Source organism: Mytilus edulis, chromosome 13 (genome assembly GCF_963676685.1).
Source record: "Mytilus edulis chromosome 13, xbMytEdul2.2, whole genome shotgun sequence".
Lineage (NCBI taxonomy): Eukaryota > Metazoa > Mollusca > Bivalvia > Mytilida > Mytilidae > Mytilus > Mytilus edulis.
The window spans coordinates 29,754,585-29,857,300 of record NC_092356.1 but is presented as its reverse complement, the minus strand read 5'-3'; the positions used below and the strand labels follow the sequence as shown (position 1 = coordinate 29,857,300).

The 102,716-nt window shown below is 31.6% G+C and overlaps 5 protein-coding genes across 7 annotated transcripts; 2 read left to right on the top strand and 3 right to left on the bottom strand.

The window, feature by feature from the left end:
• Positions 1–3,068: 3,068 nt before the first annotated feature.
• LOC139499955 (proteasome subunit beta type-6-like) lies at positions 3,069–12,117 on the top strand. The gene is made up of 6 exons (XM_071288615.1): positions 3,069–3,200; positions 5,759–5,826; positions 6,798–6,929; positions 7,458–7,587; positions 8,737–8,881; positions 11,912–12,117. Exons 1-6 carry the CDS (start codon positions 3,114–3,116, stop codon positions 12,040–12,042), a joined length of 693 nt encoding a protein of 230 aa, XP_071144716.1. The 5' UTR covers positions 3,069–3,113; the 3' UTR covers positions 12,043–12,117.
• Positions 12,118–15,589: 3,472 nt separating this feature from the next.
• LOC139501298 (pleckstrin homology domain-containing family M member 2-like) lies at positions 15,590–47,846 on the bottom strand. The gene is made up of 16 exons (XM_071290331.1): positions 47,708–47,846; positions 40,377–40,486; positions 37,817–37,926; positions 37,002–37,126; positions 33,455–33,517; positions 32,040–32,171; positions 29,805–30,913; positions 28,883–28,952; positions 28,118–28,273; positions 27,477–27,565; positions 26,634–26,760; positions 25,625–25,833; positions 23,598–23,832; positions 22,725–22,898; positions 20,610–20,729; positions 15,590–18,504 (listed from the first exon to the last, which is right to left on the bottom strand). The coding sequence occupies exons 1-16, from the start codon at positions 47,777–47,779 to the stop codon at positions 18,403–18,405; spliced, it is 3,003 nt and encodes a 1,000-aa protein (XP_071146432.1). The 5' UTR covers positions 47,780–47,846; the 3' UTR covers positions 15,590–18,402.
• Positions 47,847–51,997: 4,151 nt separating this feature from the next.
• On the top strand, positions 51,998–65,548 carry LOC139502101 (uncharacterized). Its single transcript, XM_071291464.1, has 6 exons — positions 51,998–52,257; positions 56,021–56,086; positions 56,905–56,990; positions 58,999–59,116; positions 60,951–61,009; positions 63,990–65,548. Exons 1-6 carry the CDS (start codon positions 52,045–52,047, stop codon positions 64,093–64,095), a joined length of 648 nt encoding a protein of 215 aa, XP_071147565.1. The 5' UTR covers positions 51,998–52,044; the 3' UTR covers positions 64,096–65,548.
• Positions 65,549–69,912: 4,364 nt separating this feature from the next.
• LOC139500851 (carbohydrate sulfotransferase 1-like) lies at positions 69,913–81,798 on the bottom strand. The gene is made up of 5 exons (XM_071289739.1): positions 81,393–81,798; positions 81,129–81,310; positions 76,031–76,171; positions 74,733–74,907; positions 69,913–71,235 (listed from the first exon to the last, which is right to left on the bottom strand). Exons 2-5 carry the CDS (start codon positions 81,277–81,279, stop codon positions 70,371–70,373), a joined length of 1,332 nt encoding a protein of 443 aa, XP_071145840.1. The 5' UTR covers positions 81,280–81,310; positions 81,393–81,798; the 3' UTR covers positions 69,913–70,370.
• A 6,851-nt stretch (positions 81,799–88,649) lies between these two features.
• On the bottom strand, positions 88,650–99,824 carry LOC139500852 (carbohydrate sulfotransferase 4-like). Of its 3 annotated transcripts, none has more exons than XM_071289742.1 (5): positions 99,703–99,824; positions 97,144–97,215; positions 94,247–94,360; positions 93,407–93,581; positions 88,650–89,657 (listed from the first exon to the last, which is right to left on the bottom strand). In XM_071289742.1, exons 1-5 carry the CDS (start codon positions 99,704–99,706, stop codon positions 88,817–88,819), a joined length of 1,206 nt encoding a protein of 401 aa, XP_071145843.1. In that variant the 5' UTR covers positions 99,707–99,824; the 3' UTR covers positions 88,650–88,816. The 3 variants fall into 3 exon arrangements, with proteins under 3 accessions (XP_071145843.1, XP_071145841.1, XP_071145842.1); XM_071289740.1 differs by lacking the exon at positions 99,703–99,824 and adding an exon at positions 99,477–99,631; XM_071289741.1 differs by lacking the exons at positions 97,144–97,215; positions 99,703–99,824 and adding an exon at positions 99,477–99,595.
• Positions 99,825–102,716: the final 2,892 nt, after the last annotated feature.

Genomic DNA, 102,716 nt, shown 5'->3' with positions numbered 1-102,716 from the left:
CTTTCAATGCAAAATAGCTGAATTCCTTTCTTCAACCTTATTTTTGATGAGAAATATCCACCAATTAGTAAAATCAGCCAAATTCAAAACTATATTACTTGTTTAAAATCTTGTTATGCCCTGCCTACATATCATTTTTCAACCTGTGTCAATTTGTTGTTTCCTTATCAAGTTAAAAGTTTTGGGTTAAGTTGTAGTGTAATGTGAAGTTGAAATCAGTATGACACTTGGTGTATATGTTTATTTATGATGTAAACTTTTAAAATATATGCTATCTGGTGTAGAGCCAGGGTTAGCAGTTAATAATGAACATGGAAATGTGATTGTCTAAAATCTTATTGTTCTAAGTTCAGAGTTTTGGTTTTAGGTGGTTTACTTATATAAGTTGTGGTTACATTAACATGAAAATTAGGGCACATGTTTATTTTGATGTTACCTTTGTAAATCATATCCCAAATTAGGGTTTAACCCTGATTTCATGGTTCAATGAACTCAAATGTGATAATAAGCAGAAGGGCACACAGTCGACTGGTACCCGGCTGTTATTAAAAATCTTGATAATAGGAAGGCAATCAGCATACTGAATATTTAACGGAGGGAACCAACATAGGCGCATAGTATTATGTTAAATCTTTTTTATTGTTTTATAAGCTAAATGAGCAATGCTGTTGGCCAAATTAACAGATGACATAATGAAACAACATTTGTTTCCTGGTGTTTTTTATCTTCAAGAGGCAGATCAAGTAATTCAAATTGAACTTTATAAATTACTTATGCAAGAGCAAATTGAGACCTGTTGGATAGATATGATTTAAAAGAAAGTATATCAGCCTTGTACATCTCTAATTTTGATAATACTATTGAGTAATGAAACAATATAAAAAAAAAAATATAAAAAAAAGACTTCTCTATATTGTGTAATTTCCTTGATCTAGGTTAATTAACAGTTCTTAAACTATTCATATAAGATTTGGGTTCCTAAATGAAACGTTTCAACTTTGCAGGACTACACATGGTGACATTACAAATCTATTCCACTAAGGCTATATACAGTATTCGATCAAATCAGATTGATACGATTAAAATTATGTACAATCGTTGAGTCTGGTATTAATGTGTTGTCTGTTGCCATGAGTGAAAATCTTCAACTTATAATTTTCAACAACCTAAGTCCTTGGCATGTAATATGTTCCATTTCATGATTGTTCTTGGAAAGAAAGAGTTCCTTTAGACTTCACTGGTGATCCTCTGTTGTTAAAACTTGTGTGTTCAATCATCATGACCTCTACTGTGGCCACCTTTGAAGTAAGTTCTCTTGTTGATATCTATCAGCTCATTGTGAATACAATTAAGCATGCATAGCATGTTATCACGGTCTAGAGATGACTCACAAGGAAGGCTATAATTTTTAAACCAAGACTTACCTATAAATCAAATCAAATTCTATCAATTCTTGATAACATTGAAAGTAAAGATGCTGGTCTACAGTTGTTCATCTCGTAACATCGCCACTTTCATGGATAAGGGTACTCTAGCTTGCATATAATTATAAAGGTTGATGGAAAAATAACTGCAAAGGCTTAGATTAATAAAAAAAATATGCACACTAGATTCCTAAATCAATGGAGCACTAATATTTCAAGAATTTTTGAACCAACAGCGTCAAAACACGTAGAGTTATTAATTAGTTCATTAAAGAGTTCTATTGAATATAAACAATCACATTCAAATTAGTTGTTACCTATCTTTCTTTCAATTAACTTTTCTAACTTGGGTGATTTAAAGTTTAATTTGGGGTTGGCAATAATTGATGTAGCTACAGGTGTCATACCACCAAATCATAGTACATCACATCCTGTTTCATATAAAAAAAAGGGCCGAAATATATATATATCCCTTGAATTAGGAAGTCTTGTAGGAATACAAACCCTACATTTCATTGCAGTAAATATTTTTTAAGTCTTAGGTGTTTCAAAACAACTGTACGCATATTTTTTTATTTAGTGTTTCTATTCTGTATTCTGTATCTTCATATATTCTGCCAATATATGTACACCTTCAGTACAATGTAATAAATCCAATATAAATCCAATCACCAATAGAAATATAATACAGTCTGTACACAATACAAGTATGTCGACAATATATTCCTTCACCAGAATCACACATCAAGTCTTAATTATAAGATTTAAAATATATTTTCTTTTAAATAATAATAACTTGCAGTCCGCACAAAACTAATACTTAGCTAAATTTGACTTTCTTAAGATTTATATAAAATATTTTGAAAATTTGTGAACAGAAAAAAAAGGGATGAACATTTTAATTTATACTTCTGGTGATAGTTATTATCTTATATGAATGAAATGTTATGTGGTATTTTAACTGTACGTATATTGTATTGAACAGGATAAAAATTTGAAACAAAGATACCCCAGTAAATTCAGCATAATTTTGAAAAATGCCTTATATAAATTACTATAATAGGTGAAAAACAATCCTACTTATATTTGCCTTATATAAATTACTATAATAGGTGAAAAACAATCCTACTTATAATTACTATAATAGGTGAAAAACAATCTACTTATATTTGCCTTATATAAATTACTATAATAGGTGAAAAACAATCCTACTTATAATTACTATAATAGGTGAAAAACAATCTACTTATATTTGCAATTTAAGAAGAGTCACTTATAATCACAATGTTAACAATATTTATTGGGTAGATTATTATCTTTGGTGCAGATAATTATTCGATGTGTAAAAGTTAAAAAGAAAAATATCTTACAATAGAACTTTGATGTAGTGCAAGTTCTTTTTAAAGTATTTTTCACATATTGTGTCAAGGGAGACAACCATTTAATTTTTTTTTTTTTTTTTTTTTTAACACAAAAACAAAATTGAGACAATTTCATTGTTTTTTTTCCAAAATTCATCCCCACCCACTTAATTTGCACTACCATTTACAAAAAATATCCTGCAAAACAAAGTATTTTTCAAGTTTTTTACAATTTAATAGTACATTGTTGTACTAGGTTTCACAATATTATAAACGGTCTTTAACTGTTTCTTTTAACCAGAGTTATTTCCCTTTAAAATTTGTGAAAATGGCAACGATGACTAGCAACTTTTCACCGGCAGGAATGTATTCGCCTTCTATTCCAGACTGGCTGAATGCAGAACATGAAACAGGGGTAAATGATACTTGTTACCTTGTTAACTTGTTTATATGAAGCTTATAAAGTATGTCCACAATGATACGAAAAGTTACAAGCCTCAGTTCCGTCGATGAGTTTCTCAAAAAATCGTTTCTTGTACTCTTAGTTTACTAATGCTTTGTATTCTCCCCATATAACATTTTTCTTGTAGTCCTTCACTTTACGAAGCAGCATGTATCTCATTGTATTGTCTAAAGTACATCCGATTATTCATTGATGTGAAATAAATTATCTAAATTTTAATTTTTAGGATTTATGATTTTATAACTTATTTTTTTGCTGCCTACCAACACAATACAATCAGAAAAACAGCTTTCCTCAATCTCAATTTTGCATTACTTTATTATTAAACTAAAGTAACAGCCATCAGCAGGATTTGATTCTGAAACCTCAGTATGTAAAGACAGCAACCCACTGCAGAAACAAAGAAGACAGTGTTCTCCCCAGGCCGATATGACGCTGCGGCAATGCAACGCCTTCATAATATTTTCGAAGATGCCGCAGCGTCTTAATTGTCCGCTGTCCCTTAATACTTGATCCCGCAGCGTGTTAATTTTCACAATTTCATTATAAATGTTGGTTAAAATTGTGTAGTTGCTGATCACCGCTGTGAGGTCGGTCAGTGTTACGCAATAACTGATAATTAGTTTTACCTGAGGCACGCTTATCTCAGCCTTATCGGACTATGTTATCATGTAATAGCGTACATGATCATCAAGAAGATAGATATTTGTAGAAGAAAATTTAAAAAAATAAAAACTTCAGTGCAGAAATTGAAGAAATAGATCGCAAATACATAAAATGTACATTGTATTTACGCATTGTGTGTGTGATCACTTGACCATTTAAATAACGAATTTTTTCATTGGTCGAGAAGAAGAATCTATTTTAACACGACCAATGAACGTGATGAATACACGTGATAAATTTGAATACACATTGCTATGATGAAAAATTATGAATGAGAGTATTTGTAATTGAAAAAAATAAAATAAACTTTGATTAAAGATAAAGAGAAGTGATTCATTTTACTATAAAGTGAAAAAATGTTACTTGCAAGGTATATTGTCTCAAACTGTCGTGTTTTTAGAAATAAAATGATCATTGAACATCGATCGTAAAATTCCGTTCGTCGGGAAATATGTGACAATCAACACGGGTACGGAATTGCTGCAGCTTCTATATAATGTCACTAGTTGATAATTTCAATGGTCTTAACTTTAAAAAAAACTTGCAAAGTTTCGTTTATATCTACCTGCCAGAGATAGGTTTTAACAATAATACACACGGAAGCGTAATGTAAAACTACGGAAACTTGTCAGCTGTTCTTTTTTAAAAAGTTGTATACCAAATATGATCAAATATCTTAACCATATTCGATTTTATTAATTCTGAATGAACATGTTTTCTGCAAATAACAAAAGGGTGACTTCTAAGCAAAAGGCAGATGATGGAAGTAGAAGTTTTTTTTCTCTCAGCCTAATGACTTCTAATGAAAAGGGGAATACACCTTCCTCTTCGCTGTCAGTATAAGCAGATGTCATTGCTTCTCCTAATCCCAACCTAGCTAAAGTTTTAGCAAGTGATAACAGCAAGCACCGTTTCTGGTTTCAATGACAAGTGGCTGACTGAGTTTTCATGGCTTACAAATGTTAAAGGGGGTATAACCAAAAGTTATTGTGAGAGGGGGTTTTCAACCCTAAAGAGGATAAAGACAAAATTGAGGAACAGACTGTCCAACAAAATAACACTATCTTGAAACATTATCCCTAGAAGGAGCAGAGAGTACAGAGATGAATATTTATATTTTGACTTATAAATAACTTTTGTGTTTAAAATCAATTTATTTCACATTCATATAATAACATAAGGAGTTATAAGGTTTTATCATTGATAAATAGTTATCAAAGGTATTGGTCAGGATTATAATTTAGTACGCCAGATAGGCGTTTCATCTACATAAAACTCGTAAAGTTAACGTTTGACATTGAGATCTATGTCAGAATATGAGGAAACATTCTCATTTTGGGTGTGTGAACTTTCAAAATTTGACTTTTTGAGTAGATATTTGTTTCTTTTTACAAAATCATCTTTGTTTCAACTAGGACATGTAGGACTCGAACCTCAGACATCTATGCCGTGTTACCAGGCAGCGCATAAACCTACTGAGCAAAAGAAGAATTTATGGCTGACTTGGTATCTACCACATTTACTCAGGCATTCAGGGAAACAATCCTTTTACCACTTCAAGTCATTATACTCTATAATGATATCTTCTTTTTTATATATATAATTCCCTGGGCCGACTTGGTAATTCTTCCAACTGTGGGTTTTTCAGTGTTAGGCACCAATGTTACTAGAGAGCATGATTCTTACAAAATCATCTTAAGTCTCCACAATTTGTCCACTGGGACTTGAACCCGAGACCTCTGTGTTACAAGTCATCTTTGGGGGTTTGTTTCCTTGTTATGTCCAATTGTTTCTTAAGCTAATTTTGACGATATAATTATAAAAGATGCATGTTATAATTCCAGACAACAATTATGGCCGTTGAATTTGATGGAGGTGTAGTAATTGGCGCAGATTCAAGAACTACCACTGGGTAAGTGTAAACACAAATACATTCATGTATGTTATCATGGTTACTGACGGTGTGGAATACAAACTGCCAATAACTAATATATACATGATAATCAATCATATATGCATTTAACATGTTTAATGCATCAGTATATTTGAAGTAGATTTGATAAGCATTCTAAATATATTTTATAGTCAACTTCCAGTAAGTAATTTAGGATTGACTTTTGTAAGGTCCGAAAGTTGATACTATATACAATTTCTTGAAATCCTTCATTTCCTCATGCTGTAATGCATGTACAGTACTGCAAAAAAATAATCTGTTGTTATAGTGCTGAAAGCTGTAAAATATTATCAAAGTTCTTTATATGAAAGATCATCACTGACTGTGGAACATTATAAGGTTAAGACAATGTACATTTCGTCCATGGCAACTAACATATGCGATTTCTTCAATAATATTCAATATGCAGTCACACACTTCACAATCTTTTTTTTTTTGTCAAATTCTCTTACATTCTGCATGTTCTGCAGTGTGAAAAGAGTCTTAAAATATCTGATGTTAAAGTTTGACACAGGAAATAGACATATGATTATGAAGTAATACTGGCATGAGTGAAAGACTAGATCAATGGTTCATATAATTTTAATTCATTACATCAAAAGTGTTGACCATAAGAGAAAAAGGTTTAACAACTTGTGAGATTCGGATATTGCTAGATATTTAAAACTCTTGTTATTTAATTTCTATAGTGATACATGTAATAAACTTGCCAAAAGCTTGTTTTATTATTATACTGAAATTGGATAACTTGAGTTGATATCAAGAGATAATAATGCTTCAATATCCAATTCTCACTGGTTATGAAATCTAAACTGGTAATTATTAACTTTTCTGCTAATAAGAAATATTTGTCTGAGATCAAATTGATAAAACCATTTTAATCAAAACTTTCTGTTTATCTGGAATGATTGACAAATATTTTTTTCCAGGTCTTATATTGCTAACCGTGTAACAGACAAACTGACAAAAGTTACAGATAAAATATATTGTTGTCGATCTGGATCTGCCGCTGATACACAGGCAATAGCAGATATAGTTAACTATCATCTTAACTTCTACAAGTAAGTGTTTCAGTTATTCTAATAGAAAGTTATTGGTCGTGTCATCTTTTCTATACTTCTGTGCTCCTTTTGATCGTCTCTGACTGATTAAAGTTCCATTACATTTTTCTCAGGATTTGAACATCGAAGCATTCTAAAATTTGGCAGCAAGCTCACCTGACCATGATCAACTCCTTCATAGTCATAGGAGTTCTGGCTAATAAACATGATAAATGAAAAATTACACTTTTGAAAAAAGGTCATGGCTGATATTGTATGTAAATAATTTAAAGAAAATTTACATAGTTCTTTTCTAATTTTGCGGCATTTAAAATGAGTAATCTCTGTATATACATGTATGTGTAAAGTACATTTTTCAGTAAAGTTTTATTTTCTTACCATAATTTTTAAAAGTTGTTAGATTATTTTCATTTTTTCAAAATAAATTTTCTTGAGTTTTTTTCAAAACAAATTTTCTTGAGTATGTAGCATATTTGCCACAATATTTACAGTCTCTTATTTAATGTTATGCAACAATTTGATTTTTAGAATGGATTTTGGAGAAGAACCTGAGGTGAAAGTAGCAGCTAATGTATTTAGAGAGTTATGTTATCAGAACAGAGATAGTGTGTCAGCAGGTATACTGGTAGCTGGCTGGGATAAAGTAAATGGAGGACAGGTCAGATATTTATAGAATAACTAATCGAAGAATTCAAATAAAGAAAAATATTCAACGAGTGATTTAAGTAGCGGTAACAGGATAGACATGAACCTCCTGTACGCTGATTGAATTTAGTTTGTAGATAATCTGTTACATACAATGATAAAGAAGCTACAATTTTTCGTTAGAATTATAATTAACGTTCTTAAAAAGTCCCGTTTGCAGACATCAAGGCGATCAGAAAATTGGAAAAAAATCATTTGAAATGTGTTTTTTTGACACTGTACGCACACATATACCCCCAAAATGGGTCTTAAATGCAGTTTAATCTTATCAAAATAGATGTAAGGTGTGTTTATTATTAATGTTCTTAATCACAAATCCGACAAGCTTTCATTTAAACCATTACAACTGAAATTTCCATTAGAAATAAAATTTTTAGCATTACAGAATGAATGGAAAAAAACCTGTCATGTCATATTCCTGATTTGATAAAAATTATTTCCAAAGAAAATGGTGGGTTATCATGGTTAAACCTGGTTTTATAGCTTGCTAAACCTCCTATGCACCTATCCTAGAAATTCTGACTAAAACTGGTTTATAATTACCTTATACAATTACAAACTGTATTTTCAATATCAAGATTTCTCTATTGTTATGAGGATTTTGTGGATAATTTCCTTTTCTTAACCCTTTCCTCCATGGATTTTTTTTTTTACATACTTTAATAAAAAAAAATTCATCTGGTTTAAAGTATTAATGCATTGTGAAAATGAATATTTCATCAATGAAATTCAAATCAGATATTCTCATGAATATCCTTTTCATATTGGATACTAATTTTTTTAAGTCTGATGCAGACATTTTGTAGTCAGCGTTTCAATTGAGGTACTACACAGGCATCAAAAGGCGTCATTATGGAGTAAAGGGGTGGCGTCAAAAAGCGTCACTATGGAGGAAAGGGTTAATACAGTAGATCTAAAGTGATATGAAAAATTATCGCTAGAAACTAAGTGAGCACGCACCGTTGTCAATGAATTTGACAAAGTCTTCACAGGTAAAAACGATAAACAGATTATCATAGGTCATCTCAACTTGATTGCTTTTCTCAATTTCACCATCTTGTGTTATCAACAATAATCTATAAACATACTTATTTGTTTCCAGGTATACACTGTGCCTCTCGGAGGTATGTTGACACGTATGCCATTTGCTACAGGAGGATCTGGTAGTACATATGTGTATGGATATGTTGACACACATTACAAAGAACACATGTCAAAAGATGAATGCTTACAATTCATCTCTAGAGGTAATATTATATATGATAGAAGGAATGTCACCGGTGACTTGATGCATTAAACAACAAAGTACTGGTACCTGTACACAATTGGCAAAACTTAATCAATGTAACTTTGTTTTTTTGCTGGTCTTCATCTCAAAGTCACAATTAGGCCTTCAACCTTGACCAAAAATTCAATCTTCACTGCACAGAATGGTTTCTGTTTGGTTTCTCTTTCCCTGGAAATAACCCATATTGTAACAATATATGGGGCAAAAAAGAACCGAATGATACCAGGGGGATATTCCAATTCAGAAGTCGAAAATAAACTGACAATGTGATTGCTAAAAAAGAATAACATGGCAACAATTTTGCTTAAATATGGAAGCTTTATGATAAAAATTGATTTTCATAAATGTAGAAGCTACATGTATACTATCACACGATGATTTTTGGCAATTTCTCAAATTATATTTGAAAAGTTAAACTTACAACTGTTATTAACAAACTATACCTTAATTTGAAGATCTTTCTATGCATTCCTTCTGAAGGTTGTGTGCTCTTACTGAAAACTGGCTTTGATTTTACATCCAAAACTTAAAGTGCTGAAAAGTGGAGGTTAGGAATGCCTTCTACTGCCAAGGATCAAGCGGTCCTTTTCGGCTAGAATTAGTGTCAAATTAGTTATAATTTTACTGTGATTCTTCAAAATATCCTTATTGTGATATGTTAGAGGTCTTAATTAATTTTTTATACGACTGCAAAATTTGAAAAATTTTTCGTCGTATATTGCTATCACGTTGGCGTCGTCGTCGTCGTCCGAATACTTTTAGTTTTCGCACTCTAACTTTAGTAAAAGTGAATAGAAATCAATGAAATTTTAACACAAGGTTTATGACCACAAAAGGAAGTTTGGGATTGATTTTGGGAGTTTTGGTCCCAACATTTTAGGAATTAGGGGCCAAAAAGGGCCCAAATATGCATTTTCCTAGTTTTCGCACTATAACTTTAGTTTAAGTGAATAGAAATCTATGAAATTTTGACACAAGGTTTATGACCACAAAAGGAAGGTTGGGATTGATTTTGGGAGTTTTGGTTCCAACAGTTTAGGAATTAAGGGCCAAAAAAGGGTCCAAATAAGCATTATTCTTGGTTTTCGCACAATAACTTTAGTATAAGTAAATAGAAATCTATGAAATTTAAATACAAGGTTTATGACCATAAAAGGAAGGTTGGGTTTGATTTTGGGAGTTTTGGTCCTAACAGTTTAGGAATAAGGGGCCCAAAGGGTCCAAAATTGAACTTTGTGTGATTTCATCAAAAATTGAATAATTGGGGTTCTTTGATATGCCGAATCTAACTATGTATGTAGATTCTTAATTTTTGGTCCTGTTTTCAAATTGGTCTACATTAAGGTCCAAAGGGTCCAAAATTAAACTTAGTTTGATTTTAACAAAAATTGAATCCTTGGGGTTCTTTGATATGCTGAATTTAAAAATGTACTTAGATTTTTAATTATTGGCCTAGTTTTCAAGTTGGTCCAAATGGGGGTCCAAAATTAAACTTTGTTTGATTTCATCAAAAGTTGAATAAATGGGTTCTTTGATATGCCAAATCTAACTGTGTATGTAGATTCTTAATTTTTGGTCCAGTTTTCAAATTGGTCTACATTAAGGTCCAAAGGGTCCAAAATTAAACTAAGTTTGATTTTAACAAAAATTTAATTCTTGGGCTTATTTGATATGCTTTATCTAAATATGTACTTTGATTTTTGATTATGGGCCCAGTTTTCAAGTTGGTCCAAATCAGGATTCCATATCAAGTATTGTGCAATAGCAAGAAATTTTCAATTGCACAGTATTGCACAATAGCAAGAAATATCTAATTGCACAATATTGTGCAATAGCAATTAATTTTCAATTGGAGTTATCTTTCTTTGTATAGAATAGTAGTTGATAATATATGTTGGAAATTTGCCAGACATGACTATGATGTCATTTTCTATTTTTATTTGCCAATAACTTTATGGAAATAACTTCATTGGAAATTTGCCAATATAAAATGTTGCTGTTGAAGCTTTTTTTCCTTATCTTATCTAAAATGTTTTTAGATAATGTATGTTGGACATTTGCCAGACATGACTATGATGTCATTTTCTATTTTTATTTGCCAATAACTTTATGTAAATAACTTCATTGGAAATTTGCCAGTATAAAATGTTGCTGATGAAGTTTTTTTTATTGTTTTATACAATAAACAATGTATATTCACTTTTACTACCAACCAATCTTTACCATTCAGTGATAACAAGCACTTTATTTTACATTTTAATATTTTATGATGTATTTAAAAGAGTAGTTATTGTTGCAAACTCCATTAGAAATTTGAATTGATATCAGTTTTGGAGAAAGGGAAACGGGGATGTGAAAAAAAAAGGGGGGGGGGTTTAAATTTTTCTCATTTCAGATTTCATAAATAAAAAGAAAATTTCTTCAAACATTTTTTTGAGAGGATTAATATTCAACAGCATAGTGAATTGCTCAAAGGCAAAAAAAAACTTTTAAGTTCATTAGACCACATTCATTCTGTGTCAGAAACCTATGCTGTGTCAACTATTTAATTTTAGATTTAAAAAGTTTGAAGAAGAAATCTTTAATTGATTTGTAAAATCTTGACATTTGTTTTGTGTAAAAAAAAACCATGTAATGTCAAAAATTTGATCACATTCCAAATTCAGAGCTGTATCACGCTTGAATGTTTTGTCCATACTTGCCCCAACTGTTCAGGGTTCGACCTCTGCGGTCGTATAAAGCTGCGCCCTGCGGAGCACCTGGTTCATTATTTTGGGGGAATATTTAATGTGATTCATCAAAATCCGTTGATTTTTTTACTATTTAAAAGAAAGTGTTCATCATGCACAGATAAATTATGGTTAACATCATTTGGCTAGAACTTTTACTGTCATTCATGAAGGTCCCCTGATTACAAACCTCAAAGAGGTGTTAAATCACCAACAAATATCAGTATTTCCCTTTATAAATTGACGAATTTGTATTTTAGGTGTTGCATTGGCCATGAGTAGAGATGGTTCCAGTGGTGGTGTTATACGTATGGCATGTATTACCAAGGAAGGCGTGGAAAGATTTGTACTCACAGGAAAGGACATTCCTAAAGTCTTTGATGCCTACTAATGATAGGATTATAATGACATTGTCATGTTAGCTGTGTTTCATGATTTAATATTAAATTTCATCATTTCTTTGTAATATTATTTGTTTTTCATGCTACCTCATCATTGTTTTTCGTCCCACCTGCTACTGATGAAAGTGGCTGAATGCAAGACATGGGAATAATTATTAGACAACAGCCGTAAGTGTATACATTTTTTAAACCGCTATATATTTCTGAAGTAAGAAAACTTGGATGCTTCATACCTTGTATGCAGATGCCACATATTATAAAGTTTCTGTTAATCATATCTTCATTGTTTTTGACCTCATTTTCATAGTTCAGCAACTGCTAGACTTTTAGAAGGAGTATTAAGTTTTACTCTTGGCTGTCTGTATGTACGTATGTATGTCCCAAAGTTGGTTTCAGTTTATCTAACTTTAGTTTGTCTTCACCAAATATACACAATACTTATTACCACAAAACACAGATAAAGTTTAAATTTGGTGTCGACAGTTTAACCAATCTAGAGTTATGCCCCTTTACAAATGGAAAAATTGCTAAATTTTTTGTTTCCGTTCTATAACTTTAGTTTGCCTCAACTACAAAATGTAAATGTTATGAAACTTATACACAATGCTTATTTCTAAAAAAATACAGATAATATTTTAATTTTGGTGGTGTTACTTTAACCATTCTAGAGTTATGCCCCTTTACAAATGGAAAAATTACTGAATTTTTCATTTCCAATCTCGAAACTTAAGTTTGCCTCAACCAAATTTTATGAAACTTATACACAATACATTTTACGACAAAAATCAAGTCGAAGTACAAATTTGGGTAGCATCACTTTTCCATACTTCAGTTATGTCCTTTTAGAACTTTATATGATATGCAAAAAGTAAAATCACAAAAATACTGAACTCCAAGGAAAATCCAAAAAGGAAAATCACCAATCAAATGGCAAAATCAAAAGTTCAAAATCAAATGAATGGATAGGCATCATCTGCGTCCCATGGTCACATTCCCCATTTATTTGTCATATAGAATACTCACTTTTTATGGGCAATTGGAACACTTTTTTGGTATATATGATCCTTGCAAGGTCTGCCTGTTCATCAGACAGGGTACATGCATCTGTTATCGATTTCATTTCATGGATTGTTCTTTCAAGGTTAAATCCATATTTAAGATACTTTAGACAATAGTCAACTATATTTGATGTATGCAATGATTTACATGTCAGACTGGCAGGTTTCATCTGACCTTGATCTCATGTTCATGGTTCATTGGTTACTGTTAATGTTTTGTGGTTTTGTCAGTTTCGCAGATACTATAAGCAATGGGCCAGCTATATTTGGTGTATGTAATGATTGTTCAATATAAAAACAATAAGATAAGAAATGATTAATAATGAGACAAATATCCACCAGAGTTCAAATGAAGTGGATGTATGGCCTTCAACAATGAAACAAACCCATATGATATAGTCAGCTATAAAAGGCCCTGGCATAAAAAATGTGAAACAATTCAATTGAGAATACTAACAGCCTAACTTGTAACAAAACAAATATGAGACATGAACCAACTCATCAGATCTTTACAAAGCAGAAAACAATGCCTGGACATTACAGAGTATAATTGTAATTCCAGGAACTAGTGGGATGTTTTTATTATTGCGAAAAAGTGCAAGAGGGTTATAATCTCAATAGTTTAAACTAGCATTTTGAAATTTTGATATGAATAAAACAGGATTTTTCTCAATATCACTAAAAATAAAAATTGCATTTAAAGTTTAAAAGGACAAAATCGCAATAATAAATGCAAGTAAAATTTTATGAATTTACAGTATTGTTTGCTGAGTAGCTGTAGAGGGAAGATTTCCGATACCTTAAGCTTGACATCAATTTTGATCAGTAATGAGATTAACTACTTTTAATGTGTGCTTTTTTCAAATTTTGGAGTCAAATATGAAAGATTTTAGCTGGATATCACAGTCAACTTCATCTTGAGTTTCTTGAAAATGACACATTTTTTATCATAAATATTAGTCAAGAACAGTGCTCACTAACTGTATAAATGATCAATATTTCAAAAGTGTTTGTCTAACCTATAATTAGGCTAAAATGTAATCACTTAAAATGTGTTCATATACAGTTAAATAATAAATAATTCAAAAGTGAACACTGAACACTTTTGAACACTGTTTCTGATAGAAAATGGTTTTAAAAATATAGACTGCTCTTGTAAACAGTATTCAGTGAATACTTTTGAACAGTTTCTGATAGAAATTGTTTTAAAAATATCGACTGCTTTTGTAAAAAGTACTCATAACTCCTGTTTAACTGTTTTCAACATGGACTGAACTGTTTTGGACTATTCCATTATGAACTACATTAAGGTACAGATAATTTAAAATGGACTGATCTAACTTGTGACAACTTTTTTACCTGTTTTCAACATGAACTGAACTGTTTTGGAATATTCCATTATGAACTATATTAAGCTATGGGTCATTTTAAATGGACTTAACTATGTGGGAAAATCCATTTGAAAATAAATTCACCCATTTTTTATAATGAGTAAGTCTATTGCAGTATCTGAAAACCATTTTATGATAATAAATGGATATGTAAATTAGTCAATTTGTTACAAAGAATTAAATTAAAATTATTGAAAAAAAATACATGTAATTTTTAAAATTGTTGTAGTTGTGAGTTTTTGTCTCGTTTCAGAGATAATAAAAAAAAGCAAGAATAAGGCCTGCTATCGCCAGCATCATACACTCCATCAACAATGTATTAGTTTGTTATTAGGTCTGTTTATGGGCAACCACTAGTGGTCGGTTTTGTGATATTCTGCATTGTGTTGTATTAGCAATGCCACATCTCATTTCCATAGAGATTATTACTTTAAGCCCCACCGCCTCACTCATGGTCTATTGACTTTAAAACTCTTGCATAGTTTTACATTTATTAGATTGTTATAAGATTAGTTTGTGGGATAGGGAACCACTACTAGTGGTATGTCAATGGTATTTGGTATGCATTTGTATAAGCATTGGCAGCATCCTATTTCCATGGAGATTATTTGACCCTGTCCCTCAGTCATGGTTTCATAGACTTTGAATGTTTTGCATAGCCAATAGGTTAATGTTTATGGTTAGATTAGTTGAAAAGGTGAATTTTAATGATTCAATGGTATTTGGTATCCTGTTTTTCAAGATGGCGTTTTTATTTTCATGGAGGTTTTAGCCTTCCACCTTGTTATGGTTCATTGAATGTTTTGCATTGTTTACACACATTCAGCCATTTGAGTCTTCCATCTATTTTTGTTTTGTTTTGATCTGCCTTCAATAAAAATGTTGTGCAAAACAGTCAGTTGAGTCATTAAAATCATAGCTCACAAATATTCAAATGACCCAAGTGAGCTATTGAAGCTACAAAAGTACTGTTCGGAATAAAGTTCAAACTGATCTGACCTGTTGTAAGTAATTTTGTTTTGATCATTAGTTATCAAAGGTCTGTTTTTTAAGAAGTACATTTTAAAAAAAACACTCAACACTTAAAATTGATTCAATCATAATTATGAACTTTTATTAAATATTAATCTCTTTAAATATTTAAAAATAAATATTTTGGAACACATAAATAAATAAAAAAACAAAAATAACAAGTATGAATAATGTAAACCAATCAAATTGTATGGCCACAAAGGTGGGTATGTTGTTATGACAATAAAGGTGTGTGTTCTTACTTTGCATCATGTGTATTTCTTTGATATGTAATATCCATGTTGTCACATCTAGATGTAGAAAAATTAAATATTCATAACTCATAGCTATGCTTAAAAAATCCAATTGTTATATATAAATCAAATTTAAAACCAATATATTCAGAAAAGTGTCATTGTGGATTCATTATTTTTCAATTCATTTAAATATATTTTTCCCTCATCCACAACAAATGATACACACACAAAAAAAAACAATGCACAGTAATTTCAACGTAATATAAAGCTTTCTACCAAAATGCAGCTCAATTGATTTACATTATGCAAAGTTAGTACATGTAAGCATTCATAATAAGTACATACTGCAATATAGAACTTCCAGGATATTTTGTAAAATGGCTGTAAAAAATTTATACATGTAAGTACAATTCAAATGTTTTGTTGACAAAGAAGGAATTGTTCGAGAGCTCTGCATAGAATGACCAACTCAACCATACACACACTTCCCGAAAACTTATTTGAATTTTTGTAGAAAAATACAAAAAGATTCAACCTTGAATACAACAAATCTTTTATATTCAGTCATTAAATTATTCTCATAAATGAAGCATCCCCTGGTATACCAAGAATGCAACTGATTCACATTGAACCAAATTCTTACATTATTCTCTAAATCTGCGTGGCCATTGAATATGACCACTTTTTTCCGTAAAAAAACCCTCCAAAGAGCTTATGTTTATACTTTGCATTTCTAACCAAATCAACAAAAATAATTCCTTACTTGTGTAATGGATGAAGGTCTATAAAAAATACCTTCTTTTAAAAAAGAAAATAACATGTGGGATGGAGAATTTATATTTTAATATTGATTTTTTATAAATATTCTTCTTCTAAAGCTACCAGTCAAAATATTCTTACACCTTATAGGAATAATGACCCTGTATAAACATAAATACTAGAAAATGTCATATAATAGCCAATAAGAGGTTGGTTTTTTCCCACCAGACAACAAATGACCCTAAATTTAGCAATTATAAATCCCCATACAGCCTTCAACAATAAACAAAAGCCATATCACATTACAATCTATAAAGGCCTTATCATGAGAATGTATAAACACTGCAAGAAGTTTTGTTTGAATGGCTATCATGTCATATAGGTCACCAATAAGATCTTGAAATGAAATTTTGTCTTTGTTTTCATCTCAAAAAGTAAAATAAAAGTTTTTGCATGAATGATTCAATGGGTTATGTTTTAATAACAGTGGTTAATTTTGGAGATATGGTGCTAAATATTGTTATGTACTCAGATGAAAATGTTATTTGAATATACCTACATAGTATAACCTTTTTATATATATATATTCATGTTTTATGTTATACAAGTAGAGAGAATTTAATAAAACCAGTGACGGATCCAGAAACTGACTGCCTAAGAAGGGGCCCGCTCCAGTCATGCTTCAGTGATTTCATATATAATCAACCAAATTCCCCCCCCTTTGAATCCGCCTCTGAAAATATTGAACCTGAATCTGAATTTCAAAACACAAAAGTATGTATATTTTTGTAATGAGTATTTTTCAAAATAAATGCCATGGATTAAAACAAATAAACTCAATCAGCACTTAATTACAAATCTAAATAATATCATTAAAATCACTCATTTATAAAATAAAATATCTGTAAAATGTCCAGGTACTCTACAGGTACCAAAAACTGTGGATTCATTATTATTAGTTGGAAACCAACTTTCTTGGATTTTGTGGGATAGGTGAAACACAAAATTAAATGTTTAAAAAATGACAAATTTCCTATTTCCTGTAGGCTCTTATGCAGGCTACGCCAAAACCACGAAATTATATGTCAACAGACATGAAAGTTTTTCTCAATCCACGAAAATTGGTGTCCACAAAAATAAATGGATCCACAGTAACCTAAAACAGATGGTTAACTTAAATCTGCAGTAGCCTGCACCATGGTAAAACCATTTTGAAACTGTTTGGCTAATAAAAAGTAGTACATGTATTTCAAAATTCTGTCTAAATTTTTTACCATGATTTTCATTTAATAAAAGCAAACATAAAAGTCCTTATGCAACATTTACTGTTGAAAACATTTTTTACTTTCGTGAACTCTCAGTCAATGACTTATAAATTGGACTAGAAATTCAGCAGTTTTGAGCATAAAAACACCAAGAATCAATTGAGATGGGCCTTGCATCCTGACCGAGCTGAAGCGTTCAACTTTCATAACAACCAATGTGTAAATTAAAATACTGTAAATTCAGAAATTATTGTGAGGTTTTTATTAATGCGAAACAATGTGACAACACAAGTTGCGCAAAAACAAGATTTTTTACATCCTGGTATATGATACATGTTCTGCATGTAGCTAAGCTTTGCCGAAAATTGCAATAACTAAACTCGCATTTTTGTTATTCTAAAAAAAAATCGCAATAATAAATGCACACAATAATTTCTGAATTTTCAGTATGATAATTAAGGGACTACATATTCAAATACTGAAAGCTAAGCACGATATACATAAACATATATTGTATCCTATTAACATATTGCTTTGTTAGAGTATGGTATCTTTAAAAACATAAAAGATTAATATCACAGTCAACAACATAATTAATTTACTAAAGCATTAAGACTTCTTTATAGTCAATTTGTTTCTCAGTAAAAGTGCCATTTCTTGACAAATCTTCATAAGAGCAAAGTCATCTACAGGAAAAACAGGAATTTCAACCTGTAAAGAGAAAACAAAAATTATGTATAATTATTTGTACTCTGGTGCCATTTAATAATTTATAATTCTGACAATTGTATTTTAAATATTATTAAGGTGGTACCTAACACTACAGGGAGATAACTCTGTAAAGTCAGCTTAACGTTTTAATTACGTTGTATTGTAAAAAGAATATTAAGCTTCTCAATGATCAAAATTGGTGTTTGTCAAAGTGCTATTTAACCAGTGTAATTTTTTTGACAAAACGGTTGGTTTATAAAATTTTTGAAATTTTTATATTTTTGTTAAATGGTCAAAGTAAAAACAAAATTAAACGAGCCAAATTAATTTTAGTGAAAGTGTTGGGTACCACTTTAATTATCAATTTCCATCCTAATCATATTCATTAGAGACCATTTACACAAAATTTTCTCAATGCCATAAATCCTTTAATCATTGAAAATTTCTACAAAGTTTCCAATGTCCCCCTTTCTCATATAATGGAATATTCAGCATTACTTTCTATCCAGGGGCCATAACTTTAAAAGTGCAAACATATTTAATCAGTACATCTTTTATTGTTAAACATATTAATGCAGATAATAACCTTGGACATACATTTCATTTTATTCTAATGAGAACTAAAGGTCTAACAGTGATTACAATGTTAAAGTCATAAGAAACCTCAAATCAAAAAAATTAATGCATACGTTTTTTTATAACTCAATGGATACTTTTCATTATAAAACTTTTGTACATATACTTTTTTCTGAAGAAAATTCTTTAATTAATTCATATTTAGAAGAAGTTTACTTTATTTTAATTGCTTCCTTCCATAAAGCAATTCCCCCTACATATTTTCCGTATACAATGTGACCTCAGTGTGACCCATCTCGTAAAAATCAGGTGATCACAATACGCATGGATCTCCTTAAACACATGCTCAATTTCCATGCTTTTTTGTTGATTTTTTGTCGATTGTTGACAAACAGGTGGCAATCGTTAAACTTCGGCTTCAAAACACAAACTTTAATTACCTGCCATATTTTCACAACAACACTGACCGATTGAAAAAAAAATTAACGATTATATGAAGTTTACACTAAAAAAATGATACTACGTTTATGATGTTTGTATGCACTGGTTCAAGAATTGGAAGAACATTATTTTTCACCGGTCACTCGTTTCTTATGACTTTAAATTTCCATATTGTTTCCATTTCACAGGAGCACAACTTCTAAATTGTGAAAAACTTCTTGGTTTATATATTGACAAAAACCTAAATTGGAATGAGCAAATAGATAAAATGACATGTACAATATCAAATAGAACCAATTTATTACAAAAGATAAGAAAATCTTTACCTATGCATATACGTATTATTATTTTAATGCTTATATTCTGCCATTGTTTGATTATTGTTGTAATATATGGGGAAGTTGTTATGAAAGTGGAATAAATAAACTTAATAAGTTATTAAAGAAATCTGCTAGGGTTATAGTAGAAGCTGACATAATGACATCATCCAGTTTATTGTTTAATAGTTTACACTTGTTAAATGTGGAAAAACGCATTCAATACCAAAAGGCAATACTTGTATTTTTAAAAATCATTAAATGATATGGTTCCTAACTATTTACAAGAAAATTTTCATTTTACTGGTAATCAAAATTATAATTTACGTTCAGCTGATGAAAAACTATTAAATCTTCCAAAACCAAAAACAATTTTTTTAAAGAACACACTTACATATTCAGGTTCTCAAATATGAAACAATTTACCAAATGAAATAAAAATAAGTAATACACTTGTATCTTTTAAAACAAAAAGTTACGAATTTTTCATCAATTGTGCAAATTAATATGCTTTTTTTTCTTATTATTTAGATACAATTGTATATTGTGTATAACATATCATTATAATACTGTATGTACTTATAAATATGTTATTATTATTTTGAGGACTCTCAGGAAGATTAGATATAATTAATGGAATCATTCTCTTGAAATAAAGATTATTTATTTATTTATTTATATATTTATCTATTTATAAAAAATATATGATCAACTATGATTTACAAACCATTGGTTTTTTGAATCTTAAATGAAATGGGAATTTAAAATTACCTCAAAATGTGTTTTCCAACAATCTGACAGCGACTTGATAAATCGTAACTTCTCTTGTTCCGAGTTAAAATGAAGTACCCACTGTTCATTGCTAACGCTGGTGTCATGGGATTCAAAAACCTGGAAATATTTTTAAAGTTGTTATATGATTGTTGTTTTACATATTTAATAAATTTTTCTATTTTCTAAATTCTCTTCATCATTTTTAAAATTCAAAAGAAAGATTCAATTTCTGATCCTGTGAAAAAGAACTTGGGTGCATCAGAAGAAATTGTTTATGAAATCAAACACTAATCTACTAAAGATTGTCCCATAGAAACAGGGAAAAAAAAAGAACAATTGAAATTTTATCATAAGTTTCATATCTAATATCTGGTGGTTTTTATTTAATTTTCAGATGCCAATACTAAAACAATTTTCAAGTTTTAGGTTTTGAATTTTAAAAGTTGAGTTATATAAACCATATAAAGATATTTCTCTTGATTTTTTAGTTGTCTATTATCAATTACTTTTTAAGCCATCTAATGTTCAACACAGTTTTAAATTTCTATCGTTATAAATAGACTTTTGTAATTTGACCTCAAAAACAACGTCACTGCAAGATGAGCATCAATACACCCTGCTATCTATTTTATCTCTTTTTTTCTGTTTTATTTGGGTAACTGTCTACACATCTATAATTCTTAGAAAGTCCAAAGACTATGCCCTAGAACAAGTGAAGGAAATGTTCCAAATAGTGTATGTTGAAATCAACTAATTTCTGCAACTTTGAAAGTAGACATATATGTGTATACATAATATCATAACTAATATGTAAAATTTGTTATTTCCCCTTTAATATCTAAATACATGAAGTTAAATTCGAACAATGGGGAAATAAAATTGCTGCAAAGTGGACTAAACAGGACTAAAACTAAACTAGAGGCTCTAAAGAGCCAGTGTCGCTCACCTTGGTCTATGTGAATAATAAACAAAGGACACAGATGGATTCATGACAAAATTGTGTTTTGGTAATGGTGATGTGTTTGTAGATCTTACTTTACTGAACATTCTTGCTGCTTACAATTATCTCTATCTATAATGAACTTGGCCCTGTAGTTACAGTGGAAAAAGTTAGTAAAAATTTACAAATATTATGAAAATTGTTAAAAATTGACTATAAAGGGCAATAACTCCTTAGGGGGTCAATTGACCATTTTGGTCATGTTGACACAATTTAAGGTCTTACTTTGTTTACAGTTTATCTCTATCTATAATAATATTCAAGATAATGACCAAAAATGGCAAAATTTCCTTAAAATTAACAATTCAGGGGCAGCAAATTAACAACGGGTTGTCCGATTCATCTAAAATTTCAGGGCAGATAGATCTTGACCTGATAAAATTTTTGACCCCATGTCAGATTTGCTCTAAATACTTTGGTTCTTGAGATATAAGCCAAAAACTGCATTTTACCCCATCTTCTATTTTTGGCCATGGTGGCCATCAGGGTTGGTTGGCTGGGTCACCGGACACATTTTTTAAACTAGATGGGTTTAATTTAGCCAAGTAGTTTCAGAGGAGAAGATTTTTGTAAAAGATAACTAAGATTTACGAAAAATGGTTAAAAATTTATAAAGGGCAATAACTCCTTAAGGGGTCAACTGACCATTTTGGTCATGTTGACTTATTTGTAAATCTTACTTTGCTGAACAATATTGCTGTTTACATATCTATAATAATATTCAAGATAATAACCAAAAACAGCAAAATTTCCTTAAAATTACCAATTTCAGGGCAGATATATCTTGACCTGATAAACAATTTGATTCCTGTCAGTTTTGATCTAAATACTTTGGTTTTTGAGATATAAGCCAAAAACTGCATTTTACCCCTATGTTCTATTTTTAGCCATAGCAGTCATCTTGATTGATTGAACGGGTAACCGGACACATTTTTAAAACAAGATATCCCAATGATGATTGTGGCCAAGTTAACGACGACGGTTGACGGATGCAAAGTGACGAGAAAAGCTCACTTGGCCCTGTGGGCCAGGTGAGCTAAAAATAAAGTATCTGCAAAAATAATCTGGTTTACAATACAGTATTCTACCAAACAATTAACTTAAATACCTACAAGAACACAATAAGTTTTAACATTAGGGTCCTCTAGTACTGATGTAACGTCTATAACATTAGCACTTCCCAGGGTTCTATAAAAACTGGATTGTAGATCTTCATGACACATCAGTAACTTTTGCTGTGACATAACCAAACAGCATGCCATACATCCCATCTTTTCTGTGACTTTCTGTAATGTAAATAAAAGTAATGGTTGCTTGAAAGTAAGTACAGCTGTTGATCAAAAAATGATTGCAAGGATTTTATAATGTGAATAGTGTGCTTGGGTGAGTATCGCAATAATATACATCAACAACAATTGATCTCACTTTTGCATTAATAAATGCACATAATAATATTTGAATTTACAGTAAAATTTAAGTTAAAAAGTATAATGAAGGTTTTTTGCTATTTTTCTTCTTTTGCCAATAAAAACTGGTGGACATGATAATTCCAAGCATGCCAAAAGTGTTGTTAAACACCAAAACTCACGACAGATTTAAAATGTCTCTATTAAAACTACAGTATTCAAAACTCATTTATATAACATCCTTTCCCTGATATGGTAATTCAAGATCAAAATGGTTAAAATGCACTATATAGAAATTAACAAATGAGGGGAATAACACCATAATTTGCTATCATTATAACCAAACATTTTCCTAAACATTTCTCAAATTATCATACACGCTGAAAAGTCAAGGATGAGATTTCCATCAAAATGGGTTGGTTGTGTTTTGTGCTTTTTTTTCTGCCATGTTTCAAATTTTTTCTTACCTGATTCTTACAAAGACTGGCACTTTAAAATGTCTGAAATTTTCTCATCAATTACTATGTTCAAGACCAGTTGAAAACTCTACAATATGACTAGATTATATATAAAACTAACTGAATCAATGCCCTCAGCAACTGCCTGACACAAACTCTGTAACCAATCACTGGCTTCTAGGCCTGATGCTAGAGCTAGCTGTATTGATGAATCATCAGATTTGATGATCTGTATACAATGATCCCTGTCGGTATCTTTAGCTCTCCGACAGCCACTACACTCCTCTCCACCAATCTGTACAAAAAGTACTGGTTTACTGTCATTCTTGTCATTATAAATACACAGTAATCCATCCCTAAAAAGAAAGAAAAAACAATGTAATGGACTACTATGGATTTATTATTATTCATTGGATACGTGGATTTCAAGAGTACATACAAACCACGAAATCAAATATTCAATGAATGACACATTTTCTAAAGGCTTGTATGTAGACTTTGGCAAAAATGCTAAATTTTATATCCAAAAACATGTTATAAGTTTTCCTTAATTCACGAAAATTGGTACCAATGAAAATAAATGACTCCACAGCACATTTATTAGCAGATTTTTAAAATGGTTTTTTATTAAATTTGAATAAAGCTACAGTGAACTATATTTTATAACAATTGCTCCAATGACAAAATATATGTACTGTATCATTTGTTGTTACTAAAGATACTTAAATATATGAGCATTATTTTAAAGCATAGTTCATAAAAATGGTCTACAGAAACATGTTAACTTTCTATGACACATTAGAGCTAATTTCCTACTGCATGTAGAGCAAGACTTTGGTTAGCTTGCATGCTTTATTTGTATATTGTTTAAAGAGTGTCAATCCTAATTACAAAACTTGATGTCTTTACACAAAATCCATTGGATGTTGGATGTGTAAGAATTGATAGTTTAGTCTTAGTTGCATGATTTTATTATTAGTTGTTAGTGGCTTTGAACTAGCTGTCAGACATCTGCGAGTACTCTCAGATCTGTTCATTGTGTCTTTTTGTGTCGGGATGTATAAGTACTGGGCCACGTCCACTTATTTTTGTCCATCTGATGAGTTAGGCCTTTTTCAACTGATTTTTATAGTTCCTTCTTATGTTGTACTGTTATACCACTGTCCCAGGTTAGGGCGAGGGTTGGGATCCCGCTAACATGTTTAACCCTGCCACATTATTTATGAATGTGCCTGTCCCAAGTCAGGAGCCTGTAATTCAGTGGTTGTCGTTTGTTTATATGTTACATATTTGTTTTTCGTTCATTTTTTTACAAAAATAAGGCCGTTAGTTTTCTCGTTTAAATTGTTTTACATTGTCTTATCAGGGCCTTTTATAGCTGACTATGCGGTATGGGCTTTGCTCATTGTTGAAGGCCGTACGGTGACCTATAGTTGTTAATGTCTGTGTCATTTTGGTCTTTTGTGGATAGTTGTCTCATTGGCAATCATACCACATCTTCTTTTTATATTGAGAAAAAGTTTATTCAAACATAGCAAGCAAGCCAACCAAAGTTATACTATACAAACATTAGGAAATTAGCTTTAATCTGACTCTGGGCAGTCACTCCCAAATGACATGGGCTAAACCTAAAGAAGCAAATAGTTTCAAGTTTTTGGTTGACTTAGTATGGGATCAAGGCAAGCAGCTATCACAAGACGACTAAGGCAGTTTCTTCAAATTTGAAGAAGTCACTATAAAATATTTAATAAATCCATTTTGCATCTATTTTTTATCTATACGTATTTGCCAGAATAAAACACAAACACTTTTATTTACTTTTTACCTTCCACTTTGTGAAGTTTGAAAATTCAGCTCAAATCATCTACCATAGAGTAGATTTTTTTCAGTTAATGAAAATTACATGAAGATACAAAATACTAAATTAAGAAAGTATTGCAATGTTTTTATTACATGTAGTGCGAAAAATATGACAGGATTATAATCACAATAATTAAAACTTTTTTTCTCAATATCGCAAATATTAAAATCGTATGCAAGTAAAAAATTACAAAATCTCAATAATAAATGCACGCAATAATTTCTCAATTTACAGTATTTTAAAGCATAAAATAAATCGAGACACTGTCTTGATGCTCAGCAACTTACTTGAGTTCAACATAAGCTGGTTTCCATGATTGCCCATAGATAAGTGAGACTGGATTTTGTAGATATTGACTACCCATGGCCATAATACCTCCAGGTGGTTCATGTAGTTTGTACAATAAATGTCCCTCTCTGTGTAGTTTCTCTGAGTTATTTCCCTTTGTTGAAGGAGTATCCCAGTGGACCAGTGAATAGCAACAGATAGTTGTGTCCTGTTGGGGCAAAATATCACCATTAATTTTTATTCATAGACAAAACAGACAGGTTACAAAAGCTTATTCAACAAATTATTGTTTAAGAATATATTTTTTTTACTAAGTATAAAGTTGAATGGACTGCAACTTCATCAAAAACTACTTTTTACCAAAAATTTCAACCTAAAGCGAGACAAAAGTACTAATAAATGGACAAAGAATGGATGGACGAACAAATGAACAGACAAACAAATGAACAGACAAACAAATGAACGGACACACAGACAGAAAAAAATAATGTTCATAGGTGGGGCATAAAATAAGAAGACTGATATGATTGCCAATGAAACAATTAATCACCCAAGGTCAAATGAAGTGGATGTTAGCATTTATATGGAACCGTACAGACTTCAACAATAAGAAAAACCATCTGGTCAGCTATAAGTTGTATCCTGCATGCTGAAAACCTTACCTGTGTAAAATAACTTTAACTAGAGATACCATGGGAGATAACTCAATCAACTTTCTTGTTTAAATTTGACACTTTTGTTTATTTTGTTCACACATTTTTGTCAATATAAAGGAAATCTATGCAACTGTCATAGAAGTAAGAGGTTTATCTAGCTATAAAACCAGGTTTAACCCACATTTTCTACATAAGAAAATGGCTGTACCAAGTCGGGAATATCACAGCTGCTATCCATTTGTTTGATGTGTTTGAACTTTTGATTTTGGTATTTGATTACCATGATTAAGGACTTTCCGTTTTGAATTTTCCTTGGATTTTGGTATTTTTGTGATTTTACTTTTTGGCATACCTCATTTGGACACTCTTTGTTAATATATTTCTTTAGAGCTACTTTCTGTGTAGTAGCATGGTTGTCAACTGTTATTGCAGTAAGTCTACTCTGGTTACAGATTGTTGTTATGCACTCTATTATAGCTCTACAAAAAACAAATTATGTTTAAATAAATCATAGTAAAAAATGAGGTCCTAGATGATTGACAGAAATATTTGTTAGTATTAAAGATGTGATGAGCATTACTTTGGAAAAAGTTTGTTGACAACATTTGATATTCGAAAAGTAATATAACTTTGAAAATAAATCTATGAACTGTGTCATATAGACATTCACATCCCTACAACATTGCTAGAAAGTTATACCGTAAGAATATTTGTGATACCTCAGAGAGGTATACCTAGTTGGAATTCAATGAAATAAATGCACCATTTCACCATACAAATTTGTTTATTCTCGATTTTCATTGAAATTCAGATGTTTTCTTGCTTGTTCAAACTGAACATGTTTACCTAATTAAAAAAATAAAAATAAAATGCTCAACTCTTTTAAATATTGGTGGTATCGGTTTCATTATTGTGGCCTTGAAGGAGAGCATTGATAAAAAGAAGTTTTTTTATGCAAAAAAAATGTATTTATTTGATTAGTACAATAAAACATTATACAGTTTTTATACAACACTAGTGGTGTATCTAGAAATGTTCATAAGGGATCCCCTGACTTCCTTAGAATGGGCCAGCTCCAATCATGCTTCTGTGATTCTCTAGATAACCAACCATTTTTTCCCCACAATAACAGGGCCTAGGCACCATGCCCCTTAACCTAAATCAGCCTCTGAACGCTATTAATTTGCAAACTTACTTTGTTAATACCTGGTTCCCGGTTGTAATCCAATATTGGTTCCTTCTGTTTTTACACATCACATGAAAACTTTGTCCATTAATACCAATCTGTGGGGGATTAAATGTATCATAGTTTTAACTAGACAAAAATTATGCCCACGCTGTTTGCATGAATTTATGGGAACACACTGCTACAAACACACCACCAATAGAATCAGTTCTGTATATCTAAAATGCTGACTATGCAGTATAAGTTTTGCTCATTGTTGAAGGCTATATAGTGACCTATAATTGTTTATTTCTGTGACATTTGTGCAGAGTTGTTTCATTGGAAATCATACCATATCTTCTTTTTTATATCAAGGCTTCTGCAGCATTTCAGTTTTTGCTTCAATTTTGTTTTATAACAATTGCAGCTATTTGGTGGCCTTCAGCAGTTTCTGCTCTCTGGTCAGGTTGTTGTCTCTTAGTGACATATTCCCCATTTCAATTCTATATATTATATATAGGTTATGACAAAATATCAATATGCACATGGCCGATCAATTGTTATATGCTGAACATAAACGTTACATAAAATTCCTATATTCAATTTCAATTCAAAGTTATTTGATTATTTGGAATATACAGCATAGTTTCATATTTCTTTTCATTACTTACAGTGATAAAATCTACTGAAGAAAATGGTATAGAAATGTCTTTATAAAATCTATGATCACTCTGTTTTTGACTGAGAAAGTAAATGGATCTGTCTGTTAGTGTTAAAAATACTGGAATACATTCTCCATCTGTGTGACCCTGGGTTGTGGCAAATATCTATAAAGAAAATAAGATATAAATTTGTATCAGAAACATGAACCTCTAGTTAAGGTAAGTTAACAGGGAGATAACTATCAGCTAAACGTTTTAATCACATTCTATTGTTAAGAAAATATAATGTTCCTAATAAAATTAATGATCAATTTAAGTGTTTGTCAAACTGCTATATATCCAATGAAATTTTTCTGATGGAGTGTGTGGTTCAAGTTTTTAGTAATTTTTTATATTTTTGTAATATGCAATGGTCAAAAAAAACATTTTGCCAAAATTTTATGAAGATTAAACGATGTTAATTTCATTCAAGTATTTGGTACCACCTTAAGAATTGCCTTTTGTTTCTGGTGCAACAATACTCTTTTGACATTATGTTTGTTAACCTGCTGCCCTTTCTTAAATAAGGTATCAACTTTTAAGAAGAAAAAAACCTAGAAATTCCCTCACATATTCAGAACCAAATAAAATATTTATCATCTTTCTTCAACTTATGGTTTGGTAATTTTTTTTTAATTCTAAATACATTCATACCCCTTCTTATCTGCAAAAATAGAATTAAATCATTTTTTGTCTATAATTTAGATTTTAAAATAATGATATTATATAACAAACCTTAACAAACTGTTCTTCAGAATTATCAAATACATCTAACATCAAATATAATAGGGTATTATTATCCAATCTGAAATAAAATAATTTTCAGTTATTTACACATACATGTATTTAAATTTTATTCAATCTTAAACTGAAAATCAATAAAAGGTTGAGTAAAAATATTCATTGTACAAAGTAGTCATCTGTGCTTAAACGCGATGACATTACAATTTTTCGGTACATTTTCACATGGAAGACCACCTGGAATGATGTATAAATACCCGAAACAACACCTCTATTTGAGATTTGTTGATATAAAGACAAATTTAAGAACATATTTTTCTATTTCATGTGCTTCTAGTATGAAAGTATTCAATCAAGAATATTGCAGAAAATATAAGAGATAAATGCAATTTTTGTTTGTTTTATAATTAAGTTTTTGTCTTGTTAACTTCCCACATTTATACATCTATTCTGATATGGCTGTACTCCACAATCCAGAGCTAAAATTAACATTAACATTATTTGCATGGGTCTTTCAGGTATATATCCAAAAAGGTTTCATATCTATAATTTCTTACACTTTTTCATCTTGATAAGCATACCTTGCCGGCCTGATGAAAGCAGTTTCAAAAACATATTTTGTTCACATGGCAATTATATCATACTTTTTTTCTCATATGACACTGTATGATATCCCATTCTGCATGATTGATACTTTCAACAAATACTACAAATCAACTATTTTACATGAGCGTTTTATTTTGCGACTTTCGCAAGACGAATAATAATACAAATATACAATGTAAATCCTCACAAAATTTAAAACCTTGATCTTTCCTTGTTTAACTTCAACAAGTAAATTGCTGCAAATTGGGATAGAAAAGGCTTAACACAAAATAAAGATTCTGCAAAAATAAGTTGGTTTACAGTAACTTACTTAAGTTCTCCTTCACTTAAACTTTCACTCTTGTTCATGCTTTCATTTAGATTTGTATCTTCCGGTTCTTCTTCATACATGTGATGCTTTAACTGAATATCTGATTGGTTATTAATCATATTATCAACCCAGTCCTGCATTTGGGTAGTAGAAGACTTCTCATTGGTTGAAAGGTCTGTTTTCTCTTTGGTTGGCTGCACTTCATTTTTGTGGACTGAATTATCATTTTCATGGTTATCGATTGGTTTAATATCTAGATTTTGTGGGACTAAATGTTCTTTCAATGTAGTGTGAACATCCCCATTTCCAGGATGTTCAAATATTGCACTTTTATGAGTATTATTATCAAGTTCATCGCCATTATTCTTAACGCTGTCTGCTTCATTTACAAATTTACTACCACTGTTATAGAAATCGCCATTTCTGGAAAGAGTAACATTATGTTTATTTTGGAATTTTTTAATGACTTTTTCTGCAAATTGATCATTATCACAAGGTTTAGTTAGATTTGTACATTCCTGAACGTAATCGTCTTCTATAAAATTGTCACCATCATCACTCACAGATTTTTCTGAAACATCTAATGATTTATCATAAAAATCTGTCTTTTCTTCATCTGGCAAACAAGATGGAGGATTTTCATTCACTAAACTATCTGACTTTAAATGTATTGATTCATCAGGTGTTACTAAGTCGTCTTCTCTCACACTATGGGCTAATTTGTAAAAGGGTTTTACATCTTTCTCTAAATTTTCTATGTGTTCGTACTGTTCCTGAACTTCCGCTGTTGTCAAATCTAACATCAATTCATTAGGTCTTTTAACATTTGAATTTTTAGGACTTTGTTCATCTGTGCCTACTGTACCTATTACTGGTTCCTTCTTGTTCTTTTTACCTTTTAGTTTTTTGGCCTTACCACTTCCTCGTTTTACATGTATGACCTCTATACTGGTGTCTTCAGGTTCAATATCTTCTGTTATTACACTGTCCAATCTATCAAACTTGGTCTCAATATTTTCATCAATCTGTCCTAGATAACCATTCATCTGTGTGCTATGACTTCCATTATCATCATCAACAATAATAACAGGACTGTTTCGAGATATAATCTAAGAAATAAAATTTATTAGAGTCATACATTTGTAACAAAACAACAGTGGCTTGCTGGTAAATTTGAAGAAAACAAGAATGTGTCCTCAGTACAAGAATGCCCCACTCGCACTATCATTTTCCATGTTCAGTGGACCGTGAAATTGGGGTAAAAACTCTAATTTGGCATTAAAATTATAAAGATCATATCATAGGGAACATGTGTACTAAGTTTGAAGTCGATTGGACTTCACCTTCATCAAAAACTACCTTGACCAAAAACTTTAACCTGGAGCGGGACAGACGGACGAACAGACGGACGGACGGACAGACGAACGGACGCACAGACCAGAAAACATAATGCCTCTCTACTATCGTAGGTGGGGCACGTAGGTGGGGCATAAAAAATGTATCCCTCCCCTCTAGCCTACAAACTTCCATATTACAGTTATTTTAGATTCAAATAAAGTTCTTCTAAGTTGGTACTAAAAACTATAAACTGAAACGCAGACCTAATCATAAAATTTAACATTGACAACCTTACCAATAAAGTACATCAAAGGTCATTTGATTCATCAAATTAGTGTCTTTATCTTTCTATGATTCTATACATCAAATATTTGATTTAACAAAAAATATTACAAAAAATAATTTTATTGAACAATTTTCTATATGCTTTTTTTTATCTCATAAAAGACTTAAATGGAGATTGAATACATGGAATAATAGGTCCCTACCAAAGAATTTTTATAGTGAACTACAAACTTTTTCAATTCTTTTATAACTATTTTTTTCATGATTTGTGGGGGGGATGAAAAGGGTGTGTGTAATATACATAACTGTGTACTTTACACAGCTGGATATGGTAGACGAACTATAACTTCTTGAGCTTTTACAAATATGTTAACCCCTACAACATTCTACATGAATCTGAATCATATCAGGAATTTGTAAGTCAGAGATTGTTATCCTACTTTTTTTTCGTTTTTTGTTCATAAATTATATATAGGTCATTATTTCGTTTGAATTATTTTACATTTTGATGTCAAAGCTTTTAATAGCTAAATGATAAGGGTTTTGCTCATTGTTGAATGCAGAACTATTGCCTATAGTTGATTACATCTTTCATATAAAATTAATACCTACCATATTTTTACTGACATTTGAAGCAACACTGTCCATACTGCAAAGTGATAGCCTGTCACTTTCTGACTCCTCCGACTCTGCCCTACTTCTGCTCTGAGGTGGAGCTGTTCCGAGGTCAAGATATGGCACATCCTAAAGAATAATTATATACCATGTACAATAAGGCAATAAGACTTTCTAAATATTTTGTGGTTTTATATAAAAAAGAAGATGTGGTATAAATATTTTGTGTTTTTAGTTCATTTTCTCCTCTTTTTTTTGTGGTTTTATTTATTTCTGATTATACTTGAATATGATTTCAAATTTTATCATCTTATAGAATATTTTTTTTAACACTCTAATTGATTCTTTATTGCACATTTTGCTGTTTAACAATTAAACTTGGTGTACAGCATTTCAACAAGTTTCCCTGTTTAATTACCACTGAATACACAGGGAGAATATTCAGTAAAATTACCTAAAAAAAGTACATTTGTTTAATTATCTGAATACATTAAACTACAAACTATTATTATAGTTGTTACAAATAGTCTTTGCTACTTCACAAAAAATATTTTCAGCTATATAATTAATATAAAATATCTACACAATATTTTATTACGGAAACTGATCATTCATCTGAAATGACTTTGGGGATTCTTTTATTACCTAATCAGAAACGAGTTGCGGTCAGTGACCTCACATGACTTTTCTAATCCTCGTGTTTAGATGTTATATTTTTTGAAGTGTTTCAGGAATTTGGATTATTAATTTAGATGTGGTTTTGAAAGTTTGGAATAATGATGTGAAAAGGTAAGTTGGATTGTAAATATATTTTTCATAGTTGCACTTTCAATCTTAATTAAATTTGTTATTGATTTGACCCAGATAAATCTTATAGAATATAATCTAATTACTATCAAAGATTCCATACACAAAAAAACTATTATTTAGTCAAGAGTTAGTGTTTCTACAAAAAAAGTGTATACAAGATGAAATTTTACCCCGTTTCTCCTAACATTCACCCTTAACTAACCCTAAACATAAATGAATGTACAATTACCCCTAAAGTAAAAAAGACCAAAAAAAATGGCATTTTTTAAAATCCTTTTATTTTGGATGTTACAGGTCTTCTGATTGGCTGACAGTGTTTTGTCTATCAGCTAATAGACATATTTTTGTGATGTGACTGTGATGTCATCAACAGATTTTTATGATCGCTTAAAATGGAGCTTAGAATTAAATTATAAGGAATAACAGTAATGTGCTTTCTGTCTATTTGAAATTACATAAAGAATATGATGCATACTATGAAATAACATGTGTACAATGTGTACTAGATTTTTTATGCTATTTCTTCATAGACAGAAAAAATGTTAGTCATTCCTTAAACAACTAAACATAGAATTTATATCTAAAATCAGATATTAACTTACATAATCTAACTGGAAGACAACCAATTCAATACCAGATATAAGTGTTATCAGTACATTTAGTCTCTGAAAAATAAAAATTTTAAATAGTTAGCAATATTTCTGTTAAAGTTCACCAAATTGTCTCAAATTCTAATGTATTGTTTATAAGGCCAGGGTTTTTTAATTTGCTGGTTTACGGATTTTCCCCATGAAAAAGTCGGGTCCTTCGGTCACAAAAAAAAAAAAAAAAATATCTTTCAAGACAGAAAAAAAGGAAAATAAATACATAATTTACCTTTCTGACAATATGTTTGTTATGCTATTTTGTAATTATTTCTTAGATTTTAGTTTGATGAAATTTTATTGTTCAGCTGTCATATAAAACATCGCATGACATTCTAATAATTTCCCGTACAAAAAAGGGGGTGCACGGACAAAGACGAAATTAAATCGTCATTTCACAAACAAGAAAAACAGATTCGCGTAGCTCTTAATCAACTCCAGAAAACTTTGTGAATTATGATCTTCAAGCACGAAAACTGATAAAGAAAAAAATGTAAAAACGTCGTACGAAAATAAGTTTCAACACATGTGTCAAAAACGTAATAGACTCGTCCACAGGAAAAACAAGAATACCAGGTTAATCTGTTGTCATGCATTCCTGTTTTTTTTATCCAAATGGACGATATTTTTTTATTATCTATGAAACAAGAAAATTCAAAATGATTATTTAATATTTGGTACTTTAACTTGATGTCCACCAGTCCACATTTGGACAAGTCTATTTCTATCAGATGATGCATCTTACGGACTGATGGCAAATATGGGAAACAAACTTATTGTGTAGTTGGTTTTAAACACAGGTTTCGTTTTGCAAAATTATTTGTGCAAACGACATTTCAAGGTCATTTATAATTGATTTGTCTACTTTTAGAACCTAAACTGGAAGTTTTATTTTTTCACTACAGAAAGTGTTATCAATTTTGCTAGTGATTAAAGCATTTGTTTAGGTCAGCAGAAATAAAAAAGCATGAAAAATCAAATTTTTTTTATTCTGGAAATCGGCAAAATCGGGTCAGTAAACCGACAAATTAAAAAATCTTGACCTAACAATGTAAAACATTTTTTCAAACTATCAAAAATATAAAAAAAAACAATTTACAGGACATGGTCTCAATAAAAAGTAAAAACACAAAAATACTGAACTCCGAGGAAAATTCAAAAAGGAAAATCAAAAATCAAAAGGCAAAATCAAAAGTCCAAACACATCAAACGAATGGAAAACAACTGTCATATTCCTGACTTGGTACAAGCATTTTCTAATGTAGAAAATGGTGGATTGAACCTGGTTTTATAGCTATTAAGATGTAGCTTCGTTTTAAGAATCTTAGCCAAGACGCCATCTAATTAACTTACACGTTGACCTTCTATGACCATATATAAGCGATGTTAACATAAACAGAAATATTAATAGATTAAGCAGCTCGTGCAATTAGATTTTTATAGGTCTGTCAAATTTTGTTTTATAAATTATAAATTAATGTTTATCTTCGTTTTTACCTTTATAAGAAAGATTTTTGTGTATCGAATTAGTCAATCAAATTATTACCTTTGTTTCACTTTCAATGTTGACATTCTTTTCCTTTAAATAACCATACACAGGCAATGCATGCATATTCTATCTCTTTCTACGGGGTTAAATTGGAGTTCACATGAATGAGGATCTAATGAGGTCAAGTTTTTCACTTGCAAGTGAATAATTCATTATCAAGGTTTATTAGCTTTATTTGACAAAATTGAACCCTTTAAGCTGATAAAAAGCAAGTTATTATTTCACTATTTCATTTTCATTAATGATTGAACAAAAAAAATCATACTTTAGATTTTTTATATATCTCGTAGCTAGTGTCCCTTTAAATACAACTTCCCGCTAAGGTAAGCAGAAAACTAACTGGCAAACCAAAATAAGATGTGATGAAAAACTTTATAAATTCATTATTTGATTGTTTTTCTTCAATGTTTTGGCCTGAAACATTTTATACAATGAGTTGATGAGAAGATAACTGTCACTTTTTTAAAAGGTAAGTATCAGTAATATTTGCTAAGAATGAACTTTTTCTTTAAATTTTAAGTTGAAAAAACTTTTTTCATCATTTTATGAACAGCTGTCATCAGTAACACAGAAAATAATTATTCCTTTGATCTTACTGACTGATAATTTCCTTTCTTAGCACAGCAGAGTGATATGAACTATTATCGCTATTTTGTGCATTTTTCTTTTGATCTTTTTTTGTGATAATTTTCATATCATGCTTCTCGCTTGAGATGGAAAAATTATCGCTAGAAACTAAGGAGGCCACGTGGCGTTGCTAACGAAATTGACATGAAATTGACAACGTCCTCATAGGTAAAATAGCGATAAACAGATTATCATTGGTCATCTCAACTCGATTGCTTTTCTCACTTTCGCTGTACCAGCTCAAGCGAGAAAATCAATCTCGTTGAGATGACCAACGATAATCTATAATTATCCCTAGAAACTAAGGGTGCACATGCCTGTTGTCAATGAAACTAACAACGTCATCATAGGTAAAATAGTGATAAACAGATTATCGCTGGTTATCTCAACTCGATTGCTTTTCTCACTTTCACAGTACTGGCTCAAGCGAGAAAATCAATCTGGTTGAGATGATCAATAATCATCTATAATTACACATTATAGATTCTAACAAAAAAATCTTATGAAAAATGTTTTTAACTGAAGATAGTTGAAATTATAAAGGTAATCTTATCTGTAGGGTAAATAAGTAGAATCTGTTCTCTTATGAGTACATAAATAAATGCAGGCATAATATTTATAGATTATCTTTAATCATCTCAACCAGATTTATTTTCTCGCTTGAGAATGGCTAAAGTGAGAAAAGCTATCAAGTTGAGATGACCAATGATAATCTGTTTATCTCTATTTTACCTATGACGATGTTACGGCACTTGTGCCCTTAGTTTCTAGCGATAACTTTTCATATCACTCTACTGTGCTGAGATTGGAAATTATAAGTCAGTAAGAACAAAGGAAAATTTCGTAAAAAAGCAATAAATGATATTCAAAGAAGATTTGGTGGGGAATCATAAAACAGATGTAGGTAACCAAAATGTTATCTTACCAGCCAGAATAGGTTTAACAGTTGTTATTATGGCTCGTAAAAAAGGGGAATATCCAAAATTGTCAACACAAGAAGGTTATTTCAATGAAGGCTCAGCCCGAAGTGAAATAACCTTCTCGTGTTGACAATTTTGGATATTCACCTTTTCTACGACCCATAATTATATATTATCTATTTGTTTGATGTTTGGCTTTTGATGTTTGCCATTTGCTTACAGATTTTCGATTTGGAATTTTCCTCAAAGTTTGTTTCTTTTTGTTATTTTACTTTTTAAATGCATTTATATTTTGAAATAATGTTATTTCCTTCAAATTCTTTTAAATTGTATATTTCTCTATGATTATATATTATAATCATGATAATGGGTTACCATGTTTACAATGCCCCCATACAATTTGCCTTACCTGTTGATCTAAAACTAAGGCATCTCTTACATAGGATCTCTTTACCAGTTTTATATTCCCTTCAAAGCATCTGAAATAGCTTTCCATGAGACCTTCATTCAATGCTATGGACAGCCATGCTCTACCTGCAATATGAGACAAAGCTGCATTGCCAAACTGCAAATTTATTTAAAGATTATGAAGATAAAATATTTTTATCTTAAGAATTCAAAATACCTTTATTGGGGATCTCATTGGTGGTTCCGATCCCGGATTCCTCTTACTGTTTTGTCAGATTCCTGTATCCCGCTTACACTATGTACATAAGCAATTCTCATTTTTTTGTCATTTCCCGGGTTCCGCAAGACCTCATTTCCCGTTTTCACGACACAAAAATTTGACTTTGATGTGTCACGCTTACAAAACATCGACGATCCCGCGTCACACTTAGACCCCAATGAGACCCATTTTATTCTTGGAGGGACAAGTAAACATGTACTTTCAGTTTATAATTAATTTATAGTGAGATACAGCCAAAACCAACTTTATTCTGTTTTAGGAAAAAGCAACCTTGACCTCTGAAATGTAAAACTCAAATTCAATGGGATTCTTTCCCTGATAAATTATCACTTCACACATTAAAGATGTGACTGTGACTTTTCTTCAGCAAGTTGGTTAACATTTCTGACCAGTTGAAAGATTTGATTTGAAGAAGTAAAGCGCTATTTGGTCATGTTGGTCAGAATTTTGAATGAACTGCAATACATGTAGTTGGAAACATTTCCAATAAAATTTCAATGACCATGGTAACTAAATACTGTTTATATTATATCTACCTCTTCCTAAATCCGTGGATACATTGGTCAATCTTTTAATATCTTTCACTGTACTTTTAGTACTAAATTCTGATACAATTTTCAAATATCCATTTGTGATGTGTCTCAACCTAAAAAAAGAAAAAGAACTAGAGGCTCTAAAGAGCCTGTGTCGCTCACCTTGGTCTATGTGACTATTAAACAAAGGAAGCAGATGGATTCATGACAAAATTGTATTTTGGTGATGGAGATGTGTTTGTACATCTTACTTTACTGAACATTCTTGCTACTTACAATTATCTCTATCTATAATGAACTTGGCCCAGTAGTTTCAGTGGAAAATGTTAGTTAAAATTTACAAATTTTATGAAAATTGTTAAAAATTGACTACAAAGGACAATAACTCCTTAGGGGTCAATTGACCATTTCCGTCATGTTGACTTATTTGTAAATCTTACTTTGCTTAACATTATTGATGTTTACAGTTTATCTCTATCTATAATAATATTCAAGATAACAACCAAAAACAGCAAAATTTCCTTAAAATTACCAATTCAGGGGCAGCAACCCAACAACAGGTTGTCAGATTCATCTGAAAATTTCAGGGCAGATAGATCTTGACCTGATAAACAATTTAACCCCATGTCAGATTTGCTCTAAAGGCTGCGGTTTCAGAGTTATAAGCCAAAAACTGCATTTTACCCCTATGTTCTATTTTTAGCCATGGCGGCCATCTTGGTTGGTTGGCCAGGTCACGGGACACAATTTTTAAACTAGATACCCCAATGATGATTGTGGCCAAGTTTGGTTTAATTTGGCCCAGTAGTTTCAGAGGAGAGGATTTTTGTAAAAGATAACTAAGATTTACGAAAAATGGTTAAAAATTGACTATAAAGGGCAATAACTCCTAAAGAAATCAACATACCATTTTGGTTTTGTTGACTTATTTGTAGATCTTACTTTGCTGAACATTTTTGCTGTTTACAGTTTATCTCTATCTATAATAATATTCAAGATAATAACCAAAAACAGCAAAATGTCCTTAAAATTACCAATTCAGGGGCAGCAACCTATCAACGGGTTGTTCAATTCATCTCAAAATTTCAGGGCAGATAGATCTTGACCTGATAAACAATTTTACCATTGTCAGATCTGCTCTAAATACTTTGGTTTTTGAGTGATAAGCCAAAAACTGCATTTTACCCCTATGTTCTATTTTTAGCCATGGCGGCCATCTTGGTTGGTTGGCCAGGTCACCGGACACAATTTTTTAACAAGATACCCCAATGATGATTGTGGTCAAGTTTGGTTTAATTTGGCCCAGTAGTTTCAGAGGAGAAGATTTTTGTAAAAGATGACTAAGATTTACGAAAAATGGTTAAAAATTGACTATTAAGGGCAATAACTCCTAAAGGGGTCAACAGACCATTTTGGTCCTGTTGACTTATTTGTAGATCTTACTTTACTGAACATTTTTGCTGTTTACAGTTTATCTCTATCTATGATAATATTCAAGATAATAACCAAAAACAGCAAAATTTCCTTAAAATTATCAATTCAGGGGCAGCAACCTATCAACGGGTTGTCTGATTCATCTCAAAATTTCAGGGCAGATAGATCTTGACCTGATTAACAATTTTACCCCATGTCAGATTTGCTCTAAATGCTTTGGTTTTTGAGTTATAAGCCAAAAACTGCATTTTACCCCTATGTTCTATTTTTAGCCATGGCGGCCATCTTGGTTGGTTGGCCGGGTCACCGGACACAATTTTTAAACTAGATACCCTAATAATGATTGTGGCCAAGTTTGGTAAAAATTGGCCCAGTAGTTTCAGAGGAGAAGATTTTTGTAAAAGCTAACGACGGACGACGACGACGACGGACGACGGACGCCGGACGCCAAGTGATGAGAAAAGCTCACTTGGCCCTTCGGGCCAGGTGAGCTAAAAATGGTTTAGAACTCACAAAACTAGGTTAATCTCATCAATTTATGTTCTTGTCCAAGAATTTGTGTCAGTGTTTCTAATAATATTACTATTTCTTGAATTTGTCTTAAAGAGTTTAGTGTTTAAACATGTAAAATTTTGGTACACTAGGCAGGTGTTACTGGAACTACCCTGCTGAAGTATGGCATATGGCCATGTAGAGTAGATTAGCAACTTATGACAACATTTGGTTTTGGTTGAATATTTCAAAACCTTCATTTGACATTAGGAAATTATGTTTTCAATCATCCCTTTAAGGTGGTACCTAACACTACAGGGAGATAACTCTGTAAAATCAGCAGAACGTTTTAATGACGTGGTGTTGTTAAAGGAATGTTAAGCTTCTCAATGATCAAAATAAGTTTTTGTCAAATAGCTATATAACCAGTGTAATTTTTCTGATTAAACGGTTGGTTCAAATTTTTCAAAATTTTTATATTTTTGTCAGAGGGTCAAAGTAAATACTTTGTAAAGAATTTAAGAAAATTAAACAAGCCAAATTAATTTTAGCTCAGGTGTTGGGTACCACCTTAATATAAAAAATACCATTTGTGTTGCTTCAGATGAACATGTACATTAAATCCAAATTATATTACCCATGTAAGAAAACATGATCAAGATGTTCTAGTAGTTTTCTGGCTGGTCTGTCATCACTTGTTAGTACTACTGGTTCATCTGATGTGTGGTAAATCTGAATCTCTTGAATCTGAAAAATTTACATATGTGATTAAAGAAATTATGACCAATAAAAGTTTTCACATTCAAGATGCAATAAATGAGGCTTTATTATACCTTTCACTTTTTATAATGATATAACTTAACAAGTTAAAATTTGACAGAAAGATAAATGTTCGATTGGCAAATCTTGCTTGAAACAGATTTCCATATTGTCTGGTTTCAGGGTTGCACTAATGACAGGACGATTGCCCGGATAGTGACAGGACGGTTGACCGGATGACATATAAATAGTCATAACTTTTTTGTTATCCGATAGATTTGTTTAATATTTGTAAACCTGAAAGATATTAAACTATATTTTATGAAAATTAAAAAAAAAGAGAAAAAATAATTATTTTTTAGCAAAAAAAGTTGACCGGACGGTATTCACACTCGCCAATATACGCTATATATATATTCAACTGGTCGACGACAAATGTTAATATCTCTTTTGTTTTACAATATTTGTCCATGAAATTCAGGAATCCGTGAGATTTATAAGTACATTATACGAAAATATAAACTTGATTGCCAAAAAATGGGTTTTTCTCAAAAAAAAGTTGACCGGACGGTATTCACCCTCGGCGATATACGCTATATATATATTGAAATGGTCGACGACAAGTGTTAATATCTCTTTTGTTTTACAATATTTGTCGATGAAACTCAGGAACCTGTGAGATTGAATAATATATTACACGAAAATATAAACTTTAAAGTAAAAAAGAAAAAAAATCTGCAAAAAAAGTTGACCGGACGGTATTCACTTTCGACGATGTACGCGTTGATTATATTGAACTGAGCGACAAAAAAATGTAAATATTTTTTTTTATAAACAATATTTTTTCATAAAACTGAGATATTTGCGAGATAAATAAATATATGCTATGAAAATATAAACTTTATGATAAAAAAAATATTTTTCTTAAAAAAAAATTTGACCGGACGGAACTATAATTCGCCTATATATGCCTTAATAATATTAAATTGATTGACACAAGTGTTAATATTTTTTTTTTTTTACCATATCTGTCCCTGAAATTTATCAACATTGGAGATGAATAAATATATTTTACGAAAAATTAAACTATATATTTAAATAATAAAAAAAAAAAATAAAAAAAATTTGACCGGACGGATTTTACATTCAATTGATATATATATGCCTTAAATATATTGAACTGATCGACACAATACTTAATATCTCTTCTTTGGTTATATTATTTTTAATAGCAATATTTTATGAAAAAAATAACCTTTAAAGCAAGGATTTGTATAGTGAAAAATCCTTCTTTATAGTTAATAGTTTATATTACTATCGAATAAATGAAATTGTTTCAATTTGTTCAAATGGTAAAAATTGGCGGCAACAAATTGTTAACCGACCCCTTCCGTCTGCCAGAATAATTCTGCCCACCAACGGGGAGGTGGAAGTGGGAATTTCGAGCAGGATATACCTTTTATTTCAAAATTACATCGTTATTACAAAAAAACAAATGTGGTTCATTCACAAAGCAAATACAGGAAACAAAACCTTACATTTAGCACTATCACAAATAAAATAGCACCAACAAAACATAAAACTGTTTACATTTGAATTCAATTAAACACTCTTAAACTGTTATTCACGATAAGATGAACACTATTAATCCAAACACAAATTCATACAAATTAGACAGTTGAACGGTGTTCATCACAGAGCCAGTCCCCTAAAACATTGGAACAACTCTGGTGAACCCACTTGCTGCAAGTGACACGTCCTCGTTTGCCTTCACATCCAAACATATTTTCCAATATATCAGGCTTACCACAAACACAGCTACATTCAATCTTTCTTGTGTGCATCTTGACTGAGTCAGCACAAGAATTTAATGATTGAGGGAATTTAGAAAAGAATCCCAGTTCAAGGCATTTAATTAAATGCTCTCTCATACCAGTTGGTTCAAAAGCTGTTTTGTTTTTGAAGTTGAAAGTACCTCCATTAAAGCAAAATTCAAGCAAATTTGCTATGGAGTAAACCCCACAATCATAACCATTTGGCTGACGTTGCACTTCTGGGAGTTTAATTGAAATGTGCTTTTTGCCGTGACCATAAATAGCAGCAAGCTGAATGTCAAGCGATGGCGTAAGAGTAAAAGTCTTACTGAAGCTATCCAGAACATAAATACACTGGTCATTCACTGATTGCAATGAAGTTACCCAGTGGGATTTGCCAGTATGGTGGATTTGTACAGTTGGACACCCCTTTTGTGAAAAGCTACCAAACTTTTCTGACCAAGACTTGGTAGCTTCGTCAAAAACAGGTGAAAGTCCTGTTGGCTGAAATCCAGACATGTTTGGAAATTGTCGTGAAATGATTGTGCAACAGACATTGATAATCTCTGAGCATAACCAATCATTATTTTCTATAGTTTGCTTATGGTCTGAATTGAGACCATTAATCCATGCAATCGGTATAGGCTTTAGTTTTACTTTCTTTATTGGAGGTGGACTATCAGTTACAAGTATCTGCTGATCTTGACTATCAACATTATCAGTAAACCTCAATCTCTTAGTAGATTTTGGTGTATTTAACTTGGCTGGTGTTTTCAGCTTGGGTGTTCTTGATGGAGTATTTAACCTGGCTGGTGTTTTCAGCTTGGCTGGTGTCTTTACTGGAGGTGGACTACCAGTAACAAGTATCTGATGATCTTGACTATCACCATGATCAGCAAACCTCAATCTCTTAGTAGATTTTGGTGTATTTAACTTGGCTGGTGTTTTCAGCTTGGGTGTTCTTGGAGACTGAGGTGCCAGAGGAGGCTCAATTAATTGAGCTTCCTCAGAATCTGGAGCTGGTAGTATCTCTATATCACCATCATTCGGTCTTGGTTTTTTTCTACCAGACTTTTTATCATTTCTCTTTAAGTTTCTCTTCGAAAGCGCTTTAAGATTGACTACAGGTTTTGTTTCATCTGTATCCCCAATGTATAGTTTTGCTGCCAAGATGTGGTAGCATTGTGAACTTGCTGGACACTGGCAAGTTTCTTTAGGAAGGAGGGTTACAGCATAAACCTTTCCTTGCATGCCTCTGACCATAAATGCTTTGTGTTGTTCAATAAACGACACTTGACCATTATCAACAGTTAACTTGGCCAGGGATTTTTGGGACAAGTTTTTATCTGAAGTTTTACTGGACATGGAGGAGCTTTCTGTCCCCTCTGAACTATCAGAAACTAATGGTAATATATTTGTCCCCTCTATTTGGGAAGGCGCTGTGATATTTTCTTCAGCAATGGGACTAGACATGGATGGGTTTTCTGTCCCATCTGAAGTCTCAGATACTAATGGTAATATATTTGCACCCTCTATTTTGGAAGACTCTGTTTCTACTGAGACATGATCTTTAGAGCATGTGTCTCGAACATTATCTATTTCTGACATAACATGCTTTACAATGTCAGCAGGTTTCACCAACTGCTTTGGAACATTGATTTCATCTTTTGGTATAGAAGCATGGTTAAATTTGGTTCTTAATGTATAGTTACCAATGCCAGCCAAACCCCTTTGCACCTCATTGATATAGTAATTCTGCAAGTAAAACATGCTAAGCACGAAGCAGTCAACTGGCAACTCTCTATATTTATTAAGCCGTTTTATTACTGCATTCATGCTTTCACATGCATTATTGGTAATGCCAGAATATGGGTCATAAAGGTTTTGGTATTTATCAATTACCCATTTGCCACTGTGAGTAAGAATGTCCTTTTCCATCTTTTCAAAGTATACTACTACCGGTTTTGACCACTTTCTGATTAATTCATCTTTTAATGTCATTTACTCTGCTTCAGAGTCAGACCTTAGGAGGTCTTTCAAATGTGAAACATACAGGGCTGTGTTTGACTGATCAGCGCCCATTTGTTGGAGATTAAATTTTAAATCTTTTATTAAATGATTCCAGCACATAAGAACATCACAAGATGGGAAGTTCTTTCTGATTGCATTTACAAGACCAATCTCCCTATCAGTTACGAAAGGGACTGAGGTTTTGTTTAATTTTGGAAATGACGATGCAACGAATTCAAAGAAACGTGCATGTGTCTTCTCCTTCTTTCTACTATGTATCAAGAAAGCTACAGGCATTATAGGTCTATCTCCAAAAATTATATTTCTGAAAACTAATGGTGAAACAAAAAAGTCTCCACACTTAAAAGTGGTATCATAGAAGAAAACAAACGGAACATCATCTTCAGTGTTAACATCAAGTAACTGGTTAACGATTGAAATCATTTCTGGCAAAGCAATGATTGAATTCAGATCAGGGAAGACTGTCACCTCATGGATGAATCCATCCATATGATATGCCAAGAGCAAAAGGTTATATATATCATCTTTGCTCAGTCTTTCTTCCTCATTGACTTTCCTTACTAGGTTTTCAACTTGTTTCACATTTCTAGCATTAAGAACCCCTTGGTGTTCACCAGAAACTGAACCATTTGATATGCTTTCTCTGTAAACATCCATGGCAGTTTTTTCACCTGACCTTATGTCTTGCTCTATTTTTCTTAAAACAGAAGGAGCAGTGCGTGTATACTCAGGGGGATCTGACTTTTTGCTGTTCCCATGACCAACGGGTACATATACCGTTTCATCTCCCTCATAATGCACAAGTATTAAGTTTTTGTGACTTTTCAAACTATATGCAGTTTTCTTAAACTGTAAAGAACCAACTGGTCTTTTTCTACCGTTTGTTTTGTCTGTTGTTCCTGGTAATCGGATTTTGTAAAAATGTTTTTTAAGAACATCATTACCAATGGTGACTGATTTTGTACCATTATTTATCCACAGATATTGGTCACATTTCCAATCATCTGCACCAGTTTGAAACAAGTAAACTTCGTTTGCCTTTGGCTTATAAGGGGGAACATTCGATGTACGAGATGTTTCAGGTTTAGTTAAAATATCTACTATTTCTGATTGATGTAATACATCTGTATGCATATAGACAATAGACCCACTGTCCATTTTGATATTTTGTCTACTGATAAGTTGTTCTAATATGTTGGCTATACAACTGTCTTTAAAAAGACATGCCTTTAAATAAAGCAATATATAGTAGCACTAATATCAATCTATTTACTTTTGTATTTATAAATATATGTTTGACAACTGTCTTTAAAAAGACATGCTTTTGAATAAAGCAATATATATAGTAACCCTATTATCAATCTATCTATATCAATAGTTCAATAATGAATATATATTGAAAATTGTCTTTAAAAAGACATGCTAAAAGCAAAATATAGTAGAAATATTATTTGTGTGATCTGAACTGGTTGAAAGTCAGAGCATAAATGACTAACAATTGAATAGTTATTATTAGGTGAGTTAAATGTTAATCTGAAATCCTGAACTTCATAAAATTTCTTCTTTAATTGGATACTAATTATCAACTGATTATAAGGTAATTCAATTAAATGTATTTGATGTCTCAGGTGTGAAAACTTTAATGACATGTTATTTGGCTTGATTGGTGATTACAACAAGTGTCAAAATTAGATTAATTTGATTAAATATCATTACTTCTAATATACATTGGTGAACTCGCTCACATAAACATTTTGGGCTCATTGTTTTTATACTTTAAAGTTTATTTTTCTTATAAAATATTTATTAATCTCACAAATTTATTCATTTCATGGACAGATATATTAAAAAAATGAAGAGATATTAAAACTTGTGTTGATCAGTTCAATATATCTAAATAATAATATTGGCGAATGTTAATTCCGTCAGATCAACTTTTTTTTTGAAGAACAACATTTAACATATTTGATGTAAAGTTTATATTTTCATATTGAGTACTACTTGATCTCTCAGATTTCATAAATTTGATAAAATAAAAGAGATGTAAACACTTATTATATTTAAGGCATATAACGGCGAATGATTGTTCCGTCCGGTCAACTTTTTTTTAAGAAAAACATTTTTATTTACTATAAAGTTTATATTGTCGTATCCAATATTTATTATTCTCACAGATTCCTGAATTACATGATAAAATATTGTAAAACAAAATAGATATCAACACTTTTGGTCGACCAGTTGAATATATATATAACGTATATCGGTGAGGGTGAATACCGTCCGGTCAACTTTTTTTGCAGATTTTTTTTCTTTTTTACTTTAAAGTTTATATTTTCGTGTAATATATTATTCAATCTCACAGGTTCCTGAATTTCATCGACAAATATTGTAAAACAAAAGAGATATTAACACTTGTCGTCGACCATTTCAATATATATATAGCGTATATCGCCGAGGGTGAATACCGTCCGGTCAACTTTTTTTTGAGAAAAACCCATTTTTTGGCAATCATGTTTATATTTTCGTATAATATATTTATAAATCTCACAGATTCCTGAATTTCATGGACAAATATTGTAAAACAAAAGAGATATTAACATTTGTCGTCGACCAGTTGAATATCTATATAGCGTATATTGGCGAGTGTGAATACCGTCCGGTCAACTTTTTTTGCTAAAAAATAATAATTTTTTCTCTTTTTATTTTATTTTCATAAAATATAGTTTAATATCTTTCAGGTTTACAAATATTAAACAAATCTATCGGATAACAAAAAAGTTATGACTATTTATATGTCGTCCGGTCAACCGTCCTGTCACTATCCGGGCAATCATCCTGTCATTAGTGCTTCCCCTGGTTTCATACCACTAGCAAAAGCCATATTTTTTTTTTTTTTTTTTACTCTTGGGATTTATCGTTACCAAGAATCGAATACCTGTAAAGTGGGAAATGAAATAGAAACAGAATGAAACAAAAGTCTGTTTCTATTTCAGTTCACACTTTACAGGTATCCCCCCCCCACCCCCCCCCCCCCCCACACACACACACACACAGCAGAGTTCCTTTTTTGTGATGTAAATGAGAGCTACATGTAATTTGGATGATGACAGGACTCAGGCATATCATATGCATGCTGTCACGTGGATTTATACAAAATAGCACATCCAGACTGAAAATGTTGTGCCTAGGAAACATGTACAGCTGAACGAGAACCCTGCAAGGTCAAAATGGCAAGATAACATAAATGTTTTAGGGTCATATATGCATGGGGAAATACAGAAATATGAAAGTTGTCTATAATTTTGGCCTTCTTGGAGCAAATGATACAAATATGATATATCTATTTAAAGTGTATTTCTCTAACCGCTTTTATAGCCTTCGCTACATTTTCAACAATTCTGTCTTTAAAGCTAGAACGATTGACTGTTATTGACATCGTAATTTCCCTTTCATGTTTGAGTTTCTCAGCTGACTATCTGTTACGATAACATTGGTGAAGGCAAAAATATTAGGAATGAAATGTAAATAAACCAGTCAATAATGGTGTAACTATTCACCCAAAATCCAGTTTATTATTTTTACATTTTTTTTTTTTTTTTAAATAATGCTACAAATATGTTTACTATGTGAGATAATAGTAATTTGAGGCATTATTTTTCTTTTGATTAATGTTTCGTTCAAACAAGTGTTTCTTGGTTATCTATGCAAAATTATTTACCTAAAAGTATCTTTGACAGTTGGGTTTCGGCTATATTATTATAAATTGATATTACTAAAAGAACATTTAAAGTTCCGGGCCCGTCCGAAACAACTCGGAAGGTGCAATGTATTTTCATGCTTTGACGTTAAATTGAAAAAAAAATGCAGAATTTGTAGTTTTCGTTCTCTTACTCAACCAAATGTTGTTTTGGTTACCTCGCTTTAACGGTGTCAGAGTTATGCCCCTTTATAAATGAAAAATTTGCAGGAATTTAATATCTGTTGAACGTATTTTTTAAAATTGGAGTTATCTTCCTTTGTCCATAATTGTAATTAAATCAACTACAACCAATACTTTATACAATGCAATGTTCACTAAAAAAAAACAATCGTTATGCATTTAACCCTTCGATGCTTATAAGCACTTTGATTACCTTTCATCAGTTATGTCCCTTTAAAGTCTGATACAAGTGCCTGTGTGCTTTATGCCTTTTGAACTTCTATTAGTTTTTTTTATGTATCTATCTATATCATTTTCCAGAGACATATGTCTCTGCATTCTCTTTTCTCGTGATTTTGTATGCATACTATATACATCAATCAGATCTTTTCACCCATGAAAGCATAAATTACATAATGAATTGTGCCTTATATGTGAAAGCATGCACGTCTGTGCTACAGAACAGACTACCATGTTTGATTAAGTATTCCATATATTGGTCATGAATGTTTGTCTCTAATATTTATTTAACTGTGCATTTGTATTCAGATATCGCAGATCAAATTTATTCGTTCATTGTGTAATCATACGTTTTTTGATTGAGTTAAGTCTGCCAATTGATATTTTATCGTATGTTTTTCTATGTTGTGATGTTATGCTATTGTTTCAGAAAAAGGGAGAAGGTTTGGATCCATTAAAACGTTTAATCCCGCTGCAAATGTTTGCACCTGTCCTAAGTCAGGAATCTGATGTACAGTAGTTGTCGTTTGTTTATGTAATATATACGTGTTTCTCGTTTCTCGTTTTGTTTATATAGATTAGACCGTTGGTTTTCCCGTTTGAATGGTTTTATACTAGTAATTTTGGGGCCCTTTATAGCTTGTTGTTCGGTGTGAGCCAAGGCTCCGTGTTGAAGGCCGTACTTTAACCTATAATGGTTTACTTTTTTAAATTGTTATTTGGATGGAGAGTTGTCTCATTGGCACTCACACCACATCTGCCTTTATCTATCTAAAAAAGAGAAGAAGAAAAATTGAAGAGTATTTTAGGAGACGGAACTGATGTACAAACTTATGTTATATTGAAGGTACTAGTCGGTATTGCTTGTCTGAGATGAAATAAGTCCATTTTGAGTTTTGTCAACGGCATAAATTTTCTCTGTCACAAGCTTTCTTTTTATTGTATTCATGAGATGTTTAAGTACACTACTTTAATAGCTGTATGATTTACTGTATAATAGAAACCTATTTTCTTTGTTTGATCAACTTCGTTTTTTGTTTTTGTTTCATAGGCGGATCCAAGGGGGGGGGGCTGGTTGATTATATAGGGAATCATTGAAGCTAGACTGGAGCGGGCCCCCTTAGCCCCCCCCCCCCCCCCCCCCCCACTTAGGAAAAGTTCTGGATCCGCCACTGTGTTTTATTTTATTATGCCTATGGAGGTTTTGTTTATTTTAAGTTTTAGTTTCCGTATATTATTTATAAAAAAGGAGATATTGCATGATTGAAAACGAGACAACTCTCCGAAAGAGACCAAAATGACTCAGAAATTAATAACTATAGGTTATCGTACAGCCTTCAACAATGAGCGTATCCAATACAGCGTAGTTGGATATTAAAGACCCCGAAATGAAAACTAATGTAAAACAAATTCAAACGAGAAAACTAACAACCTAAATTATGTACAAAATAATAAACAAAGTAACACAGCAAACAAACGACAACCACAAAGTATAATTAAAATATTGATCTCTGATTACGTTACACTCATTTGTAGTATAACGTAATCAGAGATCAATATTTTAATTAGATTGGAAGTACAGAGGAGATTAGATAAGTTCGTGTACAATGAATACCAAGAGTCGTATCCCCACATTCTGGGAGAGAATTAGATGGGTGTCTGCCACATGAGATCCAAAATATTCCCCGTTTTCAAAACTATATAGATATAAGAAGATGTGCATGAGTGCCAATGAGACATCCGTCTCCATCCAAGTCACAATTTGTAAAAGTAAACCTTTATTGGTCAAAATACGGCTTTCTTACACGGAACATTGGCTCACACCGAACAACAAGCTACAAAGGGTCCCAAAAAATTACCTAGTGTAAAAAAACATTCAAACAGGTAAACCCAAGGTCTAATTTATATGAAAATCGAGAAACGAGAAACACTTAATATTAACATGCACATTAACAAACGACAACCACTGAACATCAGGTTTGAATTGCATATCTGTAAACACAATCGATTTTAACTGGCCTAATAGGCTTCCGCGTAACTTGTGCCAACAAAATAGCCACTGCCTTATTTAAACATTGTTATTAAAAAAAATTCTTGAATCAAATGAGCTTTCTTCAGGTGCATAAGAAATTAGAGCATATATAGCTACCCTCCCTCCATCAAATGTCAATTTCAAAATTCTGTACTGAAAATTTCCACATACATTTTTTCTTAAAGTTAATATAGTCTTAACAAATAGATAATATAAATAAGAAATATGTAAAATTCTCCATCTTAGTTGCAATGTATAAAAGTTAACAATCGTAGGTCAAAGTACGACCTTCAACACGAAGCCTGGGTTCACATCGAACAGCAAGCTATAAAGGTTCGTGATGTACTAGTATAAAGTGCCCCAAAATGACAAGTGTGAAACTATTCAAACAGCAAAACAAACGGTCTAATCTATACAAAAAAACGAGAAACACATATGAACCACAACAAACGACAACCACTGAACAACAGGTTTCCGAAGTTAGGATATGAATAAAAGGATATTTTCGGTTGAGTCAATGAGACAGCAACACAACGACAAAACAATCCAGAGTAAATCTGCAGATCAGCAGACGGTCTCCTGGTTCATGTATCAGCGACGAAACCACTCATCTTCTTTTCCTTACATTTATCAAAAATCAAGTGCCTATACATTCTATTCAAGATCTAGTCGTCTAAATTTGCATGACCAAATATAGAGATAAGCAAATGTGGTATGAGACAACTTTCTACCCAAGTGACTAAATAAATTGGATGTAAACAAATATAGATTTCCATGTGGTCTTCAACAATGAACAAAAGACATTCCATATAATAAGCTTTAAACGGCAACAGAAAGACAAAACATTACGGAAACAATTAAAAATTATGAGAAACAAAAGATTACCCAACTACACCATATTTACTAATACAACTATTACACAATCTGTATTGTAGTCTCATGGTTCCCTGAAAAATAAAACAAACAAAATGGAGACAAGTATCCGGGCACTATTATTTTAGTCTGTGACTTTGTTTTTATATATATATATATATATATAAAACGTCTGAATAATAGTCACACAACACCCCCCCCCCCCCCCCCCCCAAAAAAAAACAAACAACAAAACAAAACAAAACAAAACAAAACAAAACAAAACAAAACAAAACAAAACAAAACAAAACAAAACAAAACAAAACAAAACAAAAACAAAAACAAAAACAAAACACAGTTTAAAAAAATAGATATTAGTTATATGATAGATTTTGAGAAAAAAAAACAATATCTGCTTATTTTGAGAGATGAGAAAAATATGTCACAGGTCAAATTTAAATGTCTATATAAAAAAATGCTGATAAGGCATGTGAGGATATAAAAGTTTATATCATTCTATATATTTTTTTAATATGACCCTCTGAATATCACAAACCGGCGCTGTTCCGGGGTTTTTCTAGACATATTTTAGTGTAATCTTTTTTCCTTTCGAAGCTATCTACCCAGAGTCTCTCTGGACTTATCAATTAGAAAAAAAATGACAGGCTTAGGAAAGGATCTGCAAAATTACCTCTCGAGAAGTAACAAAGATACAAATATCTCAGTATCAGATGACTCAAACAGCACAGGATTTAGTCTAGGAAGACTAAACTTGTTTAATAAGTCAGAAAAAATCTCACCAAATGATACTAATGACGTGGCAAATGGGTGGTTTTCTCAAGCACAAAAAGATCCGTATTTACCAAGTCTTGTAAGTTGTACTAGTCATTTTAATTAATGAATTTTCTGAAAAGAGAATGTCACAGGGAGTGTTTCAAAAAACTACAATGTTTTAACAATCAATAGTCCAACAACCAGTTACACATATATATCATCGTGTAATGTGTTTTCGTACTAATAACAATTTTCACTGCTTACGGTTTTTACTGTTGAGTTTTTATTTAGGTGTTTACTCAGATTTAAAAAGCATGTCCTGTAGATTGATTTTAGGTATCTAGTTTTTTTGTCAATGATTTCTACGATTTTTTACTGTTTCCGATTACTTTGCGATTTTTGTATGTCAAAAAAACGGCGTCATATGTTTTCGTATGAAATAAAAATTGGATCAGTACACGGACAGGAAATGACTACAAAATCCGGAAATAAATTTTTTCTAAAGTCGTGGTTCTGGTGATCGCTTGAATCATAAAAAAAGTTATTAAATACTTTTCAGTACTAAAAATTACTAGTAAATAGTGTAAGGTTGGTGTTTCGTGTGATAAAATTTTTAGATTTTGATTAATTTTCAGATTGGCACCTGGTTTGTACAAAATACATTATTTTTTCTAAAATAAAATGCAGTTTTCAAAATTTATGATTAAATATAAAAAGTTAAGACTGTTTTCATCTTCATGTATCAAGGATGTATAAAAAAAATTGTCAATGAAATATTGAATAGTTGGATTTTGAACAACCATTTTATATAAGAACCCTGCTAATTTTAACTCGATGGTTTGTAATTAAAACGGCCAAAAAAACACATGACAGTCATATGTCTTGAAGATCCGGTGTCTGACTTGCAAAAAACATATCTGGACTTTATTTTAACCCTTCAGAATTTTTTTCCACAACTATTCTAGTGATGCGTATTTTTTACATTAAATAAAAATGGCTAAATAGGTCAGTTTTATTTAATTTGTTCTAACGTCTTTAAAAAGCGACGTTGAATATGTTTTAAATATATCAAGTTGTAGTGGTGTTGTTGTTCTAAATATAGAAACAGAAAAACATGCCACAATGTACGCGTATGCAGTCGAAACCGACGAAATGTGGTTGATACGAAAACATATGACATACGAAAACATATGACACGACGATAATTTACATAGATCTGACATCATTATGCTTAAACATCTTCATACTCTAATCCCGCTTTCATGTCGATTCTGCCCCACGTCGATCCGTCCAAATGACGATCCGGACCATATTTCAAGTTGATCAACAGACACCAACATTAGTCAGCAGTTAAATTAGCATTTTTGTTCAATTGACTGGGATCTTAACAAGTCTTTAGTCCTGTGTAATAAGAAATACAAGACGATCCCCAAGCCTATGAGTGGCATTACCTAAATATAAGTCCACAATCATTAGACAATTGTTGAATGAACAAACCAATTATACACCTATGAGTTGAATAAACAAGTCAATATGATGACTTAAATTTTATAGGTTTCATTGGACTGTAAATATATAGTTTATCTCTTCTAAGTGTGATTTAAATTTAAAATAATCGCCATGACATTCAAAGTTATCATATTGGAAAATAACTTAATATTAATTATGCTGAAGCTGCTATACAAACAGACACAATCACAGATCATCACAATTATTTTCGTATCGACATCTTACTGGTACTCCAATATATTCATACTTCATCACCTTCCTGTTGTCATCCATCATCAATACTTTTTATAAATTCCATTTATACTGATTAAAAGTCTTTATAGTATGATAGTTTATTCCTTATTTTATAATGGGGTCAGATCGACATGGGGCCAGATAGACTTGGGATGGATCGACTTTGGGCCGGATCAACTTTGGGTCGGATTGACCTGAGGACTGAAGGACTGGATACCTCTAATTCCCTATAGTCTTTATTGATTTAAAACATGTAGATGTGGTATGATTGCCAATGAGACAACTCTCAAAAGAGAGTCCAACCAAATGACACAAATTGACAGCTATAAGGCACAGTACAGCCTTCAACAATGAGCAATGCCTGTTTAGTATCTTCGTCTCATGGGTTATCATGCTGCATGTCTAATCTACAAGAAAATAAAAAACGTGAAACAAGAATTATAATTATTATTATTATACAGTATCGTGTAGTCATCTGTTCACAATAGTAATCAGTTCTCGATATCAATGCCTGTGGTTAAAATAAAAGTAGTTAGCGAAATCGCACATGTTTTCTATTTGTAAGTTTTTCAAGGACAGAATAAAAACACGCTTCAAGCAAGTACATTAGTGTATTAATTTCAACATTTCAAGTTTTCAGACATTTTACCACAGTAAAAATAATATTTTCTGATTTTAACCTACTTTTTCTTATTCCCAAAACAACCCTACTTCATCTCCTCGGTTCATAAATAGCACGTTTTCATATGTTAACAAAACTTAGCTCGAAAAGAAGGTTAATTAAGTCCACATATGTAATACAAAATTGTAAGATGTGTTGTGACGTTGCTATGGAAAAAAATCTATGGAATATTAATGCAGCTTGGGCCATATCTTGTCAACTATAAAATTTAATTCAATTCAATTACGGGAAAAGTAATGCACTTAAATATTGTTACTGTGATAGTAAAATATTAATAATAGCTGTGACAACATCTTATAACATATATATAAGAATTGGTTCAATTTAAAATTATCTAAAATTAATATTCAATGCATAGTTTTGCCCTTGAGTGATAATTCCTCGGATATCAGTTTAAGATGCATAAATTGATCGCTAAGGCTAAAATTCATAAAAAAAAATTGTTTTCTAGAGACAAATGATAGTTAACATGGTTAATTGAAACTTTTCTTCAATTTGCGTAATTTTAAATTTTCTATTAATATGAAACATGCTTACCATACTATACTTTTCACAACCATCGAGAACTGATGACGTATTGCACACAATGTCAAAATTGAGCACAACAACAGATGTTTTGATTTTTCTTTATTTACGCAAGAGAAAATCAGGAGGATAATAGAAAATGAATAAAACTATCTACTAGATTAACCAAATCAGCTTTGACCACATTTATATGAAGAACTGGCCCTACGGAGCAAAATTTTTTAACACTATCGAGAACCAATAACACTAGCATGACTAGGATATTTATAACAGCGCATTAAATAATATAAAAAATTACCCTAGGCGCTTTACAACATATTCATACACATATATTAACTTTAACAATAAAATATGAAAGCCCATGTTATGAGATCCTAAAACAAACATATCTAAAATGAATGGCATATAAAACTATAGAAACACTTATAAACCACATCAACTGATCATCAGGTAATTACTGACTTAGGACAGGTGCAAACAAATACAGCAGGTTTTAATATTCTAATCATGTTAATCATGTTAATAGGCGCCAACCTTCACCCAGCCTAAAACAATAGTTACTATTTCAGTTGACTTCTCTTCTGCTACTTATATTACTTATGAAAAGCAAAATACAACATTAATGTGCTTCTACTAACCCTACGTACATACATGTACCTACCCTCATTTATAAAGTGTCTTCCCTAACACTTTTTATGCCATTTTGGAACAAGCAAAGCTGCACTGTTAAAGGCAGACTGATTCTCTTGTAGTAACCAGCTAAACATATTTTGTAAATAAATTGATATTACTTACCTGCCTACCATATTTTTGTTCAGCACATTTGCAGAAACACATGTATTACTATTTTGGCCTAGTGATATTAGAATATATTTTCTATAACAAGTGTATGATTATTTTTTCATTTCAGACAAAGAAACAAAGAATCCTGGGATTTATACTATGTTTATTGATGGGAACATTCTGTTTTTCATTGGTAAGTTTTATGCAGTGCAGCAAAACCTTTTTACAAAATGTAGATGTATGTATTCAAGATTGGCATGGGCTACAGGGTGTGTTAGTATGTATTGCAATAATTAAGTCTAATGCAAATCAATATCAGTTGCATATTAAAATACATAACTTGCATACAAATCAGTGCTTCTCAGAATAAAAAAGACAACAAACAAGATTGTTTAAGGTACGATGTATTTTAATCCTGTCTTTAAGTTTCAATCTAATTAAAAACTGATCTCTCATCGCTCCCGTTTTCTGATATGTTGCGTGGGACATCGGTTTTTAATTAGATTGTTTAAGTTTAAAACATCAAAGGATGAAATTATTAAACTTTTATATATTTTCCTGAAAGAATTTTAAAGCACAACACAATCAGTAGTTCTACCTATTGTTCTCCACAAGGCCTCATAGATGATGTTATCAATTGCAAATTTGAAAAAAAAACTTTCTTGTTTCTAGGCATTTATATTAACAGATTATTTTTTACACTGAAACAAGGACAGATAACTTATGTTGTGTAATATCTGGTGTTTTCATTATTTTTTTAGGGTACCAATTTTAATGGATTTCTAGGATATATATATCATGTTGGCCACAAACATTTGACAAATGCTTAATGAAGTACACATTTGCTATAGACTACATTAAGCTATTATCCACTTAACATACTAAATACACTTGTTCTTTGATCCATGAACATTTGTATCTTCAAAAATAAATGAATACACAGTATCTGAATTTAAATGTATGATTATAAACCTACAAGAGCAGCCATGCATGACTTTTATCTTTTTCCAGGCAAGTTTGTACATTCCTTTACTGATACTGAAAGCCAGGAAGTTTGCAGTTCTATACACATTAGGCAGTTTATTTATTATATCCAGGTATATATTACATGTATATGTGTACTTTGAAGTTATGTGTATACCTTACTTAGAAGTTTGCAGTTCTATACACACTAGGCAGTTTATTAGAAGTTTTCATATCAAATTATCATATCATAAAATTTGTGTTAAAACTTCTAAAAATGTCTAAACTTCTAAAAATGTCTATGAGGAATCTTAAGCGCAAGTGGACCTAATTCGTTTGTTATACATGTCACAAGTGTTTTTAATCTTATACAAGATAGTTTTAAAATATACATGTAGGCAATAGTAGTACACTGATTTTCAATTTTCATAAATATATTTAAAAGATACAAAAGGGGCTAGACTGGTTGTGTTGACAGGGTAAACATATTCTGCCATGCGTGCATGCATCATCTTCAATGTGAATCAAAACTCAGTAAAAATTGCACAATAGGGTTTGGGACACAATCAGAATATATACAGATCACATGACTATTTATATGAATAAGTATATATGTGCTAAGCTTCTCTGATCAACCGTTTTGAGATATTAAGCTTATATTTAAGAATTCCAAAAGTGTGTTCAGCAACACTCATGGGAGAAATCTGCCATAAATCAGAAAATTATGACTATGCAATGATTTTCCTATTATACTAGAACACACCCGTGATATCGCGGGTCCGTGACTGAATTAAAGTATATAACTATGTGCAAGCCTTATCTTAGTATTAGTACTGTCATCTTATAAAGTCATGCTGATTATAAGATACACAATTTTCTCTGCTTTCAAATCTTTCTGTTTGAACCCGTCGAACTGGAACTTATCAATTATTGGTAATATTAAATATTTGGAAAACAAAAGGTCCTGGAATGGAGTATTTTTTAATCAACAGCATTGTCCTATATTAGTTATAAATAAAGTTGAATTCTTTGATTCGCTGTTTTACGTCATGCCCGCTAACAAGAACAAATTGAAACTTATTTTTAGTCCAGAATTGTAGTATTCGTATTGTTATCTTAGAAAGTCATACGGATTAAAATACTACAATAGGTAACAATTTGACAATTTAGTAGTGCCAACCCTGTGATTATGACCCGTTTATATAGCATATTAATCCTAAATACACCGTTTGGTGGTGCGCCTGTCAGATGCTGAACGTACAGATAAGGTAATAGGTAACAGGTGATTATACTAATTTGGAATCGGTATCGGACTCGACCCGCAACTTCCTAATTATTGGCGATATTAATTACGTGGAAAACAAAAGGGCCTGGAGTGGTGTAATTTTTAATCTACACCTTTGTACTATATTACTTGTATATAAAGTTGAATTCTTTGATTCGTCGTTTTTACGTGATGACGGCTGACAAATTGGACCTCGTAATTTTAGTATTATAGATATTTCTGACATTTATAAGAACCTTACATTTTAATACTTAAGCCTTTTTTTATATGCATTGTATAAAAATTAGAATTGAGAATGGGGAATGTGTCAAAGAGACAACAACCAGACCAAAGAACAAATAACATCTACAGGCCACCAATGGGTCTTCAATACAGCGAGAAACTCCCTCACCCAGAGGCTTACTTCAGCTGGCCCCTTAACAAAAATGTATACTAGTTCAGTGATAATGGATGTCATATATACTAAATTTCAAAATATACACAAGAAACTAAAATTTAATATCATACAAAACTAACAAAGACCAGAGGCTCCTGACTTGGGACAGGCATAACAATTTGGCAGGGTTTGACATGTTTTTTGAGATCTCCACCCTCCCCTATTCCTCTACCCAATGTAGAAAAAACAAACACACAACAAAACGCACAGTAAGACACAATTAAAAAAAGTCACAGTCCAATGTCATTTTCTACATATACACATCATGCATGTATATTATATATAAAATATGGTAGACTATTGTTGATGTACAAAAAAAAATAAAAATATAGTTTATTTGATATGTTGGTTTATTAATTATATTAATATATGTTAATGTACATTTTGTAAACATATCTATATTATGTATGCTATTTTTCAGTTTCTCATTGTTATGGGGACCAATGAATCACTTTAAACATTTATTCTCTGTTGAGAGACTACCATTTACAACAGCATATTTTGGATCCATGTTAGCAACATTATATTTTTCACTTTGGGTAAGTGTAGATTAAAGAATTTGTTGCAGGTTAAGGTGGTACAAAATACTACAGGGAGATAACTCTGTAAAAATCTGCAGAAATTGATAATCACATTTTAATGTAAAGGAAATATTAAGCTTCTCAATGATCAAAATTGATAAATAGTGTTTCTAATAAAGTGTGTGATTCAAGTTTTAGAAAAATATATAAAGCTCTTCCTAAGTCTAATAGTCTAGGAATCAGTTTTCATTCTTTTTTGATTTTCATTATAGTGTATGTCAGATATTCAAAAGTTCACCAAAATCTATATAATGTTTGATAGAATATGAAAGAAATTGAATGTGAGCAAGTCACCAATGAAGTTATGAGTTTCACGGAAATGAAAAAAAAATAAAAATAACAGGTTTTACAAATACCTTTAAAAAGGGAATGATGGATGGATATATTGTTTCCCGAAGGGAGAAAGCTAAAAGTCTCATGTCACTTTCTCTTGGGAGAGGAATTTATGGCCCACATAGGGGCACTATGTTTTTTGGTCTGTGTATCTGTTTGTCCATCCGTTTGTTTGTTCGTTTGTCTGTTTGTCCGTCTATCACATTTCCGGTTAAAGGATTTGGTCAAGGCATACAGTTTTTGATATCGTTAAAGTCCAATCAGCTTGAATCTTGATACATATGTTCCACATGATATGATCTTTCTAATTTTAATGCCAAATTAGAGATTTGACCTCAATTTCACGGTCCAATGAACATAAATAATGATAGTGTGGTTTGGATTTCTGTTTACTATGAACATGTTCTTGTTTTCATTAATGCCCAGGTGCAAATTAAAACAAAATGCATAATATTATGAAATCAATAAAACACATCATATGGATACTAATTTTGTTGTACAATTTAGTTGGTTTGACTATTATTGTCATCAGGTATGAAAAATATAGATTCCATCACTGCAACAAGTGTTTTACAATATTTCTCCACTTGAGACAGTTAATTTTAATATTTAAAGTGAGAGGCTTGCCAAGTTTTTTAAATGATTTAAGTTTAACCGTTGAGAGTGGACAAATATCACAATACACAAGTAAGCAGTAGAATTGTTTCAAATTTTTTTTTTTTTATGTGTCGTCATCAGGCAAGGTTGCCTTTTTCAGGACGTCACAATAAGAAATTTGGAAAAAAGGAAGAAAATCTAACGTCATGATTAGATTTTGACCAATCATTTGCTGCGAATAGATTTTTTACTAGTGATGAAAATATTTATCTCACACCAATTAGGAAATGTGAAAATAGTACAAAAATTAGAGAAGCAATTGATCAGTATCTAAATCAGATTGTGAGGTTTTAAGGATGTCTGCTTGTCATGTTTTGGAATATTTGTCAGATTTTCGGAATCCTCTGTTTTTATCCATTTGAATGCCCTAAAAAAAATCCCCATGAACCCCCATTTTTCTTTTTATAAATCTTTTACATGTATAATTATAAGTCATTTGTAAAAGTCTTATAAAATTTAATTTATTTTTTAATAGTATTTGAGAACTTTAATTGGTCAATTATAAAGCTATGAAAAATCAAGAGAGAACATTTTCCCGCCAAAATTTCAATGGCTAATACATGTATCTCGAAAACAAGCACATTGACCCCTATATTTTTTTTGGCTTTTTTGATTCCGCAATTTATTCCTTATCAATACATACTAGTTTTATGAAAAGTTATTTATTTTGAAACTGAGCAGCGAACATCCTTAAGAGAAAGAGAATGTTGGATATGAACCATCGTTAAAAATATAAATAGCATTATGAATTCTACAGTGTTCTACACTTATGTTAACTTGGTTTATAATTTGATAATTGTAGTTAAGAAGTACAGTGTTTACAGTAATATTTGCTGTTATACAGATTTTAGCCTTTGTTTGGTAAGTAAATATTATTTCAATGCAAAATTCTTTATTTTTATACGACCGCAAAATTTGAAAAATTTTTCGTCGTATATTGCTATCACGTTGGCGTCGGCGTCGTCGTCCGTCATCCGAATACTTTTAGTTTTCGCACTCTAACTTTAGTAAAAGTGAATGGAAATCTATGAAATTTTGACACAAGGTTTATTTATGACCACAAAAGGAAGGTTGGTATTGATTTTGGGAGTTTTGGTCCCAACATTTTAGGAATTAGGGGCCAAAAAGGGCCCAAATAAGCATTTTCTTGGTTTTCGCACTATAACTTTAGTTTAAGTGAATAGAAATCTATGAAATTTTGACACAAGGTTTATGACCACAAAAGGAAGGTTGGGATTGATTTTGGGGGTTTTGGTTCCAACAGTTTAGGAATTAAGGGCCAAAAAAGGGCCCAAATAAGCATTATTCTTGGTTTTCGCACAATAACTTTAGTATAAGTAAATAGAAATCAATGAAATTTTAGCACAAGGTTTATGACCACAAAAGGAAGGTTAGGATTGATTTTTGGAGTTGAGGTCACAACAGTTTATGAATTAGGGGCCAAAAAGGGGCCCTATTAAGCATTATTTTTGCACCATAACTTTAGTATAAGTAAATAGAAATCTATGAAATTTAAACACAAGGTTTATGACCATAAAAGGAAGGTTGGGTTTGATTTTGGGAGTTTTGGTCCTAACAGTTTAGGAATAAGGGGCCCAAAGGGTCCAAAATTGAACTTTGTGTGATTTCATCAAAAATTGAATAATTGGGGTTCTTTGATATGCCGAATCTAACTATGTATGTAGATTCTTAATTTTTGGTCCCGTTTTCAAATTGGTCTACATTAAGGTCCAAAGGGTCCAAAATTAAACTTAGTTTGATTTTAACAAAAATTGAATCCTTGGGGTTCTTTGATATGCTGAATTTAAAAATGTACTTAGATTTTTAATTATTGGCCTAGTTTTCAAGTTGGTCCAAATGGGGGTCCAAAATTAAACTTTGTTTGATTTCTTCAAATATTGAATAAATGGGTTCTTTGATATGCCAAATCTAACTGTGTATGTAGATTCTTAATTTTTGGTCCAGTTTTCAAATTGGTCTACATTAAGGTCCAAAGGGTCCAAATTAAACTAAGTTTGATTTTAACAAAAATTAAATTCTTGGGCTTATTTGATATGCTTTATCTAAATATGTACTTTGATTTTTGATTATGGGCCCAGTTTTCAAGTTGGTCCAAATCAGGATTCCATATCAAGTATTGTGCAATAGCAAGAAATTTTCAATTGCACAGTATTGCACAATAGCAAGAAATATCTAATTGCACAATATTGTGCAATAGCAATTAATTTTCAATTGGAGTTATCTTTCTTTGTATAGAATAGTAGTTGATAATATATGTTGGAAATTTGCCAGACATGACTATGATGTCATTTTCTATTTTTATTTGCCAATAACTTTATGTAAATAACTTCATTGGAAATTTGCCAATATAAAATGTTGCTGATGAAGCTTTTTTTCCTTATCTTATCTAAAATGTTTTAGATAATGTATGTTGGAAATTTGCCAGACATGACTATGATGTCATTTTCTATTTTTATTTGCCAATAACTTTATGTAAATAACTTCATTGGAAATTTGCCAATATAAAATGTTGCTGATGAAGTTTTTTTTTATTGTTTTATACAATAAACAATGTATATTCACTTTTACTACCAACCAATCTTTACCATTCAGTGATAACAAGCACTTTATTTTACATTTTAATATTTTATGATGTATTTAAAAGAGTAGTTATTGTTGCAAACTCCATTAGAAATTTGAATTGATATCAGTTTTGGAAAAAGGGAAACGGGGATGTGAAAAAGGGGGGGGGGGGTAAATTTTTCTCATTTCAGATTTCATAAATAAAAAGAAAATTTCTTCAAACATTTTTTTGAGAGGATTAATATTCAACAGCATAGTCAATTGCTCAAAGGCAAAAAAAAACTTTTAAGTTCATTAGACCACATTCATTCTGTGTCAGAAACCTATGCTGTGTCAACTATTTAATTTTAGATTTAAATAAGAAGAAATCTTTAATTGATTTGTAAAATCTTGACATTTGTTTTGTGTAAAAAAAACCATGTAATGTCAAAAATTTGATCACAATCCAAATTCAGAGCTGTATCACGCTTGAATGTTTTGTCCATACTTGCCCCAACTGTTCAGGGTTCGACCTCTGCGGTCGTATAAAGCTGCGCCCTGCGGAGCACCTGGTTATTTTTATACTTGTATCCTTATGTTTTTGTCAATACAGAATGTTTAAAAATATTTTAAGAGTCTTTTTTCTCTCGCTCGCATAGTTTTTACAAGCATTAGGCTAGGAGAATTAGGAATTAACTTAGCAATAAGGAAGACATAAAAAACAAGAATGTGTCCATAGTACAAGGATGCCCCACTCACACTATAACTTTCCATGTTTAGTGGACCATGAAATTGGGGTCAAAACTTTAATTTGAAATTAAAATTAGAAAGATCATATCATAGGGAACATGTGTGCTAAGTTTCAAGTTAATGTGACTTCAATTTCATAAAAAATCACCTTGACCAAAAACTTAAATCTGAACGGACGCACGAACGGAAGCACAGACCAGAAAACATAATGCCCCTCTACTATCGTAGGTGGGGCATAAAAACACATTATTTTACTGCAATAGGCCAGAGAAGTTCAAATATTGTCTTTGCAATTAAGAAGACAAAAACAACACTAGTTTATAGGGTTTTATTCATTGGAAAGGGGGATTTTCCAGTTTTCATACAATAACTCAAAAGTGCTTTGAGCAGTTTTCATGAAACTTAAGTGAATTGTGTATGTATATTGACGTAACATGTAAGTTCCCTTTTGTTTACATTTGTACAAAATCTAAACCCTTTGTTTTGGATATCTGCCATTGCATTTATTTTGTTTACTGATTTTTTCCAGGTACATTGTAAGCTACATACCTGGTGGACAGACAGGATTGAAATTTTTCTCAAAAATATTTTATTCAGTAGCATCAAAGACAGCTTCTAAAACCCTGCCTGTATAGCAGAAATGTGTAGTATTAGATATAGGAAGAAAATAATAATCATGAACAAAGGGACATAACTTGTGATAATATGGTTATGATTATTCAAAATTGGATTTATTATGTCATACAAAATTTTTCAGGTTTATTGATGTTATTTAATTTAAATTTAAATTTAAGTTGAAAAGATTTGATGTTGGATGCAAGATTATATTCAAAATCCAAGAAACATAACTTGTTACAATAAACACTAATTTGAAATTGGATTTTTCATCCTTATTCATTGTTCAAATCTTTTCTGAATCAGTGTAATTCTGATTTGTTGAGTTATAAATGTGTTGTTAAAGAGAAAAAAATGGATATGAGAATAGAATATTATTTTATTTTATTGTTTACTTCAAAGGCATTTTGTATATTTTTAAAGTTTAAAAGATTATAGGTTAATTATATATATATAGATTTGGTGCAAGATGAGCTAATTTGCATGGAAGAATTATTCATTCATTTGAAAGTTTTATCAGCTTTAATTCATTTCATTCATGTAAGAGGTTTAAGTGTTTTAATCCCCTAAGACCATTTATTTTCACATGTTGAATATCATTTTACAATTTTTAATGCATTTTTAAATAGTTATATCGGGAAAACAATTTGTCATTCATATAAAGTTATTCTTTGTGTATATAAAGTATTTTCATAAGCATTTTTATGACCCATTTATTGTCATTATGTATTTTGGTCTGTGCGTCCTTTTGTTTGTCTGTTGTTCGTTCGTTCCTTCGTCCATTTGTTTGTGAGTCAATTATTTCATTATAAGTATCGGGCCAAACATAGAATATTAATTATTAAATGTTGCCTACCTCCCCACCTACAAAGAGTATCAGAAATTTTTTAACACAAATTATTTCCAACTTTTTGGAGAACAAAAATTCCTGCTATAATCATAAAGTTGTTTTCTTGTCTATAAAAAAAAACTTATGTTGTTGGTCTAAAAAGAATAAAATGCCTACCTACCTATCTAACCATACAGAGAATGGGTATACAACATCAGACAAAAATTTTTTCAAAGGTCTTTAGTAGGCTTTTTATTTTCAAATTGATAAATGTGCTGATCATGAAAACAATTATATAAATTAAATGTTTGAGATATATGTCACCGATGCAAAAGAAGAAATAAAGTGATGATTAGTTCTAAAGGATAAAATTGACACTTTAGTATTATTTAGATTAACAAATTTTGTTACCTGTTTCACCTAAAGAGTTCAATTATTCAATAGAAATCTGAAAGGAAGGAGAAAGCACCTTATCTTCCCTCAGAACCATACTGGTTTCCCACTAACCTCAAAAACATTTTCTGTTGCTTCAGTGTAATACACAGTCCCATTGGTTTACACTAGCTGTCTGCATCTTATTGTTATTTACATGTGACATATTCAATATTGTGATATATTTTACTGTTAATAAAAGTGGTCAACTATGAGATTTGTTGTTCATGTACAGCAAATGTGCAAGAAGACAATAGACAACTTTTCAGTCATTATATTTCTGTCAAAACTTTGGTTTAAGGAAACATCATTCATGCAATTAGGGGTGTCTTCACTTCCGTTCCTACGTTGAGCGATTGGTTGGAAAAATGATAATAATTATAAGAAGATGTGGTATGAGTGCACAATTTGTAAAAGAAAAACCATTATAGGTCAATGTACAGTCTTCAGCATCGAACATTGTCTCACACTGAACAAAAGGGCCCCAACAAATGACTAGTGTAAAACCATTCAAACAGGAAAACAAACAGCCTCATCTGTATAAAAAACGAGAAACAAGAAACCTTATGAACCACATCAACAAACGACAACTACTGAACCTCAGGTTCCTGACAAATACAAACAAATGCAGTGGGTTTAAACATTTTTATAGGTACCAATTTTGACCCTCATCTGAAACAATAGCGTAACATCACAACATAGTCATAGAAAGACACATTCTAAAATATCAATTGAAATGGCTTAACTTAATCAAAAGACATATAAACACAAGTGTACCTTCACTGAACCACAAGTTTGATTTATGACACAATGTTAATACAAAATCAATGAAATAAGGGGTGAATAGATAAAGGCAACAGTAATGCATGCTATATTCCACCAATTATTTGTCAAAATAAATTCTTATAATTGAAATTCAGCACTGCTTATTGTGATTAAGTGTTCACTGAACAGATGTCATTTTCTAGTTTATCCTGCATAATGACAACTACATAGACACTTGATGAACTTAAATAGAGCAGGATTACAGGCGATCTCCTCTATCTGGTTAATTGACGTCACAAAGGCTTACAAAACTTACAAACTTTTCTGGTGAAGGACATTACTCAAAAGTGGTCTATTAATTCCCATACTTATGTGCCACTGGAATTATTAGTCTGTTGTTCTCTCATTTTGTGTGAATCAACACTTATAAGTATTGACATTTGCTGCCATATTAGCTAATAGTAAAACTTTGAGCTGTTATCTGGATATTAAGGATGTTCTATCCTCTTATTAAAAATAGCAAGCTTTTCAAACAACTGTTATAAATTGATAATAATGGAAAACAATGATAGTTCCATGATCTTGTTTGTGAGATATACTAGTAATTATTTTCTCTAGATATTTTATACATTTAACATTTACACCATTTTTTTTTCAAACACTGAAAAAATAACCAGGATTTTATAAGATTTCCATAAATGGTTAGTTAAACTAAATGTAAACAAAGTGGAACAGGAAAGTAGGGGTAGTGGGAATTTGTTTTCACTGGCACTACATGGATTAAACCAGAGGATTCTGTAGGGGTTAGTGGGAATTTGTTTTCACTGGTACTACATGGATTAAACCAGAGGATTCTGTAGGGGGTAGTGGGAATTTGTTATTACTGGTACTACATGGATTAAACTAGAGGATTCTGTAGGGGTTAGTGGGAATTTGTTTTCACTGGTACTACATTGATTAAACTAGAGGATTCTGTAGGGAGTTAGTGGGAATTTGTTTTCACTGGTACTACATGGATTAAACCAGAGGATTCTGTAAGGGGTAGTGGGAATTTATTTTCACTGGTACTACATGGATTAAACTAGAGGATTCTGTAGGGGGTAGTGGGACTTTGTTTTTTACTGGTACTACATGGATTAAACTAGAGGATTCTGTAGGGGGTAGTGGGAATTTATTTTCACTGGTACTACATGGATTAAACTAGAGGATTCTGTAGGGAGTTAGTGGGAATTTATTTTCACTGGTACTACATGGATTAAACTAGAGGATTCTGTAGGGAGTTAGTGGGACTTTGTTTTCACTGGTACTACATAGATTAAACTAGAGGATTCTGTAAGGGGTAGTGGGAATTTATTTTCACTGTTACTACATTGATTAAACTAGAGGATTCTGTATGGGGTAGTGCGACTTTGCTTTCACTGGCACTACATGGATTAAACTAGTGGATTCTGTAGGGGGTAGTGGGAATTTATTTTCACTGGTACTACATGGATTAAACTAGAGGATTCTGTAGGGGTTAGTGGGAATTTGTTTTCACTGGTACTACATGGATTAAACTAGAGGATTCTGTAGGGGGTAATGGGAATTTGTTTTCACTGGCACTACATGGATTAAACTAGACGATTCTGTAGGGGGTAGTGGGAATTTATTTTCACTGGTACTACATCGATTAAACTAGAGGATTCTGTAGGGGTTAGTGGGAATTTGTTTTCACTGGTACTACATGGATTAAACTAGAGGATTCTGTAGGGGATAGTGGGAATTTGTTTTCACTGGTACTACATGGATTAAACTAGAGGATTCTGTAGGGGGTTAGTGGGACTTTGTTTTCACTGGCACTACATGGATTAAACTAGGGGATTCTGTAGGGGGTAGTGGGAATTTGTTTTCACTGGCACTACATGGATTAAACTAGAGGATTCTGTAGGGGGTAGTGGGACTTTGTTTTTTACTGGTACTACACGGATTAAACTAGAGGATTCTGTAGGGGGTAGTGGGACTTTGTTTTCACTGGCACTACATGGATTAAACTAGAGGATTCTGTAGGGGGTAGTGGGAATTTATTTTCACTGGTACTACATGGATTAAACCAGAGGATTCTGTAGGGGGTAGTGGGAATTTGTTTTTTACTGGTACTACATGGATTAAACTAAAGGATTCTGTAGGGGGTAGTGGGATTTGTTTTCACTGGTACTACATGGATTAAACTAGAGGATTCTGTAGGGGGTAGTGGGAATTTGTTTTCACTGGCACTACATCGATTAATCTAGCGGATTCTGTAGGGGTTAGTGGGAATTTGTTTTCACTGGTACTACATGGATTAAACTAGAGGATTCTGTAGGGGTTAGTGGGACTTTGTTTTCACTGGCACTACATCGATTAAACTAGAGGATTCTGTGGGGTTAGTGGGAATTTGTTTTCACTGGTACTTCATGGATTAAACTAGAGGATTCTGTAGGGGTTAGTGGGAATTTGTTTTCACTGGTACTACATGGATTAAACTAGAAGATTCTGTAGGGGGTAGTGGGACTTTGTTTTCACTGGTACTACATGGATTAAACTAATGGATTCTGTAGGGGGTTAGTGGGACTTTGTTTTTCACTGGTACTACATGGATTAAATTAGAGGATTCTGTAGGGGGTAGTGGGAATTTGTTTTCACTGGTACTTCATGAATTAAACTAGAGGATTCTGTAGGGGGTTAGTGGGACTTTGTTTTCACTTGCACTACATGGATTAAACTAGGGGATTCTGTAGGGGGTAATATGAATTTATTTTTATTGGTACTACATGGATTAAACTAGAGGATTCTGTATAACTGACAAAAAGTCAAAAACAAGAGTAGCAAACATTATTAAATAAAAGCAACAGTAGTATACCACTGTTTCAAAAGTCATAAATCGATTGAGAGAAAACAAATCCAGACTTCAAAATAAAACCAAGAGAAACACATCAACTATACGACGAAAACAAGGAAACACCAGAAAGTGTAGCAAAAAAACAAACGACAATGTAACACACACAAATACTAACTATAAGATAACAACTGCCATTTTCCTAAATTTGGTTTTGTGGCTAACCAAACCTCACGGTTTTTTTGGCAATGTTAAATATAACACATTAATCATTTACAAATCCTGGTAGGAATCACAACTGGTACTAGGAAGATATTTACTCTATATACAGGTGGTGTATGAATGTTTCTGGTAAATGAAAAGGTTCCGATGGAATGTTAGATAATTTTGTTCTCGAGAGATCCTCACTGTCAATTTGTATAAGTGCTGAATGAAGTAGGGCTAGCTATATATACGGTGTTTGTATTACTCGATCCAATCTACAATCTCCAAACTTTTGAGGTATTCTGATTGGCTATTATTTTAGTAAATAACATTGAATTAAAGCATGTTGCTATGTTCTTTTCGTCATTTATTATGATGTCTGTCTCTTGGAAGTTAATGAATTTTTCTAGGATGAAAGGGCAAAAAATGTCCTGTACCAAGTCCGGAATATGGCATTTATTATCAAATAGTCCGTTTCTATATAAGATGGCGTATATTATTCTTGCAGTACAGTATTTCTGTTGTTTTGTAGTTTTCTCCGATAGTTGGGCGATCTGGATTTGTTTTCTCCTTACCGATTTATGACTATTGAACAGCAGTATACTACTGTTGCCTTTCTTTATAAGTAGAATTGTTTTATCAAATTTCGAAAAGGACTAACACGTGTGAATTGCATTTGTTGTGCCGAAACATTTCATTTCATTCTTCTATCGTATATCTTTTTTATCTTTTTATTCAAATATCGGTTCACAATTTTAAGACTTATAAATATATTTATTAAATTATGATATTTGTCAACATTGTACATTAAGTAGAACATATATAACATGTTAAAATACAATTTTATGTTTATTCAATATGAATATAAATATTTTATACTTTTTCTCATTCAAAATAAATGAATTATTTAATTTTCAGTTACAACACTATAAATATAATCTGATGTACAGTAGTTATCGTTTGTTTATTTAATTTATACGTGTTTCTCGTCAGTCTCGTTTTTTATATAGATTAGACCGTTGGGTTTCCCGTTTAAATGGTTTTACACTAGTAATTTTGGGGCCCTTTATAGCTTTTTGTTCGGTGTGAGCCAATGCTCCGCGTTGAAGGCCGTACATTGACCTATAACGGTTTATTTTTATAAATTGTTATTTGGATGTAGAGTTGTCTCATTGGCACTCACACCACATCTTCCTATATCTATATACGAATTATATTAACCAAATTTGATTCAGTTGTATACGATATTCATGACACATGTCTTCATACAATTTGTATTTGTTTTTCCGAAATTGCTGCAACATTGATTGCAAGTCGGAAAATCCAAGACGTTTGTATAAAATTTTACATTCCTTGTCAATTAGTTTAGACACATTTTGTGAAAATCTAGTTATCCACTTTGTTGATATGCTTAAAGAATTTCCCTTTTGCGCACCAACTATCCCTTCCTCGGTTTTATTTCCTTGTGTATGTCTTTGCAGCCAAGTTGTAACACTATCTGTATAAACTAGATTCAAGTAATTGTATAGCATTTTTGTCACTGTCATTGGATCCGTGGCAAGACATTCATATTTCAAAACAAACGCACCTTGTTTTGTTTGATTATTGTCATTATTAGTAATGACATCTTTATACATTCTGTCACACAATGCGTATGCTGAGGTTTTAATACTTGTAATATCGACAGGGGCATTTTTCTCAAAAAAGTAAACATCTCGCGAATTTAAAATCGCCCTTGGATCTCGTACTAGATGTACAATTTTGAGATGAGGAATTCCACTTAGAATATCAATTAAAATATCCAACGACATCCGAATCGTTTTGATCAGAATGGTGTTTGATCTATTGCAGATATCTTCCAAATAACGAATACATTTTCGTTTCTTTACCAAATCTCTTGAATTATTTGAGCTTTTGGGTTTATAACATTTGTTTAACCTTGACCTTCCAGTGAGGCTTTCAAATTTCCAAAACGAGGCAAGAACATCTGCTGGAAGAAGTGACATTTTGCAGCTAAAAATATTTTTGAATATTTCAAAAGTTGTATTTCGGCTTTCAAGTTTATCTAATGTGTATCTGAAATGATGAAAATACCAGAATTATGACCCTAAGGAAAAACAATAAGACAGAAAAAACATGCTAGAACATAGATTTTTTTTAACCTTAGCCGTATTTGGCACTACCTTTTTGTAATTTTGGGTCATCAGTTCTTTTAAACTTTGTACTTGTTTGGCTTTCTTTACTATTTTGATCTGAGCGTCACTGGTGAGTCTTATGTCATGTCATGTAGTTTTATCGTTTTAGTGTTGTATTTTAACATTGCCATAAAAGCGCGAGATTTGGCTACCCACAAAACCAGGTTTAACCCACCATTTAATCTTAAAATGTCCTGTACCAAGTGAGGCAAATGGCAGTTGTTATCTTATAGTTCGTTTCTGTGTGTGTTGCATTGTCATTTTTGTTTTTTGTTGCATTTCAGTACTGTTTCTGTTGTTTCGTTATTTTCCTCTTATAGTTGATGTGTTTATCTCAGTTTTAGTTTGTAAATAAAAACAACAGTAGTATACCGCTGTTCGAAAATCATAAATCGTTTGAGGAAAAAACAAATCCAGGTTACAATCTAAAACTGAGAGAAACACATCAAATATAAGAGGGGAACCGGGTTTGTTTTCTCTCAATCGATTTATGACTTTCGATCAGTGCTATACTACTGTTGCCTTTATTAAAATTATATATTCTTAAATATGTTAGATTAGTCTATATATTTACAAATGAGAATGGAAATGGGGAATGTGTCAAAAAGACAACAACCAGAACAAAGAGCAGAAAACAGCCAAAGGCCACTTATGGGTCTTCAACACAGCGAGAAAGTCTTTCTCGCCGTTAAGAACAACAACTAATTCAAACAACCTGGACCTGATATCAAACTGATATCAATAGTTATTTTAATTCTATAACATAAAACAGTAATGAAAATTAATTCTAGACGACATGGCTAATACCTGTTTTAAATCATATGAAACTTCAAATTTCAAGAAAATTTAATAGGTTTTATACACTTGAATGACTAAGGTTTACTATTTTCAAGTGGGCGCAAATTTCTTGTACCGGAAAATCCTTTATAACACCTAAATACTTATAAATTACCTACTATGGAATTATTGTCCATTCACTTATTTGTCGCTATTTGCCTGTATGCAAGGACCTTAACAGAGAGACCTCTCGTTCGAACTTCGTACCGCAGAGTGTTGTAGGCCGTACGGTGACCTACATTTGTTAATTTCTGTGTTATTCGGTCTCTTGTGAAGAGTTGTCTCTTTGACAATAACACCACATCTTATTTTTTATATTATATACACTACATGGTACATTTTGGCAAGTACTAACACATAGTATCAAATACAGACCCTAATCCACTTGAAATATTGTAACTTTTTTTTTGCTAGCTCTCTTCGTGTTTGATTTTTGGTGCCTTTGGTTTCTTTTTTTTCTTTTATTTCCATGTTTAACGCGTGTTTTAGATACATTTCACATGTATGGTCCGTAATTTTATTTTGCACATTGTTTATAAATTTGCATGAATATTGTGTAGGTGTTTTTAGGCTATTTATTTTTGTTGCACCATTTCTTTTTGCTCTTACAAATTAAAAACTTAAATAAAATAGCATTCAAGCGAAGTAATATTTTACACTAAGCCAATAACCAGTAAAAAGAGGAAAGGATGAAACCTTAAGCTGGACATATACATTAAAAGTAATTGAAAAAAAATAATAATACTGAATATCTTATTTTGAATACAATGAAGGTATATTGCAGAAATACAACATATGTTTATACATCCGTTTCAATCGAACGAGTCGGGTTTTTTTTTAAATTCAAATGTTAAGTCTCATTTTATGATTAAGGTGTATGATGGCAAAATTTTATTCCCTTTATTACTCCTGTCACGTTTTTTACTCCAAGCAATTTCAATTGTATCGTCTTCTACGAATGTTTCAGAATACGTGACATACAAATACTTTTCGATTGGGGCGCTCAGCATGAAGATTTTTATAATGCTTTATTTTTCCAATGGTGGAAGAGCTCAATATAAATCATGTTTATTACCAATGCCCGTGAATTTGATTGTCCGTCTTGAATCTGTCTTTTGTACTTTGATTTATATTTTTGTAAGGGTCATAAATACGATAAACAACAAGAAGAACAGTTTTCGTGTTGAATCATTTGGTTGGTATGTCCAGAAGCCCAACCTCAGCATGTGTCGCTCACCTAGGTCAATGATCATCTCTCATTACGGACACTGTCCAACATTTAATACTAGAACATATGTCATGACTTAACTCGCTTTTTTGTTGAACTTGTATTGCTGATTTTATTTCTGTTCTGTTTCTCTTTATCTTCTATAATTTTGCCCCAAACAAAAGACAAAAAGTGAAAAAGAATCGTCGTTTAATGCATTCACTAATATAAAAGTTTACCAACGATTTCAACAATACCAACTTATCTGTATATCTTATATTGAGAGCATTATTTTCCATTTAAAATTTCTCTCTATCTGCTATATTTTTGAAATACTGGAAAATAATACTAAAAATTGCTATAGATCGTCTTTTCAGATCAGAAATTCGATAAATTGTCAAACCAAAATTGTTTGCAGAAACTTTCTATTTTGAATTTTCCTTAAAATTTGTTTTTTGTTTTGTTATTTTACTTTGTGCAAAATATTTTTCCTCGGTTACCATTCTGGATGATTTCATGTCCAAATGCACATATGGAATAATAAAACTAATACCGTTTAAGTAAGTAAATTAAGTCTGGTCGGAAAATAAGGGGTTGATGATGCAGCAAATTCCAGTAGTGACGTCAGAAGTGACTGGTTATAGTATCGCAAAATGTGTTCAAAGAGAAAAGGAAGCTACGTATTTGTATAAGTTGTAACAAGCTCGTCTAGAGTACACGAACAAAAACTATATGTTGTAACAGAAATTGGGAACTATTCGTTACTCGTTGCTTCTGATGAGTTTATATACAACTACTAGGTCGATACCACTACTGTTGGAGTTTTGATTTCCCCGAGGGTATCACCAACCCAGTGGTCAGCACTTTTGCGCTGACATGAATTATCATTGATATGGACATATTTATTAACTGTTTTCAAAACTTTTGAATTTTTGAAATACTAAGGCTTTTCTACCTCAGGAAAAGATTACCTAAGCTGTATTTGGCAAAACTTTTAGGAATTTTGGTCCTTAATGCACTTCAACTTCGTACTTTATTTGGCCATTTTAACTTTTTTTTTATTTGAACGTCCCTGATGAGTCTGTTGTAGAAGAAAAGCGCGTCTGGCGTAAATACAAAATTTAATCCTTGTATTTAAGATGAGTTTATTTATGGTACGTTAAACCTCAACAATGCTTTACTCTAGGTACGTGAACCAACATCTACATGTTGATTTAGAGAATATGTCAAGTATGCTAAAAGAAGAACGATACATTGGATAAGATGAACGGATTCTTCCATTTCTAAAAAAAAGTTCCGGATTATTACAAGAAGACATATTCAATGATATTCACCTGCATCCTCCATCTCTCGTACATACACTATCTTTTCTTCTATACTGCTGATGGTATATACCATGAAAAGGTTCAAAAACGAAGAAAACATTCTTTCCTTGTTGAATTAATTCTGATGTAAAAGTTGATCCACTGCGCATATACGATGCAATTATGATTTTGTTCCTTACTCCATCTATACAAAAAACAAAACAGCAATAAAAATCAACAAAAAATCAAAAATGAAACAGACACAGACCATGCAGACAGAAAAAAGTAAAGTTTTATATAGCAAAGGTAAAATGTCTGTAGACTACGTCTAACCTTTATAGATGCATTATGTTTTGCAGTTTCCGCGAATGCTTAAAAAATATATTTTCATCTACCGACTTTCTAGTAAAAGATTAATATTATTTAATATATAATCGTTGCATGGTCTGCATGTACGCGACACATGGTTCACATGACCTCATATGAAGGAGAAGTTATAAACATCAAGTGTTCGTGCATAAACGTGGTTAAGTCCGCTTCTCATAAACAATGTGTACATTATATTTGGTGATGAATATGTTTGTTAAAGTGCATTTGACCGCCTAACAGGGTTCATCTAACCTTCACTTTTTCTGTATGGTGTATTGGTCTACAATGATTATTTTTGGTGGCTATGTCGGTTTCTCGGGTTGTATGGTGCAGGAGTTCAATATATTATTTGGTGTATGAAATAATGACAATGTGAACATAGATAATCAAATTTTTACTTCATTTTAATTGGTCATTTGTCAATTTAAAAGTTATGTTATGTCCGTTTCTCAATACTGTAAGAGAAAGGTCACCTATGTCTGATATATGTATATGATTATTACGTCTATGATCGTAAGGTTAACAAGTCCACATGACAGGGTTACTCTGACCATGACCTTATTGTTTTAGTTCATTGATGAATGTAAATTTGTCGCGGTTGGTCCTTGTTGAAGATAATATTTAATAGTTCAACTTAATTTGGTGTATTGGATGATTGTACTTGTATATATGTCTGTCCGGCACAGTTGTTGACCTCAAATCTGTGTATGTTTATGTGTATGCGTGTGTGTGTTGATATATACTTATACCCGGTTCTGTCTATCGGTCTATATGTCTAGAACAGTAATTAAATTAAAAAAAACACCTAATTATTAAACAACACTTGTATATCTTAAAACACCTTAAATTCACCCCCCCCCCCCCAAAATAAAAATAAAATAAAATAAATAAAATAAATACAATTAAGACAAACAAACAAAAAGAAAGAAAAAAAAAACCAGTAAAGACAACAAACAAACCTTTATTTTGAAGCTGTTGATGAGTCATGAAAGGCATATTTGTATTATTGTTCACTTTGGTCACAATTCCACAAACCATTTTTGAATTTAAATAATCATGAACTACTTGAAACGTCTTTTTATATTCATGAAGTAAGGTTCCTGCAAACAATAAAGAAAACAACACCAATCGTCTATACTAATGCAATATACGTTTAATGAATGATACAATTTGTTAAATAAATAAGGCCGTTAGTTATCTCGTTTGAATTGTTTTACATTGTCATTTCGGGGCCTTTTATAGTTGACTATTCGGTATGGGCTTTGCTCATTGTGGAAGGCCGTATGGTGACCTATAATTGTTAATTTCTGTGTCATTTTAGTCTCTTGTGGAGAGTTGTCTCATTGGCAATCATACCACATCTTCTTTTTTTTTTATATAAGATTTAAGATTTAAGATAAATTTGATTACAAGTTGAATACTGGATCCAAGTATGAAGTATGGTGGTCCATCGTTTCTTTTATTCTTTAATTTTATAGACCATTTTTCTCTCAAATTTGTAATATATAATCCTATAGACCACATTCGAGTTTGTCCTTTACTGGAAAAAAACCTCGTCGATTATGCGCGCCTTTGTGACGCCATTTATCCAGATATTTGGGATCGCCTGTATCCCTGCACTATTAACGTTCATCAAGCGTCTTGGTGGTCGTCACTGTGCAGGATAAACTAGAAACAATGTTTGCCTTGTAGGCACTTTATTATAAGAAGTGGTGACTATCAATTATGAGAATTGAAATCGCCGAATGAATCGTGCAATATAGCATCAAAGTTTTCCAACCACCAGCTCAACATTGGAACGGAAACGACGATGCTTCTAAATGCACGAATGATGTTCACTAAAACTAAAGTTTTTGACGGAAATGCATCGAACTCGAACGTTGTCTATTGATCTCTAAGTCTACTTTGTCCTTTTTTGTCTATTCTTTATTTTTATTAATCTTGATTCTATACTCTTTTTTTGCATTTTTCTTTTTTTCTGTTAACCCTATACAGACCCCTTTTAGTATTGTTGGTGATATCCTGTTATACTTTGTTATGTATTTCCAAAATGTTACCATTATACGATTTTCAAAATCATGTCGTAGTTAATATGAAATTAAAAGAATAGATAAACATTATATATAAAAACACTTAATTCCACAAAATGTTGTTGTTCTAAAAATGATGTTTAAAAAAAACCCAAATTAACATATTCCCGTCCATGTTTTTTTTATACATTAATATAAATATGATGAATAAGTCTCTATTCTGGACCAGGATATCAAATACAGAATATGTGATCTTATTTATAAATATAAAAACAATCACCTATGACTTTTGCAGAGTCTTCAGGCTTGGATCTGTAAACCATCGTCTTCACTTTTTATATATATTTTAAATTTCATTTTCTAAACAAGTGCATCAAGGGTCAAATTCAATACAGAGAATAATAATATGCTTCAAGGAAGTATGTTTCGCTGTGTCATTATATTGAGGTATATCGAGTAATGTACGTGATATTCGTAAAGTAGGGGCGAAATATACCAAAGGGACAATCAAACTCATAGATCGAAAATAAAATGACAACGTCATGTCTAAAAAAGAAAAAGAAAAACAGACAAATAATAGTACAGAAGACACAACATAGAAAACTAAAGACTAAGCAACACGAACCCATCCAAAAACTGGGGGTGGTCGCAGGTGGTCCAGAAGGGTAAGCAGATCAAGATCATATCATGGATCGGGATAATAACATATCCATTTATCAGAGTACCAGAAAAACAAATACACAGTATTCAGTAATAAAACAAATCGCATTTAGTTTACAATGCCACACTTTCCCCCAAAGAAAGAAACAGACTAGAAAAACCAAACAGCACCACTTTACTACAGTGGAATTTTTTAGTGATCACTGTAATTTTACGTCTTCCGAATTAGAGTTGTCACTGGGTTTGTACTTGCTAGAGCAACACGACGAGGGCCAAATGTGAAGAAGAATTAACTCGCCCTTCTGAAGTGTATGATATCAACCCAGTTTTGGCGGAGTTCCTTTCAGTCTAGTTTTCTATCCTGTTTTGTGCAATTTTGTTTGTCTGTTTGTCTGTTAATCTTTTCATCATTTTTAGCAATGGTGTTGTCAGTTTATTTCCAATTTATAAGTTTGAATTTTCCATTGGTATCTTTCAGCTCTCCTTTAATAAATCAGATTTAGTTAAAATATCAGTAGTTATGAAATATATTGTTTTGTAAGGTAGTGTATAAGACTTCAAATGGTGCTTTCTGTTTTTTTAATTTATTTCATGCAATTTTACTTACATTATCATTCACTATTTTCATCATATACTGGATGATATACACGAGAATGAGACACAATGATAATGGTATACATGTATTTTCAAAATATGAATGAATGATTATTCCTTAAATGAATTAAAAAAAAAATCATTAATGTTCATTGTTTTACTATGGTAATTAATAATACAAAAGATATCAGCATCACATAATATTTGCAGATATAACAATTAGTTTTAAGGACAATTAAAATTCAAACTAAATGAAAGTTTATTAGTTTTTATAACTCTAATCTGTTATATTTTATTTTTTTTATAAAAATTGTAGACCTAAATTGTAAAAGTTGGCATGTTTTCTGCTTTGGATCAATCGGATGAGGTAAGCCCTTTTTGTCGGACTTTTATAGTTAGTTCTTATATTATGTTGGGCTCTCCTATGTAAGACAAACTGTTACACCACATTCTTTATACACCTGTTTTAAGTCATGAATCTGTAGTTGAGTTGTTGTTTCATATTTTTTATATTTGTTTTTCGTAAAATGTTGTGTTATAAATACGCCGCTATTTTTTTCAAATATATTGTTTCATATTTTTTATGTCGGTACCTTTTATAGTCGAATATATGGTATAACTTTTTCTCATTTTCGAAGGTCGTACATTCATTTCATTTGAACTTTGGTTGATGTGCAGATATTTTGCAAGTCATTTCAGACCTAAAACTTTGATATATATAAGGATATATCTTTTTATAATTTAATTTTGGATGTAACGCGTCTTCTGATTGGCTGACGTTATTTTGTTATGAGCCCATAGACATAATTTAGTCATGTGACCGTGACGTCATCAACGTTTTTTCATGGTTTTCTACGGTTTAAAATGGAATTTAGAATTAAATTATAAGAAATGACTGTAATATTTTTTCTGTCTATTCGAAATAACATAAAAAATGTGGTGCACACTGTTAAATAACCCGCTACGCGCGTTATTCAGTGTGCACCACATTTTTTATGTTATTTTTTCAGTCATTCCTTTAATATCATAAGAAAAACGTATAACAAATAAACCCTAACTCAAAGGTAAATTGGAGGGAAGGTCCACAAAGACTGACATAACCAAACGTTATCAAAGACATTCAACTTTGTACTTGTTTGGTTTTAAAATTTTTTTTTTATCTGAGCGTCACTGATGAGTCTTATGTAGTCTTACGCGCCTGGTGTATTATAATCTTGGTACCTTTGATACATAAGACTCATCAGTGACGCTCAGATCAAAATAGTTATAAAGCCAAAAGCCAAAGTATGGTCTTCAAAGTTTAATTAATTAATACGGAGCAATGGCTCACAACGAGCAGCTAGATATAAAGGGCCCAAAAATATAAAATAGATAAAAAAAAAGTCTACTGCTGAACATCAGATTCCTGATTAAGAACATATGTCCATAGTTGTTTGTGTAAGTTAAGTGAATAGCTCATTTAGCAATCCCAACTTCTTCATTCACAATTATTATGAATACAATCAAGGTCTCTACATCTGTTGATACTTTACAATCAACGAAGAAAAAACTTTTATATTAAGTTTTTGACATTTCATCGATAAGAGAAAATTGAACTTGATAGAATGCATAGAATACACGAGAAGGAGACTTTGTAGTACTTAAAAAATCGCTACGTGAAGAAATAAAAGAATGTTAGCAATGAGGAAAAGATATCTCTATTTTTTATACTCTGTGTTGTTGTCATACACTTCAAATATAATTTGTGAAATTATTTTAATAAGAAATGATGTTAAAATATTGGATGATATTGACTACTAGAAACAAGCTATATTTTCTTTAGGCATCATGCGTACTTGATGAAATCGAGATTATTACCCTTCACATAGAAAGACCTCATAGAAAATCCATTCAATATATTTGGTAAATGGGAAAATTTTACAGCAACTTAATTTAAGAAATTAAGGACACGCGAAGAGTACGGAAAGATAGTGCAAATTAATTACAACTAATAGATAATCATGTTCTTAGTCAGTACACCTCCAACAGATTTAGCGTAAAATGTCATAAACACTCCGAGAAGCTTATGACTTTGACCAATACCAAAATATAAGCAAACAATATTAACAAGGGCAAGAGTTCGAATAATCGTACACATATAGCTATTTTTCGTTAAGTTGCTGTCTCATAAACATATAGCCCATATATCCGTAACACCGTTGTAAGTATTTCATCGTAGCATAAGTTAATAGTGAACATATAAACTGAATTGTAACAGTTTTGGTATGAGAGGTTACCATGGAAAATGCATAGAAAGGAAATAGTGAACACTAAGAAAATTAAAAGTTTAAATGGTTAAACAAATAAAGCATCAATATGACACACGAAAATATTGTTTACAACTATGCATAATCGGAAACTAGGAAATATAATTATTGATGTACACGTCTTAAGTAATTATATACATTTACCATAACTGATGAAAGGCTCACATTGACTGCAAAAGTCAGTGGTGAATCCAGAATTTTTCATAAGTGGGGGCCCACTGCCTGACCTAAGAGGCTCCAGTCACGCTTCAGTGATTCCCTATATAAGCAACCAATTTTTTTCCCCAAAAAGGGGGGCCCGGCCCCCCTGGCTCCCCCTAAATCCACCTCTGATAGTTACTCACACGATGTTAACTTTTTTCAATGACCGGGTAGACTGTTATTTCAATCATTGAAAATGTTGCTATTCCTCCTGGGTTAACGAAGTCATTATAAAAATTGGGTCTATTGAAAAAATCTACACTTACCTCCAAAAATTATAATCCCAACAAAAAACATTATTGGTACCACTTTTAACCTAAACAATCTAGTAATGAGATTCCTCATCATGTTATATGAAGCACAATGTCGTCCTGTCGTAACTTGATTTTGAACATTCATTTCTGTTGCATTTTCCATCACAGTAGTAAATAATTCAATATCAATTCACCTGGAAAAAATAATATTTTTAAAACTTTCATTTATTTTTTTGAACGTAAGAAAGTTTGATGTACATACTAATAGGTACTTACCGTGTTGATTTACATTGTCTCGGTGCTTTTGATGTTAATGCAATTTCCTCTGTTTTTCTTTGTATGTCTCGATACGTAAACTCTCAATCATTTCTCGAGATTTGAACATCGAGAAACTGCTATTGCCTCTATTATATGGTGTAATAGAAATTACTTGTTACATAAAAACTAATAAGACTGTTGTATTCCAAGTTATATTCTTGTATATTTCTAAACAAATATCAATCAGTGTCAGAATCACATTTTCATTGAAATTTTTAAAATGTACCAATGATCGGAAATATGTTTACGTACACTTCTGTGACACGTTGCTATCTTTAACATGTTTAACTTATACATAACAGATAACTTTAACATTTGATGATTAAAGATAAGACAAATCGGAAAAAATCAAAATGAAAGAGGCGTGGCTTGTTTTTCTGGCTTTGTAAAAGCTTATCAATCTGTTCTAAAATTGTCAATATCAGCTCGTCGAGTTCTACCAACATAACTTTTTATTTCTAAAAAACATGAACCTTAAATGCAAATGACAGATGGAAGTTATATTTTTTTCTGTTTCGGCATAAGAGTATTCATTTTGTTACTATACACAAAGTACATTTTAAGCAAAAACACGATTATATAGACTATTTTACTTATGAACTTAAAATGAGACTCCATTTAAATTTTTTTTTTACCGTTTTTAATATTGAAACTTTTTCTATTTTTTTGGGTAATATTTCTATTTATCACGAGTAAACAAGTGAAATTAAAACAATAACAAATTTATAGACATAAATTAAGCATTATTGTCTAGACCAGGATTTTTTTTATGTCGAAAAACATTTTGTCTTTGATAATAATACGTACTTAGACTTCTAAAGAAATTATATAACATACGATCCTCCTTATTCTCCACCTGATATGTGTGATATTATTGTTCGAACAATACAAAAAGATTTATATTAAGAGTGTACCGGATTTTTTTATTGGACATTGCTTACGAATGAACAACGAAAATAGTTATTTTACCTCATAATATCATTTATATCGTTCGCTCGAGAAAACTAGCATATTTGAGTAATTTACCAATCGTCATAAAACCATTTATTTCAAATTTTAATATTTTCAAATCGCAGGTAGGAAATTGGCTCGTTAAAAAAGCATTATTAATGAAAAAGCAAGATGTCTTACCTTTGAAATAATTTGCGATTTTCATATTTTTATGAATGTGCCATGATAGTAAATACATGTCCTTATTTTATTTCATTATGCGAATGAAAAAGTCGATTTTACCCAAGATGTTTCTTTTCTTTATAATAGACGCCATTTTCTCTTCTTATTCTTAATTATTTTTTTGAAAGAAATGTGAGATTTTTCATTATAAAAGTGCATGGGGCCATTTTCCCAATGATAACGTCATCGTAAAACGTTTTAATAAAGATTTATAGAAAAGACGAATTTAAGCAAGTTGTTTTTTGTCTTAATAATAGAGGCCATTTTCTTTTCTATTTTTTAAAACTTTTGTTGATAAAATGTTGGAATTTCATCATTATAAAAGTACATGGGGCCGTTTCCTCAATGATTACGTCATGGTTACGTCATCGGAGTCATTAATCGTTTTACGAAAGATTCACCAAAAAGTCGATTTTAAGTAAGATGTTTCTTGTCTTAATGATAGACACCATTTTCTCTTCTACTTCTTAAACTTTTGTTTTACTAAGTGTTAGATTTTTCATTAAAAAAAATTACATGGGGTCGTTCTTCCAATGATTACGTTATGATAACGTCATCGTTGTCATTAAATCGTTTTACTACATTGTTCAGTTATTCTTGACTCTCTCGACATTCAAATATGCACTCGGCTACTCTTTATAGATCTCTATTATAAATAATGCTTCTCACGGATACAGTTTCAAACATTCTAGGTTTGTAAAAGGTTTGGATTTGAGCTTTCCTGATGAAGATAAGCAGATGAGTTTATTTCATATTCGTTAACAAATTGAAAGTCAACACTTCGGTGTTGACATGAATATCAATAATGTGGTAATTTTTATAAATTTCCTGTTTACAAAACTTTGAATTTTTTGAAAAACTAAGGATTTTCTTATCCCAGGCATAAATTACCTTAGCCGTATTTGGCACAACTTTTTGGAATTTTGAATTCTCAATGCTCTTCAACTTTGTACTTGTTTGGCTTTATAAATATTTTGATTTGAGCGTCACTGATGAGTCTAATGTAGACGAAACGCGCGTCTGGCGTACTAAATTATAATCCTGGTAACTTTGATAACTATTAAGTACGTATATATTTTTCAGTTATTCTTGACTCCCTCATACAAATTTGGACCCGGTCATTCTTTATAGAGTCAATTAGGAAAATGCCTCGGACGCCCTTTATTTATATGTGTTATTGTCATATTCGTTTACAAATTGGTATACATTTTTTCAGTTATCTTTTCATGTGCAAATGATCACTTCTTTCCGAATCATACTATAACTGTGTATTTCGGTACTCATTTCTGTCTTTTAATAAAAAAAACCTATCAATTTCTAGGATGAAACTTAATAAATAAAGAGAACAATAATATACCGCTGTTCGAAATTCATTAATCGATTGAGAAAAAATACAACAAATCCGGATTACAAACTAAAACTTAGGGAAACACATCGAATATAAGAGGATAACTACGACACAACAGAAACACAACATTAGAATGTAACACACACAGAAACGAACTATAATATAACAATGGCCATTTTCCTGACTTGGTACAGGACATTTTAAGAAAAGAATGGTGGATTGAACCAGGCTTTGTGGCTAGCCAAACCTCCCGCGTTTATGGCAATGTAAAATATAAAAGTCATTATAACACAATATTTCTATGCATATTGACTCGGGTAGAAAACAATTGTACTCTTCAGAGTAATTTTAAGAGCTGACTTTAAATCTGATGGCTTGTTTGAGAAACGTATTCGAGTATTCGTTGCAGAAAAAAATAAAATCACAAAAATACCGAACGCCGATGAAAATTACAAACGGAAAGTCTCTAATCAAATAACAAAATCAAAAGCCCGAACACACCAAACGAATGGATGACAACTGTCATACTCCTGACTTGGTATGGGACTTCCCTAATTGAATTTTCCTCGGAGATCAGTATTTTTGTGATTTTAGTTTTTATGATAAATATCATAAATGTTTCCTCTTAAATGTCCCTGGATATAATGATAATTACTTAGAAACTACATTTCCAGCTCAATCAAGCAAAGTTGGTCCAAATTAGTAAAAAATCCGTTCTGAATAGGTCCCTTTTAACGTATAGCTCAAAACTTCTCTGGCTTTCAAATTTGGGTCTGAACATTATGAACGAAAGTAAATTTAGAAAATCACTTCGAACGCATGACAATTCATAAAGCACTACTGTCGCTAACAAGCACAGGTTCGATAACACTGCACGTTTTCTGATAGACTTCTATATCATCAACTGCTCAATAGTTCGTGATTCGTATGTGACATGATTTATAATATTGACAGTATGCACAAACAAGGAAACAAATCTATATTTAATTAGGTTATGTGATAACTTATAAAAACTCCTCTTTTGAAGACAGACAGATGTCGTTTATTTCAAAGAATTTGCTATTTTCATATTAAAAATAAATACGTTTTAATAAACAATTTCATTATCCTAAGGGGGAAAAATCAATTTTATGCAAGATGTTTCTATTCTTAATAATAGATACCGTTTTCTAATCTACTTCTCAAAATTTATTTAAAAGAAATATCGGAATGTTCAAATTTATAGTACGTGTGACCTACGTTCACTCGAAATTGAATAATGACAAGTATTACTTTTGCGCGAAAAATTTTGATTTGCTGCATTTGTCATTTACGTTTATCACTTTCACAATTGGGCTAATTGTTTTGCCTCAAACTTTACATTTACGATCAGTTGCAAATGTTTTTGAAATTCATCTCCAACAAATTCCTCCTTATTCTTTTGATAGGAAATTATGTTAATCTATGCAAACTTAGTGAACAAGTTAATTTCGCACACGTTTTATGGGTTCTGTCGCGCAAATGTAACGCACCGCACAATGTTTACGTCATCGCAATCATAAATCATTCTACTGATTATTCGTCGGTGTCAGTTGTTATCAGATTTATAATATGCCTTTCAAATATTCTCCTTTGTTAAAATAAGCCAATATGAAACTAGGATTCAAACTTCCTCATGCAGTATTGACATTAAGTGTGATCTGCCTTACTTTTTATGTCTCTTCTGCGTATGAAGCTCTTCCAAGTATTTACAGTTTATACAGTTTTTGCTTCCTTAGAATGTCGTATCCAGTACCTTGGTAAATTAAAACAACTAAATCTTTCCGGGAAGACTTTACACAAAAAACATGTAATGGAGTACATCTGATTTTTTTTATCAATTGTTCTGAACTCCTGAAGGTACACATTCGATTGGATAATGGAAATGTTATCAAACAAATAAAACAGGTTAATTTACGATATGAAATAATGTTACATTACTGTTCCAGATATTAGACCGCAACCTTTTGTTTGTGCCTGTTCCAAACCAGGGATCCTGTAATCCAGTTATTGTCGTTTGTTTTAGTATATCATATTTGGTTTTCGTTTCTGTATATAAATCAGGCCGTTGGTTTCCTAGTTTGAAATATTTTGAAATTGTGTCATGTGGGGCGCTTTAAGAAATTCCTTTGTGGCATGGATATTGCTCATGATTGAACGGCGTACGGTGACTAATGGTTTCTAATATCTACGTCCTGTGTTCTTTTGGGGATAGCTGTCTCATTGGCAACAATACCACATCTCTTTATTCTATTTGTATACATTTTGTTTCATATCTGCATACAATGTGTGAAAACAAGTTAATAATTTTCATCTTTATAAGAGAGGGGCGAAAGATACCATAGGGACAGTCAAACTCATAGATCGTCAAATAAACTGACAACGCCATGGCTAAAAAAATAAAAAGATAAACAGACAAATCATAGTACACAAGACACAACATAAGAAATTAAAGACTAAGCAACATGAACCCAACCAAAAAAAAAACAAAAAACTGAAGGATAAATGATATCACGTGAAAAACCTTGAACACCAGTCATCACTGTATTGCCAATCATTTTACCAAAGAATGTTTCAATTGGTCGCCTAATATTGCCTGAGTTGAAAATCAAAAATTTAATAACCTAAATTGGTGTGATATAAAACAAAGTCAGTGGTAAAAACGAACGAAAATTAAAAACTGTGTGTAAAATTTCATCACGAATAGGACCATATCCAAATTTTAGTATCAAATTCACATTATTAAAAAATAACATACTTAAACTTTAAACTTCACATGAAACAATCATAAAAGAGGGACGAAAGATACCAGAGGGACAGTCAAACTCATAAATCGAAAATAAACTGACAACGACAAGACTAAAAATGAAAAATACAAATAGACAAACAATAGTACACATGACACGACATAAAAAAAAACTAAAGAATAAGCAACACGAACCCCACCAAAAACTAGGGGTGATCTCAGGTGCTCCGGAAGGGTAAGCAGATCCTGCTTCACATGTGGCACCCGTAAGAGTAGAGTTGTGTCCCTTTAAATTACATGCAAAGTATAATGTATGTTTTTTGTTTGCACATGACATACATACCAGAATGGTACGATATTTAAGAACACTCATCCTCTTTGACAAATCAAATTTGATGCAAATGTGGACACGCTGCACAATTATGAAACTATGAAGTATTATGCTTACTTATGAATCGACAGAAAATCAAAACTGTATTGGTAAAATGTACAAAACATAATGTATCTAAATGTCTAAAGTATTTATTATTATCATACATTTTATATCTTTATAATTTAAAACTGCAACCGGATTATCCAGATCAACATACGAAATTGCGTACTATTAAAAAGGAATGAATTTAACTCTGAAACATGGCTGCAGCACAAAATACCCGCGTGATTAAAGTGAAACGTTAGTACCTTTATGACCAAAAATACCCTCATTTTTCCAGGTGCAGTGTAAATTCTCCGAATAACATTCTTAATATAACCTGCATTATTATAAGATATATTTCTATAAACTGAGCGGCAACCGAATGTTTATCTTTGACGCTGCAATCTTTTGACTCTGGGCAAATCCAACACAGTAAAGGCGTTGATTTAAGGTAGCACAATACAAAGATTTTTCATCCCCAATCAGACATCTTTAAACTGATGTAACTCCATTCATCTTTCTTTAAATTTTATAAATGAGGTACCAAAAGAAAGAAGAATGATTAATCTTTCAAATTGTGATAATTTCATTATAACACTTAAACTAAACTTAGTTTATATAATTCTTTTCTAAATGTACACATTTATACTAAACAAAACCAAAACAAATTTTCATATCTGAGAGAATCAGCTCATAAAAATATATGAGTAAGTTTTGTTTAACATCGTATGTCATGCAATTTTTGCTGCCTACGGTCGGTAACGACGGAATTATATTGTTTTAATGAGAAGAACATATCTTTTAAGGGAATACAGAAAACTGCACCTCTTTAGAGCGATGACGTTCAAAATGCATATGTCTTATATAAAAGTCGTCTTTAGGAACACAGTAAACTAAACCTGCAAAGAGAGGTGACGTTCAAAATTCATGTCTTCTATAAAAGAGGGACGAAAGATACCAGAGGCATAGTCAAGCTCATGAATCGAAAATAAACTGACAACGCCATGTCTACAAATGAAAAGACAAACAGACAAACAAAGGTCATCTTAGAGAATACAGATATCTGCATTTTTAAAGAGAGGTGACGTTCAAAGTTCATATGTCTTTTTACAGTGGAAAAGGAGAACGGTGAACTGCCAAGACAAGTTTTGCTTAAAAGAGGTGATCTTTATAGCAGGTTTGCCTGTATGTCTTTCTTTTTAAAAACACTCGTCACTAAATGAATAAAGTCAACAGTAGAATACCGCTGCACAAAAGTCATAAATTGATTGAGAGAAAACAGATCCGGGTTACAAACTAAAACCGAGGGAATCACACCAACTAAAAAAGGAAAACAACGAGACAACATACAAAAATAAACATTTCTGACTTGGTACAGGACTATTAAGAAAAAGAATGGTGGGTTGAACCTGATTTTGTGGCTTGCCAAACCCTGCGCTTTATGGCAATGTTAAATATACCACTAAAATGACCACATTACATGACAACACTACAGTACAAATAAATGCAAGAACACCAAAGACAGAAAATATATAAATAATAATATTACATCAATCTATAGATAAGAAAACAATTGCCAATCTGTCAACATCCATCACTTTACTGGTCATAGTATCATGAACTTTGTTCGACCGATCATTTGCCACTTTCTTCATTCCTCTGCATATCATATTGTCCATATTTTATCCATTACACATGTTATCATACACTTTGGTCATATTAAACTTGTTTAAATAAGTGTATTCCTGCAGAATCGTTGGTGAATCAGAAAGTCGTAGGCTTTTGTATAGATTTTTACATTCTTTGTCAATGAGTTTTAATACATCTTTTGGAACATTATAAATCCATTTCAATGATACCAAAAGGGAATTTGCAATGCGAGTTTCAAATCTACCATTGGATGAGCTGACTTTTCCTTGAGTATGAGTTATAAGCCAACTGTCAAATTTACTGGTGTACCTTAAATTTAAGAACAAATATATTTTTTTAGCCATTATTACTGGATTTGCAGCAAGACATTCATATTTTAGCAAAAAGATTTTCTCTTTCATCTCGTGGTTTTCAATGTTAATGTTATGGTCCATCTTAAAACATAAACTCTGTGACTCATTTCCTACATGTTGATAGTCTATTTGCTCGGCTTTTTGACGAGAATATAGAATTGCCCTGGGATCTCTAACTAAATGGACAACCTTAAGTTCCGGAATTTTAGTAATAATTTTAGAAAGTTTATCACATGACATTCGTATTGTTTTGATGAGAACAGTCGATGAGTTTTTACAAAGCGCTTCAAGATTTTTTATACATTTTCCCTTTGTTGCTGAATCAAAGTCTACAGAGGCATTTACTTGACGGTTTTTGTAGGACTGGTAACACTCATTTAAAATGTCGTATCCAGTGCCTTGGGCAAAGAACCAAAATGATTTTGAAATCTCAGCCGGAAGATGAGAAAAATTACACATAAACAGGTTTTGTAATACATCTGAAATTTTGTTCATGTTCTTGATCTCATCTTCTGAATTTCTGAAATTAAACAAAACAAAAGAAATAATTAATATGTTAACGAACAAATAAAACAGGTTAATTTCATATAAAAAATAGTGTTACGACTTTTATACGGATTAAGATGGTACCCAACACTTTAACTAAAATTAATTTGGCTCGTTTAATTTTCTTGAAATTTTGACAAAGTATTTACTTTGACCCTTTGACAAAAATATAAAAACTTTAAAAAAATTGAACCAACCGTTTTATCAGAAAAATTACACTGGTTATATAGCAGTTTGACAAACACTTATTTTTTATCATTGAGAAGCTTAATATTCCATTTACAACACAACGTAATTAAAACGTTTAGCTGATTTTACAGAGTTATCTCCCTGTACTGTTAGGTACCACCTTAAGGGACTGTGTTATTCTTTATGTTCCCGTCAAAAGCTGAGAGACTGTTTCATACATTAAGTCGTTGTTTAGTTTTTTTGAATTGTTTTTTTTATGTTTTTTCATGTTAGTTTTAGAAGTGGTATGGGTATTGCTAATTTTTTAATGACGTATAGTTAGGGAGCTACCATTAGATTTTTAGGGGGGGCTAGGATGAAAAATTTTGTCCTGTATTTTTTTTAGCTGTTATCTCTGTCCTGCCTTTTTATTTTTCACTCTAATCGGTCCTGTCCTTCCTATTTTTTCAAATTTCATCCTAGCCCCCCCCCCCATAAAAATCAAATGGTAGCTCCCTTACCAATAGTTGTTATAGCATCTACGTCTTGTAGTCTTCGGGGATAGATGTCTTATTGGCAATCATACCACATCTTCTTGTGCATGCATTTTGACTCATCTCTGCATAAAATGTGTGAAACAAATAAAGACTCTTTTACTTTATAAATAACGTGATAAACGAAGAACGCTGTATGTCATTCCGTTCACCAAACAATGTCTCGGTTGGTGATATACCGAATATTGTCTGACTTCAAAATTTTACATTGAATAACCTTAATTAATGAGATATTAAATTCAAATTCAATTCAAATATTTATTGACATGAACAATAAGTTTGTGACAAATAATATAAACATACCCAAAATACATTCCACAAACAAAATCATATGAAAAGATAAAACATAAAAAATAAAAAAAAGCAAAACAATCTATCTATATGATATATAAATATAAATACATATTCTACCACTGCATCGAGTGTGATACGACATTTATCCGCTCGAGACAGTTAAATTTTCAAATTTAAAACGCGAGGCTCGCCGAGCGTTTTAAAGTTTAAAATTTAACTGTCGAGAGTGGATAAATATCGTATTACACGAGATTTGGTGGTGGAATCTGTTTCTCTAGTGATTTTAAACAATACGCAGGCAAACTTATTCCTTCTTTGCGACTGATCAACAAAAAGATGTGTTCTTTCTATGTGACGTCATCAGGCATGGTCGCCTTTTTTCATGCCGTCACAATAGGAAACTCAGAGGAAAACAAGAAAATTCGACGTCATAATCGAATTTTAACCAATGAAGAACTGAGATCAAACGAACCACACGTTGATTAAATGTTTTTATACAATGGGTGCAGAAAGGGATAAATAGACGAAGAATTAGAGAAATATATTTAAATAAATAAATCAAGAGTCCCCTGTCCTCAGTTCTAATGCCTGTTTAAGAAAAAAGATAAGCTTTCTACTTCTTTGGAGGTTGATAGGCAAAGAAGATATTTTATTTTTTCATTGTCTTGCCAGGACATAAAATCTGGCATATGTTAACTACATTTCCTATAAGGTTGTTTCTTAGTTTAGAGTTTTCTACAGTATAAAATAAATTGAGCTTCATCCTTCAGTGTATTACAGGATGTGCATAGTCTTAGTTCTCTAGTTATTTTTAAATGTCTTTCTTTTTCTATCATTAAATGTCTTCCTTTTTCTATCATTAAATTATGGTCGTTAATTCTCATTTTTGTTATGTTACTTCTCTTTTCAAAAGATTTACAGTTTAAGTAATTTTCCATTTCTAAATTTTGCTTTAAACTTTTATATAATTACAATTTACTCTTTTTATCTATTTTTTCAATTTGTTTTTCAAATATATATTTGTAGAAATTTAAGAATTTGTGTTTTAAGAATTTTTTTTAACAACTTTGAGTATTTTTTTCTTTTGTTTGCTTCAAGAATGGATACGTCCATGTTTACATCTTTCAAAATATTTTTAACATGTGTAAACAAGGTAAAGCAACCTGATCCAACTAAACTTTTAGAAAGTAAAAAGGATTTAAATAATAATGGATTAATTTCATAATTTAAAGTAAAGTATACTTGGAGTTTTTATATGCATCTCTAGTGGGAATCTCCCTAGCTCTGTTTTCACAGCTATGTTTCAGGAAGATTTTCTTGTTCCGAGGATAAAATTACAGAAATACAAATGTATTTTTTTTAAACAGGATTTATCAGTAAAATTAATTCGCTATTGGTTTTACTATAGAGTCAAAAAGACTGCGAGCTGCTTTAACTGGCAGATTAGTTACAGAACCAGTACAAGTTTTAATGGCGAACATCACTTTCCTTGCTTTATTTACTAGCTCTTCAGAGCTATGTATTTCATTTGTTTTTACAAGTATTCCAAGAAATGAATACTCGGAGACATTTGACAAATTTTCAATTTTATAGTTTGTAAAAGATGTTTCCACATTTTTTTTTATTATTTAAAAGAACATCAGTGTTATTAAGGATGTATTCTTCTGAAATTTCAGTCTCGTTGAAATCTCGTTCTGGAATTATTTCTTAAAAATCTAATACAAGTGAAAAATATCAATGAATTTAAAAAAATGTTATAATCAAACTTAACTCTGTGAAAAAATTAAGTATTTCCAATGGGAAGTTTTTGAGTAATCAATTTTTCAAATTTTATTACCAATCAAGTCAGTCTTTTTAGCCAAAATTTTGACAAAATGGGTGAGGGATACAAAAAATGATTTTACCAGAAACATGTACATCCCACATCCCTTTTTTCTTTTCAAATTTCTTAGATACGTATTTTTTCAATCATTTATAACAAAGAAGTTGAAAAAATATGCAAGTTGTACTTAAAACAGAGAAAAAATAAAAAATTGACAAATTTGACAACATGGTAAATTTGACACAAAAAAGCATCAAAATATGGTAAAACTTTCTTATATTAACACCTACCTATATTTTTTTTTTAATTCACATGTATTCAGATTGGTCCCCTTCATCTTTGTTGAAAGTATGACAAAAAGTTTAATTGTGGAAATGTGATATTTTTCGTGATTTTAGCAAAAAATAGGTAAAAATTGATGAAAAATGGTAAAATCATCAAAATTGGGTACTTTCAAAGGGCCATAGCAACAAAAAAGTGCACCACCATATGATTTTTTCTTCACCAATTATTTTTTAACAGTCATATAAACCCAAAAAACAGGTTTAGAAAAAAAACACTATTTTCTACATAAGAAAATGCCTGTACCAAGTCAGGAATATGACAGTTGTTATCCATTCGTTTGATGTGTTTATGTTTTTGATTTTGCCACTTTCCGTTTTCGATATTTTTGTGATTTTACTTTTTTTGGACAGGCTAGTGATATAGTAGTTCAAGTACTAAGACAACTCGAACAACGAGGCCTAACATACATGTAATGAAAAATAACAGTAAAATCATGAATATAAACATATCCATATTTTAGCATCTAATAAGATTATATAGTTATAGAAAATATGATTAAACTTCTAAACTTTCAAATAAAGAATAATAAAAGTTGTGTACCTGCATATTGCATCCCAAGTATAATATGTGGCGTTTCTTTTCATGCCGTGACATATATTCCAAAATGGTTCGAAAATTAGGAAGACACCTTTACTTTGACTAATCAAATCTGATGTAAATGTCGACCCACTGCGCATGTAGGAAACTATGAGTATCTTATTAACCCTAGATACCTCTAAAACGAAAAAAAAAAGGAAAAATTTAGTTGAAAAAGACTCAAAATTCAAAGTATATCCAATTTCTAAAAAAAACTAACGCATCCGTTAAGTTTTGTGAGTTGTGTCAATTCGCAGTTGCGGCCAGTTGTACAGAAATGCAAGGCTTTGCATATAGATATAGAGATCGTCATCTTTCTGCACGTTTATGACTCCTTAAAACTTCTCTACTTGTCTGTTACAAGACAGACTTATATGTGCACCACGTCCGTCAAATAAGATTAACGCTTCATTCATTTCATCAGAAACGCACAAACTTAAATATTTAAAAGCCAGGAACCTGTAAATACAGTGAAGCGTGATGAGCTATTTGATCGAACATACTAATTTGTTTTCAAGTGGCAGGCTTTATTTTTCAATTTAACTATAAACCAAGTTTAATCCGCCATTTTCTACTTAAAAAATACCTATACCAAGTAAGAAATATGAACAGTTGTTATCCACTTGTTTTATGTGTTTGAGCTTTAAATATTGACATTTGATTAGAAAGATTCCGTTATTTCAGTATTTTTGTTATTTTACTTTTTTCTCAACTGTGCGGCAACCGACTGTATATCTTTGACGCCGCAATCGTTTGGCAAAGAAAAGTCAAACATGGTAATAGCGATATTTTGGACTAACTTACCATTGGAATTAATTAATTTTTCCTTTTGGGTGGTCCTTGGCTTTGATATCGAACTAACTCTACTCTCATGCTCTGGAGGTTCCCACACATTCGTATTCTTCAAGTTATATTCTCCTGCAAATCATCGATTGCTACTGAATAGAACATCGCCACATTATGTATGTATGTGCCGGTCCCAATAGTTATCAAAGGTACCAGGATTATAATTTAATACGCCAGACGTGCGTTTCGTATACATAAGACATCAGTGACGCTCAGATCAAAAAAGTTATAAAGCCAAACAAATACAAAGTTCCCAAGTCAGAAGCCTGTAATTCTGTAGTTGTCGTTTGATTATGTGTATCATATTTGTTTTTCGTTTATTTTTTTAACATAAATAAGGCCGTTAGTTTCCTCGTTTGGATTGGGTTGCATTGTCATTTCGGGGCCTTTTATAGGTGACTATACGGTATGGGCTTTGGTCATTGTTGAAGGCTGTATCTTCTTTAAGTTTTCCAGTTTTCCATCTGATTAAAGATGAATAATAACTGCATGGTGCGTACGTGGCCTATTTATTTAAAACTAGTTAATATTTTAATTATATATACAAAACGGTGCAGAGAACAGATGTAATGATTAAAACTGTACAGGAAATGAAGCTATTTAAATGATAGTGGAGAGAACAGCACATGTAAGCTGCTCTCTGAAAGAATCGACTGTCTGTGTATTTACAACTGTAGTTGGAAAAAGATTCCATTGCGTTATTGTGTATGGGAAAAATGAAAATCTGTACGAGTCTCTGGATGTATAAATTTGTCTGAAGGTGTGAGAATGATGTTTTATGGTTCTTTAGTCTGCTGGAATGAGATTTGTGCTAGATGGTATAGCAACAAGATGATGTGTGATCTTGTACATCATAACCAGACGTGCACGCAGTCTGCGTTGTGTTAATTGAGGCCAGTTGAGTGTGATCAGCATGTTTGATACACTGCTAATGTTATGAATCAAACCATGTATTTGGTTTTCATGTTATATTTGTTATTCTCGTGGTGTTTTGTCTGATGCTTGGTCCGTTTCTGTGTGTGTTACGTTTCGGTGTTATGTCGTTGTTCTCCTCTTATATTTAATGCGTTTCCCTCGGTTTAAGTTTGTTACCCCGGGGCCCGATTTTGTTTTTTGTCCCTGGATTTATGAGTTTTGAACAGCGGTATACTACTGTTGCCTTTATTTATGATACCGGTTGCAGGCATACCGAGCAGCTCTTTTGGACCTTCTCTATCTTCGAGATATATTCTGAAGTGTGGAGGTCCCAAACCGAGCAAGAGTACTCGAGTTTGGGACGGACAAGTGCTTGGTATGCCTGGCTCTTAATGTTTTGATTTGATGTTTTCAGGCTTCTTCAAAGGAATGCGAGTGTTTTGTTGGCTTTCGAGATATTGTCATCTATGTGTTTGTCCCATTTTAGGTTTGATTGTAATGTGATGTCTAAGTACATAGCAGATGTAACAGTTTCTACAATATGATTGTGAAGAGTGTAATTGTGTTGTAAAGGTTGACGTTTGTGTAGTTGTGACAGAGAGAACGTTACACTTGTCTGGGTGGAATGCCATCAGCCAGTCCTCTTCCGATTCTGTAGCTGCATCAATATCAGCTTGCAGTTTTAGGCAGTCACTCTGGGATTTTAGTGGCATGTATATGGTACTGTCATCAGCAAATGATTTTAGTTTGCTATGTGTATGGTAGTATGGAAGGTCGTTAATATAGGCCAAGAATAAGACTGGACATAAGACAGTTCCTTGGGGAACCCCAGAGGTGAATGGGACTGTGCTTAATGATTTTCCATCCATAACACTTGTCTGAGTACGATCGTAAAGAAATGCAAGGATCCAGTTTAATGTATTTCCATGAATGTCAAAATAATGTAATTTGTATAGTAAGTGACGATGCGGAACTTTATCAAAGGCCTTCACAAAGGCCATTATTACAAGATCTGTTTGTGTATTTTTATTGTTTGTGGATTGAAGTTCTTGGATAAAGGAGAGAAATTGTGTCTCGCAAGATCTAGAGCGCCGAAAGCCATGTTGGAGGTCGTACAAGATGTTATTTGTTTCGAGATGTTTCATAATATGTGATGTTACTATGTGTTCCATTAACTTGCAGCAAATACAAGTGGATGAGATAGGTTTATAATTGACCGGTTTATGTTTTTCCCCTTTTTTATATGCTGGTGCGACTCTAGCATGTTTCCAATCGTTAGGTGTAATACAAATGTTATAAGATTTTTTGAAAATTTGGCATAGAATTGGTCCAATTTGTGTCTGCATTTCTTTGAGTAAGCGGTCACTGATGTTATCTGGGCCGATGGCTTTATGAGAGTTGATCTTATTTAAGAGATTTTCAATCCCGTTAGATGTAATATATAATTCACTAATTTCAGGATGTAAACTGCATGATCCCTTTGTTTGGTATAGGGTCATTTGTTACTGGGGTAAATACAGATTGGAATTGTTCGTTTAAAAGATTTACTTTCTCTGTAGCGTCTGTAATGATGTTGCCGTCTTTCTATATTGCAGAGATGCCAGATTTGTCAGTTCTTATTGGCTTGATGTGTTGGAAAAGCTTTTTATATATGCTATGATTTTGTGCTTGAATATCTGGTTCATTGATGGTAAGATCACAGATTAGTTTTTCGATGTATTCCCAGTAGGCTTTCCTTTGTTCTTTTTGTATCTCAGCTTCCATCTTTTTATTATTCTGTGTTAGAAACTTTATGGTGACCTATAGTTGTTAATTTCTGTGTTATTTGGTCTCTTGTGGAGAGTTTTCTCTTTGGAAATCATACCAAATCTTCTTTTTTTTTTATATTTTCATTATATTTATAAATCGATTGAAAATAATTTCCAGTTATTGTGGCTTACTTGTGAGATGATTTCTCATGATTCTTTCATCCGGCGTTTCTGCCTTTATCACTGTTGCGAAACGCAAATGGTCTACAGAAGATAAATATATTTGAGAAATTAAACATGCGAGCTGTAGGAATAGATTTATTGAAAAGAGTGTCATTTTTCAATTATCTTCTATATTTTAATATAGTTATCCGCTGTTGCCATTTTATTTCACTTTAAAAGTTAACGGCTAGATTATGATTGTTTAGATAACAGTGTGGAATTCATGGCAAGCCATAACTCTACAATGTTATGGTAACCCATAACCTTTCAATGTTTTGAGATATCAATACATTATCCTCTTTCATTTTAGTATGGTTACGTTCTCATTATCGCATATGACGCGTAGCCTTTCAATGCTATAAAATGTATCTAAATCATAAAATGATCAGATTGATTGATCGGTTAGTTTCACCCCATGTCCAACGCATAGATTTTACATCACGGAATTGTGGATCCTCAATGCTCTTCAACTTTGTACTTGTTTGGCTTCATAACTATTTTGATATGAGCGTCACTGATGATTCTTATGTAGACCAAACGTGCGTCTGGCGTACTAAATTATAATCCTGGTACCTATTTACATCGCGTTGAACGTGATCAGAAACACAATATAATTGTTCTGTACCATATGAGTATTTAGACCATACGCGTATGTGTCTACTCAGGTGGTCCAGCCATACTCTTATGGTCTGACAGACCACATGAGGGAGTGGGGAGGGAAAAAGGGGGGTGGGGGTAGGAGGGTCCTGATCCCGAAATCCCGGGCTTAAAAACATGAAATCCCGAGGTCCCGAATTTAAAAAAAATGAAATCCCGACAACCCGAAATTCGAAAAAAGAATTCCCGGATCCCAAAAGGGTCAATCCCAAAATCCCGAGCTTGAAAACACCGGCCAATCCCGACGTCCTGAAAAAAGGTTCTGCCCCTCCTCTTAATACTCATATGGTCCTGAGCATAATCAAAGTTCTGGAATAAGTTAAAATTGTGAAACTTCCTGATTATAAACTGTATTAGCATATTTGAACATGTGACATACTTTTTTCATTTTAAAATCTATTTAGGATTTTATAGAATAGTAAAAACGTTAACATATCCATTTCGTTGCAAGAAATCTCTGTATATTATGTTTATATAATCCCGATAGAGTTAAAATATAAGTATTAAATATAGACTTTATGTTGGCCTTTCGTGTCCCCAATATACAAGTGAATGAAGTTAACTTAGGAGCGCTCTGATTTGATGTTAGGGTGCAATATCTTTTATCTTTTTAATCTTATTTAAGAATCACCAAGGAACTATACAAGTCCTCGGAATAAATAACTGCAGTGTGTAAATTTACAATATTAATTTTTCAAATCCAATGAAATTTTTTTAACAGATTAATTCGAAAAGGGCTTTCAAATTTTCACAGAAGTCAACACTTCGGTGTTGACATGAATATCAATTATGTGGTCATTTTTATAAATTTTCTGTGTGCACAACTTTGAATTTTTCGAAAAACTAAGGATTTCATTATCCCAGGCATAGATTACCTTAGCCGTATTTGGTACAACTTTTTGGAATTTTGGATCCTCAATGCTCTTCAACTTTGTAACTGTTTGGCTTTTTAAATATTTTGATAAGAGCGTCACTGATGAGTCTTATGCGTACTAAATTATAATCCTGGTACCTTTGATAACTATGATACATTTGAGGCAAAATTAAGATGGGTATGGCTGATAGAAAAGTTCCGTTGAAAATGGTCATGATACATTTGACTTTTACTTCTTACACAGAATTATTTAATTTGGGATGTAACGCGTCTTCTGATTGGCTGACATCGTTTTTTTATCAGCCCATAGACATAATTTTGCGATGTGGCTGTGACGTCATCAACGTTTTTTTCATGATTAACACCGAATTAAAATGGAATAAAGAATTAAATTATACACAAGAAATGAATGCAATATTTTTTCTGTCTATTCGAAAAAACATAAAAAAAATGTGGTGCACACTTTAAAATAACCCGCTACACATTTTTTCTGTTATATCTTAATAGACAGAAAAAATATTACAGTCATTCCTTATATAATAAAGTTCTAATATGATTTCCATAATTGTTCTGTCCGGGATTTTATTATAAAAGTGTTCGATTTAGAAAATGTTAGTATTGCCTCCTCTGAAAGAATATATATCATATATACTTCTGTTATCACAATAATGTAATATAAATAAATACTATTTTTTTTAAAAATCTTGAACATATCAATTATTTTGCAATAGCACTCACGATACAGTGTTATCACTAAAGAAAACATATATACCTTTATACATTCGATATCCAATAAATAATAATACTGTTAAAAGAAGAACATATAGAGATTTCCGTATTTCAGCAAGAATTGGTTTCCTCGGCCACATTTTTTGTTTGATGAAATGTGATGGTAACATCTTGTATCAGCGAGAGAAAAATATAATCAGATGTTTATATAAATGATTTTTTAATTAGCTATCAAGATGGGTATATCTAATATCAATAATTTTTCTTACACATATGTTTTGGTGTATTTCAGCTTTTTCAATTTTCTTTCAAAGATAAATCCATTTCATTCCGGTTGTATATTTACATTTGTACTTCATTTGTTCAATATCTATATCACGGCCGACACTCGGCTAACCGGTTAGCCGAGTGTCGGCCGTGTATATGAATATATTTTAAAAGAAAATTCCGGATCTGGACATCTGCGTCGCTGTGTATGTTTACTTTATTTCCTTCTGATCGAAGATTTTGCAAGTAGCAATTTTTGTACAATAATAATATTTACATATTGATCAAGACATTAGAGTAATTGAATGATTTAAATGTCACATATTAGTTAAAGTGATTGAAACAGTTGAATGTCACTTTGAAGTAAATGGTAATATTTCTGAAGGTAGTTTAACTGTTATAAAAAACGCTACACATTCGATGAACATGTGTTATACAAGTTTTTGAGAAAAAAAATACTGTTATCATCATCCAGATCATATTCCGTATAACACGACAAAAGTGTTGCTGTGAATGTGGATGACGTAAGATTGTCTAGATAAATACTGAACACAGTCGGATTTATACGTCCTTCCAAAATTTCGCTCTTAAGGATGTACTTAGGTGAGGTTTAGGAATTTGTGTCAAATGTTCGGACTCTTTGGTGTTTTTCCATACAATACAATGTAAAATATTTTGCCCCATAACACCTATTTAATGAAAGGTCATTTACCAATTTTTTAGAAGATCTGTAATGCAGGAAAAGGGGGAAGAATCGCTGTTCTGTCAGGTTGTCTCCCCTTTCCCTCCAAAACGTTTATAATACTGTAATATCGGGACGGACTGACATCTTCCACTAGGGACTACTGTGACTCGTTTTTATGCATACTGAAATTCTATTTTCTTTCGGAGAATCTGGGGAATGCTAGCTCACTCATTTCAGGTCTATGTTATGCCTTCTTCTGGCGTGTCCCTCATCTCGGACACTTTCTCCTTTCGACTACCGGCGCTGGTGAATAAAATACAATGATGTTTCAATTATTTATTCCAAACAGCTATCTACATGTAAGTGTGATATGTGATCTTTGATTTAAATAGTTAACTTTGTTTTAACTTATATCTGTTAATGGAAATCTTTTATAAATTTAAGTTAAGTTTTAAATATCAAAGTTATTAAATCAGAAGATAAATTCTTACTTTAAAATTCATTTGAAAATGGTTTATACTTTAACAATTTACATACCTGGTGAATAAAATACAATGATGTTTCAATTATTTATTCCAAACAGCTATCTACATGTAAGTGTGATATGTGATGTTGGGAGGTTGCGGTCTTCCCTTTTTAACCCCAACATCACGTGCTGATTGGAATTATTTTATTCACCTATGAAATTTTAGCGTCAATTTTGAATTTTCTAAAGTTACTTTTTATTGGTCAACTATTCTCTTTTTATGTTATAGATGTTTATGATTGACATATATTTTATTTAGTTACGTAAAAGCAATTAAAGGATTATCAAAATCTTTACTTACTTTATAGAATTATTAAGTAGACAATAGAAATACTTTTAGGGTTATTTTCCTACGGCAAATTACAAACATTTTTATTCTTTTAAAAGATGACAGTTTATTTAATTTATTTCTCAACGTCAGATTAATAGCTATGATCAAAAGAACTCTAGAAATGAGATTAACTATATTATTTACAAAAAGACGAAACTATTTATAACTTAATCTTACGTCACCTACTTTGTCTTAGAGCTTAAGCATGTAATATAATTCAATTTTATTTATTTATTAGTTTATTTCTCTAAGTTTACTTTATTTTATTTTCATTTTCCGACATACAATTTTCCATCATTATATATCCCTGTTGTTCGAAAAAAATTGCTCCCGCAATTTTATTTATCAGTTTATTTAGCATTATCAATTTTTCATTCATTTTATTGTTTTAAAATAAATTATTTAAATACTTATATTTCAAAGCGCTATTCATAGGACAAGATCTTTCAAAGCTTTTTATTTTGTAGATGGATTCTATTTATCTTTCTTTCAACGGTGTTGTTTTATTTGACAGGCTTAAAGGCGTTCTATGTGTCTTTTTTTATTTTTCATATTTAAGCAGTTTTTATCGTCTATGTATTTAATCAAATTACTAGGTGATAAGCCCACATTCTTGATAGTTTGCTCGAACTCCAAATCTACCTCGGTGTCATACCCATTTTTCGGCGTATGCCCGTTTTCTTTGGTAGTTTGCTCCGACTCCAAATTCTATCGTGAGTCATACCCTCAAAGTACATGACTTAAATACTTTTTCTCAACTACTACTACACTGCTTTAGTTCTTATTTAGACAAGTTTTAACAGAGTGTATAATTACTCTACAACATTTTGATTACCTATTAAGTTTTTTTCAATTTATATCAAAATTAATCTTAAAGAGACTATTTATGTTTGCTTCAGTCACGTTTTTATATGGATGGCGAATCCATACATAGCACTAATTTTAAGGGTGTCATGAATACCCAAAAATTCTTACGACTCAAACAACCTTTATTTCTCTTAAAGGGAAATTTACATATCAATTTCAACTTAGAATTAAAATAATCGCTGCAAAACACAATGCCAAAATTTCATATTTATTCAAATTTTCTATCAGATGTTTAATTTATGTACTCTTATCTCTTGTAAGTTAAAATTTGAGGCATTATTTTATGGTTCTCATCTAAACAGAGGCATTTCTTTTAATCCTTCACAGTTTAATGAATATTAACCGCCTGAACTTTAACTTCCAAATAATATTACATTTTTAATTCTTCAATGTTCTATTTCATATTTTCATGTACGAATCTTTGTACTTTCATTATTTATCAACGACCATTACACTATTTGCCTTCCTTGTTTTCTTTCTTCGCAACACATTTATTCATTTAAATTATTTTTTTATTTATTAACATTTTCATTCATTGCTTATTTTTTTAATAGCGTTTTTCAAATCGCTGCTCAGTCCTCACTTATATACAAAAGGATTTTGCAAA

Excerpts from the sequence above, each read along its gene's own strand:
- LOC139500852 (XM_071289740.1), bottom strand. The coding sequence starts at position 99,603 with ATGTTACCATCACATTTCATCAAACAAAAAATGTGGCCGAGGAAACCA. Across the intron at positions 97,216-99,476 it reads TGGATATCGAATGTATAAAG|ACCATTTGCGTTTCGCAACA; the intron begins GTATATATGTTT and ends TATCTTCTGTAG. Across the intron at positions 93,582-94,246 it reads AAAATTAATTAATTCCAATG|AGGTATCTAGGGTTAATAAG; the intron begins GTAAGTTAGTCC and ends TTTTCGTTTTAG.
- LOC139499955 (XM_071288615.1), top strand. The coding sequence starts at position 3,114 with ATGGCAACGATGACTAGCAACTTTTCACCGGCAGGAATGTATTCGCCT. Across the intron at positions 7,588-8,736 it reads ATAAAGTAAATGGAGGACAG|GTATACACTGTGCCTCTCGG; the intron begins GTCAGATATTTA and ends ATTTGTTTCCAG. Across the intron at positions 8,882-11,911 it reads CTTACAATTCATCTCTAGAG|GTGTTGCATTGGCCATGAGT; the intron begins GTAATATTATAT and ends TTTGTATTTTAG.
- LOC139501298 (XM_071290331.1), bottom strand. The coding sequence starts at position 47,779 with ATGTCAATAACAGTCAATCGTTCTAGCTTTAAAGACAGAATTGTTGAA. Across the intron at positions 37,927-40,376 it reads GATCATGTTTTCTTACATGG|GTTGAGACACATCACAAATG; the intron begins GTAATATAATTT and ends TTCTTTTTTTAG. Across the intron at positions 27,566-28,117 it reads CTTCAGTAGATTTTATCACT|ATTGGTATTAATGGACAAAG; the intron begins GTAAGTAATGAA and ends AATCCCCCACAG.
- LOC139502101 (XM_071291464.1), top strand. The coding sequence starts at position 52,045 with ATGACAGGCTTAGGAAAGGATCTGCAAAATTACCTCTCGAGAAGTAAC. Across the intron at positions 52,258-56,020 it reads ATCCGTATTTACCAAGTCTT|ACAAAGAAACAAAGAATCCT; the intron begins GTAAGTTGTACT and ends TTTTCATTTCAG. Across the intron at positions 61,010-63,989 it reads CAGATTTTAGCCTTTGTTTG|GTACATTGTAAGCTACATAC; the intron begins GTAAGTAAATAT and ends GATTTTTTCCAG.
- LOC139500851 (XM_071289739.1), bottom strand. The coding sequence starts at position 81,279 with ATGGAAAATGCAACAGAAATGAATGTTCAAAATCAAGTTACGACAGGA. Across the intron at positions 76,172-81,128 it reads TGGGATTATAATTTTTGGAG|GAACCTTACTTCATGAATAT; the intron begins GTAAGTGTAGAT and ends TATTGTTTGCAG. Across the intron at positions 74,908-76,030 it reads TCAACAGCTTCAAAATAAAG|ATGGAGTAAGGAACAAAATC; the intron begins GTTTGTTTGTTG and ends TTTTTTGTATAG.